Source organism: Cyprinus carpio, chromosome A12 (assembly GCF_018340385.1).
Source record: "Cyprinus carpio isolate SPL01 chromosome A12, ASM1834038v1, whole genome shotgun sequence".
Lineage (NCBI taxonomy): Eukaryota > Metazoa > Chordata > Actinopteri > Cypriniformes > Cyprinidae > Cyprinus > Cyprinus carpio.
The window spans coordinates 18422750-18562231 of NC_056583.1; the positions used below are offsets into that span (position 1 = coordinate 18422750).

Sequence of the window (139482 nt, forward strand, 5' to 3'; positions counted from 1 at the left end):
TCATTCTGACACTTTTACTGTCCACATGCACATGCCAAGGAGCTGTGCTGTGCCTGCGCATGTGTTACTGTGGGAAAAATTCCCAACACCATTGCTGACCCCCACGCAGTGATATGTAGATGTGTCTGAGGCCGTGTTCTGCTTATTTAACAAGAAATATCCATGAAACTATGAACACTGTTTTCAATCACCAGTTAATATTCTGTGTCATCTACCAAATGTTCTTCCTAAAGTAGGGCTGTAACCACCATATATACACTGGGAAGGACATGTTAATAATTACTATTAGTTCTTTAATGATAAATTCTTAAACTTTTACCCTCAATCTTGAATCTTTGGCATTTTTAAAAGAAATTATATATATATATATATATATACATTATATATATTCTGTGTTAGTGTTATGCAAATAAATAACCAGGGTTATGCAAAATTTAGAACTAAAGAATTGGTTCCCTATCTATCTATCTATCTATCTATCTATCTATCTATCTATCTATCTATCTATCTATCTATCTATCTATCTATCTATCTATCTATCTATCTATCTGTCTATCTGTCTGTCTATCTGTCTGTCTGTCTGTCTGTCTGTCTATCCATCCATCCATCCATCCATCCATCCATCCATCCATCTATCTATGCCTATAAGAAAATTCATTAAAAAAAATCATCTTAATTTAATTTTCAGGTGCACATAAAACTTGCATTTGCAGAACACAGTTCAAAGGTTTTTCTTCTTAACAGATCTATCTTTATCACTGAGCCTGTATTTAAAACACACCACCATGTATTTGAAATAGATCTGAAACTCGTGATCATCCACTAAGCAAATGATTTGATTTAGTAAATCACATTAAAACAGGCAACACTGGAATGAACAAACGGCAACAGGACTGTTTAGGATACTTAAGTAATCGATTAGCGACTGAGCGTTGACAGAATATTGGCACAGGATCATGTATTCATTTTTTTTATTGAATTCAGCCCTTATAGTTTCAACGAGGCTCCCATTATAAATAGGTCCGACCTTTGGATGAATGGTAGATTGAGGCATTGCACAAAAAAACATCTTTTGTTCCTTTAATTCACATTTATCAACATAATGGCCATTATCTGCAGCCTTTAGTGATGCTGATGGTTAATAGAGAGGGCTTTAATAGATTTTAGGAGGACAAAGGTAGGCAATGTTTAGCTGCACATGCAAGTCTTTTTGTGTGTAGGGAGAGTCTGCATTAAAAACCTCATTCACAAGGCTGGTTGATGTGTAATTAAATGTGATTACTGCTGCAGTCTGTGTGTGTCCTTTCTGAGGTCACTCGCACACACACAAGAGCTGCAGCTCTCCATCGCCAGGTTTCATCCCCCTTCCTTGGCTTCCTGAGGAGCCTGTGACTTTGGTGGCTGATGGGAAATTTTGTGCATGCCTGAGCTCACAAAGACTCTCTTTCAGCCGCATGCATGCTTGACCTCTCACAGTTCATCGCCCAGCTTTGTGCTCCCGTGACCTCGCGCTGACCAGGGGTTTCCCCTGGAGGTCAGCAGTTCAATCGGGTGCCTGTGTCTAATTTCTTCCTGGCTACAGAATCTCTCCCCCCACCACAAAATCTGCCCACTGTCTCCCCGTCTGCTGCTCGGGCCTAATTCCAATCTTCAGGGATTAGGTGTGGAGTGACAAGACCCTCTGGCCAATGGGCTGACTTGTCAGTTCGGTTCGAAGGCCAGTGGTACACAATAGCCAGACTTTTCCTGTCTCCTTCCTAAAACCAGCCCCCCTAAAACAACACACTAGAATCCCCTCCCAGGAGAGCGCATGCCTTATTGGGGCAACCTCTCTCCTCCAAACACACCAGAACAGAAGCCTCTGTTGCCCAGATTCCGTGGGTCTCCTGTTGCAGATCAACATCCCTTGTTCCTGTTTCCCTTTCCTGCTCAAATCTCTGTGAAACAACACCGTGTTTCGTCTGTGTAGGTGCTGTTGACAGACCGAGTCATTGATATGATCTCTGCATGCATAAATTCTACACCGTGTGTCAAAGTAAAGCATCCCGGGACTCAAAAGATATCACAGGTGTTAGTTACTTTGAAAACAAAACGAACAAACCGTCAACTTCCAATTTCAGCTATATTTGTCAAGCAAAAGTGAACTTGACTAGCCCCGACAGGCTGTAAGCAGCGTGTAATTCCACTCCTGGCCACTGGAGGCGGCAGGGCGCACTAGTGTCTTTGGTAACGCCACACTGGCAACGCTGCGCATACTTCCTGGTCACGGCTTGGGGAAACAAGGATATTTTTGCATATTTTCTCTCTAAATATTTGTTGAATTTCGTAGAACTTTAAACAGACGGTACAAATATAACAGTAAGTTTATTTATAATCGTTTTAAAACAGTCATGACCCGATGGTCACTTAGAAATGAATGACTGATGGGAAAAAGTGTGGACGTGGTACGTAAACAAACCTTTTTTCTAACCTCCTCAGTCTTGATACGGGAAATTTTATAAACGGACAGTACTTACTTATGAGAAATGATAATTGCTTTATTTAATAGCATGTTTAATTAGCAAATTTAAAAGCAGTATACAATATATGCTGTCACATGCACACTGGTATGACTCTGATAAATGAAATTGTTGTTTTCAACAGTGTTTCAAAAATAAAAGCAAACAGCATACTTTCTGTGTCTGCTACATGTTAACAATCAGCCGTTTCTGATTTTATTTTAAACTGAGGCCCTCAAAAAATCTTCCCACAAATGACCAATCAGTTTGTTCCATGAGTTGTGTAAAAGTACTCAGAAGTGCACCTGACATCACAACTGTTGCCATATGGCCTCACACATTTGACAGCTACACTGAATGTTTGTAATCAGTGCAGCATTTACAGATATGTTGCTTTTAAAGGGAATCAGGTTATTCAAACATATCTCTAGACCAAAAATAGATAAACGTGTTCAATTTGTTCCAGATGTCATTCTATAATGAGCTGCTTTGCTTTAACATGAAAGGAAATCTAGGATCTTTTATATATTGTATATACAGTTTGGTATAGAGTTTACTAGTATAACATTTTGTATTGATTATATAGATTTGTATATGCTTTGATTTTCATTGGTTACTGTTTTCAGAAGATGTTTGCATATATACTATTTTATCTTGTAGGCCATACAAAATGAATAAATAAGCTATTTAATTGTTTACTAGATTGAGTGTGATGCTGATGTTTTAGTTTTCTTCTGCGTCTCCACAGAGTGTCATAAAGACCAGTTGAAGGACAGCTGCATCAACCCACTTATCTCAATTAAACCTTAGCCCGGTGTGGAATCACCACACACACCCATCTGGATATTAGAGAGATCTCAGCTGTCAGAGAGCCAAAATGACTGTGTCAAACTGGGGTCTGATCATGAACGTTGTAAACAGCATTGTGGGTGTGAGTGTCTTGACGATGCCCTTCTGCTTCAAACAGGTAAACTCATGGTTAGAGCTTATGGGAATGTGTGCCGTGTTGTTTTTTATGCTTATAGGAGGATCCTATATGTTGAAATCTGCCATACGGACTTGGAGTTGTTTGCACATGACTTTTCTGGTTAATAATCTGTTAACTGAGTGAATGAAGTGACATTTTAGTTTGTGCACTCCGTTTTGTACAAGAATCAATAAAAGCATTTAACTTTTACTGGGGCTGGAATATAAACATATAGGACATCTGTATTTGTCTCTTAATTTTTAGAGCCATTTTAAGTTTCATTCTCTCTGCAGTGTGGAATTGTGTTGGGCACATTGCTGTTGTTCTTCTGTTCGTGGATGACCCACCAGTCCTGCATGTTTCTAGTCCACTCGGCTAGTAACACCAAACGCAGGACTTACGCTGGACTAGGTGAGAGTGACTGAAAGCAACAGACACACTAAGGTTTCATCAATTTCCATCATTATGATAACGTTTAAAGCATCCTCAGTGTGGATTACAGGGAAATATTTAATTATATTGTTAATTAAATTAGGTGACCAGATTGCAACATCTGTATTTTTCTCACAAAACAGAAAAGCCAAGAACCTACAGCACTCCGCTAATGTAGATTGAAAGAGCTCCTGCCACAGTAGTATTGTGATATTAGTGTTATATTAAAAAATTCTAATCAAGAGGAAAATTTACAACCCTTTTTGTGGAAGTGGTATAATAATAATAAAAAACCCTATAATTTTACAAAACGATTTTGCAAGAAGCCTTTTTCTTTCTCTCTCCCTTCCCAGCTTTTCATGCTTATGGAAAACCAGGCAAGGCACTTGTGGAATTAAGGTAAGATGACTTTGTGGAGATTCAACTTCAATAAAATAAGTAATGAGATAAGCTCTGAATGAAATAAGCTCTTATTGCTACTTATATCCTCTCTCTGTTTTCAGCATGATTGGCCTCATGTTGGGGACGTGTATTGCTTTCTATGTCGTCATCGCAGATCTGGGGTCTAACTTCTTTGCTCAGCTGCTTGGGCTGGAGGTAAAAAAATAAGCTTTTAGGTTTTCATGTGACTAAAATTATGTTAAATGCTTTTGTTACTCTAACCACTTCCAAATCAATTAATGATAAGCAGTTCCCAGAACTGATCATTGCCCTTGTTCACAAACCTTCTGAAATGATCAAATCAAAAGGGCATTATCTTTAATAAAAAAAAAAAATAAAAAAAAAAGTGCTGAGCTCTGTGTCATGTAACCGTAAAAAATGACTTCATACGCTTTTTATAACTTTAGTTTAGACGAGATCACAGTTTCTGTGTGAAAATGAACTTTTTGTCAGGTGAACTGAGAAATTTTACTGGTTATAAATATTTATTGCTGGCCAATTCTGAATTTTACATTTTTTTTTAAATAATTGACATAAAACAGGAATTATTTAGCTTTTTTTAATTTTTGGTTGTATAATTCTGTCAAACAATATAGCTCATTATGTCACTTGCAGCATCTAATGCAAGATGAGAGATCTTTTTGTTAAACGAGACTAATCTCAAAAACATGACTTGTCACAACAGGGATTTTGTTCTTGTATTATTGTTTTGGTTGCATAGTCGTTACTGAACATTCAACATATGTTCTCTGAAGAAAACAGAAAAACATTAGGCATCTTAGATAAAATGCTGATGGTAAAATAAATAAACATAAAGATACTGGCCATGTGATGAATAATTAAACAGTTTAATTCAATTCAATTTCTCCTTTACACTAAAATATGACTAATGTTTTCTCTGTTTCACTTTTTGCATAACTATGTGTGTATATATATATATATATATATATATATATATATATATATATATATATATTATATATATATATATATATATATATACACACAGACACACTCACACACACACACACACACACACACATATATATATACACATGTAGATAGATAGATATATTAGCCAACATCTGCTTTTTCTTTTGCTCCTTCAGGTGACGCGTAGCTTTCGTATCGTGCTACTGATTGCTGTGTCGCTGTTCATTGTGCTACCACTCAGCTTGCAAAGAAACATGATGTCATCAATCCAGTCATTTTCAGCCATGGCACTTATCTTCTACACACTCTTCATGTTCACGGTGAGTCGTTCCCCTTTCCTCAGCTCCAAACTCCAACTCCAGTTTTTTATATATACTCACTATACCATTATATATTCACTATACCATTGGTATGATGACGTAATTAGATTTTTTAGTATTTTGAGTATATTAAATGATATTAAAATGTTTTGTACAGTGTAAGAATGCACTTCAACATGAATTTCAAACACTTCAGATTACAGCTATTCATTATAGTTTGCTTTAAGGTCATGTTTTTCACTTCACTTCAAATCACTTCAGTGATGCAGTGTATTAAGTATGTGTGGAATTCATTCATAGCTTTTTTTATTTATGAAATTTGCCAATTTTTTGTTCCTTTTGAAGAGTGTAATGTGGTGATTGGCTGTTCTTTTTGTGAATACAATGTAAATATACATCACCATGACCGCAGATTTTCAATGTTTCTTGTTCTAAATCTGTAAAAGTGAAGTGCAAGTTCTTAAAGATTTTAAGAGAACCATTATTATACATTTCAAAACTTTATGCTGAGTTAGTGTTGAACGCAGAGCTTTTAAGTAAAATTCAGACTTAAATTCAAGTCTTAAAGGTGCTGTATGTAAGATTTTGACCCTACTAAAGCATAAAAATACCATAATATGTTTGCGGATATTTAAGAAACATGCTAAGTTAACATACTTGTTTATCTGAAAAACAATGATACAGTCAGTTATTCTCCTTTGAAAATGTGCGTTTTGGCCCAGAATATCAATGTTTGTTTTGGTTTGTGAAACCCGCCCACTGCCAGTTTACCCAATTGTATTTCAGCACCCTGGGTTGCCAGTTGGAGGAAAACACAGCGTATTTCATTTCGTTCATCGTCAAGTGCGCTCGTTCCTGTTTGTGTCTTCAATCTGGCAACCTACGTGTGCATCAAGTCTGAGAAGGAGGGGCCGGGTGAAAAAAACCCTCTCCAATATTTTGAATTTGGACTGCAATACCTAGTTCAACCACTCGGTGTCAATCCTACATACAGCACCTTTAAAAAAAATTGTTGTCCAGGTTATACACATTGGGCTCATATTGAATTTTTTTTTTTTAAAGTATTGAAGTATTTCTAGCTCACTTATTAAATTGTGAATTTATGATACTAATTATGTAAACTCCATACAGTCAAGTGTTCCATTGCAGCACAAGAATCTCTGGAACATTCTAAAATCTGGCGAACTCTGATTTTACACAAACTTGTGAAGTTTTCACTGAAACTATTATGCTGATAACACAATTTGTAATAAAATTGCAATCAATCAATAATACAATAGAAGAATTTCTACTAGTAGTCCAGATTTTGGGACTGAATATCTTATAATATTAAGACATTGACATTGAAGACTTTAATTTCATTTAAGTTTTTTAGTGCATTGCACTGAGTGTACAACATGAACAGTTTGTATATCTTTTATCCAGCTCAATGGGGTATTTTTTTTCCCAACCCATTTCTTAGTCTAGCATTTTACCATCTAATTATGTTTTCCCTCTGCCCCCATCTAAACCGCTGCCCCGCCCCCCTTCCTGATGCTGACTTCCGACCAACCATCTGATGCTCTGACTTGGCGGCCTATAGATAGTGTTGTCCTCTCTGCGTTATGGAATAATCAGTGGCTCCTGGGTGGAGCAAGTACATCTGTGGCGCTTCAAGGGTGTCATACAGTGTCTGCCAATTATCGCCACCACCTTCTGCTGCCACCCGTAAGTAATCCGCCCCAGAGAACGGACCATACCACTGCCATGGATTCAACTACATTACCCAAAATCCCCTTCCTCCTCTGTCCACCTTCATTCAATCCAAAGCTCTGTTTGTCGGTCCCATCCGGTTAAGGGTATTTTTGTGTGAGTGAGTGTGAGTGTGCAAGTTTGTGTCTTGGTGGCAGAATTTCTATATGTTGTGTGTCGTAAGCATTGTCTCGACTTTGGTAATACCCAGCGTCCTCTGCTATACTCCAGCTGGAATAAAACCCTACGAGTGGGTAAGCAGATCTGATAGGGTTGGGATTGGTGGTGATTTTGATGGTTACATGGTCTGGCGCTCTTGATTTTGAAGGGAAAGTGGCAAGGTGCCACAAATGTTTTCTGCAAACGTGTGCAGCAGTCAGATTTTACCCTTTAATATTTTTTCCCACATGCAGCTGAAATGTTTTGATGTCCTGTAGAGATGAACTGGCATTGAAAATTATGTGTGGAAGCTGATCAGTGTGATTTGTTTTTCCTCCTTTAGTTGACAAATGATTTTCTTTGTTTATCCCCTTGAAGGAGTAGTTCACCCAAAAATGAAAATAATTCACTATAAATATGGGTTCTTAACCCATAAGGTTTTCAAATTAGGCAGTTATTAACTCTCAGCATTTCTCAGTTATCATATATAGTACCAATCAAAAGTTTGGGGCCAGTTTTTTTTATTTTTTATAACTACTATTATTCAGCGAGCAAGCATTAAAGGGATCAAAAGTCATATTCATATATAAAACAGTTATTTTATTTCCCTAAAATATTTTTACTGTGTTTTTTATCAAATAAATGCAGCTTTGATGAGCATATGAGACAACTCCAAAATTTTGAATGATAGTGTAGTTTGAGAAGGTTTGGAAAATAATTATATGGATCGTTTTTAAGATACTTTGAAATCAGTCTTTTTTTTTTTTTGTCATTGTCCATAATGTTTAATTTTGTGTTCCATGCCAAAATAAAGACATACAGGTTTGGAACGACATGAAGGTGAGTAAAAGATGACAGAATTTTAATTTTAGGGTGAACTATCCCTTTAAAAAGATTACAGGTTCTCCATGTACTCTTCATTGTCAGTCTAAGGGTCTCATCACAGCATCATCACTTCCCTTCTCGTCGTCTTTTTTCTCCCTCTGCCCTGTCTTTATGGGATGATCTGTAATACTCCTGCTCTCCCCTCCACCACAGATGGTGCTCTCCTCCTTCAAACACGGCCTCCTCACTGGCCAGTGGCTGAACAAGGTCATTTACGTTCGGTGGGAGGGCGTCTTTCGCTGCATCCCTATCTGTGGCATGGCATTTGCCTGTCAGTCGTAAGTACTCCGCAATCTTTGCACCGCCTCCCTCCTCCTTTCTGACGCCTGAATAAGGCCAGTTAGGCTTAATGTAGGGCTCCATTTTCATGGTGCAAAATGACATCATGGCATTCCTTGAATTCAAGAGCCAATGCACCTAATACAAGTGTATTTGCCCTGAGAAAATGGACCCTTGTTGGTAGACTGATACATTCTGAAGGTGCTCAGCTTATGCCGTAGCTGTATTCTTTATCCAGTTGAGTGTGGCACTAACCTGCGTGGAATATCTAACTTTTTGTCTGCTGTGTGTTGTGCTTTTATCCTATTCTTAACACTAACTCTGTTCCTTAAAGGTGTAGTTGACCCAAAAGTAAAAAATCTGTGATCATTTAATCACAGTCATGTCATTCCAAACCTTTATGATATTCTTTCTTTTTATGAAGGTAAAGATCAACATTTAAGTTTTTATTCACTGTCTTACTTGTACATATTGAAAACTTGCCATGTTAAAGCATCTTGGAAGAAAGTCATACAGGTTTGGAATGACAATTGAGTGAATAATGACAAAGTTATTTATTTTATGAGTGAACTGTTCCGAACCATGAAAGGCGTCTTTGCCTTTTCAACGGGTTTGAATAGCTTGGGGTTTCTTAGCAATAATAGACTGACCCACGAGGGCGTCTTGATTTATTTCATCAGTTGGCAGCTTGTCAGATCTGTATACAGTTGAAATATTAGTGCATTCTGATACAAGCATTAATGATTCATAAACAAGGAATGATGAGTTTTTGCACCTTATTATAGTTCATCCATAAATAGCTCACCGTGACCGTCATCTTCCCCTGATGAATTCAACCACTGTGCACTGACATAGTCTTTAGTTTTTTTTTCGCTAGCTCAAATATACAAACCATTCAGGGAGATTGGTAATCGCAGTGTTTGCCTGGTTACATAATCTCAAGTTTGGCCAGGGAGAGTCATTGACTCGCTTCTTTCTGGTTCTTATCTTTCACAACATTAACACCATTTACCAATGTCCATTGATCTTCCACTCCCAGTTCCTTCAGTTCTTCTCTTCTATTTTTTAAGTTTAATTTCTTATTGTGCAAATCATTTCCACTGTAGTTTTACTATATCCACATCCTAATACATAAAATCTTTACAGTATGCATATGGTTATTGTAGTTTTACTTAGTTGACCTGTCTATTATTATCTGTCAAAAAGTTTTTTTGTTTTTTGTTTTTGGTAAAAAAAATTACAATCAGTGCATCCAGGTAAATTAAGTGTATTCATATAATCATATAAACATATTCACATATTCCTTCAAATAAATGTTTATACATAACCATATATGTAAATACACTAGCTTTCAAAATGTCGGGGTTGGTAATATTTTTACTTTTGACATAAGTCTTTATGTCAAAGCTACAATTATTTGATCAAAAATACAGTAAAAACAGTAACATAAAATCGAGAAAAAATTTTTTTCATTTTCGTTCACATTTTTATTTGTAATTTTTTTTTTTCCTGTGACAACAAAGCTATATTTTCAGCAGCCACGACTTCAATCTTCCAGTGTCCCTTGGTCCTTTAGCTATTTTAGTATGCTAATTTTATTAAGAAACATTTCTAATTTTTTTAAATGTTTGTAAAATATTCTTAGACGAAAACATCAATTTGTGACAAAAACAATAGCTTTTATCCACACAGTTCTCTGTTAAATATACATAGAAGGTTCCTTCTTTTATCTTTAACATGGTGTTTGTGTTTGTGTCTGTCTGGATATTAATGTTAATAGTGAATAGATTTATTAAATAGTGAATAGAATTGAGGTGTCTGAGTGTGCAGAAGCCAGCACAAATGTGTGTGTGTTGGAGAGTGAGGGTGTTGGGGTGGAGGAGGTGTCAGTGTTGGATTCTGGTGTGGATGAGGTAATGCAGCTCTTGAAGCTTACTGTGACTCCCCTTTACACACACACACACTCTTTCTCTGAAGGGTGATGAGTGATATTTGGCTGTGCCTTCTTGGCCGGCATTGACATACAATGCCACTTACATCCAATCATTAGAAGAGCGAGACGGCGCGACATGACCTCCGATCTGACCACAAACAGTTCCTGTCAGCGCCTACATTTACCCATCCATTTACATTTATTACTTTAGTACATTTAGTACAAGCTCTATCTGATGCCAAATTGAAGCTTTAGAGAGAAGTTGACCTTGTTGCTCTTTTAACTAAGAGAACAGATACTGTTCATTAAACAGCAGCATTCTGGGTCCACTGGCCCCCTTATATGGCTCCCGCGTAATGTGTAAATTCCACTGCAATGTGTAAACACCATAATGGTGTTATTCCTATCGTAAAATTGTCATGGCAGCTTACACAGCATCAAGTCACTGGTTCACAGCTTTAGGTGTTATGAAGGGATCATTTTAGCAGTATTACTAAATAATTATTGTGTCAACACTTGGTAGAGGTGTAGAGAAATTGCAGTGGGACTGTAGCATCCCTGATCTTCCCCCTCCACACACATTGTAATTTCATCAGGAATAGCTTTTTGGGGTCTTTTCCCTCCATTCGTCAGGAATGGCTTTTCTGGGGTCCTTTCTCGCCATCTTATGACACTGAATTCTATATATCTATTCTAGTTGTGATATATCAGAATTCTATTTTTCATCCATGTCATGGCTGACAACATATATTGTCAGAAAGCTTTTGGAAGGACTTGAAAGTCTAAAACTTAAACCGAAGGAAATTATTAAACAGATTTATAGTTTGTAAGGGAAATACCAGGGCTTTGGTTCTGGGTAAATGACGCCTCAACAATGACTTGTTTTCTGCTAGTTGTGTATGAGAATCAACAGTTGGGTGGCAAATGGTGTCAGCAAATAAGTGTTTCCTTGGAGAAACAAAATGAGCATTTTTTAATCGAATCCTGGAGACAATTGTAGAGATTTGTGCAATACAGTATACAAATAGGGCTGCACGATTATGACAAAAATCCTAATTGTCGTTTTTTTTCCCTTTAAATTGTAATTGTGATTATTAATTACAATTATCACAATTTACAATGAATGATGTTCATACCATTGTTTGATATAACTGCATGCTGTATTTTTATATGAAAATAAACATGCTGAAAACACTCTAACTAAAAAACTTTTAGTGCTTTTCAGAATCAGAATGAGCTTTATTGCCAGGTATGTTTACACATACGAGGAATTTGTTTTCGTGACAGAAATATATTTTCTATATATTAAGCCTCAAATGTCAACTATACATAAAAAGTAAAAATATGAATGGTATTATAATTGTTATACTAAAATTAAAATAAGGGGAGAAACCCTTAAGATAACATGTAGAAAGAAAAAAACGTATCTTAAGCACACAGAATAACATAAGTGGACTTTGAACGATTACGTAATTGTGGCATCCATAATTGTAATCGCGATTAGAAATTCGATTAATTGTGCAGCCCTAAAATAAATATTAGAATGCCAACTTCCATTACATTTTGAATGGCAAACATGTGTTAAGTTTGGCATCGGTAAGATTCTTTAAATGTTTTTGAATCAAAAATATTTGATCAAAATACTGTAAAAACATGAATATTGTAAAATATGATCATTTATAACTTAAAATAACTGTTTTCTAATTTAGTATATTTTAAGTGTAATTTATTATGGAAAGCCATTATTCCAGTCTTTGGTTTCACATGATCCTTCCGAAAAAAATTGGTGCTGATTTGGTGCTCAAGAAACATTTCTTATCAATATCAATGTTGAAAACAGTTGTACTGCTTGTACATGTTTTTTGTGGAAACCATTATACAGTTTTTATTCTCTGATGAATAGAAAATAAAAAATGGCATTTAAATGTTTTGTAACATTATAAATGTCTGTCACTTTTGATCAATTTAATGCATCCTTGCTGAATAAAAGTATTAATTTGTCTCTTAAAAAATTTACTGACCCCAAACTTTGTAATGGTAGTCATTGGGAGATTTTCAAACATCAAACTGAGTTTAAAAGGAAGATGAATGCTTCAGCAATATCAAAACTCCTGTGTTGCTGTGTTTTAATGAATAAGTGAAAAATGAAAAAATAAATACACATAAAATGTAGAAGTCTACATAGACGTATCTCTCTCTCTCTCGTTCCCACTGCTCTGGTTTTTATTGCGAGTGAGTTCCAGCTATGAGACAGACTGGCCTTTGGTCTGAGAGCAGGCGTTGGCTTAAAAAGCCCAGAACGTGGTACTGTATATCCTAATAAAAGCAGGAATGGGCTCCGACTGTGTCTACGAGAGCTGAGAGCAGGAGAGCCTGAACAAAAGCCTACACTGCCAGGAAATTTTATAACATGCTAAAGTCTGACTAGCACTTGTCGCTAATATATAGCCATTGTAAATTCCCCATTTAATGTTTTGCTGGCGTCTGGTTTTATTGGTTGTCCTGATGACAGACATCGATTTTTGTTTCCTGCTCTTTTTGTAGCTGTTTTTTGTTTCTCAGTGATACTGAACCCTTTATCAGTGCTCGTTTCATCCAGTTCGACTCTCCCTCCTTCCCACCCTCCCTCCATTTTGTCTTTTGTATGTCTGAAATGAGTGATGGCCTTTCTATATTAAATTCCTGCTTCTCTTGCTCTCTTGCATGTTTATGTCTCTAGAGCTCAAACGCACAGTTCAGTATGTTCTAATGCTAAATAATGATTATACTGTGACTGGTCAGTTTGAGTTAACCAATAAATAAGCATTTATGTGATTTCACATAATGTTATATTTTGCCATAACGTTACTATAAATCTGACATTGCACAAATTGTGCATCTGTTGTAAGTAATTATGAGTCATTTAGAATTGTGATACTTTGAAGGAATTCTTTGGGTTTAATGAAAGTCTGTAGACTTTATCTGTGACATGCTGTCGATTATAATACATTGTCTCTTAGTTTTTAAAAACATACAAAAATCAAGTTTACTTTAAACACATTGGATCAGTGCATTGTAAAAGGGGAGACCTGATATGCACAAGGACACAAGAAATTTACAAAATCAAATATTCACCCACAAGAATTACATCAGTTATGTACAACTAAATGAACCATTACCCCTCTGTTAATGAATGATTAAGACATCCTCACACTTCAAATAACATCATATCACTTTTTAAATAACTAATATAAAAGTTTTATCAAAAATATGAGCTTTTTAAAGCATTGTTTTCAGTTGTAGTAATCGACAGTATGTCATTATTTTAACTTTTATTTACCTACTTTAATGTATGCATCTTGAGCTTGATGTATATGAAAAGCTTTTTCTTCCACAGGCAAGTATTGCCCACTTACGACAGCCTGGACGAGCCCTCTGTAAAGAGAATGAGCACTATATTCACCTCCTCACTCAATGTGGTCACGACCTTCTACATCACAGTAAGTGTGTGAGACCGTTCATCAACTCCTAACTGATAATCAGCAGCTTGTTGAGGCTGCTACAATAACCATTCAGTTTATTTTTGTGTTTTAACTTTTTCAACTGGAGTGACTAGTTACATACTTGATTATTTAATCTAAAATCTTAAAATTTGGCCAATGCACTCTGACCAGCTCTTATTTGCTGCCTTTTAATTTGCTGACAAATGAGAAGTGCTCTTTCATATTTACTATTATCATATCTCATAGGCATTAATAAAAATATCTTACACATCGAAGAGTCGTGTCATATGACGTATGACATATGTCTCACATGTCTTATATATATATATATATATATATATATATATATATATATATATATATAGCCGGTAAAATGTTTGGGGTCAGTCCGACTTATTTATTTATTTTTTAAGTAATTAATGCTTTTATTCCAAAATGATGCATTAAATCGATTAACAGTGAAATTTATAACATTACAAGAGATTGCTATTTTAAACAAATGCTGCTCTATTGAACTTTTATCAAAGAATACTGCATTTTTTTTTAAAGATTTTAAAATTTCCACAAAAATATTAAGCTGTTTTAATCTTTTTTTTTTTTAAGCATTGATAACAATAAGAAATGCTTCTTGAGCACCAAATCACCATATTAGAATGATTTGTCTGAGGATCATGTGACACTGAAGACTGGTGCCATCATAGGAATAAATTACATTTTAAATGTATTAAAATTCAATTTATTTCAAATTGTAATAATACTTCACTAATACATTACTGGTTTACTGAACTTATGAATAAAATGCAGCCTTGGTGAGCATAAGAGATTTTAAAGAGACCGTAAATTTTTTTATCCATAGTATATATTTTTTTAAATGTATACACACTGTAGTGAGTATAAAAAATTACAACACTTGCAGCTGCTCTGTCCTTATTGGCTCCTGGGAGCATGTGCCTCATATACGTTAAAGAAATGAGGATTCAAGGATGATAGAGTTGTTGTCTGCTCACGTTCTTACTCTTAGATTCATATCGGGCCCCACAGGTGATTGCCCTTCCCCTGTTGTGGGTGGTGGGTGCACACTGATACCCCAATGTCCTCCCGGTTCTCTTTCGGAGCTCAGAGGAACAGAGAGAACTCAGACGATGGGGTCAGACTGAGGTGCACGTTCTTCTGTGACCCACGTGCACCGACACGCTCCATCAACATCAAATGCTGTTTCTCTTTTATTCCTTCATAAATATTTTCAGGGCCACTTTGTGTGGAATGTGATTTAAGACATCGTCAGAATGTTTCCGGTCCCCATTCTCTTCTCTTAAAGCTGGAGTATAAACGTTACCTTGAGAGATAATATTGCTCGTGATTTATTTATTTTTTTCTTCTTTTTGGAGTGTTCTTTGTATTCTACTTTAATATTTCATCATCTTTTTGCTTTTTTTCTCTTTGAACAAAAGCTGAATTGAATCAGGGGAGGATTTGTAGCATAGAATAGAGAGGGAATTTTGTTGCGGGCTCAAGGACTTTAGTCTGGTGTTGCTACTGAAGGGAACCTTTTCCTCTGTGGATAGATCAAGGCCAGCAAGGTCGGAGAGGGAAGGCACTGCTTTGTTGCTCTGTAAAGAGGGCCTTCAGGGGGCTGATAGGCTTTAAAGACCTTTGAAAAGCAGCTTGCTTTTTTTCATCATGTAAAAACAATATCATTGCAATCAGGAGTTGTTGAGAGGTCATCAAAGAGACAAGGAAAGAGACATGGATTTCTGTTGGGCTGCTTCTGTACGGTGCCATAAGTAGTATTAGTCCTTAGTCATTTCAAGCTGGATCAAGTGACCCAGTATTAAATTATTTGATTGCTCAGACGTACCACATACTGAAGTGGAAAGTCAATGTAGCAGATTGTTGTGATCCAACTTTTTGAATAAAAAACTGCAGTGAATATCTTTAAACAAAGACTGTGCTGAAATGCCCAAAAATGTTTTGATTATTTTTAATTTAACATAAAAATGTCTTTTTTTTTTTTTTTTTTAACATTTGTGCTCAGAAAATAAAAAAGCAGTACTATAGCATAACTTCATGATCCAATTAAATCCTGTTGGATTAAACCAAACCATGCCTTACATTATTTCTTATCTGATATTTAGGCTTTGATTGATAATAAATGGTGTTTGATTTGATCTAGAGTATTATGCAGAATCCTTCATAAGACTCAAACGCTTAACTATTTTGTACTGTATTCCTCCAGGTGGGGTTCTTTGGGTATGTGAGCTTCACAGATAACATTGCCGGGAACGTACTGATGAACTTTCCGTCAAACCTGGTAACGGAAATGATCCGTGTGGGCTTCATGATGTCTGTGGCTGTGGGCTTTCCCATGATGATCCTGCCCTGCAGACAGGCTATCAACACCATGCTCTTCGAGCAGCAGGTAACACCCTTCCTAATATATAGAGACAGCAATATATTGTCTTGTATAACAATCTGTTTATACTGTAATATATAATATTATAAATGTCAAATATTATATATTGTAACATTGTTATTATTACTTTATTTATATACATTTTTTACATTTTTCTACACCATTTTATTTTCACTAAACTGCATTTAATATTTACGTTTGAGATCCTGTACAGTGTGGAGTTGGATTGACCTGTTATGAAGTAAAATTGAGACAGGACTGTCAAAAGTCAGGTGATGTGTACTGTGTCTGGTTGGAACTGGTTGTACATATCAACAACAACATCCCAGTTTGTCCACCAATTTAACCACAAAATATTCCCGTTTTTTAAACATACCATAATTCTTGGCCCATGTTTAAAATCATTTACCATCACCATCTGGACATTGTTTGGAGAAACTCAGGTGTCTCCTTCTTCCTGATGCACATAAACTGCACCAGCTGCAGAAGTATTTTGCTAAATTTAATGGACTCAATAAAGACTTCATTGAGCCTAACATATTTACACAGGACTGATGTCAGACCCCAAGTCTGGTCTCAGTCAGCATGCATTTGCCTGCTCTGTCCCTCAGTATAGATCCCTTGAGTTCCAAAGTCTCTTTCCACCGCTCAGACACCCGTGATCCAGCCTCCTTGGACAGCAGACTGCTGGGGCACTGAGAGATTCAGGAGGAAATAAAAGGGCTGGATTGATGAGAAAAGGTCCAGATCTCCTCCATAAACCAGCCAAGACATTGGCTCGCTGTCTCACCACTGCTGCCACGCTGAATCAGCTCAAATCACAGCTAGATTCGCGGTCGGCCGAAGGGTTTTATGCTGTCGTTAAATCTGGCATTTTGACAACAGACCAGAGGGAGTTTTATGAAGCTTACATGCCAAACCCAATATCCTTACATGCATTTCACTTGTTCAGCCATAACAGAGGCTTGGAGAGCAACATGTGTGCCTGGAATCCAGTAACAGGTTTATGAAAGTGCTCTGTTTGTCTCTGTTTTTCAGCAAAAGGATGGCACCTTTGCTGCAGGTGGGTATATGCCACCCCTTCGCTTCAAGAGCATCACTCTTTGCATCGTTTTTGGCACCATGTTGGGCGGCATCCTCATTCCTAATGGTAAGTCTGTTTGTGTGCGCACATACTCTTTCTAATACCCCCATTAAGTCACACCCCACTTCATATCACCTTTTAAAATATCTCTACGACAGTCATTCCTTATCCTTCCTCTCTATATCGTCAATTCATTATCAGTGGAACAGGATGATAAAGGTGTGTTTTAGGCAATGGTGGGGTGGGCCATGTTTTATTCATTCTTCATGGAGATTGGCTGTCGCTGGCTAGGGCTCCATTTGGCTCAGCGGGCCCAATTAGACTAATAGAGAAGGGAAGGTGAGACTCGCAGAGACGATTGAATGGGGGAAAGGCGTAGCTCTGTCCTCCATGACGGCTCCGCTGGCCTGTGTCCTCACAGCCACAAATCCAACCATAGGGAAGCAGACGCTGCAGGGCATAAATTTGAGTAAAACAATATGGTTGCTCTCAGGATGAAAAACACCCCCTGGGCCCACTGCCCAGCCTTGCAACACAAGGGCAGCGTGGAGGAAGGATGGTAGGAGGTAGATAGAAGGATGAGGGGGGAGCATGTGATGGAGCGGTTTGGTGAGAAAGACTGATGGAGGATGGATGTGGTGATTCAGGAGATGATATGGTGTAGATTGCCTGTGCAATTGTTTCCAGTTTAAACTGCCTCCTCATGCTGGGTCTGAATATAGCGCAGGTTGGAATAGATTTATACACTTACTTGCTGTTTTATTTTGTTTTGTATATTAGAGCAAATAGCCACCTAAGGCTGCAGTGTCACAGTGATTTTTACAACTGTTGAAATGGTGTTATATGAATTACAGTGAGTGTCAAGGTAAGTTTAAATATAGGCCTAGTAAAAACAAATCAGATAATATTACCCGTTCATGTAGTTAAGGCTTGGGTTTAATAGGAAATGTTTCTTGAGCACCAAATCAGCATATCAGAATGATTTCTGAAGGATCATGTGACACTGAAGACTGGGTAAGGGCTTCTAGAAATTCAGCTTTGCCATGTAATTTATCAATAATAAATTACATTTTAAAAGAATTATGAGTATTATGACCAATGATTGCAAGTAGAAATTTGCTAGCATTAATTGGCAGTGAATGATTATAATTCTTAATTGCATAATTCTGACACCAGTCTATTCTTCCAAGTAATATAGTTCATTAGCCTTACCTTTGTTTTGGTTTTGTAACATAGCAAATAAATATGTTTGTGTGTGTGTGTGCCATAGTGGAGACCATCCTGGGTCTGACTGGAGCCACCATGGGCAGTCTGATCTGCTTCATCTGCCCAGCTCTCATCTACAATAAAAACATAAATAACTACTGTACTACACATATACATAAAAACTAAATATAAATATATTATTGTTTTATATATATATATATATATATATATATATATATATATATATATATATATATATATATATATATATATATATATATATATATATATATATAAAAAACTTATTTTAATAATATTATTGTAATAATATTTCACAATATTGTTTTTTTTTTTTTTTTTTTTTTTTTCTTCACTGTTTTTATAAATGCAGCCTTGGTGAGCATAAGAGACTTTGTCAGAAATAAATCTTACTGACCCCAAAGTTTTGAATGGAAGTATAGTTCTTTAAAGCAAAAAGGGCAAAGAATCCAAAGAGAGTGCATCATTTTTGTCTGTTTGATATCTGATGTGATCTGAAAGAAGAAGAATGCACTGGAATTGTGTGTCAGGGAGAAAAAGCAGCTGTCCCTCTCTCTTTGTAATGGAGTTTGTCATTAATTTTGATATCCTGCGAGTGCATTGACTTGCTGTGTGGAGTCATTCCCACAGTGTGTGTGCTGGCACTGTGCCTCGGGCTGTGCCCCCTCCGTCTCCTGCCCAAATTACAGATGCCTTTACTCTTTCACTACAGAGTGACAGCAACTGAGGTCTCATCTAAGATGATGTGTAACCACATGCTGATGTCATCCTCATCACTTTTATGTTGTGTGGTTTGTGAGCAGCCAACATACTGATGTTCATTGTTCTTTAGTGCCAACAATGCCACACTTCCATGCCTATGAGTCTCTGCCCACATGGGTTACTTCCCAAACTCTGGAGTCCACCCAAATGGGTGGCGTTCCTGATATTGGGGCAAGGACCATTCCAAAAGAGCTTCTTGTCATAATGAGCACAGCAGATGTTTGTGTTGGCATGAGCGGATGATGCCACTCTGCCTTGTCTCATGCCAAGCAGCCTGACATGTCCAGGTCCACCATTGCACAAAGAATAACCTCAGATCAGGGGCAGAGGAACTAGGAGGGGCCTGCTTTAATAGATTTCATCAGTGCTTGGGGCACCATTAATGTTACTGTAGGAGATTATTGTAGATTGGATGCCAGCAACACCCTTGCCAGCTTTGTATATTGAATGTTAAACCACTAAAATTAAATGTGCACTGATTCTATAGGAATTTAAATAGTTTTATGAGGGAATGGGGGGAAATTGATTCTATCGTTTACTATATATATATTTACTATCATTTTTATTACTTTAATTTCATATCATTTCATTTTATTTACAAGTTGAATCTTTTCTAAATTATTTATTTTAGCAGTAGGACAGAGTTTTTGTTGTTCTGAGTAGTTTGAAATTGGATTTAATATGGACAGTCCTGACCCCAAGAATTTAAAAGTGTGATTTCAAACAATTACCACCTCTAGTTTTAATGAACATCATAAAAACGTCAAATTATCTGTTTATACATGTAATATTTAACAGATATTTATATATTTAACTTGAAGACATTGTGATAATTTCCAGCTTTTTTCATATAGCAACATGTTCATGAGACGTTTGTTGTTCATTAAAATCTATGGATTTTTTTTTTTCTTTTTTTTTGTTAGAGGACCAAACAGTGGACACTAACTTTCTTTTTTTAACTTTCTTAATTTCTCCCTTCATTTCTTTTTTAAAGCTGGTTCTGTGGGTTGGTCTCGGCATCCTGCTCATCAGTACCTTCACCATGCTGTCCATTTCCTCCAACGAGCCACAGAAATTAAACCCCCCTCTGGATATCCCTGCAAAAACTGAGAACAAGCCTCCCATCCTAAATGCCCCTGAGTTGCCTGAAGTACAAGGTACATCTATGCTTTATGTTTATGAAGAGAAAGTTATCAGTTGACATGACACAAAATAGAAAAGTAAGTTCTGAAAGGGACAAGGTGAAATAGATGAGAAAAAGAGAAAGAACAGTGAAGGAGCCCAAATGATGAGCTCCAGTAGCAGGCCGCTCCGTGAATCAGTGACCTGAATGATGCCCTTCAAACCTGAGCACTCGCTGTCCCAGAGCAGCAGTGAAACGGCCGGTGGCATTTTCCCATTATGGCTCTGATAAGAGGAGGGGAGATCGAAGGGTGTTCAAATCTGGGAGAGGGCAGAAACGACAGTGTTCCCTCCAACACGGGCCGATACAGGACAGAGGCTCATAAAAATGCAGATAGCAGGAGCATCCCAACAACTTTATCCACCATTACCTCTCCTTTTCTGTTCTGCCACTCCTCCTTCCTCTCCCTCTCACTCCCTCCTGCTGACTGACACTGGCATTTATCATTGAGCGGACACCCACTTCCACACCTGTTTCCTGTTTACGGCGTGCTTTTGAGGGCAGCTGTGTTAAAACGTGGGGCTCTGTGAGCAAGTGAGTGGAACATGGGGCCCGCGGGCATGTAGAGGTGTGAGTTTGCAGCTGTATGAGTACACACATGCATGCTTTGCTTTTCAGGATTGTAGGGAAGTGCACCCAACCCCCTTTCTGTACATTCCTTCTTTCTTTTCAACCCCCTTTTTCTTTCATGCTCTCATAGATAATGTTTGCTATCCTCATTTGCAATGTGTAACTCCTTTCTGAGTATACATAAATGCTGTCATGCAGTAGATTATCTGTTATGGTAGTACACTACAGGCTCAGGTTAAAGGAAGGTGTGGACATTGTAAATATTCAAAGGCTGTTTTGCACAGGACAAGTAGCAAGGTTATATGGAAAGTACTGAGCATCCATCTCATACCCTTATTAGAAATCTCTTCTACGGTGCAACGGTATCCTATTGGTCTTTCATACTCTGCTGCCCTCTACTGGTGTTTCTGGGACACTCTCAATGGGATTTTTGGGACTGCTCTGCAGCAGAAAAGACATGCACACATGGCTTGGATAGAAAAAAGAGATGGACCATGTTTAAATTAAATGCATTTAAAATATGTATTTAATTACAATTTTTTGCTGGACAAAAAAATCTAATGCAATTTGTAATTAAATATTTTCAGAGACAGTATTTTTATTTTAAATACTTAAAATACTTAATCAAGTAGGTAATTTCATTCTCAGATAATTCTTTCTTCACATTAATAGTACTGCCAACTATAGTTAATATTTATATATAAAGCTATATATTTCTATATACTATAGCTAACTATTAAAATTGACAAGTTGGACTGTATAGCAACAATTTAAAAAGCAGCCAAGTGTCACACTTTCTATTATTCTAAAATCTTAAAAAAGCAGACTCTGAACTGGTTGTCTAGAGACACCACCCAACTAGCTGCGGTGATCCTTTCTGGTATGAAATGCTTACTTTTAACAGTCCAGACATTTTCTGATGGAAAAAAAAAATCAATTACTGCCTTCCATTTCTTTCTTGTCTCTCTCAAAAATATCAGATTATAAAACTAAAATAGCTTGTGTATGCTGTTTCATGTTGACTTTAAATTTTATCTTTACACTGCCATAATGAAGACCTGTGCAGTGTTGTTATCATAATTTTGCTTGATTCTGGTTTGTCTGTACGCAAAGTAGGGTCTTCTTCAAATTAACTTGAGTTACATTGCAAATTACATCTGACAAGCCTCAGGCAAAAAGTAGTTTAAAAAAAAGAACAGAAAATAAACTTTGAGATTGCCATTAAAGAGCCACATGAAGCCATGGGTTGAGAACCATAGGTGTGGGATAAATTTAACATTTTTTTTCACCCCGCACAAAAACTTGACATTATTATTATTATTTTATTTATTTTTTATATTGTGACTGACACGTCTAATCTTTGTGTTTCTAGTGCAAGAGAATAGACTAGAACCTGATCCAGGAAAGAAGCCAGATAGGCCACCAATTGAGGTTGAACAGCCAGTAGAGAAGGCAGCAGCAGAGCCCCCTCAAATTAAAGTACCTGTGGAAGGGGCTGAGCAAAACAATAAGGATGAAAAGGTTCAGCTGGACCGCCCTGAAGCAGGTAATGCATTAATTTAGCTGTGTATTTAAGATAGTTTTGTGACGTATGAGAGCATGTGAGCAGTTCTTGAGATCTGGCTTCTCTTCTACAGGTTTTGCGGTCCCAGAAGGGGAAGCCCATCGCCATGAGCCACCCAACCCTCATGACAGAGTTCAGGTAGATGAGATCAAAAACCAGGAGGAACTGGAGGACGAAAATAAACAACCTATAGTTGTGGAGGAAGAAAAGAAACTGCCTGCTGGCGAGGAGGAGGAGCTTCTTGCTGAGCAAGGGGCGGGGCAAGCACAAGAGGTGGAAGCTGTAAAAGAAGAGTCAAAAGAAAAAGATGCGGTGAAAAGGGCTGTCGATCAGGACCAACATGCAGTTAATGAAGTGTTGGACAAGGCAAAAAATCCAGAGGATGTGAAGAAGGTTGAGCCCTTGGTGGTCCATAAAGAACCAGAAGTGCCTGAAGTGAAGGAACAGCATGAAGAGAATGAAGCGCCCCGAGAGAAGAAGCCAGAGGAGATGGACAAAGCCCCTGAACCCCAGGGTGAGAAATGTGAGTGAACACATAAGCATCTGCTTAGCAACTCTCTGGCAACCACTCAGATCTTAAGAAAATGTAAACATCTAGTTTCTGTTTATCGTACATGACTGATAAACTCTAAGTAGCTTGTAAACATCGTCTTTGACCTTTTGTTTTTATTCATATTCTGTTGATATGACATGGCACATCATAAGGTGTATGCATATGACCTTTTCCACTCTGTAATGATTTGTTCATTAAATGACTGCTTCCTGCAGTGAAGGAGCACAAAGAACAGAAGGTTCCAGATGAAAAGGATGGAGGGGTGGACAAGGATGGAGATGGGGACAAGATGGAAGGTGAGTGCTTTATCCATCAGAACATTGACAGAACATTGTCCAGAATCTATAGGAAATGTGGTTTGAAATATAGACTGTATAAAGTTTGGTGTTTCAAAAAATAGCATTTTCAGTTCAGTCATTCAGTCAGATGTTTGAGCTCACTGGTGTGATCTTTGCTTCTCTTTGCCTAGTTCTGTTCTACCTCTTCACTCCTGGCTCGATGGTTTTGAACTGACTTTATTTTTATATTTTCAGTTTTCATTTCAATTTTAGTTTGTTAAACTTTTCTATTCAGCTTTATTTTTATTACAGTTTTAATTTATCTTAAACTTTAGTTAATTGCCAAGACAACATTCCTTAATGTAATATTAATATTTTATTTTATTTCAGCTTTATTTCAATAATAGTTTGTTAACCATAACAACACTTGTAATAGGTAATCAAGCAATGCAATTCAATACTTACACTAGACAACATAGTCACTGATATGTAAAACCTACATAGTACTAAGTTTATTAGTTGGCCTCTAGACAGTAGCTTTATGAACCAATGTGCTGTCATAACTTTTATTACGTTTATTATTTTTGCATAACTAGAACACAGTATTGACCAAGTAGCATCAAGGACAAATCTGTTTTGTTATGATAAAACATATCCTATACTTTTTAAAAACTTTTAGCACAAAGTTAAAAGTGTCTTTTGCACTGTACAACTTGCCTTTTCCCCCAAATGCTTGTTTTACTTTCTTTCAGCAAACTGGCCAACATCTGAAATGTCACATTGCAATGCTGCACTCAGATATACTGCAAAGATGCACCAAATCTTTAAATCTCTTTCTCTTTCACCTGGCTTGTTTTTTATTAAGGCATTTTGCTCTCTTTCTGCTGTCTTTTTCTCTTTTGTTTCTCGATTTCTTATCTTCCTCCGCCATTCTGTTGTGCCACGGACTCCTGCCTCCTACAGTGATTAAAAAGATTGTTGCAGGTACGAGATGATGTGTCTTATGTCTGCTGTTCTCACTCCACTCTGTCTTCTTTGCTGTTATTTTTAACAGTCATTCTCTCTCACGCCTCAACCCATATAGCTATTAATAACCAATAGTCTGTTACCTGTGTTGATACATTGACCATTATTCTAGTTTGTGTACTATTCAATAGCTCTGGAAACATAACTGAACAGCCATCTCTAGTCTTTCTCTTGTTTGATTATGAAAGTGATTTCTTTGGTAGAATTCCATATTGATGTTGTTAGGGTATCATATTGACTAGCAACCACATAGCAATTCCCTACTAACTGCATAGAAACACAGCCATCTAGCAACTTCTGAGCAATGCATTACAAATTACTCAAAACAACATAGCAATCTCCTAGTAAACACCTAGCGATGCCCTACTAACCGCATAGAAACATCCTAGAAACCACCTAAAATACTTACCAGTGTTAACTTGTGGAACTCAGAACAGGACTGAACATCGCTTAACAAATAGTGGGAAAGTTATCAGGCCAACTACAACATCATGGTTGTAGGTTTTTATGAACAGGCACCACTAACATTTTCTTCAGACTGACAAATATGTTTGACCACAGTTAATTACACTCTCATATGCATCCTACAGTATATTCATTGTAACTTCTCTTTTTCTTTTCTGCTTGGCTGATCCTCAGAGGGTCAGTTGGACCATGCTGTGCTGCTCCAGGTAATTAAGGAGCAGCAGCAACAGCAGAAGAGGCTTCTGGACCAACAAGAAAAACTCCTGGCTGTGATTGAGGAGCAACACAAGGAGATCCACCAAATTAAGGAGGGAGAAGAAGAACCAAAGGCAGCAGAACAGCAGAAAAGACATGTGGACCATGAGGAAAAACACTTAGATGTGAATGAGGAGGTCCATCAAGTAAAGGAAGGAGAAGCTGAGCCAAAGGTAGCAGCAGGTGAGTCAGCAAGCATAGACAAGTTGTCTAGACATAAAAGATTAAGGTTTTTCTGGTCAAGTGGTAAAAAAATATAAATTAACATTGTGTTACCAGTGTTGGTGCTTCCTGCTGAAGTGATCTTGCATGCAGTAATAAAATACATCATGTCTTTTTTAGGAGAGGGTGTAGGTGAGGTGGAGAACGTAGCTGCAGCTGACGCAGGGCCTGAAGACCCAGAAGCAAAAGAGGCTCATGTCGCAGTTGGTCTTCCCAACAATGCACTTGAATTGGTGCAAGATGCAGGTGTTAAAGTTCCCAAGGAGGAGGAGCTGGAGCTGAAAAACGAAGCAGGGCACGATGGAGCACCACCTCCAGAGGTCGGTGCCCGAGGTGTTCCTCTGCGTCCTCGAGAACCAGAACTGCCCAAAATCAATCCTGACTCTCTTGCAGAAGAGGAGGAAAGAGTAAGGCAGAAATTGGCCCAACTGGAGGCAGAGAAGGAGAGAATAGAGAAAGAAAAGTTGGAGAAGGAAAGGATTGAGAAGGAGGTGCAGGCCCGTGTCGAGAAGGAGCGGAAGGAACGAGAAAGACGAGAGGAACTGGAACGTGAGCAGGAGCTAGAACGTGTGCGGCAGCAAAAGGAACAGCTAGAGAAGGAAAGGCTTGAAGCAGAGAGATCGAAACTTGAAAGAGAGAAGATGGATAAAGAGATCATGGAGCGTGCCGAGAAGGAGAAAAGATTGTTGGAGCACAAGGAGCGGCTAGACCAGCTGCAGCAGGTCATCGATGCGCGACATGCGCAGCAGGGCAAGGGAAGTCTTGAGGATGAGAGTTTGAAACGGGAACGAGAGAAGACTGATAAAGAGATCATGGAGCGTGCAGAGAAAGAGAAAAGGATACTCAAGCAGAAAGAACAACTAGAAAAACTACAGCAGGTCATTGATGCAAAGGATGATAATGCACCCAAAGCAGAAGTCCTGCAAATGCCTAAGCAAAAAGGAGGCAGGGACTTGAAGGAGAATATAATTCCACCAGAAGAGGAGAAGAAAGAGGAAAAGAGGAGCCGAGAGGATGGAGGGCTGGACCTTAAGAGGAGACGCAGATCTGTGGACCCTGAGGGCGGAGAAGATGCTGACCTGGATCTTCTGCGGGACATAGGAGGTTTAGACTTACACACTGACCTAAAGGGGCAGCTCCTGGCGGGATCTCTGATTCACACACGCCAACTCAAACAGACGTTTCAGAGACAGGAGAATGAAGACTAGAGTAGGTTGTTCCAGAATTACCACCTCTGGAACCCAGTGAACCTCTCAGTGGACCTCTCAAGTACTTTTGTGATTTGGCAGTGAGAAGAATCTCTTTCCTCCTCATTTGAAAAGTTGATGCCTTTATCTAAGACATAACATTCCTTTTGGGTTCATGATGACAGTGGCACTTTGATTTGATCCTTTAGTTGTCCGCCGGGAACACTGACTCCATAGTCCCTTATGAGCTTCCATTATTGTTTTGTCTGAGATTTTGCTGAATCTGGTGCAATAAAAGTAATGTCTGGTGTAATAAACTGAGCAGGCATCACATTAAAAACGGACCTTGATGGGCACACAGGGCATTTCAGAATATTGTGTTTTGGACTGTGGCATAGGAAAACGGCACAAGTGTACCCCCTTGTGGCTGCTATGGTAAATTGTATGGCAAGTTCTAAAATGAAATGTCACTGTTGCATACGTCCTTACTGAAGTTTTATCTTCTGTAAATGAAACTAGAAGCCAAATTAATATTTTTAAAATATGCAAATTTTATTTTCTTCTAGGAGCTTTGTTTTCTTCTTTAGGAACTATGGACCATTTACTGTACAATAGTGTTTTCAGTCTGCTGTTCTGTATAATGAAAATGGAGTGTTAATGTTACCTTGGCCAACATGTTCAGTGGTCTGGTTGCTAGAATAGTTCTCATCTGAAACTATGGTCACTCTGTGTGTGTGTGTGTGTGTGTGTGTGTGTGTGTGTGTGTGTGTGTGTGTGTGTGTGTGTGTGTGTGTGTGTGTGTGTGTGTGTGTGTGTGTGTGTGTGTGTGTGTGTGTGTGTCTTCAGGATCAGATTTTCCTTCCATATAGTTAACTGTTAGAACTAGTCAGACCAGCTATAAGTGAATGAAATATTTGAATAATTTATGTTTTTATTTTTTTTCTTCTTTGGGTTGTTTCAGTGTGTTTAAAATGTCTGTGACTCTGTTTTATCACTTTGTGAAAGAATTCAACTCTCATCTTTTGAGGTTGATCTGAAATTGGAGCTTATACTCCAGATTTAATGTTGAACATAACATGATTGTTTCCCACAGTCAATTCCTTGTTTTCACTGTGCAGTGCTTTTCTTTTCAGGGTTGCATTGCTTTTCTCTTGAACATTCCATATTTTTGCCAATGAAGATATGATTCTGGTCAGTGCCTTATGGGGTTTCTGTTCTGCAGTGATGTGTATGTGAAGTCTGTTACACCCTCACTGTGTGTGGATTGAAACTTTTTGTCCCCCATCTGCATTTTCTATACCTTGTTGGTTAAACTTGCCAGTGACTATTCTCTTGATGAATTTCCTGATCTCGCTTTTGGGGATCTTTTTCTTATGTCAAAAGAACAAATATATAGAGATATGGTAATAAGAGTTTCATGGAATGCTGTCTGTCTTGTCAGTAACACTGCTCACTTATCCATATACAGGTGTTTAATTACCAGATGATGTGTAGATCTCTTAAAGAGTTACATGTTAGCAGATTTCAGAGGTTAATGACTATTTGACCCAAACCATTTTGTTCTTTAATTGGGATAAATTAATAAATTATGTAACAGCAGCTCTTTGTGAAATATTTGTTGTTTCTTGCATCATATTTCTCCTGTTCATCATTTAAAAGTTTTACAAATTGTATGTCCATTATCCTTTTTCTTCAAATTCAGGGTTTTAGGTTAAAAAGTTATAGTGATATATAAATGGTGAGCATTTTTCTCCTTTTTAAAAAACATTTCAAACTTTTTTTCTGTTCACTTAAATAATGCTGAACTAAGACTAATATTTGAAAGTACAAATATTCTATTTAGTCTCTCAAGTAATATTAAGTCATAAATACAACATGTAAGATAACTATCCAGGAAATAGAAATTTTTAAAACATTTAAAAATCACTGGTTGACATGCCATGTATTATATTGTTAAAATAAAGTATAATAATAAACTCTTTGTGCACAGAGCTGATCGTCTGCATAAACCCTTTAATGTCAAAACAAGTTCCCCCAAACCATTAGATTTTATAGCCAATTTGGACCAAACGCAACCGTTTCCACAAGACCATTCTTTTTCAATTAACACCTTGTAGTGCACTGAAAAAGTGTGAATGAAGCCCATATGAAGGAAGGCCACAAACAACGATTGTGACTAAGCTGAAGCATAACCTGTAGCATGTCTTTTCTTATAGAAATACAGGTTATTGCTTTGCTGGACATTTTTATACCGCTGTTCTTCGTTCCTCTAATTGGCTGGTTGAATTGTTTGTTGATCCCCACTCATTAGTGGCTGCCTTTATAGCCCTTCTATCAATTAACATGTGGCTAATGAGGGTGCAGGTTGTGCAGGAAGGGTGTATTTAACAGCGGCACGGCTTTACATTCCATACGAGATGACTAAGAGCCCATAATCTTTTGTGGTGCCAGTGACATACACCCCACGGATACACATTAATCAGCTGGCCTTTCATGTTTCAGCCCGCTTTTGTTTGATTGGAAACAAAACCCCTAAACCGCCATCCTAGATTTCAGGAGCGAGTCCAAATTTGGAGTCTTGACTTCAGCGCTGATCTGCAATCGCCATTCAAGGGCGTGATAATGACCACCCATCACGTAACACCTCATATCTCATTTCTCATTTTGCCACTCCCTCATCAATTACACACTCCAAACAACACAGAATGTCTGGTTATCATTAGTCTGTCTCTTTTATCCCAATTCTGATATACTGATATGTAGAAACAGCAAAGTAATGATGCAGATGGTGATATAATTCAGTCCAAACTCCCTCTATATATTATAATGTTATGGCTGAACAAAGGATAGAATTATGATTTCACTTGTGGTCACATTGTGGTTTTCTGCACAAAACAATTATCCATTTGAAACACATTATTGTATATTTATGTATATTTACAGAGAGAGAAAAATGGCAAAAGATACTATTAAAAAAAAAAAAAGACGATATTTATCCCCAGAAATGTTTCACTGGTTAATTATAATGATTTCCAACACTGTCAAGGTTAGCATGATATTTATTCCTTATGTTCTTCACTTTACTCCCTTTTTTGCCTGCAAATATAAAACAATTAGTTAAATACCTTTGCAAAATATATTTATAAACATTAATATTAAATGTGCAATTTATTAATAATTCAACTATACAATCATTTATATAGTAAATGAAAAAAAAAATTATTTGCCATGCCTCTAATGTTTGTGTAAATGGGATACTTCTTAAGAAATACTTAATAACATAATTGCAAAAAACACTCACAGCTGATAGAAAGCAGCTTTTCAGTACTTCAAATTCTTTGACACACATGTTTTTGGTCAGCTCCTGTTTGCCAGTGGTTGTGGAGGTGACACATTTTCCATGAGCAGCTGCCTAATAATATAATAATAGAAAAACAGACCCAACAACAAAAGGATAAATGCATAATATATAGGGTAAATACTGGTAAAGTGGGACACTTTCTGATAATTTATATTCTGCATACTTTTTTATTATGATCCAAATGTCTTAGCCACTCATATGATACTATTCTAAATAGCTTAGGAGCTCTACTATACTATAGACAATAAAAAAGAAAGAGAAACATTGAACACAGGATGGATGACTCTTCCTCAAACACACAATGACCCCAAACCACATTTTTCAAGGCGCTACTGTCAAACTGGGACACCCTTTATTGGAAAACTGGGACACTTAAAACACATTCAGTTGTTATTCAAGTGTAGGCCTTATAAATTAAATACACAATAACAATATAAACAAAAATATAAACAACAACAACAATAATATAAACATCACTTATTTTAAGAAGGGGTGCAGGTACAGCAAATTCAACCCAACTCCTCCCTCGCCTGCCCACAAAATTTTATATTGGGTTAAATTTATTTCATACAAATTAAAAAAAAAAAAATAATAATAATAACCTTCATTAACATCTCTTCTTGTAGGAATTAATTGATTGCACACAGGCCTTAATTTAATTTCTGTATGGTAGGTTAATCTACAATGGTATTTATTGTTTGAATTTCGTAATAAAAGTGACAGAATCTGAGAGCTGAGATTTTTTTTATATCATAAGTAACCCGCTCTGTCTAGTATGTCGGTCTCCGTGTCCTCTTTGCTTCGCGATTTTTCTGTGCGTGAGAAAATGGATGTGTGGCGTGAGAGCGGTGTGAAAAGTGTTAATTGCGTGTGTCTCACGGTGAATGCGTTAGAGCCGGCATAGTTTAAGTCAGTCTTTGTTGAAATATCTAGCTAACTAACTATGTATGAGGGACATATAAAAAGGTAACTTAATTCCTCCATTAGAATGACTTTAAAATCTGTCCCAGTTTGCCAGTAATACCCTGTCCCAATTTAACAATATGCTATTGGCAAACTGGGACAGTGTCAAAATCGCATAAAAATTGATTTTTAAAAATTCTGATTCACCATTACATCCTATAACAAAATATGCAACAATTACAAATGATCCATGAGTTGTTTTATTTTTATAACCTTAACATTATTTACCTCAGAATGCTATGTCATTTTACTTACCATCACAGTTAACTGCAAGGTTGTTAAATATGATGTGCCACACCCCGGAAGTGATGTCATAGCCACAGAATATTTTTATTTTTTTATCACATACTTGCTACTGATGAGCTCAGTGTTGATTTTTAGTAAAAAAAACATATCCATGTAAAGATATGAATAATTAAGCTTAACTGTCCCACTTTACCCATTGTCCCACTTTACCAGTATTCACCCTATATATATATATATATATATATATATGATGCATTATATTAAGGCAAAGCAATAAATCGTATTGTGATGAAAATGTGCAAAGATGTATGTTTCTTGAGTGCTAAATCGGCATATTAGAATGGTTTCTGAACGATCATGTGACAGCTTTGACATCGAAGGAATAAATTACATTTTAAAACAGAAGTCTTCAACCCTGCTCCTGGGGACCCACCGTCCTGCAAAGTTTATTTCCAACCTGCTTCTGGACACCTGGCCTGTGACTTTTCAAGTGATCCTGAAGACCTTGATTAACTGCTTCAGGTGTGTTTGATTAGGGTTGGAGCTAAACTCTGCAGGACAGTGGGTCCCCAGAAGCAGGGTTAAAGACCTATGTTTTAAAGCATATTAAAACAGAAAATAGTTATTTTAAATTATAATATTTCACAGCATTACCATTTTTTAACATTTTATTATCAAATGTTACCTTGGTAAGCATAACAGACTCCTTTAAACAACACAATAAAAACATGTCTTTCTTAGTGTACAGTGGCCCCCGGGACCCCATCCATGGAAATGTTCTCTTTCAGAAAGTCAGAAGCTCAGCTCAGGTAAAACTGTCTCTCTGTGCAGACAAATCAAGATCAAAATCCAGATTGTGGACTGTCTCCACACACAACAGTGGCACAGTCTGTGGGTGAATGAACCAGGATTGGTGTTTTTGAACGTCGATATTTAGTTTTTTAATATAAGTTAAAAGTGGTGTTAAAAGTGTTATAGTATGTGTATGATATATACCAAGATTTTTGATTGCAGGAATGGGCTCAGAGTCACTCAGGTCTGGCATGCAAGGGTTCGGAGACAGCGCAGGAAGGAAAGAGTCCAGTAAGACACAGACATTTATTATCATTCATCCTACTCCTGAGCTCAGCTAATATTTACAGCTGGAAGGCGTGCTTGTGTGTGTCCAGTCTTATTTCATGCAATGTTTGCCTCACTCGTTCAGGTGGAGGAGGGACTCCGGGGCGAGTCCGGAAAGAGGTGACCAGTTTGAGCGGTAAGGGACAGAACTGCTACAGGGCTTTTGTCCTTGATGGAGGTTAGCACACATTACTTTCTCAAGTGTTTGAGGTCATTAACGCCAGACCATTGCATAGCTTAGGGGAAATTTAAAGGTGACCTATTATGCAAAAATCACTTTTTTTCAAATTGAACTCAGTTGTGTGGCCACAGTATGTGAAAACAACCAGCCTATAATGATAAAAATCCACTAACTCATTTTTTTTATAATCCCAAAAAATCATAAACAGTCTCTCCAAACAATCAGTTCCAGATTTCTCCCTATAATGACGTCATAGTAGGGAAAGTCCCACCCATTTGTGATGATCTCTGCTCTATTAGCATAGACATCACCCTGAGTGAGAAGCAGCAGTCCGCCATTACTGTTTCGTGCTGTAGCTGCTGGAGATTGATTCATTTTCAAAGGAAATGTCCTGGAAAAAACAGAAAAGTCCTATATGTTTGTACTAACCATTTTACGCCGGACTGCCTCACAAACGAGGGTCAGTTCAGCGCTGGAGTTGTGCAAAGATTGCCAACGCTTCATGCGCGAACGTCAGCTCCATACAAAGTAGCCTAATTAGTGCGTCATATTTTGTTTTCCAAAAGATCTTCTTGGCACTCTGTAAGGCTAATGTTGCTTAAGCTACCATTATCTCTGCCTGTTTTCACTGATGCTGCCTTCACTTGCTACCAGAATGATCGTAATTAGGAATGTGGTAGTTAAAAATTTAATTTTAAAAAATTGAAATTAAATATTATTAGTATTATTATTTTTTATTTGATTCTTTTTAGGTTGAGTGAGATTCACATTGTTATTTTGTTATATTTGTGTTCATTTGAATCAGTGTGGAAGCCATTCAGTTGGGGGACTGTGGTCAGGAGACGGCACTTATAAACAGACTGACCAGCGGTTCCAGAGTCTTCCTGTCCAGAGAGGAGAGCCAGCACTTCATCAAAGAGCACATGATACATTATGAGACCTGTGCATGATTTTGGCATCATTGTAGCCAAATACTGATGTACAGTACACTCTTGTATTGTAATTTCAGTGCATGCAGTGTCTTAGCTAAAATTGTTTATGTCTTGATCCTCTATTTTCTTTCAGATGTTCCACCCTCAGCTGTGAGGTGGTCGTTGAACTTTTGTCTCGCGAACTCCAGGACCACAAACAAATCATCCAGATGGTAAAGTCTCGTATTCTGTTACCACTTAGACTCAGAAAATGATTTCAGCTAAACATATCCTTAATATGTCCATATCCTTTTTACTTAACTTGTATGAGCAATTTAGATTGATAACATATTTCCTTCCTCCAGAGGGCGTTGTGTGCTCTGGCCTGTCTGATTTCTTCAGATTTCCTGTCTCTAGGCCATATTTACAATATCTCTCATAAACACCTCAAACAACTTAGTGAAGAAACCGCAGGCCATGTTGCCAACAAGGCAACCTAGGTAAATATAGATTATTGGACTATGTTGTACAGGAAAATTCTATTTCAGCATTTCTTCTTTTAAATTTCACCTTTAAATCAATTTCATTGTGGGACTAATTGTGAAATTTATTAGCAATTTATTTTTTTTTTTTGCAAATACTGCTAGCAAAAACTGTTTCTACACCAGTTTTTGTTCAGTGTAGTGGTATCAACTTTGTTATGATGTTGGAATAACAGATTATTTTTGTTTAATTAGCTCTTAAGGCAGTTTGAGGCCGTGGTTTGTTGTGTCACAAATTCCAAATGTGACTGTTCCGGTTGTCCAACCTCTGCCAGCTCTCCGCTTTCAGATCAGCCCTCTGAATCTATAACCGTCCCCTTTGTTCCGGGACAGTTAGGAGACAATGCAACCTTTGTTATCCCATCAGAGGAGACCCTTTCTACACAACACCTACAGGGTAACAGCACTACACCTGGGTCTCATATGAAAAGAGAAAAAGAAAAGGGGAAGTACAGGAACACGGAAACCTCTAAGATCTCAGAACCACCCAGACTGTCACTCTTCAGTGGAATGGAGTTAGTCAACAGAAGCAAACCTGTATGTTTGGTTGAGCCTGTTCCTGTCGAGTCAGATGCCCAGATAAGTGTAGAAGCCACTACAGGCACAGACTGTGTAATTGAGAAAAGCTGTGAGAGAACTGCAGGCTCACACACATCTAGTGAGCAAGTGTCTGTATTCTCCTTCCTCAATCTCTGATGCCAACATTCATTTACGGTTATGTGCTGATTTGGGGGAAAATAACTTTTTTCTTCTAATAATGATATAATAATTGCTGCAACTGACCATGTTTACATGCACATGAAAATGTTAGTCTTCGGTAACCTGAATACCTGATTAAAGCGATATTCTGACTTATGCTTGCGTTAATCGTAATTTTGAGTCACGTAAACAACTTATTAGGAAGATCAACTGTTTGTTTATATCTGTGCATGTCTAGATGTGTGTAGTTATGAGTGAACAATGCTGGAGCAAATGGGAGCCTGTTTTTTTTTTAAATGTCGTGACCTGTCCTGCACTATGTTGAAAAGTTTGGAATAAGTGGGATTTTACTTTATTTATTTTTGCAAAAAAAAAAAAAAAAACATTTATTCAACAAGGATGCAATATATTAATCAAAAGTAACAGTAATGGCATTTCTATTTCAAATAAATGCAGTTCTTTTGAACATTTTCATCCAAGTATCTTGGAAAAAATGTATCACTACTATTCAAAATTACTAAAATCTCCAATACTACAGAATAGCAGGAAAAACATGCATGTCTTAGTTTATATGCTGACTACATGTATACAGGAATATTCCAGTTGCTGTAAAGGATTTTTGATAAGAATTATTTTTCATGTAAATGTGGTCACAGTATTTATGGAGACAACATCCACTTGCATTTGCAACTGCAACTTACTCTTTACTCGCTGTCTAAATGCTGCTAGAGGTTCACATTAAGAGTTCAGACTGCGAGTAAGTCAAGCCGTGATCATCAGTAACGGTGCATCTCTTCAGATCATTCTGAATTCATTGAGATACATTTGAGAAACAACTCAGGATGCTTTTCTGTTGTGGTGTTAAACACAAGTGTTACTGCAATGGTTGCTATTACTTGCACCACAATCTTTTCTTTTAAAACCTGTGTGTATTATAAAATAAGAACAAACATTAACACCCATATTGAGTTTAATCAGAATACATCCTGCCAAAACAATGTCTACCTTATGTGCAAATATATAAAGAACTGTCTCGTGTGAAAGTGTTGCAGGTTTGAATAAGAAAATGGCCTCATGTCCATTCAGAGCCTGAAACAAACAAAAAAATTACTACATATTTTTTTTTTTTAAAAAAGCATTATTTTTATTTACATAAGCAGAACATTTAATAAAATAACAATGATTTTAAAGATTGTATATATGCTAGCTATATATTATATACAGTCCTACATACAAAACAATGCTGACCGCAGGGACGATTTCCATCATCAAAAGCTAATGGTCTTTCACACAAAGCATAGTGCCTGGGATGTACAGTATTGTGCACTGAGTAGTTTAAAGTACATCAGTATCTTGTACACAATTAGATCACCTGCTTGAAATGATGTAACTGTCCTCATACAATCTGTTTGGACTAAGCTTCAAAATTTTGTTGAGGATGTATGTCTAAAATGGACTGAACTATACTAAATTTAGTAGCACTACATTCCTGTTTAGTTTACCATTGTGAAAAGAATCATATATATTGGTCAAACACAGGCATACATGGGTTGTATTGATATTTTTAATGGAAAATATTTAGTATCTTGTGGTGATGTGATACTGTAGAGTGCTAAGTTAGGTGCAAGCTAATTTTAGGTCATTCCTGGTCTGCCCACAGAAGACGAGTCCTCGTATTACAGGGAGCGCAGTGACTGATCTAAACTAGTTTATTTCCAGCTCTGATTTTTGCAAAATGAAACCAGGAAATTCTTGTGTGAATATCAGACATGGTTTTCAATTTGCAGTCGCTGGATTTGCACAATGATTCATTGGCTTACACCTTTAAATTCATAGACAAAGAGTGCTTCATTATGTACATTAACAGACCTGAGTCCAGCATGCATTTTCAGAATAGTCTCTCTACAGTGTGAAGTGCTAATATCTTTTTATTTCTTTTTATAAGGTAAAGCTAAAGAGAGACTATGTAATATAAAGATTCTAAGGATCTGGCACCAAGTTCCATAATAAAGTCTGAACCTTCATGGCACGCTGAGAGAAATCCTCTAGACCTGAGTTTTGGATATGTAAGCAATCATCAAGCCCCAAAAACTTCCTGAAAGAGTCTAAATCCCAGTCAGAACCAAACCAGAATCTTCTGTTAACATGTTAACAGCATTATCAATCATTCTGGAATGACTCCAAAGCAGGGCTTTATTATAATCACATGGTTTCTAGACTTCAGCTCTTAAATACAGGAAATCGTTTGATTTCTTTTCCTTTTCTAGACCGGAGTGTCAGAATTGGCCAAATGCATGTGTCTGAATAAGATGTAACCCAGAACTGCAGTAGCACCAGGTGTGACTGTCTAGTAAAGGGCAAAAGCTTACATAATCTTGCAAGAACTTGACAATTTTCAAGATATTTCTTTTATATAGCACCTATGTGAAGTTCATGGTCAACACATCAAGTAGAGCCCCACATAAACACTATGAACATGAAAAAGTGCTATAAGGAAGAAGACAAATGCATTTAGAGGGACTATGTTTGTGCTAGGCCTTTAAATGGCCCATAATGTCCCTCTAAAAGGTCCCCTGTATATTGTTCCTTAATGCCAGTGGGTGCTGGAAGAGTCACGTCTGCCCTTGTTGACCACGAGTTTGCAGGCTACTGAAGTGGGCTTCCTTTAAGATACGGTTGATGTGATCATATGAGACGCTGTGGCTCAAGGAGATGGCCGGCTCTTCTGCTGAGATGGTGGGGGCAATGGGGCTGCAGGGAGCCTGGGATACATGGAGTCCTCTTTGGTCAGTGTTCTGGATGTTGGAACTGGCTCCTGCCATCCGCTCCGGACTGCTGATCCCACTGCTGTCACTGCTGGAAGACTGTTGAGTGACAAGGAATTGAGAATTAGAATAAAGGGTGGCAGAGGTTTCTGTGCTTTACCACTTTTGATTAAAGTTTTCTTTGGGTTGACTAGTTAAGATACTTGCAACTGCAAATTTATATCTCAAAAATTGTGTTTTACATCTCATAATTCTGGCTTTTTTCTCTGAATTCTGAGTTTACAACAGGCTGCTGGAAATTCAGCTTTGCCATCACAGGAATAAATTACTTTTTAAAATATATTCAATTAAAAAAACAGTTATTTTAAACTGTAATAATATTTCACAGTATTACTGTTTTTACTGTATTTTTCATCAAATAAATGCAGCCTGGGTGAACATAAAAAAACTTCTAGTGTCCTACATACTAAATTTTGTGAAGTATAAACTGACTACAACAATTTTAAAATGTCTTACATTTTGGTAGTCATAACAAAAAAAATAGCATCTGAAATATCAGATCATTCATGGAAGATTTTAACTCTATACTTCAGCACTTTCTCTATTGTGTACCTTTATGAAATATATTCTAGAATGAACGCCAACAGTCTCAGTTGACCGTTCTTGAATGAAAGAAGGCTCCTGGCCAACTGTTGTGCCTTCTTACCTCAGAGTCCCAGACATCACGGCCGACCTCAGGCAGAAAGGAATAACCTCCAGACCTCTTTGCCAAGACCTGAAGCTCCTCAGCATCACAACTGCGTCTACGTTTTCTGTTGACAGAGATCATCACCTTTGACTACGCTGTTCAACATGCATGGAATAATTTGTGACAGTCTTATTATTATTATTATTAAAGAACCAGGTCTTTTTGAGCTGATTCAGAACATTCTAGACGCATATCTTTCTAAGTAGTAAGTATCACCATTCCTTAAGCAGTGGGGCAGTGCAGACTTGATTGCAACCGTTAGTCATCAATATGTCCACTGCAGGATTATGACTCAGATTTAAGAATAAAAATGTCATCGGCTCATGAGCTGTCAAAGCTTGATGCTGGATAACAGCACAGACTCATTTAACCGATTTAAGTTGCTAGTCTAGAGGATCAGCCTTCTAAAAGAACATCTAAAAATAACCAGCAGGCATGAAGTACTACACTAAATCTGCATACACTGTCAACAGCAGCAACATGGATGCCTGCAGGGCATGTGTGTTACATAAATGAAACATACATGAAACATGCATGCAAACACAATTAGAAGCAAATGATGTTACCTGCTTTCTGTCAACATGTCGTATCTGTGCATCTGGCAGTCAAAGAAGGGCACACACACCCTCTCAGTTTTAGAGACCACCGGCTTCCCTTTCAGCAAAATGAAGGGATCTGTCAAGATTCTCCCCTAATGATGAGCGAAATGACAAATGTAATTCACAGTGAGAAGCTGCAGACACGTTTACATTGCAGTGCAGGTGTGCAGAAAGCATATGAATAATATGTAATAATTCAGGCCTGCCAATATAAGCTTATATGATCAGCTTATATGCATTATGATCCATTCGTGAGATAAACTGAGCTATTATATTCATACTAGAAAATTATCAGCATAGGGTTGACAAAGAACGGAAGGGAAACACCTTATAATTTAAATATAAACGTCTGATGTTATTTAACATTATTGTCTGACATCAGTCAAAATGGCTCATTTACATAAGCCCATTGATGCAAATCGGTAATAACGTTACAAAAATAGTGCGTTCAGAATGTCACGCAGAGAGACAGATAGCACAATGCTATGTGTAGTTGACTTTACTTCCTCCTAGCGATGAACTGTTCCTACGACAGAACAAACGAAGGGATTTGAACGGAATAAATAGTTTGTGAAGAGACGAAAGGGATGTGATGTACTCTACCTCTGTCTGTTCACAGATGGATCTTGAGTTCTGTCATTTTCTGAAGTTACATTGTATCCATTTTGCCGGACCTCTCTCTCTCTCTCTCTCTCTCTCTCTCTCTCTCTCTCTCTCTCTCACTCTCGCACTCACTCAGTCTTCCATCTGTTGCTGTCATAATGACGTAACAAGCGTGCCTTTGAGTGAGGAGTGACGTACGATTCGTAACGTTTTATTTAGAATTGATTTATTATTTTGGGATTTTTCTACATTACATAAAACATCTACTGTGATCTGGATTTGGCAAATCATCTATTGGTTTAGAATTTCATCCCCTTCAATATTTTATTCAGCAATGACGTCAATTTGTAGTTCAACCCGCCATTGGGGAATTTGTCATCAAACCTTTGTATTATTCCGTGGTATTAGTATTAAATTTTGGAAATAAACCATTTCAATATTACGTTATTACTATTTTTCATTTTCAAGGAAGATTTAATATATAAGAATTCGTGTATGTATGTATGTATGTATGTATATGAATCCTTTAAAGAACTCTAAAAATTAATTTGACTGTAAGACTTCCATGGAATATTAATACATGTAATACCAATATTAAGTTATTATAATTCATTGTTGAATTTAATGTATTTTTACCCATATATATATTGTCTTTTGCTTGTAAATGTTTTTGCTTTGTCACGATAAATAAATAGCCTTTGGTTCCCTTGGAAATTTATTAGGGTTTTTTGACTAAGAAAATGTGAAAGTGTATTGTTAACCACAGACCTTATATTACTCATAAATCAAAAACTCAAATAAAAAAAATAAATAAAAAAAACCGTAAAAAAAAAAATAATAAAAATAATAATTATATTAATATCTTAATTGCCTAGGAAGATATGTAGAAACACTATCTGTGAACTATGCTTCAAAAGATGCTTCATTAAAAAATAAAATAAAATAAAATTTCGAAGTCGCTCCTGACGGAAAGAGATTGTGTAATTGCGTTTGCGGGAATGACGAGACCAATGGTGCATGCATGCAGTACTTACACACAGGCACTGATAAAGACGGCTAACGGGGTCTTTCCTAACTCAAAATAATCCAGCATGTACACTAGCGGTCCGTTAGTTACCGCAGAGTCCGTTATTTTACTTCATTGTCCGATGGTTATATCCGCAAGAGTAACATAAAAATGCCTCGGAGTTTTTTTTATTTTTTATAACTTGTTTATGTGTGGCTGTTTAGAAACGTTCCCAATTCAGAGTTTAATAATGTCTTTTAAAGACACAGAGGAGATCTTTACCTCTTTCGTAGGAAGATGGCAGTGAAATTATAAAATATGAGTGTAGGTAAGTATCAAATCTACGTATCTGATAGATGATTTTTCCATTTTAGTATCTCATGCCTTATTTGTTGTTTTTAAGATTTAAGGCCATCTAGTGTACTACTGAAAGTTGACAAAGTTAACTTCTAGCAGCTATACAGATATTTCAAAACTATAGCTATTTAACAGATAAAGGAATTACACCACAACACAGAAAACTGCTCATAAAGCAATTTCATCAGGTCTTTAAGTTGTTTCTTCTGTGAGATACGTGGGAAAATAATCAAGTGCTTACTTTCTCCAAGCAACCTTGATTTTAACCCTTTTGGTCCAGTCCTGTAATAAGCTATCTGACAATTGATTTTTTCCCCTATTTAGAAGAATGTCCATATTGTGGAAAGCCCTTCAAGAGGCTGAAAACCCACCTCCCTCACTGTAAAATGGCACCAGTTGTACAACCCAAGAAAAGCATTCAAGCACCCAAAGAATTGAGTGCAACCATTTCCAGACAGAAGATCTATAAAAAGACAGCAACAGCAGAAATTAATAATGTCATATTTGATGAGACACTAACCTCCAAAGGAAGAAGGAAAGATGATATTCACAAAGCAGACAGTCTTCACACAACTACTGAGGTCAAAGTCCCATCAGCTCAGACTCTGAACACGGAGAGACCTAAAAGTAAATGGCTTACTAAAAGACAGAAGGAACTTGAGAGATTGCATCTGTTAGTGCCAGTCTCAAAGAAGTCAAGCAACTCTAACTCATTATCCAGCAACGAAAGAGATAAAAGCTTTTGTGAGATCTCCAAAAGACCAAAACAGGGAACATCTCAAAGTAATGGAAAAAGTACTAAAGACAAAAAGATACTAAAGATGGCGCCATTATCAGAGCACTTGTCCATCGTCAAGAGTAAAATCAATACCCCTGGATTTGTTCCAGCAATTCTGAAAAACTCTAGCCTCCCGTCTGAGTGCAGTGTGCAACATGAAAAACCAAAACTCAAAGTTACCTTCTTGGAGGAGCTTGAAAGACTGAACAGTCAGAACAAGGATTGTGATCTAGTATTAAGTGCAAAAGAGCATAGAGCTCATGCTTTCTTTTTATCCAAGACTTCTGTGTGGGACCACATCAGTGACAGTTTGTATTACAAGAGGTCTTATATGTTTGTGCCTTATCCATCTAAATATCCTTCTTTGGAGACCAATGCGATTTCTACTGTGCAACAATCAAACAAACCAGAAACAGTTACCAAGGCTGCCATTCCACCCTCATCCACTTTAACTGAAACCTTCATTCATCAACCCACAGAAGACATCCTAAATCCAAGATCGCAAGGCATCAGAAGTCTATGGTGGAGTCCAGAGATAGTGACTTCTTGCAAAAGAACACAGTTCTCCACAGAACCTTTAGGCAGCTATGCTAATGAATGCATTTGGATTAAGGATCAATATGCTGGACAAGCTCCCCAAAGTGAAGGTAATGCATGATTTATGTAACTGTTTGGTGGTTATTTATGTAATGGTTTTTAAGCAAATATGCAATGCCTTTGAAAAACGAGTAAGCACTTTAATATTTGTATCTAGTTTTTTCAACTTTGACTTATGGGACTAATTAAAGCTTGAACTCCCCTAGAAAGAGTGAAAACAAAAGGTTGGCTATGTATTATTTTTGCATACCAAACTATATACCTAGGGGCTCTGATGATTTCTGTGATGGGGAATACAGTAAAAAAAAAATAGAATAGCATTGAATGTCACAGAATTTGGCCAAGTTTTAATGAACAAATCAAAAGTAGGGCTGTACATTTATTGAAGTCGCGATATGGGCTGGTGTCTGTGAATATTAACCACTAAAAGACTGCTATTGAAACATCAAATCTGTATGTTCTTTCATCTACTACACATACTCAAGCACATGAAGCCCCTGATGTTTTCAGCACATCACTACATGAGGACATGAACACATTAACTTTTTTCACCAGAGCTGCTCTGAGAGTTTACTTTTTGAGCATTTGAGCATTTCATTTAATAGTAAACGCTTTCAAACGTTTCATCATCACAATGTATAAAGCACAGCTCACACAAACTCATTTTCAAACCAAGCAGTTTTCTGTTGGTCAATGCACCGAATCCGCTTGAAACCACAATGAACATGTTGCAAAATCTGCATTGGGAAATCTTTCACCATCGTGCGAAATTCTCAGAAACGTTTATTCCCATTGAAATGACCATTTCACCTGCGAAAATTTGCAGAACAACATTAAATGGAAACACACCTTGAGTCAGAGTACTCTAAATACACTCTAAAAAAAAAAAGTTGAGTTTGGTAGCCATAGCAACAGTCTACTTCCAACAAGCATTTTCTGGTAAGATCAAATTGAACAGTATTACAAAACACAAGTACTGTCCTGCCTTTATTTGTCACTTTTGAACAAATCTTCCATTTCATTTAAGTTCCACATCCTCATTGTGCTTCCACACCAGTTTTCATGACATGTACAAGTTTCTCTTACCAATCCAAAACAAAAAGAGATTGTTTAAATGACAAAATATGCTTTTGTTCATGCAGTGCCTGTAGTGCAGCAGAAACTTGGAGATGTCAGATTGAATGAACTTAGTGTCTGGCTTGGCGCTCGAACTCCTGTGTCACCAAGAGAGATTGTGAACATGTTAAAGCAAGGTTTGTTCCTTAACGATCATAATACAACATAACATAGCATTTGGTCTATAGTTTTTGATTTTCTTGGTTGTATGTGATCAGGATGGCAGTGGTACTACAGGAAGTATATTGATGTTCGTAAAGGAGGAATCGGTGGGATATCCATGCTGTTGACTGGATACTGTGTCCTGTGTTACATATGGAACTACCCATATCTCAGTGAGTCTTAATTAATGTCATCAACACACATCCCATAATCATTGACACACATAAATCAAATGGCTTGTTTTGTCTGCTGTCTGTTTTATAGAGAAAGAACGCTGGAGAAAGTACCATTAAGGACGTTTGATGGTCTTCATAATTGTAGCACACTTTGGAGAAGCAGCAGCTTTGTGTTCATGGCCATGAGAGCACAATAAGATTAATAATTAATAGGACAATATTATAACACCAGCAACTAGTAGTTCACTGCAATATGAGGTTTGCTGTATTTTTGTTAGAATTATTATGAATTATCTGGGAGTTATTTATCATATTATATTTGAAATTTTCATTTACTGTATTTGCGAAGAAAAAAAAACTTATATTTGCAATTTTTGTGTACCCAAGTAGTGGACTAAGATCTAATAAATTACACAATATTGTTCAACACTGTTTTTCTTTGTAAGACTTGTCATATATTTCATTTATTTCTTTACATGATCATCCTTTAATTTGCTAACTTATATGAAAAATATAGAAATATCCATTATTCATTAAAAATAAAGACATTACAAAATATTAGCTGTATTCAAAATGAATTTAATATTTATCTTTGCTGTTGTAATGAACACTCACAAAAACAACAAATCATGAACTGACCACATACAGTATGACGTGAACACATACCCAACATAATAAAAATAACTTTTTGTTTTACATTCTTTTTCTTTACAAAAAGTATAAATATTTTGTGTTTCATGTTTTTTCTTTTTTGTAATACAAACATTACAAATCAAGTTTCGGGTGATGCAGAAAATAAAACGATAAAAGCAACTTTTACCATGGGGTATTACGATAACTGAAGGCCACACTCGCACAACAAAAAGCAGTAAAAACAAATGATAGATATGATATTAAACTTGTTTTCACTCGCTCTCTCCTAAGGCAACGAAGCCCTTCGAAGTGAAGGTCTTTCAGAACGCTCTCTAATACCGACCGCTAGAGCTCAGATCAGAGAGAAGAATGTTTCGCTTTTTTTTTTTTCTGTCTGTTTGTCATTTTTGGTTGAACTGCTGGGAAAGACAGTGGAGTTTAGTGTTAATGGTGCACAAACAATGGGATGACATGTATAGATGGAAATAAAGCAACCTTCCCTTCAGCTCTGGAATGGATGCTAATTGAAACACAGACTTGTGAAAATGTCCCCACAATGCAGTTTCTCTGCTCTGGTCAGTTTTTGACATTGTCTTGGTCTTATTCCCATCATTGAATCTCACAAGCCTTGTAATGGCACAGTTAATATATGTTCTATCCTACAAAATACAACTAAATGCTAACCGTCTCCTCTTCAGAAATTATTTCTCAAAACTGGATGCTGAAATGCGGGCCTGTCCTCCTTCAACCAAACTACATTATCTCAGTTAACAGCCATCTCCTAATGCAACTCATTAGGTACTCAATAGGGAATGCAAACCTGATATGCTGTGACGGCACTACTGCTGCTTTCACCACTTTATAACTCATATGAGAGAAGTGATCTGCAAAGGGGCTGTAAGAGCTGTGACCATGGCTATCTGTCAAGTACAAGGTCATGTCCACATGTGCAAATAATAGCTGCCACCAGAGGCAGAAACAGCAAACCGACCGCCAAGACTACAGCCTGACCAGCAGGGGAATGAACGCACAATGGAGAATGAATAGTTTCAGACAACATCTATGTGGGTGAATCTCACAGAAATCTCAAATCAAAGGAAAGATTTAAGAAATTATATTTGCTCAGCGAAATCAAGCCTATTGTGGACCATTGAGATTTTGTTGTATTATGACATTATTGCATGACTATTAAACACATTTACAACCAATTTTCATTAATGCAAGTAAATGTATTTTCATTACAATTAAAGTAGCAATGAATGATAATGTGAGAAAAAAACTAAGTATTGTTGCATTGACTTTAATTCACGCTTATTTAAATAAAACATATACCATACTTTATTAAAAAAAGAAAAAGATTTGAGTTTGTTTTTTTGTTTTTTCAAAATATGTAATATGAATTTGATGACAATAATAAAAATTCAAATGTAAATACAACAATAAAAATTAGAGGTAAAATGTGCTTAATTATCATGAAAAAAATATTATTTTTTCACAATGTAAAAAACAAACATATTACTGATCCTGAAAATGGTTTTAATTTATTTTTGCTAAATATTACTTATTTTTATTTTCTTTCATTTTGGGTCGAAATGTGACAGGTTTTTATGAGATTCACCCATTCAAGTTCTTTGAGACTCTAACTTAAGGTACAAAACATATTTTCTCCAGGCAGGGAGCAGCACAGATTTTACAAAAAAAAAAAAAAAAAATATTATGCATCATTTAAAAAAAATGATTTAAACAAAAAAAGATAAACATAATGTAACATTGTACCCTCAATCTGAGGACTTAACTTTCCCCTGCACAAAACCACACAAGTGAGTTTTGTCTCTGTGGAGAGGTCACATACCTGTAAGGTACAACAAAAAAGTAAACCAAAAAAAAGCACAACCAATGCTCAAAAACAATTAAACGCGCAGGTGTGTTCGTGTGCATCACTTGGTCAAAGTCTACTGCAATGATACAACATAAGTGTTGAGACAACCATACAACCTTAAGTTGCGGACAGACTATTAGACTAAAAGTGTCTGATATTGACCGATAAACTACAAATATCAATGTCTACTCATGACATTTCAAACATGACACTTACTTACTACTTGATTGTGTGTGTATGTGTGCATATATTGATGTGTGTGTGTGTGTGTGTGTGTGTGTGTGTGTGTGTGTGTGTGTGTGTGTGTGTGTGTGTGTGTGTGTGTGTGTGTGTGACTGCAAGTGTATCCTGTGAAGCATTGTCAAAAAGGCTTTCTTATGTAAACTTCTCTAGGACAACAGGCACAGTATTAGAGTATCACCATCACCAGATTCCCCTTCCTGTTCCTCGACATCATCAGAGCCGTTGTGTGCATTTTAACCCGCAATAATGCCAATGAACATCCGTTCACACGTGCCGTGGAGTTCAGCTTGCACACACATGGCATGAAATGAAATGAGATTAACATGGAACAACAAACAGACATAAATATGGCACTGTCTAACATTCTAAGATGCTATTCACGGCAGCCTCAAGCACAGAGTCAGTGTCAGCCAATGGGGCGTGACTATGATCTGAGGGATGTTGCTGTTCATGACCCTGCACCAGATTCGAAGGGTAGCCTTGGGCGGAGCTATGCTGTGATTGGGTGGGAGATGTAGGGTAGTGTGCATGTTGACTGTTGCTGCTGATTAGGTTGTTGCATTTCTTTTTTTTTAGATCCAGGATGCACTTGATGGGAGTTCTTCTGTGTTCCTCCATTCCTTGTTGTTGAGGTTCTGTCCTATAAGCAGGCTCTGTGTGGCTGTTCATACCCTGCTCATCTCTTCCGGTGTGACTTATGGAATGCATTGGGGATGTCTTCATTACGCTGGGATTGCCCTCATGGGCGGCTGGGGTCAAAACTTCAGGACTTTGGATCTTCAGTTTAGTGCCACAGCAGAAGTCTTCCAGGAAGCCATCTGAGAGAGCGATGTAACGAAACAATACAAACATACAGCCAATCAAGCGCAAAACATTTTAAAAACATTGCATTTTGGTTGCATTTATTAATATATGTGACCCTGGACCACAAAACCAGTCTTAGGTCACTGGGGTATATTTGTAGCAAACGCCAAAAATACATTCTATGGGTCAAAATTATAGATTTTTCTTTTATGCCAAAAATAATTAGGATATTAAGTAAAGATCACGTTCCATGAAGATATTTTGTAGATTTCTTACCGTAAATATATCAAAACTTAATTTTTCATTAGTAATATGCACTGCTAAGAACTTCATTTGGACAACTTTAAAGGCGATTTTCTCAATATTTTAATATTTTTTGCACCCTCAGATTCCAGATTTTCAAATAGTTTTCACATGCATCGATGGAAAGCTTATCTATACAGCTTTCAGATGATGTATAAATCTCAATTTAGAAAAAATTGACACTTAAGACTGGTTTTGTGCTCCAGGGTCACATATGCTCTCTAGGGCTTTGGCAATTGTGCGTGTGTTACTTTGCATAACAAAACTGATATGTACATATTAAAAAAAAAAGTAAAAAGTTGAATGAGTACCAAACTCCAAAAATACGTTTTATTTGCAAATGCTACTCAACTGTATTTAACCAAAATAAAACTAATTGGAAACATTGTGAATTTACTTTACGTCAACATGGTTTTAAACATAATATCTGAGAAATGTTTCAACTTAGGTTTTAATAGCAATGACAGACAGTGAAAATGGCTAAATACAACCAGGCTTCCATCTCTTACCTGGATCCACTAATATCATTCGTTTGTCTTGGGTCAAGTTGCCCCGTTCCTCTTGATTAAAAGTCCTGTCAATCATCACCATTTCTGATGAAGGGCTGGACCTCTGAAAGAGCAGTGATCAGTTTTGCATTAACTGGAATAATATTAGAGTAATTACCTACTAATAATACTAAGAAGTCTTTTGTACATTATTTAAAGTGCTGTGTTCTACACCTACCTCTGCCTCCACCATGAGTAAGCGCCTGTATTTGTTCACCATGGCCTGCGTTCTGCTTAACACTTGTACGGCAACTGCCTCAAACTCCTCTTCAACTGTAAATTTAAAAACGGCAATCAGAACTTAGGTCATATTTAGTCAACACTTATCTGTGGTTAAATATTAAATATGTTGAGGAAATGATGAAAATGCACCTTTGGTGAAATCTTCATCTCGTGGTGGTGAGCCTTGGAAAACATGATAGGGCAGTAATCTGTCAATGACATCATTATATGAAGTGAAGGGCGTCCGCTCTGAAGACATGACTCCACTGTGATCTCGTCTTAACTGCTGGAGAACCCTGTAAAATAAGAGCCAGTGTTACACTCATTATTTTTTACTTTTTGTTAACACCAGTGGTGCAGAAAACACCAACTGTAACAGGTGCAGAGTACAACTTTGGCACTCACATTTCTCCTCGAGTAAGTTGTTGAGTTGCAGGTCGCTTCGGTGTGAGAGGCAATTCCTGACTGATAGGAGTGAGTGTTTTCACAACTAAGATTTAATCAAATAAAGAAAAAAAAAACTTTACTGATGCAAGCGAGGACATTTTTTTCCCACAAAAATATTAAGTGGTACAACTGTTTTTAAAACTGATAATAATAAGAAATGTTTCCTGAGCATCAAATCAGCTTATTAGAATGATTTCTGAAGGATCATGTGACACACTGGAGTAATGGCTGGTTAAATTACATTTAAAATTGTATTAAAACAGAAAACAATTATTCTGAATTGTACTAGTATTTCACATTAGTAGTTTTTACTGTACTATTATATTTTTAATCAAATAAATGCAACCTTGGTGAGTATAAGAGATTCATGCTTCAAAAACATTACAAAAATGTACTGACGCCACGCTTTTGAACGGTAGGGTATATAGGTATGTAGGAATGAATAAATGAATGCATGATTAAATTAAAACTGGTCACTGACAGAAACACAAAAATATTTCAAAGGAGTCTTACCTTTGGTACCAAGGAGATTAACTAATTGTGTTTGCCCTCTTTGTGTTGCTGCTGTGGCGTCCTATGAAATTGAAGAAACATTCAAATGTGATGAAGCAATCACAATAAAAAACAAAGGCAAGCAAAGTCACAATTAAAAAATTATAGGTAGATCAGTTGATCCAAAAATGTTTCACCTGGTTTAAAGAGACTTGAAACTCCTGAACACCAGAAGTAGCTGGAACGTTCTGGGCCATGGGCATTAGGAGGTGCTGTCCTGGGGTCACAGATAACTGTTGACAAACCTGTGGGCCTTGGATGCCAGAACTGACCATGGTGAGGTGCCCTGAAGCCTGTGATGTCTGTACAGGGGTTGGGCTAGGTGACGCGCTGGCAGTCCAAACTTTGGCCGTTGCACCAGGCCTTTGAGACACCTGCACAACAGGCGTCGGTGAAACTTGATCTATTTGACCTCCAGCAACCAATCCTTGATTGACTATCAGCTGCCCTCCAGTTGAAAAGTTCTGCCCAGCGATAAGCTGTACTGTTGTGTTCTGATTGGTGAGGATGGAGTAGGTGGTAGTGCACATTGACGACGGGTCGCCCACTTGAGTGTTTGTTTGTAACACCTGCCCATTCACAGCCTGGAAGCTGTGAACAGTGGTACCAGGGGTGAGGGAAATAGAAGTGGGTAGCAAAAACTGCCCTTGAGGCAGATTGGATTGGGACTGTGGTTGAGCTTGTTGCCCCAGAGGTGAATGCATTAAAATGCTGCTGGCTGGATTGACCACTTTCACCTGTTGAGCAGACTGAGGAGAGCCGCTGGCTGTGTAGGGGCTACTGACAAAATTCGCAGTAGTGGTGGTGCTGGGTTGGAGCCCAATGTTGCTGATATTGTATAGAGTTTGTCCCCCTGTCTGTAAGGGTTTAGGCTGAATGGGTCTAACCAATGTCTGTTGCATAGGGCCTCTCTGGATGATAAAATTCTGAAGAGGTATCGTCCCTTTATTGAAGGACATTGACACCTGACCAGCTGCCGTAGGGGCGAACATGGTACCTTGCCCGCTGTTGTTGGTCACTACATTTCCGCTTGGCCTCAACAGGATCTGAGACTGTTCCAAACTGTTGATAGTCATCATGGAGGAGGCACTGCCATTGAAGGATCCCACTACCTGGATGTGTCCAGCAGGGCCATTTGGTATGGGTAGTTGGGGAACCTGCTGTATAAAAGCCTGAGGTTGTGCCAATGGTGCCACCACACCAGGACCTGCAACACCTCCAAACCCTCCAGAGACCAGCTGCTGAGGGAAGGCGGTAGCTGTGGGAATGAGAGATGGCTGGGAGTCCAAAAGGGCTTCTTGAGCCAGCGTCTGCTCTGTAATATCTGCTTCCAGCAATGACTTCTGAAGGATGTCAAAGGGTTGGTCCTCACCCCCAAGATCGACCCCATCTGCTGAGGTCTCACTGTCGAGGTCATCCTCGATGAAAGAAAGACTGCTTCCATCAGCCTCCCCAAACTCTCCCAAATGATTGTGGTCATCTTTGAGTCCTTCGCTGGAGCCACCCTGAGTAGAAAACCAGCTGTTGTTTAGATGTTCTTTCTAAATCCCATTCTAGATACGCCAGTTGCTTGCAAAACTATAAATATTTGAGCATAAAAAACAGCATCTACAGAGCAGTTCGTATCAGATTTTCGTTTAACATTTAATATATGTTATTCAAATGTGAGTTTTAAAAGAAGTTCCCACTCAAGTAGATAGGAGCTGGTCTTTATGCCCAAAATAGTTGCCCAGAGTCACTTCAAATAAGGCCACCATGTGAACTGACATTCCTTGATTTGGACTTTGACTATACTCACTGTGTCACTGGTGAAGAACGAACTGGCTGACCCAAACGCTGCATTAGTCACATCATCTTCTCCAATCTGTTTGAATGTCAAATTTGAAAGTTTTCAATAACGTTTCAATATAAAACACATATATCATGTATTCTAAGCATACTTACAGTTTTACTATTTGAACCATGAAGATACTCATTTAATGCTTGCACATCTCTGTTGAAATAAAACAGTTCATGAAAACACATATATTACATTTGATGGGTAAAAGCTGTGTTGGTAGCTCTTTAAACTATAATCATCAAATTATCAAAAGCTGCTTACCCTATAAAATCCAGAAGACGGCGGTCGTCTTCATCATCCATTACACCTGTAACACAGTAATTACAGATTTAGAGATTTTTCAATGACTGAACAAAGTACAGGTTTCTTACATTGCAACTCGCCCCTGACTTTGACTATGCTGAAATATAAATTGTTTACGAATTTGTTCCTGAAAAAAACTGAATGATACAATAAATGTAACAAAATCAAATCCCTGTAATTTGTCAGGGACCCCAGTTTGTCAATCAGCATTCTCAGGTATAGTCTGTAATTTCAAGCATTCAGGTACAATGATAAATTAGATATATTAACAGGCCAAACTATGGACAATAGCTGTTGAAATAACTCCATGTTAGCAATGTAAATACCCAAACGTGTGACAAACTCAATTTAATTAATAACTAAAAAAGTTGACCTAGTGTTTATGAAGTGGCACCCTCTGACAACATTCTATTTTCAGATTAAAATATATATAAAACTAAAAATAACATATATTGGTGTGTATTACACAGTAATAAACTGTTTGAAATTGCACCATACACATGAACAGTAATGTTTGAACTGTCTAATATACATTGCAGTTTTATTTAAACACGAATAATGATGTCTATGTTTGTAAAAATACACAAGACCACTGTGTGACAGACAGAAAGAATGGCTGTACCCTTTGCTGCAGCCAGACACATTAAAATGGCGGCTCGTGACTGAAACTGCGCCACTGCTCGCGCCACAGCCCACAGACAAAACACATTGTGACGCAGAGTACTTGTGCAGTGGTAAAACGGTACTCGACTGTAGTTTCAGATCTTATTTTTGTAAAGTAGCCATAGGAAAGTGACCAACTTGAAAATGCATGTGTGGAAATGTGACAAAGGAAGCGACGTGGGGGATGGGCGACACATGTTTGGGCCAGTCTGATTGTTCACTCACACTTAACAAGCTTCTGTTAATGTTTTATAACACATTTTATGGTCAAGGCTCGTGAGGGAATTAAATCCGTTGTGTGTTTTTCCCCATGTTTGAACAGCATTCGATGCACAAATTTTTTCGCTTTTGTTTCAAAACAACGACGCGTTGTTAAAAACAGTTTAATGAACTTGCAGAAGCCCACAATTGCGAATGTCGCGCTTTATTTCATAATTAAACAGCGCACGCATAAGAACAGAAAACGAAACTCGAGCATCGAACAGTCTCAAGGTTATAAATGAATTCGAGTGATTATACGATTAATAACTTCTCGATATTAAGATTATATGTATGCTATTTACATTCAAAACGTTTAACATTTTAGAAAAAGCAAGACTAAGCTCGCGTTATCCGTGTAGCGCGATCTGAATGAAGAAGAAAAAAAATGTATGACAGATTAATCCGGCCCTTTTGCATGTCCTGGATAAACAACTTCAAAATGTTTTTTTTTTTTTTAATTCGTGCATATGCATGCAATTACGGGTTTTATAAACCAAACGACTTGCTGAATATAAGAGGTATAGTTGTGCTCGTTAAGGCTGTAGTCAACTTAGCAAGCCAAATGAGGGAGGAGATGAATAATTTTTTTCTTCCTCTCTAACAGAAAAAAAAACCTATCTATCCTCTTTGCCTGTTAAGTCAAAGGGGCGGAAAACAGACACGTAGGAAACCAGCAACCCCTCAAAATACACAGTAAAACCCTGTTGAAGCAAAGCGACGCATTTACTGATTCACTTGTCAAACAAGGGCGGCAGGGAGGACTGAAAAGGCTCTCCATGGCGCAAGGGCAGGACGCACAAAACCCGCCTTAATCTCGCTGAAAAGTAACAGCTAGAACTACACAAGGACTTTGTCCTTAACTAGACCGAGGCTGGAGAGGCTAGTTCAGTCGCACGGCTCGAAAATGCTCTTCTAGAGGCGTGTTTGCGCGGATGTGACAGCCGGGGAGCGCGAGCGGGACGGGCGGCACGAAGAAACGCGTATTCGGCATCGCACGGCTCCTCTAACACTGGCACGGATGTCTGAGGTTTTGTGAAGGGGGTCAAAGCGGATCATCAGGCGAGTCCTAAGCATTCTTCGTGCTCCGAGTTGTTGATGGCCTTATTGACGATGTGGACGTCCCCCCCCCCCCCACCACCACCACCTATTAAGAAACGGCTGAATTCGTCGAGCAAAAACCGAGCGGAGAACAGATCGTTGGCGAAGCATAAATATTTATTTGAATTTGCATCACACAAAGACGACTCGAATAAGAGGCAAACCCTTACTCCTGTCTCACTCCTCTTGAAACCCAATATCTCCATTTGGCAACTTTTAATTTGCTCCCCCTCCTCCTCCTCCTCCTCCTTCTTCTTCTTTCTCCCTCTCCCACTCATATATATTTTCCCTCACTGTCCTTGCTGCTCAGTCTCAGATAGATTTTTCTCTCTCCACGCTTGCTCTTCCCTCCCCGAAGGAAGGGGAGGAAGTGTGTGTTTTTTCCTTGAAATTTTTATCACAAAATTATAATACACTCAAAGGGGAAACTCACCGTCATGAAAAAGCAGTGCCGTGTCCGCGGGGTTTCCTCGCCATCTCTGCACGGGCCGGTGGAGCAGTGCGGCTCCAGCAGAAGGCAGCATCACTACATAGTGCACTACACTCCATAGGGCTCGTTACTTGAAAGAAAGGGGGTTTTCTAAACTCGCTGTTTGCAATTGAAAACGTTTCTTCTGCAAAATATAAGTTAAAGCCTTTGTTTTGATTAATTACTTAAAATGTCTGACATGAATAAGTGAATAAAAATTGTTTGTAACACGCGACAGGGGGCGGAGAATCCTTAACGACCACACCTTTGTGTCCTGAGATCACACATCACCCACAAGTGTGAACCCGAGCTAAAATAATAAACAATACGTCATCCTTCTGAATATGATTGTGTCAAAGATAGGAGATTGTTGCCCCAGCGAGCCTTTCAATGTTATCAGTAACGAAAACTAAATAAAAATCGACTAAAATTTGTTGAAAAGCATTTTCATCACTTCAAAACGAATTAAAATTAAGATAAGTTATTTATTTATTTTTTAGTGACTGAATACTGATTTTAAGCACTAAAACTAACATGACTGACTAAACTAGAAAACACTGATAACATGTAAATAAATGTCAAAGTAAATTAAATAGAAATTCACAACTAATAATAACCATGCTGGTTTGATTTTTATTTACAGTGCACACATTGACCATGCACAAAATTCAAAAGCAAATCAATAAACTGCAAGGGATATACTAATATTATTAATAATAATAATACAGTTGGCAAATTGTACAAATAATAACAAATTGTAAAAACTAACAATTTTGGTTTCTCTACAGTAATGAGGTCGTGTTGCAATTCTAAAATAAATAAATCAACAGTTGTTGTTTTTTTAAACATGTTGTAAACACTGATTTATAACATAGAACATATAGATATATATATATAACATATAGATCAGTGGTTGTAAACAATAAATCTCACATCAATGAGAAATAATTTATTAATTAAATATAAATATGACAGAAGAAATTTTAGCATCAATGTCTGAACAAAGTCTAAACAATGTAATAAATAATTTTCCTCTATCTAAATTATGTATGGGAAACGGTCATCGGTTTATTATGAACGTGAACATTTAATGCTCCAATAGAACGCCGCGTTACTAACGGTGCTGATTCTTAGTCCAATCGTAGACAAGCACACTTAGACGTGTCGTCACATGATCAACGTGCGTTCACCGCTCCTGGTTTGAGAAGCAACATGGCGGCACTGGGAGTGGACGTTAATGTGGGGAATGATGACGGAGAATCAAATACAGCTATCAAAGTTCCTGAACGCGTATTACGAAGGGATCAAGCGAGGCTGGAGGAGGCAGAGCGCCGGAGGAACGTCAAGGAGAGTCAGACCGTAACGGAAGAAAAGAGCGATTTCTTCACGTCCACCTTTAATGATGAGAAGACAGCAGTCGAGGAGATGCTCTCCGCATGTGACCACAATGACCGCGACAAAGCCGCAAACACACTGGAAGAGATCACCTTGAAAATTCAACAGCTCCAGAAGTTCCTCAATGACAGCATGATGTTTCTAACGCAGTATGAAAAAAGACAGGCGCAAGCATCCCTGCAGAAGCTCCAGAGCGCTCTTGCTGAGAAAAGAGATGAGCTGTTGCCTAAAAAGAAATTCGCCTTTAGATCCAGGAACACCGGAGCAAGTAAGCAGCCTGCACCGGTTCAACAAACAACAGATAAGTCTGAATCGGATGCGGCTGGTACTGTAGTGGTGGATGCTGCTGTCTCTGTAAATCAGTGTGGATTCTCTCATGCTGACAGTCAAGTCTTAATCAAGCAAGCTGAGGAGATCCAGCAGCGAGATGTTCTGTTATCTCATCTGACAAACTGTAAAGTCAGGCTCTATGGGTGTCCGAGCACTGTGCACATCAAGAACGTCCGCGGCTGCGAGATCCTCTCCGGGCCAGTGTCCAGCTCTGTTTTTGTAGACCAGTGCACTGACAGCACTTTAGTATTCCCCTGTCAGCAGCTGCGCACCCATAACACCACTGCCACGCAGATATATCTGCATGTGACCAGCCGGGCAATTATAGAGGACTGTCATGGGGTCCGGTTTGCTCCATTCACGTGGACTTATCCAGGGATTGATGATCATTACAAAGTGGCTGGACTTGATCCAAACAGAAATAATTGGAGCGAAGTGGATGATTTTAATTGGCTTGCTGCTGGCACACCTTCACCCAACTGGACTGTCATCCCTGAGACGGAGAGGATATGTAGTTGGGATGATGTGGGACAGGCATCCTTATAATTCTGATCTGATAACATTATTGTGTGCTGAGTCACCATGACGCTAAAATTGAGATGCCGTAAACGTTAAATGTTCTAGAATTCCTCGCTTACAAATGAATTGATAGTTAATTAAATTAAAATTAACATAATGAATACAATTAATTGAATGCTGTATAAGAAAATAATAAAGTCTGATTTTATCACATTTGTGTTTGTTTTTGATTCACTTGCCAAGTCTATGCATTTAAGAACTATAATCAGAGTAAAATTATTTATAAAAGGATAGTTCCCCTAAAATAAAAAATACAGATTTAATCGTTTACTTACTTTCGTTTACTGCAGACTTTCTTCTGTGGAACATTAAAGAAGATATTTGTAGAATTGTCTCATTGTTTTTTATCCATGCAATGGAATTCAATATAATATAATCTATAAACTATTTGGTTACCAACATTTTTCAAAATATCTTTGTGTATATTTTGTGTTTTGAAGAAGAAAAAAATAATTCAGATTTGGAATGACATTGAGGGTAAAGTAAATGATAACAGAATTTTCTTTTTTGAGTAAAATATCCTTTTAATTATGTTACTATTGTTTAGACATTTATTCATATGTTAACCTGAAGAAATTTGTGAGTTGTTTTCTGTCTCAACACAAAGTCTTTGTGGAAAAATGCTATACAGATACACATCTTATTGCTGGTGCTTCTTTTTGTGTATTATGTGCAAAAGAATATACTGTACATGTACACAGAAATGGGGTTTTCATTTAATATTTTAAAATGATAACAGTTAATACTAATTGCAAGAAGTGGCCTGTTATATTCAGGTACATTATTATAGTGCATAATGCAACCTTTGTAGTCTTTGATACAAGTACAATCATTATCTGAATATGAAGTTCTGTAAGCTAGTAATTGTCTTGACTATTATTTTTTTTTTTTTTTTTGTGGGTAAAATTAAACAATAAGGTCTCATTTGACTAAATTAGTTAACATGCTTGCATTGCTAACAATACTTGTAGACTTCTTAGAATTTTTTAATCTTAGTTAATATTAATTGCAACCTCTAAAAAAGTTGTCAAAACAATTCAAGTCAAGTCAAATCTTTTAATGTTAGTTCTTGCACTTTGAACTAACATGAATAACTGTGTTTCATAACTTACATTAACAAAGATTAATAAACGTTGTTCAATTATATTCCCCATACTTAATTCATGTTAGCTAACGCATTATCTAATGGTAACAAATTGTAAAGTGTAAGGGTTCTTGACTATAATCAGTTCCACAAATATTTTTACTTTGTAACAAAATGTAGAGATCCTCTCAAACAGTGGTGTGTTTGTTACGAACTCAAAGACCCTGGAAGTGGAAGTGTACTGGTCTTATGTCTTTGCCTCCTGGTTTTTGGTGTCTCTGTTGTCATGCCAGTCATACCATGTGACTAATCAAGCCAATCACACGCCACGGCAGCAGCTTACAGATAGGCTCATCTAGTGGCCAAGGATTTCTGTAAATGGGATGAGGGTGATTAGCTGGGTTTAGGATGACGTACAGTAACTTTGTGTTTAATCATTTGGATCCTTGGCTTTTGTCCTCCCTTTACAGATAGAGGGACACCACTATTTGCGTCAGTACCTGAGGACACTGCTGTTTTAATTATTGAGATGAAAATCCATTTTTAGGATTGTGAAGATAATGTATTACATTGGCGTTTACCTTTAGAAGAACCTGAGTTGGACTATTATGGGTGCGAAGATCATCATGAAAGTAGCTAACAATTTTTCACTTTACTGGAATGGATTACACATTGTGCCTTGAATGCACTTTCAACATTCAACTTCTGTAAGCTACATTGCACAGCTCTCTTTGGAGATCACCAAACTCTGAAAATACTCTTTTATTTAGGACTTTAACTAGTTGTTCAACATGGCTCTTATGAAGGTAAAGTTTGACCTGAAGAAGCGGGTGAAGCTGGCCCAGATGCTATGGCTCATGTACTGGTTTTCCATTATGGCTGGCGTGCTGGTCTTCAGCATGGGCCTTTTCTTTAAAATTGAACTGCGCAAGAGAAGTGAACTTATGGACAACAATGAGAGTCATTTTGTACCCAACATTCTTATTGGTGTGGGTCTTTTGGCATGTTGTCTCAATGCCTGTGGGGGCAAAATCTGCTACGACTCGCTCGACTCCACCAAGTTTGTGAAATGGAAGTCCATTTTAAATCCCTTTCTCATTTGTTGTTTGTTCTTCAACTTCCTCCTCATTGTCACAGCGGTGATGTGTTTTGCCATGCGCATTCCTCTAGAGTTCACACTTGCTGAGGGCCTGAAAAATGGAATGAAGTACTACAAGGACACCGATACACCCGGACGCTGCTACATGAAGAGAACTTTGGATCTCATGCAGATGGAGTTCCGCTGCTGTGGCAACAACAACTATAAAGATTGGTTCGAGATCCAGTGGGTGAGCAACCGATACCTGGACTTCAGCTCCAAGGAAGTCAAAGAGTGAGTGTCTTTTTGTTTCTGAATGGTTGGATGATGTCACCCTTAAATATAAACATTGTTTCCTTTCAGTTCTTTTCAATTCATTTCGTTCAGATATAGTTGAGACATTTAGATAAAGAAGTCTAGCACTTTTAAAAGAAGTTTTTATAATTACTTTTTTTACGAAATCATTTAGCAAATTTAAAGTGAGGGTAGGCACTGGGTGATTTACAGGGGTCAGTTTGCAGTGTAAGTGGTATCAGGCATGTTAGCCAGTTTAAATTTTGTCGCTAATCTTCTTGGATCACATTTTCTTGCCCTCACAGCTTACTGTCCCTTTCAATCAGTTGAATACCTGGTAAATAGGCTTGGAATAGACATTGAAGTTACTAGCCGAACACTTGTGCATTAATATCAAAGAGGTTTTTAATGGCTTTTGATGTTTAACACCTAACCTGTAAAGTCAATTAAAAGTTTTCTAAAGTGACTTAAATGAGCTAAATTATTTTTTTAAATTAATTAATTTATATAAATTGTATTTACTTGGTAATAAATAACAATGAAATTATGGTGTATACATTTTTGAAAGTTGCTTATTTTTAGTGAGCATTCAGAGTTTTCAAACTAAAAAAAGAATGTTGCCAAAATTTTGACTGAGAAATGCACATATAATTAATTTTATTTTGAAATTATAATTGATGTCAAATGAAACATTCACAGTGCTTTTGATAATCTTGTAAATGTTGTTTTCAATTTATTGTACATTTGAGTGCTACTTCTGTCATATGCATTCTGAAATTTAACATGAGCAATACCGAAGTGATAAACTAAAGTATATTTGCAAAACTTTTTGTCTTTAGCCGAATCAGCAGCAATGTGGATGGAAAATACCTAATGGATGGAGTTCCCTTCAGCTGCTGCAACCCTAGCTCTCCACGGCCCTGCATCCAACAGCAAATAACCAACAACTCGGCTCACTACAGTTATGAGCACCACACCGAAGAGCTAAACATCTGGAAACGGGGCTGCCGAGATGCTCTAGTGTCCTACTATGGTGGAATGATGAACACTATTGGGATACTTGTGCTGATTGTCACCCTCTTGCAAGTAAGATGTTTAGCTTTGGAATATCTTAATGTGCTGATCCAGGATCAGACCTCAATCACTTACATTACGTTCCTCTAATCTTAATGGAATATAAAGGTCAAACTGATCTGTGATCAGTATTTAAGGTAAGTTTTGTTCAGTTCAGACACTTAATCTGATAAACTGCCATTACAAGGTGTTTTGTTGTCTGCCCCTAATAAGCTACACATCTGGCTATAGATTTGAGCGGTGATTTAAACCCTGTCCTTTTTATAAGACTATCCCAAAAGGGTGTAAAAGTGAAGGCTGGTTAGAGGTGTAATGGCTAACCTTTGTATGAGATTATACCATGACAGGACAGGAGCCTCGTCCCATCAAACAATCACCTAACATGGCATTATCATGGAAAACATCTAACTTGCTTGGTTATTATTAAATGTAATACACTGTTTGACTACTTTGTAGTAATACTGAAATATGGATTGACCTTCTGGGATAAATAAAACTAGATGACTCAGGAATCAGCAGATGTTAGTTTAAGGAACTTTTTTTTTAATTGATCTAACTTTTAAAAATATTGGTAAATAATACTTATATATTTTACTTAATATTTATATAAAAAATAATAAATAGAAAAAATAATTTAATTAAAATAGTTAATTTGGACGATGCATGAATTTTTGGTTAGCCGATAAAACATTTTGCAGTGTTTGCATATAAATTTCAGTATTGATGGAAATAATTTAAAACCATTGATTAGAACAAAAACTGCCAGGTTTATGACAAATGGTAGCAACAAGAAGACCTTGAACTAGGTGTGGTGGAGATTAGAAGAGTGTGTGGTGATACTGAAGATTCACAGGGATCAAAGGTTGTAATCTGTGTGGTGGAGCTAAATCTTGCTTTCTTAGAAAAGGTTATTTCTCATCACCAACTGGAGATTTATATATGTGTATAGTAGGGGGTACATCATTTATACATAATGATAATATTTATAATATAATATTAGAATTTAATTTATTGTGATTTAAAAAAAAACCCATTTCAATCAGTTTTTATTACTGTCATAAAATTCTATAATATATATAATAACTTTTTTGTACTGTCAGAGTAAAATTACAGTAATGAGAATCATGGGAGCTGATGTTAATAGAAATATCGTATATGATATTAAACCAACAAAACCCATTACAGGAATGAGAATGTGTCACAATGCAAACAAAAAAAAGAGAAAAAAGTTACTTATTTATCTACACCTCATATTTAGATACACCTTATAAGAAAATACTATCTAACTCATATCTTTCATGTTTTGCTTTAGATTGCTGTAATGATTGGACTTCAATATGTAAACACCTCTCTGTCCACGCTGGTCAACCCAGAAGACCCTGAGAGTGAGAGCGAGGGCTGGATCCTGGAGAAAACTGTCAAAGAGACCTTCACTGACATCATGGCTAAAATGAAGGCCATGGGCAAAGGCAATCAAGTGGACGAGGGGGCAAATGAAGAGGCTGTTGCCACTGTGAGCTGAGCGAACCTCACCCATCAAACTTTGCCACACCTATCTGAGGTAGAGAGCTGTGTGAGACAGCCTAAAACTGTAACTATATCACTCACACTGCACACAGTGTAGACAAAGCCAATTAATGAGGAACTGGTGAAAAAAAAGCAAACTTTTTCAGTCAGACACTTTTCTTTAATTAAAGTTGTATATTAGAAACCCATATTATGGTGAAATTACCAAAAAAAAAAAAAACATTAATATCCAAATGATTGACTTGTAAAGAGTGGCTTTAAATATAAATATAATGTAATTTTCCAGCTATGCTCTCCCCTCTGACTTTGTACTTTGCTACACAAACTCTTAACAATTTTATAGTCATATTTTGTTTGTTTTTTTCATATTTGAGTTGACATTCAACCATGACATTTAAAAATGGCTAGTCAGGGATTTGGAATAGTGTGAAAGATATAAATATGGAAACTAGCCTCAGTACAGTGAGTACTTCTATTTATTAGGATTAAACATCACTATTTGTCATGTGAGAGGTATGACAAATGAAAAGAAAACACTTTAAATCACCTTTCAAATTCTATGAGAAGCTAGACAGTTGTCTTGTGGACAAGTTAGATGTTTTGTTTTGTTTTATTTTAAAGTAATGCTTTATAAAAATAAAAGTTATATTTTTGAAGTACCGAGGTTGTGATTTGGGAAAGGGTATAAAAAATTTTTAATATATTTTTGTGACCCATCTGATGATGAGTATACTGCTGTGTTCAGCATCAGATAACACATGATTTCATGAGCTCTAAAAGAAGAGACTGATTTTGCAGGTTTAGGAGACTAGCAACAAATGAGGCCCCAATATGTGCTATGATACAGAGGGATAACCAGGTCCAGGGTGAGGGGATGCTCGAGAAAAGCCCCTGGAGTTGAGGAGACGGCTTAAGACTGGCAGCTAAACCCTGACCTGTGACTTCTGCATTCCCACTGCTGGGAGCTCCTGTGCTTTTACATCCGCACAATTGTTCCATGAAACGTTCCAGGCCAGAGATTGAAACTCTATGCTCAAACCTGTAATTTTTTGTAATTTGTTACAAAAAGAATTCTAATTATGTGTAAATAGTGTAGAATTATTAACAAAAATATAATTTTCTTTTTGTAAAATATAATTGAATTTCTTGTAAGGAAAGTTGACTTTATTCTAGGACCGTGTTTGGTGTGTAGAAATTGTTATTGTAAATAAAACTTGTTTAATTGTAAAAACATTTCTATTGCCCAGTCATTTGATTTCTATTGTCCAGTCATTTGCTGAGATCAAAGAGTAGGGCATTCTGGGAGCTCTGTGGGAGGTTTGCCTTATCCACTAAGATCAGCAGAGAATTATGTGATTATTGCATTCACATGGTGTTTGTCGTGCATGGCGCATGGCAGGGATCTGAATAGTAGGTCTGGTGAGTTTCACCATATGGACAATTTTTGGTTTGTATTTAAAAGTGATGTATATTAAATACCTCATAGTAATCATTAACATAATATCTTAAAAACAAGGATGTCTTTTCATAGATAAGCAACATAACTGCCTGGTTTTACTGATGAAAATTTAGAACCTATCCATACTAAACATCATAATGTTATGTTTTTAGGCATGAAACGCATATGGAAAATGGGAAGGCCGTAAAGAGGGCGACTTTCTTTGGGTATTTTGGTTTGCCGACAAGCACATAAACACAGATGATCTGATAAAGACAGTAAGCTGCTTTTGAGTGTGCTCAGCTTAACTTCTTGGCAGGTGACCTGGACTGCTGCTGCATATCCGGTGAAGAGTATCAAGCGGTGTAGAATACAGAATGTCCTTGAGCAGGTACAATATGTGTCAAACCAAACTGTGCACTTCTCTTTTCCCACATATTTTCCTTTTAGGTTACAGGATTTTTGGGAATGGAGAGAAGCCACGCAAGTGCTGATACACAATTAGCTTTATATATTAACAAAGAGAGTGATCTTATAACTGTAACATCAAACTTGACATCCGCATGTAGGAATATGACTAAGGTTTTGCTATTATTTTAAAACAATAATTTTCATGTGATGTGGAGCACTATTTTCAAAGTTTGTTTGAGAACTGAATCTAAGTTAAAATTTGTTCTGGTCACATTTGGATTCTGCTCAACATAGAAGGATCAGACCTCACAGATGAAGACTTAATTTACTGAACACATTATATTATACAGTATATTATTATACAGATTTCACATTATATTACATTATACAGTTACAGCAAATACAGTGGAGGAGACATATATACAATGCAGTGCAGACACAATACTGAAAAAAACTCTATATGTGGTTTAACAGGCAGAACAGTATGCAGTTTAAAAACTGAAGAAAAAGGAGGAGGAGGTGCATTTGTGCAAGTCTGTGCATGTCAGATGAATCTATATAATACATCTTCAGTACATAATTGGGATTTGACTTGCAGCTTTTAGATGAGTATAGGTGAAGCAATGTAAAATATATATAATTTTTTCCTTAGTTGATTATATTCAAATAATTATTATGTTAATTCTTATAATAATGTTGCTTTTTCAGATTTATAGAAACTGTAACTGGTTTGACTCATTTACTTTACTCATTTGGATTATTCTTAAAGTTGAAATGTGTAATTTTTGGATAAAAGATTTTCTCCTATCCCAGCTTAAATGTTAAAACTGCCAGATCATAAACATGTATTTATTTATCTGTACCACAATAATGACTCATTTGGCATTACTTTTTGCACTTTAATATAGTGTCACCACATAAGTCTCACACTTCACCTTTAAAGAGTATAAACTCAAAGGATTTGAACATTGACCCGGTTTTAAAATCCTCTTTCTTTGACTTGAACAGTAGGGGTCAGTGACAGAACTAGGCCAACCAGCACAAACACGTCATTAAACCTGAACTATCGATTTAAGTCTCAGATAAACACTGCCATCTGTTGGTGTGTTCTTTAATGTATTGAAGTGGTGTACAATAATCATTGTTATCAAGGTATTGACTAGGTCTCTATAAGATTCATTTGTTTCTCAGACGAAATTAAGTCTCTGCAAACACTACAGAACCTGTTTTAATGTGTTGAGATGAATTGTCTACTCTTTCTCCAGGGATTTGAGCTCCTCTCTCTGTTCCTCTCAACTGGAAAATTGCCTCATCTCTCGATCCATCTTTTACCAACATCTTCAGGCAAAGCTGAGCTCCTCCTAAATAGAATCATGCAGACACCCACACTCAGTGGCCATTATACCACCGATGTTCACCCATTTCAACTGCTTCAACTTCTCTGCATGGTTTGCATTATAATCTGCTTTATAGTAGGCCCAATAGTTTACTTAGAAACGAAAAATCTGTTATCAATACTCAATCACAAATAAGATTTTTGTTTTGCCATTAGTGGTCAGGAGTTTGAGTCATCCCAGTGACTTTTGAATCAGCTCACCAAAAAGATTTATTCAGTGACCATTTCTTCATATTACATATTTACCCCAGTAAGTGGCGACAAATGTAGCATATTTTATGCATTATGAATAAGGCATTGAATTGATTAGTTAAAAAAACAACAGTCTTTTTATATGAGTTTCATTAAAATTTTTCATATTTATAAGTCTACTAGGCGGCCATATTCTGAGTCTTCTAAAACCTTGCAAAATATTGTATAAGCATAGACTTTAGGTCCCATTTGTATCTTAACAGGCTCCATGAACTAAAAGAACTGCCTATACAAAAATGTCTATTTTTCTATTACATGGGGAAAATAACAGCATGTGCATTTGGAACAACATGACAGTGAGTAAATCATTTTTGGGCGAACTATTCTTTAAGACTACTTTCCTGGCTGTTATACTGTATCTTTCTACTCATGGCTCACTCTAACTGACAGTTAATAAGGCAAAGGACTTACATGGTGTCTTTAGCCTCATCAGTAACGTGTCTGACTTTGAGAGATGTCTGGTGGCTGAAGACAGCCCACACATTTAGCTAAATGAGATCATGATCTCTGTCTGTTTGAATGATGCAGAGATCCGTGTGAGTGAGTGTGGTGTGTGCCTGCACATCTACTGTATATCTTTTCAGAGTATTCTTTGTATGCACAGACTAATAATGACATGGACACAAAGCATTCTTCATTTTGATACAGAGCATCACAATAATGAAAACTTGAAGGTCAGTAAGTGAACACAGTTAAAATAACTGCCAACAGAACCGGCATTCCTTACTCCTTTTTTCGGGAATCACACTACTCTGGTCGCCCTGAAATTTTTTGATTCACTAAAAAGAATCAGCTCAAGAGATATCGTTCGTGAATCGACAGACCGCAAGAACAACATTGCCATTAAACATTTTTGAACAACAACTTACAACTCAGGTAAAATTTTAATTGATGTAAAAAGGAACTACTGATCCAAAATACATAATCTTTTTCACACTTGTCACCTGTAGAGGGCAGTGTTTTGTGTTTACCTGTCTTCACTTGCTCAAACAGAGTAAGCTAGCATTAAAGAGTGGACATTTCATGGTAAGTGTCACATAAGTGTCAAATCATGTAGCAGCTTTATTTTATATTCTGGTTTTAAGTAAAACACTGCACGTGTTCATGGTGGACTTGGCATTCATAAACAGGGGAGTTGGGGCTGGTTGACTCGGGTTGTAACGGGTAATGTTCAGTAATGTAAGGTTTTGAGACAGATGTCTAATTACCCAATTGGTGTGTCTCCTCTAGCATTGACTAGTACATTACTTAGTTCGAAGGTTTCTTACATTTCATTTTGTTCCAGTATCATCATATTTTTGCTTTATTGAGTAGCAAGTAAACATGATAACACTACACTAGGATACATTCAGGCAAAAAAAGGTTGAAGGCTGTCCTCAGGTGAGTAGTATTTCTCATTAATGTCAGGTTGAAGCAGGATGTCACAGTTGTTTTATATGTTGTAGTTATAAACATTAACAGATTAATTGCAATATGTTTTGGTCTTTTTAAAAGTTTGTGCTTATGCAAAAATTGGCTTTCAGAAACAAAGACCTATCCTGAGAAATATTCACCACACACACACACACACAGTCAATCACAATTTATTTGTTTCACAAGCGAAAGCATATAAACAAATATAAACAGGAATGTCACCAAGATAAAGCAAGTATTTGACTGGTCTCAAGATGTTTGCTCCAGTGAGTTGACTGGATTAATGTACAATAATTTAGTTTTTATTATGTTTTTATAAGACTAAAGTATTCATACAGTGTGAGTATACATGATTTTCAACATATTTTTACAAAGTACTTATTTGTATAACTTTTTTTAAAGCTGTACCTTATTAGAAAATAATGAAAAGAATATCTTATGAGAAATTTATGAGACATTAACATAATCTTCCTCATGGGGGCAGCAGTTACTGGTGTGACACATATTGACAGAGACTCTATTCTGTCAGAATACAGACAAGCAACACCCATGTCAACTTTGTATGCAACCCCAATAATTTCTCAACAAAAATATCTATCACATATAATCCGATTTTAACAGAATACCCATGGATAAAAAGCAGAATAATCTCATGATGATCAAATACTTACACAGTTGTGACCCCAGACGTATCTCTCACCCCTCTGTGCTCTGTGCTTGGCTTGAGGCCAGGGTTGCTCTCATTCTACGTGACCCAGAGATAAATGCCTGCAAAGAGACCGCAGATGACAAAAACACTCTGGGGACCGAAAAAGGGAACGATAGATGGACGCATTGAAGTGAAGAACGAGAGGCTCTTTGTAGGTGAAGTTTCATTGTTGCAGGGCAGGTTAAACTGTGTGGCTAGAGGAGAATGTTTTGTCTTTAATTATACTGCTGGCTGTTGCCCCTCTGAGATTAGGATTAAACAGCAAAGATGGTGAAAGTCTTTAGGGAAAGACTTCATTTTGTGATTTATAACGTGGCCGCCAGCTTAGATCTGATGAGTGGGGGTCTGTCAGGAGGTCATGGTAGCATATATCGTTTATACCACAGGCGATTCTAGACACTTTTTTTTTTTTTTTTTTTTTTTTTCTGGCAAGTTTTTTTTTTATTTTCAGTCTGACTGCCCTGCAGTGAAGGTGAAAGGCTCTTATGGGCTCGGGTTGTCTTTATTCAGCCTTGGAGCCATTATCGTGTCAAGTTATGCTGAAGTAAGGCTTCATTGTGAGTAGATGGTGGGTCTTTTTGTTCTCTGCACAGCTTTGCAGGGGCAGTTGGCAGCAGAGCGTAAAGGTATAATTAGGTTTTGATAGTGGTAATCTATATTCAAGGTAAGTAGACGGAGACTTTCACTTTTGCTTCCAAAAACCCATCTCATCACCTCTCTCCTGTTCTGATTCAAAGTTCTTCCTTAAAGGAATACTTAAGGTTCAAAGGAAGTTCAGCATCTATGACTAGACAGTCATTTTGAGTAATTTTCATTCATTCATTCATTCAGTTTTTACATTTAAAGTAAATCTTTATGATTTGTTTACTAAAACAACTATTGTTCAGTCTGCTATCAGTCTCTACATATACATATTTAAACTAATAAACATACTGTAAAGAAAATATAAAAAAAAATATTTCTGTGGCAATATGCCCCTAATGCTAAATTGTATTTAACCCAGAATTATCTATTTAACACTTTCATGCCAGTCTGTCTTTTTCACTAGGGCCTGGGAGAAAGAAGTGACACACAGAGAAAAACAAATACTGTTCAGTCTGTCATCAGTCTATCCAGATAGAGCAGAGAGAAAGAAAAATTAGAGGGTAATTTGCCTTCAACCTCAAATCCGATGTTAGTGCCAAAACCAAATTACCTGAATGAAAGCTAGACAAGACACTTATTCTTTTAGCATGCTTTTGGGATTTGTAAACTGTTTCTAGATGACAATAGAAAGTAATAGATAATTGATTTCACCTAAACCCTTAAACAAACATCAGCGTTTGACTCATTCTCATAGCACCATCAATCAATCATTCACAATGAAAAGCTATAAGTCTGACTCCTCCACACATATCACATATTATTTTGCCAAGGAAACTATTTCTATTCATGTACAATGTATTAAGGTGAGAAGGAGAAGTGTTAGACAAAGGGTAAAAGACAACAGCTTTCTCAGGGGAGACAAAATAGCATAGAAGGAAGACTATTTATATCAAAATGGTTTTATAATCCACAATGGCTGTTAAAAAGATTCTAGGGTCTGTATCAGCATTTTAGAGTATTAAGAATTACTAGATATTTTAGTAATTTATTTAGTTAGATGCAGGTCAAAGTTGCAGTGTGTTATTTGGTCACCCAACAATACATAGAAAATTGAATAAACAGTTTATTTCTGTCATGACAACTCTCTGAGAGTTTAGCATGGTAATATACATTTCAATGTTAATTTGTTTGGTCTTGGTGGAATAGATCCGCTACACTACTGCCGCTGTGGCAGAGCAAGTACCGAGACTTGTTAATGCCAATACACTACACACATGCTACTGTGAGCATGTAAGAAATACTGATGCTGCATATATAACATATATAAAATAACTCCCTTATATAACATACATGACATCACCCCATAGCAGATCTATATAAGTGGAGCTGGGGAAGGTGGAGGGTTTCTGAAGCGCACTGCAACTGCTACAGCAAGCACTAGCCATGTTTAAATGTTGAGCAGCAAACTTATTGTCTGCTGATGTGAAAAGAAAACAATCGGCTATGCCATGTGAATAATGATGTGATTATATCACAGAACCTGTTGGCCTGCACCATCTTGTATTTAATTTTATTTCATAATAAACATTAATTTGGGTTGTTAGTTAAAAGCTATTGATTATTTAACCGATCAGAGAGGTGGTACTGCCTTATGAATTCAAGCGATAGCCCTGTGGGTAAATTTACTGATGAATTAATAACTTATTTCTAGAGTTCCAATCCTCACATGGACAATTCTGAAATTTTCATCAAGTGGTAATTTAATGCATTCTACAGATGCTCAAAACATTTCACTAGATAAAAAATCACAGAACAAGCAAGGAGCAAAAAAGAAAAGAAACCTGGAAACTTTACAGCAAAGTACCACTGTTTTAAGGCAAATGTAACTGTCAATAAAAGGAGAATATTCTCCATTATTGTTAAATATCTCTTTGGTAAAGGCTGTTTTAGAAGTGAGTGTTTGTATATGTCTGTGTGTGCGTTACTGTAAAGAGCTCAATAACAGTCTCCATCACACTCATCTCTGAAGGACAATCTCAAGCAGTAACAACACAACATTATCTGAAAATCAATTTTCTCAAGTTTCCTTTTGATCATTTGAGAGTTTTGAAAGCTGATTTGGAAGGGCAATAAAAATGTGCTTATTCTGAAGACAATAAAAATAAAAAGCCTTGAGCTGGAGAGTATAGAGCATTAATAGAAAATATTGATCCAAAGTGGCCTGTTTAGTATGATGCACCTGTTGTCGAGGAAGGACTGTGACTGTATGTAATGCTTTATAAAATGTAATACTTTTAAAACACTTCCTGCATATTTCAAAACGGTAGGCCTATATGTTATATTCTACTCAAATTTCTTTTAATTTATGTCATAAACTCTACCATTCAAAAGTAGGTATGCTTTTTAAAAAATATTTTTGAAAGAAGTCTCTTATGCTCACCTAAGCTCATCCAAAAGACAAAAAAAAAAAAAAAAAAAAAACAGTAATACTGTAAAATATTATTACACTTTAAAATAACTGTTTTCTATATCAAAATGTTTTAAATGTCTTTGATGGCAAAGCCTCCACTCTTCAGTGTCACATGATCCTTCACAAATCATTCTAAAATGTTGATTTGTTGCTCAATAAACATGTCTTATTATCCATGTTGAAAAACTGTTAAAAAAATGTGGAAACTATACATTTATTCAGGATTCCTTAATGAATATCAAGTTCAAAAGAATAGCATTTATTTAAAATAGAAATCTTGTAACATTATAAATGTATTCACTTTTGATCAATTTAACCTTAAATACCTAAATATATAAATATTTAATGTTTATAATATTTATAATAGAAATATATAATTAGATACAATTAGATTAAAAAAATAACCAACATAAAATGATGACAGCAAACCGCATTGTAGTCAGTGCTCCTGTATCACATGCAGTTGGCCCCTCATTGCAACTGGGGTGGTGCGCTGTCCCTCAAAGACAGTGTGGCCCTCTGAAACATGCAATTGTTCTGGTGGTGCGAGAACAATAGGTCATCTTCGCCCTCACATGCCCATCATACCAGCTGGCGATGACAAACCATGTCACCACACACTAACCCTCCTTGTACGTCTAAACGCCTATCGAGTACATAAGACCACTGTTGTCCTTGGCTGGTCAATGGACACTTTATTGTTTGTGAACCAGTGCTATGTGCTGGGTCGCCTGGACTGGGGGTGGAGGGTGGCCTGGACGAGCATTCACGATGCTACATATTTGTCTTAGAGGCCACAATGGAAGTACACATTTGGACTCAATGAGACACATTGAGTTAAACTGGACAAAGGCAGGGCAGTGCATGCACACACTCATGTAAAAACATGGGCACATATATGTATCAAGCCCCATTTAACATTTTCATATATTTTTTTCAAGTTTTAGCACAGAGGTTGCTTACGAAATTGGGCATATTCCATCTGAACACAGTGTGCTTGAAAGGAATGCCTTTGAAAATGCTAAAAATCATGCAACAGTTGTTGGCACGTAACAGTTCGTTTTCAAGGCAGATCACAATTTGTGGTCAGAGTTTTACTATACATGGGAACTTCACAATGAGGAAGTCTGCTTGTGTGACTGTGTGAGGGTTCACAGTATCCAGTAACAAGCCCTGGAACGAGAGGTTCTCAGTATAACGGACTGACAGAACACTGTGTAGCATAAATGAGCCAAGTCTGAATTACAGTGGGCTGTGACATTTGCTCTTTGGAAGATTCTGAGTTCTATGACTCGTGTCTTTCTAAAGGTTGGGCATTTGAGTTGTTGACAACTAACCGCTCATGATGGAATGAAAATGCAATTCTTTGTTTGACCTTGTTGAGGGGTTTGGTTGTTTTTGAACACTTGAGATATTTTTATTTTATTTACCCCCAATGAAAGTTGTTATCTTCATCTGAGCTGTAAAAGAATTGGTTCCTTTTCATAACTTTTCATTCTTAATGGTGTTTTCAAAGAGTAATACCGATTGTGTCTCATTGATTGTGTCAGCCCAGCCATAATTCACTAAGAATAAACAGTTATCCAAGTATGTGGCATAACAGCAAAATTTTATTTGGATTAGATTTGGATTGGATTTGTCTGTTTGTTTGTTTTTTTCTAGCATTCTTTGATGTATAGCTAGTAAAAAAAAAACGGCATTGATTTGAAACAGAATATTTGTAACAATTTAATGCATTCTTGCTGAATAAAAGTTTTAATTTCTTTCTTTCAAAAATAAATAAATAAATAAATAAATCTTACTGATGCCAAACTTATGAATGTTAGTGTATAGAAACCAAAGGTTAAGAATAATGGTGCATCTGTCACAAAATCTCTTTTCTATTGTCTGTTTACTTGTTGCAGTTTCCGGATAAGGATCTGTGCACATCATGAACTCTCGACCCGGTCTTCAAAACAAATGCCAGCAACTCTGCAGATAATAATTCCTGAAAAAAACCCACTTAAGGCTTTTCAAGAACACTTTTAGTCACAGCGAATCAGACATTAATGACCTCTGGGATGCGTGTCACAGAGGCGAAGAGCGCTCTTAAATCTTTCAATAAAACTTGATCTCAGAAGTAAAGCAAATTCAGATGGACCATCAGTCTTTCAAATCCCATGAGTTCCATCATGTCTTATTCATTATCTACACACAGTTCCCAGTTCCTCCATTTCCTCCTACTTGTGTGAGCACTTCCTTCTTCAGTGTCTGGCCCAAATGTAATATCATTATATCAGATGTCTGCGCTTATATATCTTGAGACAGTATTTACGAGTCGCTGTTTATGTTCCGCTATTTACTACTATTTATGACTGATTTAATTACTAAACTTCTTTTTACTGTCTGTCTACTCTTGTTTCTCTTGATTTTGCAGTGATATAGTAGTGTAGTACATTATACCATCTGTTTTTCATTATAAAGTACAGTTGAAGCAATCGTAAACATACAGTACTTCCCCACCCAGCATTTTAGGATGTGGTGAAACTGATCATGTTATGCCTAGGGGCTGTGCTGTAATCGTCATACTCTGTTGTTTTGTATGCTGATATTACATGCAAACTGAGTGAGATCAGAGTGGAGAGAATCTGATTTCGGCAGATGGCAATGACGTAATAGAACCTAGAGATATTTCCTTCAACATGTGTGTGTAATGAGCAACACCCCATTCCTGAGAGAGAGAGAAAATAGCATTTGCCAAGAATGCATTGAGCTCATCCAGTTTCTTTTGTTCCTAAACTGGACAACTATGAAGACAATTCCATGTGTGTAAAGATAAACACAGCACTTTTCCTTCTATAGAGTGAAAGCAATGTGATCTTTATCCTATTAGATGACATTTAATTTTATTGGCTTCAGAGAATATACATTTTACCAAACACTATAATAATACCCACTTAGACAGTACAAGTTATTTGTTGTTTTTACATCATGATTTATGTTTTATGTAAACAATTTTATTTTTTTTTTTTTTTTTTTGTGAATGCCATTTTGAACTTACCGTGCAGGCCAACAGAGATGACAACTGTTTCAAATGAAGCTATAAAATGTGTTTTTTATTTTCTTTCTGTAGGTCGCTGGAGGAAACAGTCTGAACTGGATTCATTTCAAAGCCTCCAAGTCTGTTTTATAACTCTTGAGAGTCAGTTGCTTCACAGTGAGAAATTTCGCTTTAGTCGCTCAAAGTCTTTCTGAACAAATCTTCACAAAACCAAATAACATGTGCGCCTCTTTTAGCTCATGTGCTCTTACAGAACTAAACTTTTGACGCAATATTATCATTCTTTGTGTATAAAAATGTTTGCCTCACAGTTACAGTTGGTGAGGTTTTAGATTTATGCAAGCTTTTCTTTATCAACAGAGTTCCAGAGTAGAAGATTTAAATATATGAAGTGTACCATCATTAGTGGGATAGATACAGATTTGGAAAAACATGAGGATGAATACATGATTCATTTTTTGGTTTGTTTTTTCAAGCCTTTCAAAATATTTCATCAGAATTTTCTGATGCAGTCATATGATTTTCAGATGTTGTTCAGCTGGTACAGTGTGATGGATGATTTGAAGTGACAGATCAATCTGTAGGCAGCTGTGGCGATGTCATCACAGAGGCTGCTAGCTCAATTTATGAAGTCACTCCTCTGTTTAATTTCTAAAAGCAATGAACCACAGACTTTCTGTCCTTCAAACCCTTGCTGATTGGCATTGTGGAACTGAACCAAGCTCAGGAATAGATATGTGACCTAATCACATCCGTTGATCATGTATCTGTCATCAATGTGAAAGACAGAGATATTGCAAATGTACTCTCTGGACTTTCTCTGTCCAAAGAGAGACTATGGATGACTCTATCTCTCCCTGAATCTGTGTTATATCTGCTTGGATCAACCAGTGGAAAAACAAGCCATAGATTCCTGTAATCATGCCTGTCTCTGACACATATTTTGGTCGGCCATAGCTGTCACACCCTCCCAGCCCCCCATTAACAGCCATCTGTCTCTCATTTGGATTTGTGACAAGGGCACCAGGACCTTGGGGCATGTGCGACATGCAGCGGAGGTAAGGTGGTGATGTGAAGGGCTTTACAAAGACCTATCTATAGCACTCAACCGCCCCCTAGGCCCGATGCCCAAGGTGTCAACTAGAACATATTGATCTCCCTCTGTTACCCATAAATCAACCGTAATTGTTATGATGCTGGCAACACTTTAGTCGATGTCCTCTCTTGTAAAGTTCATGTAAATGAATCACTGCAGTCAACATCATATGAGTCATTGAGGTTTCAGTTGCCTAAAAGCATCCGATGTCCCGTTTAAGGGTTTATAAGTTATCTTTAAAAATTCCCTGTGGAGAAAATGAATGGAATTTTTATTTCTGGAACCCGACTGTTGCACTTCTGACCACTGAATGCCGTGATTGACCAGCCAGAATTGAGTTTTTCAGAGAACCTGTAATATGAGTTAATATAAATAAAAGAGCATCCTGTTTGAGGCATTTAAATCCATGTGTAGCTGGGGTTGTGCCTTTTCTCATCCATGATGAGACTATATTTATATTATGCTTTTATTATTGTAGTATTATGTGCTGCTTAATTATATTTAACTGAGCTGTATATGCTTTTTATCTCAATTGAATTTTTTCTGCCAAATAACATCAAAGGGACTGCCAAGATGAAAGTTAGTTATTTGACTAACCCATATATTTGAATGCTGATTAATGTACATTGTCTCTTTTAAATAAATTTTCAAAAAAGGAAAGACACATAAATGTGAAACAATGTATTTTTAAAAAACTGAATTGCATCATCCCTGCACAGCCTCAAACCAGTACGTCCATTTCCATAGTGTCTGGCATCATTCCTTGCCTATTAGCATTTAGTGGCTGCATGTGGTTTCAAGAGTCACCTCAGGGCATCTCTTTGCTTTGAGCGAACTTTCCATTTCATTGAGAGGAAAAGAAGATATGAAGTGGCAGCAATGGAAGTGTGGTTGGAGGCCAAGACTACCCATCTTCTTGCAGGGTGGCATGTTGTGATGCCTGTGGCTTCCTCTGCTCTCCAGTTTTCCAACCTAATGTTCGATGCACTTAAACCCTCTTTCTTCTCCCGCTGTGAGCCAGCGCATCAGATATGTTACATTACCCACTGTGCATAATGGATTAGCAATAAATCTATTTCTGTAACGGGGCTATGTCTTCTGCATTATGTCTCTGAGGTCTTTATTAGTGAATACCAATGATTTTGTGCAGAAAGAACACAACCAGAGAGAGAATGAAAAGGGGCGATGAGGGGGAGGAATGAGCTAAAATAGCAGTGGTGGAGGGTGCTATATAACCCAGGGAGAGAAAAGAGTTTGGTGGCACTGTATTATTCAGCGTTGTTAAAACACTGATGCATTCCCGGCACCAGATGATAATAGTTTCGTAATTCTTGCATCAAGAAAAATAAATATTAATGGGTTACGTGATGTATCAGAAAATGACATGTAATTTGTGATGCAATTCTTTCAGCCAATGAGCATGATTAGGCACATATGGAATATGTGCCACATTTAACATTTAAGAATAACACAAAACAGAAAACATTTATCATCTTATCAACATGACAAAAAAACTTAAAAAATTCAAAAACATAAAGAAAGAAAAAACTGTCTGTGATTTCATTCAGTTCCATTAATAAAGTGTTTTGGATTGTTTTGGAAACCTTACCGGTTTGTCCAGTGTGTTTTCTTGACACACACACACAGACACACTCACACACACAAATATATATATATATATATATATATATATAGAGAGAGAGAGAGAGAGAGAGAGAGAGAGAGAGAGAGAAAGAGTATAGAATTATTTATAGCTATTTATAGCCGAGAAATGTCTGTTTAACACATTTTATTATGTTTAATTTGATGTCACATTATTCTGCATATTTTCCTTTAAAATGAGCACAGAGCAAACTAAATTTCCTTTGGTGTTGCTCAAATACATAATGTTCCAGTAGACATGGTTGAGGAAAGAATTCATCCTCTCAATTTAAGGGAGCCACAGTTGTGAACCCCAGTCTAGATGCCACTGTCATCATTTTTTGAAGGTCTTTTTTCCCTTTTCAATAAAGTTTTGTCTCAAGCTGACTAAAAGTCAAAATTATTCTTCAAATCGCGCAAAAAAATTGGCACACCATGGTCTCCTAATAGTTAGAGCTGCCAGGGTGTTTTTTTTTTTTTTTTTTTTTTTTTTTTTTTTTTTTGAGTGACAGGTGATGGGAAGCTGAATTTACAGCTAAGGTGGGTTGCCTCACTGGAGGTGGTCTTAAGAGTATCTGCTGAAACGCCTGGCCACATATGAACTGCAGTGATGCAGAAATGATTTTGATGATATTGAATGTCTTTTAGAGAACACATGAAACATTTGACTCAAATACACATTTAAGAGACTGTATGTGCTTGACACAGTTTGGTCCTTCTGAAATGAGACGCGTGGTCTAAATAAGGATAAAGATATAAAAATTCAGTGTTATTTATGTGGGCAGCAGCTCACAGAATTCTTGTCACATACTGTGTAAATTTACACATTAATTTTTGTCAATCACTTTCGTGCCAATGTGACTTAATCACAATTACCTTAGGAATTTTTTTTAATGCACATTTTTAAATAGTTACATAAACAATTTATATTAATACACTGCCATTCAAAAATTATATATCAGTAAGTTTTATTAATTTATTTATTAATACATTTATTCAGTTTGCAGATAAAATAAAATACCACTGGTTGAGCCATGTGTCTGTGTATCATATTCTTTTGTTTTACGTGGACACTTGTGTCAATAGTCTATAATGGAATGTTATAATGCCTAAGCCTAAGCATGAACTGAACTCTGACCTTTTAACTGACCTAAGCCTCATGCTGAATGTAAAGATTGTTTGGCTTGTTGACAGAACTGCATGCATGCACAAGGCAAAAGTATATACAGTTGCCTGTTTAACTCTTTCTTGACTTTGGTATGTATGCCATGACGTGGGAGAGACATGTAGTAGTCTCCAGACACTCATCATAACAAATATCATAAACAAAGCATGTTCATTCTGATATATACACTCAGTGGATTGCAGATTATTCACAGACTACAAATCAACCTTTGTTACTTACTACACAAAGACACAGTGACAAAACGTGCATCATTCACCATGGCATACACAATGTACATTCCCAGATATACAGCGTTCTTAAAGAGGGTACACACACTGGATGTTTATGTACAATTACATAATTGTTAGATGAGCATACATTCCTCCCAGCATGCAAACATGCAAATATATACAGTTCTTCACAAACAAACGGTAAACACACATTGTTTACCATAATCACATAACTGGAGGCAAGGAGCTGCCAGCCTGTCTAAACATGAAAGCAAAACAGGTGCAAAGGATCCCTGTGTCTGACAACAATGCCATTTGTCTTATGACTAAAATAAAGTTTTCAGATGGTTTTCTTGTCAGCTTATAGTGCTCTTAAAGGAATAGTTCACCCAAAAATACAAATTTGTTGAAAAGTTACTTAGGCCATCTAAGATATATATATGAGTCTGTTTCTTCATTAGAACAGATTTTGAGAAATTTAGCATTACAGCACTTGCTCACCAATGGATCTTCTGCAGTGAATGGGTGCCATCAGAGTCCAAACTGCTAATTAAAATATCACAATAATCCACAAGTAATCCACATGACTTCAATTCATCAGTTAATGTCTTGTAATGTGAAAAGCTGCAACAACAAAAAAAAATTCATCATAAAACATTTTTAGCTAAAATACACATCCTTTATCCATAATATTGTTTTCTCTAATGAAAAAGCCATCTCATCTGAATCAGGAGATAAATATGCACAGATCAAGCACCATTTGACCAGAAGTGATATATTAAAGTTAAAACACCTCAACGATGGATACCTTTATTACATGCACATCGTTTTCTGAAAAGACGTTAATTGATGGACTGGAGTTGAGTTGTGTAATATTGTGATTTTTTTATCAGTTGTTTTGACTCTAGTTGTGACGCCATCCATTCAGAGATGAAATTGCACATTTCAGTTGTATTTAGTGATTACAGCCATCAGTAAATTATTGCTTAGGGGAAATTAGGCTCTCTGTTAAAAAAAAAAGAAAAAACAAAAAAACCTTAAATTTCAACATCAGCATAACCAACCTTTTAATTAATTCAACTTTCCACAAAAAAAGGGGGGGGGGGGTTAATTTTCTTTGTTTTGCTCCAAGCCTATAGTAATCCATCTTAATGAGATGTCAATCAAATGACTATTGTGTGTTTTTCCTCTGAGATTTTTTTACATATTGTTTTGTCAATTACATTTCAATTTTTTTGTCTAGTGAACTGTTTTCTCTCTTGCTGTCAGAAGAAGGTGCAGTAATGAAATGGTCTGTTCTCTCACTAGTCTGTTAATTACTTCTCTATTTATTTAGCGGTTGTGCTGTGGTGATGGGAGGCCCTGGGGGTTGTCTGACTCCCATGCTAAATAGCCTGCATTCCAATCCCTTGATGCCCAGGCTAATACCATCATCACTTTCATCTCCACAGCCTGAAAAATTAGCACCCATCTGATTCCCCATAGTGAAAAATAAGGGGAGAAAGGGCCGCACAGCATCCTGGAGGAATATTCTGACCCCTTAAATATCAGTTATAGCCTATATAAATATCTCTGTCAGGAAGTACTTGTTCTTTGAGTTTTGTAAATATGTAAATAAATGTTTTAGCCCCAACCCATGTCATATATAAAACATCTTGTCCATTAATAAAAATTTTTTAACATGAAGCAACATCCTCTCTGTGCAAAAAGAAGAAGAAGAAGAAGAAAAAAAACACTTTATACAATGCCATTTTCCTGTCTTGTTTCAAAATAATCTTAATTATTATTATTATAAATAACAATTATATATATTCCCATTTTAAGCATAATCACTAAATTGTGTTAGATGTATGCTTAAAATGTGACAGAAAATACTGTTATATAATTGTATTCTTAGCTTGATGCTTAAAACAAGAAAACAATGATTACAAATATTTTTATAATATATAAAATTATATAATATATTCTAATAGATGAAATATTATATATAATATTTATTATATATTCGATGTATATTTTGTCTCAAATAAATTAATCTTTACTGAATGGTTTTGGATATTTTTAAGGTTTTTTTTTTTTTTTTTTTTTTTTTTTACTGCTGATTAAGAAAATATGTTTTGCTGTGTGTGCAAATTTTAGCATGCTAACCCATGCTGTCCCTCATGCTCACTCAGAGTACAATTACAAAGGCAGTAGGAGCACTAAGGTAAGGAGGCAGAACACAATATGAATGCAGACATCTTTTTTTTCTGCTGCTGTTTTTGGATCTGTTTTCTCTTTGCACATATCATAGTTGCTTAAATCGTTACATGGCACAAATTTGATCCTATAGGTCAGCATTTCATCATCAAACTGCTCCTTGCAGGAGGGCCTCTCACTCTGCCGTTTAACTGTTGTGAGAGCAATAGCTAGAGTCTGTGTCTATCTGCATAAGAATGCTGCCCACTTCATAGAGGAAGGAGGAGGGCTGCAAGAATTGATGAAAACTTTTCCTGTTCCCCCAAGCCCTTTCATTCCCCTCTCTCTTCTTTCTCAAGACTTGGCTGAGATGTTTCACACATTCTTGCCTGTGCATTTGTGCCACTTTCAGAAATAAAACTTGCTCAGAAGTTGGGTTTGAACATGTAACAATGCTTATGAAACAAAGCAAACTTGATCATAAGACCAAGATGCTTCTTATCTGTGAGACAGTCCATGTTTAAATATTTACTAACGCATAGGAATGCAGAAAAATACCCACTTTATTTTTTCCCTCATATCATTGCTTCAGGGTTATTGAATGTGTATATTTGTTTTACAATATCTGAAAGTCTGAAAATGTAAATACAGTAAGGTTTAAGTTTATAAAGTGGCTAGTTGCCACACAAGTCGGCTGTATTTCAATAACTATAAAGATTTGAATAAAATATTTGCATATTTTCATTTATTTAGAGTCTGTACAAATAATATCGACTTTAATACAAGAACAACTACGTCAATGGGAGCTCCTCCTCACAAGTATATGTGCACAAGTTTGTGTGAGAGAGGGAGAAAAGCAAAATGTGCAGGTTCCTCCTCCTTTTGGCGACCTCGCACGATGGCAATGTTGAGCAGTGTAGGGTTGATCATGATCATGTGACAGACAGCTTTGGGAGAGAACAGCTCTGGACGCAGAAACATCAGGCGCAACTAAAGGAGTTTCCACACCGCGAGAGCCTACAAGTGAACATCGCCCCGTTTTAAAACCGTTATTCAAGTGCTCTGAACGACATCGACGGTCTGTGGAAAGTTCTGGGGAAGAAGCTGTTTTTTTTTACAGCCTGGATAAAGAAAGGTTTGGTGGCGATAAAACCATTCTCTGTAGAAGAGGAGAGACGCACAAATCTCAGCGGGCATGCGGGAGTTTTTGGAGTTATTTGACTGCAAACACTCTACAAACAAATAAGAACTCTCGCGCAGATTCGGTGCTTTAATTGCGTCATCATTTGTCTTTTTTAAGGGTGATACAAAGTTTCAACATTGTGTTTGAAAAGTAGCGACATCGGGGCAGTAATTTGGAATAAATCAGGGAAAACATTTTAAACCCCTCCGTTTGCTTTTTTTTTTTTTTTTTTTTTGTAGAGGGCTGTCGTGTTTTCCCCAAGTTTTACACATTTTTGATTTTTCTGGGGTAATATTTTAAACATGGTTGGAGAAATGGAAACGAAGGAGAAGCCTAAGCCGACTCCTGATTATCTGATGCAGCTCATGAACGACAAGAAACTGATGAGCAGCCTGCCAAACTTCTGTGGTATTTTCAACCATCTCGAGCGATTGTTAGATGAAGGTGAGAGTTTATATATATATATATATATATATATATATAGTTGTAAATAATATCTTTTTATTTTTTTTCCAACCTTTTAAACAAAGAATTAGTTTTATGTCTGTGTTGTTATTTTTCTGTTTCCTGGTTGTTGTAAAGAAGCTCTGAAGTCTGTTGTAAATAATATCTTTTTATTTTTTTTCCAACCTAGTGACTCTCTCTTTTTTTCAAGAATAACTTTTCTTGCATGCTACATTGTTACGCCAGTTGGTGGCGACAAGTGGGAGCCGGTTAGTGAGTATGAGTGAGTCTAGGGCTGCACGATTAATCTTGTCAGTAAAGCCGGTTCTGTAATCAGTAGTAAATCTCCAGCAAGTGTTTTCAGATGGAGCAGCATTTACTACACAGAGCTGTAGTTCACTGACAATCTACACAAAATCGTGTTCATAATGCAGATAATTTAATCACGTGATAATGAAATAGAAGAAATCAGTTTCCGATTATGAAGGCTGTATGCGTAATTTCTCAGTTAACTATGGCTTTGTGTAGTAAATGCTGCTCCATCTGAAAGCACACGAAAATACCACATCATGTAACATCAGTCGAGTGTTTGAAATAAATCCTTCTGTGAGATGATGTGGTTTCCAGAATAAGGCACACAACATATTTCATAGCCTTTATCACTGCTTAAAATACTGTCACTTAGCACTGCATTATTATATACTTTATTATAATAAAAATTGTAATAAGACGAACTCAGATAAACCATATATTGTAGTCTTGTGTTTATTAGTCAAGTTGAATCAATGAAAGCAGTTAAATCTTCTGTTTAATCCCTATCCGCTATAGGGATTTCTTGAGTTTTTCTGCAGGGCATATTTGGAGTTTCCGCGCGAGAGCGCCCTCTGACCTTCGGAAGGAGATTTACTACTGATCACAGAACTGTGCTTCACTGAAAGATATACATGAAAATCGCATCTTCTGCGCAATCACGGTTTATCGCCTTTGTGATTTAATTTTGATTAATCGTGCAGCCCTAAGTGAGTCTTTGAATCATTCAATCACTAATTCGTGTAAACATTGAGTCTTTTAGGACTGTAACAAGGCTTATGATCCTTTATTAAAATGTGTGTGCTTACTAATCTAGACTACAGACTTGAGTGTTTAAGCATCATACACGTTTTACTATAGAAGACAAAAGAAGAGATTAACTCACTCCTTCAGTGAAGCGGGTGTGTTCTTTCAGTTAGTCCCACTAATGAAATGCTTCTTCACAGATGTACTCAAATTCTGTTGGCTCATGGATTATTTTATAAATACGAAGCCAGGAAAGCAGTCAAAAGGAATGAAAGATATGAGTCAGTATATGGAAGTAAATTAGAACGATATGTTTTTTGGAGTATATTTGATCAAGTTTGTTCCGGGTGTGTGTTTACTACTTACTGCTGTGTGTGTGCGCGTGCTTGGATGGGTTAAATGCAGAGCACAAATTCTCTTCACGTCACTTTCACTTTCAAGTTTTGATTTTTAACAGGCATAATAAAGATTTTACATGGTAAAGATTTTAATGACGACAGTAGCTGAAAACGTTTTTAGTTTGCGCAAATGAATCAATTACGTGATCTAGAAACATTTTTTATTTTCAAGCAAACTTATTAAATCTGCACGGATGCATCCAATTACAAAACATCAAGGGCCATGGTGCGTTTGGATGATACTCAGATTTGGGGAACTACTTGCTGTAATCGAGACTATACTACTTGTTGATTTTGTGAATTTAGTGGTAGGGCCATTTTTAACATATACTACAGTGGCAAGTCGTCTGTCTAGGCTCTCCAGACCTGATTGGTATTTTAAAGCAAGTTTGCTCAGGGTCGATGCACTTTTAACTTATTTGAATGCTGCAGAATGCATGTAACCAGCAGCTTTCCTCTGAGAATGCAGGGGAAGCTGAGGACCTGATAACAGAATCACTTCTCACTTTCTCCCTCTCTAATAATACAGCCCATGGCCCTTGCTTATTTCATTCTCAGTTTATTGCTGATAATCCAGTGTAATAATATAAAGGTTATCACTGCAATACATTTATGGAGAGAAGGGTGTTCTGTTAGATTTATATCCACAGTATTTTGCAATCCATATTCGAGTAAATTCAGTCTGTCTGGTTCTTTGGTACACTGAATCTTTCTAGTTTCTTGATAACTCACCAATAGCGTGTGGCGTATTGAAGTATGTGTCATAAATAACCTCACTAAGCTTGGGTTTTTCAGTTCCTCTGTTCAGAGTTAATTTAGTCTTGCTTGTTCTCTTTATTCAAGCATATTTGAGTGAGTTCTCTTTATTGGAGCTCTTAAAATGTTGACTGGCTGAAAAATAGGTAGAATTTTTTTTTTATCTTGATTTCCCCTCACTATCACAGAGGGGTTCCGAATCACCCACTGCCTTTTGCATAGCTTTATTATCTCATATATTTTCCTTGTATGAGGATCCCAGTTCTGTCAGGTTATTGTAAAGAGGTTACTATATAATAAGCTTGGTATTTTGCTTGAGCACTTGTAGGCTACTTTTTTCACACACCCGATGCCAGAGAACTCGTTGTTTGTGTCAGCAGTTTCAAATGTGTTCATTTGGATTTTTTTCTTTTACCTACAAGCCAATGTTACAGTTCCTAGTATATTTGCATTTTTTAAATTTACTATTTATAGCACTTGCTCTTAGTGTGTATTGTATTTGTAGTGTTCTAAAATAATCCAATCTATTACACATATTTAATAACTCATATTTGATATTCTGCATTGTGGTGTGCTATTGGTTCTGGTTTTGTAAACCTCCAGCATTTGTTTTCAGTGCTGCTCTTTTTCTTCACGCTTCTTTTGTGTTCCCTCTGAGGAACATATATTCTGCTGGTATACTGCTTATTGAATTATTTGAGTAATTAAGCCATTGTGGAAGAAAAATATCTGGGAGAGGATCCAGAAGCATTGTTGAACCTCTCTTTGAAAACACTGGCTTTTCCTTATCTGATTTAGATATAAAACGTGACTACAGAACCCCAGGGGGACCTACTAGTGAAATTGTTGCAAAATGTGCTTTTTTTTTGTTCTTTTTACTAAAACTGTTCTGTTGCCTTATATTATTGCATAGGATAAATAATATTGGGCTTGTGTTAACAACATTGCACAAATGTTATTGTTGGAGCCACTTTCAATAAATATGGTACAAAGTTTTCCAGTTTTTCAATAAATGGTCTGCAGAGGAAGGTGCTTAACCTTCAGAAAATCATCAAAATCATCAACCTTAGAAGGTCAAATACTATGTTTGTCCCCCCTATTAATTTCATAAGCGGTCTGTTCTTTCTTTTTTCACCAATTTCTCTAAATGCGGTTTATTACCCATGATTGAAATTAAATGGGCAAAATTTATAAAATAAACTAGAGGGTTCCCATAAATTAAAGGAAAATATTTGTTAGGTTGTATTTCCTATCAATACACGTTAAATAATCATTACATACTGTATAATATAACTATAGGGTTCCCATAAATTAAACAACAAAATTTGTTTGATTGTATTTTTGCATGACACTTGGGTTAAAGTTTGCATATTATTTATGGAAAGTGCCTTAAACGTTGGGATTTTTTTATTTTTTTTTTAATTGTATTTAAGTCTGCCAAGTCTTTAATCAGTAATTTGGTAGATTTCAAAATGTCCCCATAGCATCATGTATTTCCTAAAGGGGTGAAATTGCTCCAGACAAGTGTGTTAGGAAAGTTTGAATTCTCACTGGTGTCTTGACCTCTGATTGTCTTCACATTATGGTCTTCTTGGTTAAAGTGTAAAGCATGGTCCTCTGGTCACCCCTTCCAAAGATAGACTGGCACATGAGCAATGAAGTGATACCACTCTGACCTATATGCATCATATGACCGTGACAAGGGCACACACACAGTGGACTGGAGCAAGGATCACATGATTCTTCATGAATCTGTCACCACTTCATGACTGTTAGAGCTGCTGAATGTTCCACAGATGGAGATCAAGTGTGTGTGTGAGAGTATCAGGTATGAATGTGTTTTCCAGGAAACATAGTCACTTTACACGTATAATTGTGTCCATGTATCTATTATTTAACATAATTGTTCATATACATGCTGTCCTGAAATGTCTTTCAGTATAAGTTAGTCTGAGTGAGTGTAATTAAATGACCTTTTCATCTCATGTGACATCAGTGGTCTTTGACTTTGACTGCATTAAGCTATTACCTCCTTAGCCAGATCCCGTGTCACAGACAGAGCAAGATGCAGAAAGGCCCAGGGGATCAGGGTATGGGTTGAGGGCACACCAACTAGACAGCTTCCCTCCAATTCCTGCAAAGTGCAGTCAGGACAAATGTCGCAAAATTAATAAAACAGGTGAATGAAACAGGCTGTGAACCCTATGAAAAGCTCCATTGGGGAGTCATACTCCATCAGGGGGCTGCTCATTTGGCATTTTTATTTATCAAATCCTGAATTCTGAAAAAATGCATCATGGTTTTCACAGAAATATTAAGCAATGTTTTCACAGTAGTAAGAAATGTTTTTTGCAAAATCAGCATATTAGAATGATTTCTGAAGGATCATGTGACACTGAAAACTGGAGTAATGGCGGCTGAAAATTCACTTAGACATTGTGGGAATACTTTTTTTTTTCATATCTTAAAGCACTTATTAAGCTGCTAAATTGTAATATTTTACTGTTTTTACTTAATATATGATTAATTGAATGCAACCTTAGTGAGCATAAGCAATTTTAAAAATGTTACGGACCTCAAACTATTTTATTATATTTAGATTCTCAGATTAAATTTTGTCATTACAAAATGAACACATTTAAATCTGTTCTATGACATGATAAATATACATATATATAAAAAGTGAAACATGATATTTAGTTACATATAATGCAGGACAGGACATGATTTTCATCCTTCAGAAATTTATTGAATCCTGAAAAGTGGTCTCTCAGACAGTTGGTTTAAAATGGGGATTGCATAGTGAAAAGGGAAGTCATTTTAGAGGTCAGCACAAGTTTTTACATTGTGGATTAAAGATTGAAAAAGCAAATGTTTTCTATGGAGTAACATTCATAATTGTCCTCAACTGATTCTGTTTCCTGCAGGGATTCAACACGTCTGGCTTTCAATCTCAAACAATAAAAGATTGTTTTGATCAGTTTAGAACTCAGTTTTTCGCAGTGGCCTTTCTGAATGAAACTGATTTGTTTGGCAGTGGCAGACAGATGTGCCTGGAGCTATGAAGTGACAGTGTCTTGTGTGTTTGTGGAGGTGCTTTTTGGTTGTCTCTGTGTCTGTTTTTCTTTGTCCCCCTTTGGCCATTTTCTTTGATAAGATAAATGTTGATTATTGAGCGTGTCGGTGATCTCATCAGTCTCCTGCTCTTCCCAGACTGCTTTGCTTGCATCTGTAAATACTCAATACTTATCTCACCCTTAACTGCCAGTTTGCCTGCTGTAGTCTTCTTGCCACCAACAGACAATCTCTCTCAGCCTAAACGCAATCAGTGATCATCCAATCACAACAGCACGTTAGTGCTGACCATCACAATCACATGATGAAGATGTAGAGTTCACAATCAGAGTGATAAGCACAAGCTGCACATTCTAATTTTCTGATTGCCAGGAGAATCAGGATGACCTTAAAGGGTAGTTCATCCAAAAATGGAAAATCTGTCATTCACTTACCCTCAAGTTGTTCCTGCCCTCCGCTGTTGCTTATAAGTGAAATATGATACCTTTTAGGGCATCTTGTCAGGTTGGATGCCATTATCAAACATATTGGTTCTTGCGCCACATCACATGACCAAACATCATTGACATCGAAGTTGCCATTCTGTTTATTTTAAGAATTATGGTAGAAGGCATGATTTTCAGTGAAAAATTACTTAAATTTGAATCTGTTCATCATAGCTATTGGATGGCTTCAGTATAATTGGAATATAGCTCATGAATCATGTAGACTAATTTTATACTGTACGTTTATGATGTTTTTAAGATGTATAAACTACAGTTCAAACATTTTGGGTCGGTAATGAATATTTTTACTCATCAAGGATGCATTAAATTGATCAAAAGTGACAGTAAAGATGTATTGTTTATTATATTTTTGTTTGGAATAAATGCAGTTTAAAAAAAAAATAACATTTTAAAAACTTACTGACCCCAAGTTTTTGTTTTGTTTGTTTTTTTGAAGTACTGTATATGGGAAGAACTGCGAAATGATTAAAAAGGAAGAGATATCATAAGTCATTATTGGTTAAAATGACTGTAGTCACATTTAAATCTGTTCTATGACATGATAAATATACATATATATAAAAAGTGAAACATGATATTTAGTTATATATAATGCAGGACAGGACATGATTTTCATCCTTCAGAAATTTATTGAATCCTGAAAAGTGGTCTCTCAGACAGTTGGTTTAAAATTGGGATTGCATAGTGAAAAGGGAAGTCATTTTAGAGGTCAGCACAAGTTTTTACATTGTGGATTAAAGATTGAAAAAGCAAATGTTTTCTATGGAGTAACATTCATAATTGGCCTCAACTGATTCTGTTCCCTGCAGGGATTCAACACGTCTGGCTTTCAATCTCAAACAATAAAAGATTGTTTTGATCAGTTTAGAACTCAGTTTTTAGCAGTGGCCTTTCTGAATGAAACTGATTTGTTTGGCAGTGGCAGACAGATGTGCCTGGAGCTATGAAGTGACAGTGTCTTGTGTGTTTGTGGAGGTGCTTTTTGGTTGTCTCTGTGTCTGTTTTTCTTTGTCCCCCTTTGGCCATTTTCTTTGATAAGATAAATGTTGATTATTGAGCGTGTCGGTGATCTCATCAGTCTCCTGCTCTTCCCAGACTGCTTTGCTTGCATCTGTAAATACTCAATACTTATCTCACCCTTAACTGCCAGTTTGTCTGCTGTAGTCTTCTTGCCACCAACAGACAATCTCTCTCAGCCTAAACGCAATCAGTGATCATCCAATCACAACAGCACGTTAGTGCTGACCATCACAATCACATGATGAAGATGTAGAGTTCACAATCAGAGTGATAAGCACAAGCTGCACATTCTAATTTATCTGATTCCCAGGAGAATCAGGATGACCTTAAAGGGTAGTTCATCCAAAAATGGAAAATCTGTCATTCACTTACCCTCAAGTTGTTCCTGCCCTCCGCTGTTGCTTATAAGTGAAATATGATACCTTTTAGGGCATCTTGTCAGGTTGGATGCCATTATCAAACATATTGGTTCTTGCGCCACATCACATGACCAAACATCATTGACATCGAAGTTGCCATTCTGTTTATTTTAAGAATTATGGTAGAAGGCATGATTTTCAGTGAAAAATTACTTAAATTTGAATCTGTTCATCATAGCTATTGGATGGCTTCAGTATAATTGGAATATAGCTCATGAATCATGTAGACTAATTTTATACTGTACGTTTATGATGTTTTTAAGATGTATAAACTACAGTTCAAACATTTTGGGTCGGTAATGAATATTTTTTACTCATCAAGGATGCATTAAGTTGATCAAAAGTGACAGTAAAGATGTATTGTTTATTATATTTTGTTTGGAATAAATGTGCAGTTTAAAAAAAAAAATAACATTTTAAAAACTTACTGACCCCAAGTTTTTGTTTTGTTTGTTTTTTTGAAGTACTGTATATGGGAAGAACTGCGAAATGATTAAAAAGGAAGAGATATCATAAGTCATTATTGGTTAAAATGACTGTAGTTGCAGTTGAAATAGAACTGCTTTCACCACAAGTATTTGGTCTGCAGCTGAAAACAACATTCAGTTTGAAGATATATTGTCAGAGCGAAGGGAAATATTGTTCTTGCATGTACACATTTGTTTTTACACTGTCACTAACAGCCTGACAATTGCAGTAACTGTGGTGTCTGCTCTGTTTGAAAACGGAGGAGGAGTCGGACAGTTTCCTGGCAGTCGACGAGTATCCAGATGGTTTCACTGTATGCGGTCTACTCTTTCATCCCTCTTGCAACCTTTTCTATCTTTTATTTGTTTTTTTACCTTTCTTTATCGCATTTCCTCTGTTTATCTCAGCGTCTCTCATCTCTCCCACACTGCCACAGATGGTCGACTTCACTGTCTCTGTATGAGAGACTGAAATAATCTGTTTCTATTCCAAAGTCTTAAAACTCTCTGGTGCATGACGTACACTTTACTATGGAGTGGTACATAAAATATTAATAAAATGGTTTTATTTAAGTCTTATCAGTGGCAACTTATAAATAATCTCTCTCTCTCTCTCTTTCTCTCTCTCTCTCTCTCTCTCTCTATATATATATATATATAATATGGACACAAGTTTTTATATGTATATGCATAGTTTTATGTATAGTCTCCACTTGTGTCATTTATATGAATTTGTGTGTGTATGTGCACCAATCTTTTTGAGCTTTATGTAGTGATGCTGCTTTGTCTTTATCCAGTGTCCAGCATGGTCTGGAGACCGCCAGCTCTCGCAGGCAACAACACTTTTGTTCACTAAACGACCAAGGAATGTGTCTGACCTCTCACACTAAATCACACTTGTTTTTCTGCCAGCACATATCTCTGATTTCCAGTTCTTTCTTTTAAACCATTTTAAGTTTCAAAAAGTCTGAAAACTCCATTCAGATTTGCCTGTTTGAAATTATTATATAGGCACAAACTACCCATGGCTGATGCTAAAAGTGTGAAAAATACTAGGTGTCAGAAGAAGTAATTTAAGCCAGACGCATGACAGTGTGTCATTAGTAAATAACAGCAACTGAATCGGTGATCTGTAGCGTTGTGTGTTTAAAGTGCAGGAGTGCAGCTGGCATTACGGAGGTGATATTTATGTCTCAGTGATGTAGCCGTTGCTCACCTGCTGCCATACCAGACCAACTGTATCATACTGTAGTATTGGACAGCTAGACTCAGATGACAGTAAACAAACACAAACTGTAATCAGAGTCATCTTGTGCTTTCTCTCTCTGTCTCTCTCTCACACACACACACATGTGTAAATGACGGTCTACAGCAGCAGTAGGAAGGATAATGTCACTGTCTGTGTATGTAGTGGTTTTGCAGTGTTGACCAGTCGCCTGTAATGTTTGTTTTTAGTGCACTTGAAGATTGTGCTAATAACAGCTAAACTGGGGGTGGAAAATTATGGCTTATGTCACCTCAGCTGTTCTTCAGGGAAAATATATATGGTTAAAACAGACAGTAGTATTTATTTTACAGTTCATTTTTCAATTTTCCATCTATTTATGTATTTGTTCTGTATTTGTTCTTTTTCACTGAGGAATCACCATTTCAACCAAATTTTCATTGTTTCCAAGCAGTTCCAAATTTGTTGTTTGAAGTGTTTTTAAATTGATTTTTACTAAACGAACGCAAGGAAGATTGACTTAATATCAGTATTATTCGTTTTCATTTGCACCAAATTAAAAAATTAATTTGCTCCTAATTAAAAAAATCATGTAATGACACTGTCTTAAAGAAATGATTCGCATAAAAATAAAAATTCTGTCATGATTTATTCACCCCCATTAACTCTTGTATTATTCCAACTCAGTTTTTGTCATGAAGATAGGCTTAGATGCTGACATGGCAATAAAAATAATTAACTACTGCTACTATACACCCTCATGAGAACCAGTGAGGTTTGTTCTTGTTCATCAAACAGGCGTTGTGTTTACCATATTTGGTAAGATATTTAAAAAAATGTTCCAAAGATGAATGGAAGGGTAAGTACATGTTGGCAGAATTTATATTTTTGGGTGAACTATCCTTTTTTAACTTAACGGAAGAATAAAAACCATGAAACTCGTGATATTCACAGTTTTGCTTGTTTTAATATTGCCAGCAGAATCATTGTGAACATTGTATATTTCGCCCTGCCCTTGTGACTCATGGGATAAGTCATGCTTAGTCTAAAGTTTTGAGACTGTTGGAATGTTAAGCCATAGAGTCACACAAAACCCAGTATAAACTTCTGAGTGACTGTTTAATCCCCTTTCAGCACTCAATGTAAAGTGACCAATTATACTAATTTCATGTGTAAGTGCCAGAATGTGTAAATTAATCAGCTCGGATGTTTGGATTTGTACTTTATTTTGGGACCTCACATGGCTGATTTATATGATCAACTTTATTCAGAATGATTGCATATGGGCAGATAAAACCAGTCCTAATGTAACCAGTTGGGATTAATTTAAAACATTGCAAATCAGAAAACAATGTTTTAGGAATTGGACACATGGTTAGATGGACTCGTGCCAAGAGCGTGTGTTGCATGTAATTGAGTGTAAATGCACTTACATGCTTGTGTTCACTAATTTAAGGCATATGAGAGACTATGAAAACAATCATGTTTGTTCTTCGGGACTGAGTGGTGTTATCGGTGGAGTTCAGAGGACACAGCCTGCTGAGTACTGTTGAGTCATTGCTTATGAGATCTTGTTGAGGTTCTCTGCTTTACTCTGGGAGGATCCTAAGGGAGCCCTGCAGGCTATGGCTAGCTCAGCACAGGGTTATATTTAGGTAATTTTATTCTGCAAGCCTGGGCCATGCTTTGATGTTGTCATTTTGAACCATATTGTACATCAGTGTAAATCCATGCTAATATACTGCTGCTTCTTCCCAATATCCTCTAAAGAGCTAATAATAATTAAATAATTAAATAATAATTATTGCTTCAGTCTTTTAAGCTGGTCTCTTTGGAATTCTTCGGTTTGGACCGGCGAGCATTCAAAAGGCTGGTGTCTGATTCACTCTTTGTGAATGCACATCATGGTGCGCTAGTTCCTCCATGGCTGGCTGGGCTTTCATGGCCTTAAGGAGTTGTTTTTGAATTAAATAGCTGCATGAACTCATCAAGACTTTAGCAAGCCATTTAACAGAAAGTAGTACTTCTCTTTGTTTTTAAAGATAAATGAAGAAACTTTTATTTAAAAAAAAATCTGTGGAGAATTACATTTTTTTTTTTTTTTAAGAGTTTCTGAAAAGTGAAAAATTTGACTTGATCTTTGTGGAAGTTTTCCACTATCAGATGTTAAACCCAATAGTTCACCCAAACATAAAAATTCTGTCATCATTTACTCACCCCCGTGCCATTTCAAACCTGCAAGCATATTTTGAAGGATGTTTGCAACCGAACAGTTTTGGTACCCATTAACTTCCACAGAGATATTTTTTTAAATATCTTCTTTTGTGATCCACAAATGAAAGTCATACAGGTTTGGAATGACAAGAGGGTGAGTAAATGGTGGCAAAATGTTCATTTTTAGGTAAACTATCACTTTAAGCCTGTTTGGCTTATAACCTCTATCCTAGTCTTAATTCAGAGTGGCTTAATATAATTGAGTTCTTAATGTGTCTGTCTGACAGAAATTGGACGGGTACGGAAGGACATGTACAATGACACTCTGAACGGCAGCACAGATAAAAGGACTTCCGAGCTCCCAGATGCTGTGGGCCCCATTGCACAACTCCAAGAGAAACTCTATGTGCCTGTCAAAGAATACCCAGATGTAAGTATTGCTTCAACGCTTTTTAAAATAGAAATTTCACATGAGTTTAGTCCTTTGTTGGTCAGTTACTAAGGTTATTTTGTAGACTTAAATCAAGTGTTCTAAAATGTTTTCAGATGTATTTATGAGGTAGTAGCTAGCTGCACAGTCATAAAAAGTGCCAAAATTAGCTTGTTCCTGAGACTGTTCCTCAAAAAGTACACCTTTTTTATGACAGGTTACTAGTATCTTAAGATAGGTACCCTAAGGTACCCTTAAGGTACTAACATGCACCCTTTAGGGGTAGGTTAAGCATTATATGCAACACCCTTAAGATATCCCCTTATGTAAGGGGATATCACCCCTTAGGTGTCAGACTTAAGGGAGAAACTTAAGGTGCTTTATGCAAACGGGCCCAGATCTGTTACTGCACCATTTATCCATTAAAAGAATGATTTTACACTTTTTTTGACAGTATATGTTTTCTACAGTATCAACATGTGCATGCCAATAATCTGTATTAAATGCATTAAAGTAAAATGTAGAAAAGTCATTTGTGTAACACCAGTGGCTCTCGGAATAGCAAAAATAATGTTTGACTCTGTCCCAAATGCATCCCAGAACTCTTACTGTCTTTTTTTAACTCATGGACTGTTGGGTAGTAGTTTTTTGTTGAATATCCATCAGTGCAGGCATGTTTCTGTGGGTAAAGTAGATGAGTTATTGATAAGAACAAGTTCAGTCATGTATGCACACAACATCAAGGTCAATAAAGCTGCTTTAGAGCAGATTAGTATCTTAAAATAAAATCATCACCACATTCATGGTATTACTGGAAAAGTAATGTACTGAAACTGCCATTTATCACCTAAATGTGTCAATGAGGGCTTACAATGCACCTTGACTAGTGCATGTAAATAGAGAGAGACATGCTTTAGTCTTAACACGTTTTTGTAGATTACTTAAATGACAGAGAATTGGAAATTTGTCCATGAAAATGCATTTATATCAAGCATATTATCACATGTGGATCCTCTGGGACAAATATTTAGTTTTTTTTTTTTCACTTTGATTGTCTTACCTTAGCCGTTGACTCAGGGGAGCATGAGAAGCTTGCAGCAGACTTATCCAATTAACTCATCTCTGTCTTGACACCAATAATCAAAAGACAATAATTAGTATGGTAAATATTGCTTAATACCATAAGTCTAGGCATTGTTTGACTCTCAGCCTGTGCTTCTTATTTGAATGCATTGTGACTGTCGAATTCTTTATGCATGGACAGCTTTCACACTCTTCTCGGAAAACATAATTTATGCTGAAACAGGCCTGAGAGTGGATTACGTGCGGAGCCCAGTCTGAAATATTTGTATGTGAACTGTGCTAAGTGTTGGGATGTACGTTTTCAGTAGGCGATTATCTGGTCTGTTTGATCTTGACCGGATTTAGGGTTGAGGCTGAGTTTAAGGAGACGGTAAGAAGATGGAGTAGTGTTTCTGGCCGACAACTCTCACATTTCTCCTGTCTTAAAGAGTGATAGTAGGTCAGGGTTAATATCCCAACCACTGACAGCACTCATGCAAACACAAAAAATAATATCAGGATGAATCCCAACCACTGACAGCACTCGTGCAAATGTGCAAAATTAACTTGTTTGACAAGTATTAAAAGAAATCGCAAGTTCTAAAATGCAATACATCTCATTCTGATTCTGCTCTTGCATCAAGTAAACACATTTTGTATAGAAAGCTTTTGAATAGATTAGCCTGATGGATGACAACACACAGGAACTTCTGATCTGGTATCTGCTGTCTAGTGTATTAAAATGTGATACATTTTGACAACCGTTCAGAATTTCCGATTGTTGAGTGACTCATTGAGGTCACAAACTTCATAAAGCAACAAAGTCATTTGGAACAGCACACTGCCAACACCAGAAGCTCTTGTTCATGTGCAATATTGCTCAATTATTTAGGTTATTCAGTCTCAACAATAAGGATTTTTCTGGACTATTCAGATCTTAATTGCCCCGCCAACATTTTCACTGGCCACACTTAAAAAAAATGGAAGATTTAATTCACTGGTGACATGTTTTTAAATAAATTAACAGAAAAATGTTGTTACATGTTTTCCAGCTTGTTTATCCTAGTTACACTTTGTGATGGTCGTTTTGATAGATCATTCGGGGCCACAACAAATCCTTATCTTATTTGCAGCCATGAATCATCAGGCTTGTTTTGAGAGTGACTTTGCTTCCCTGTAATAGAAGCAGAATTCTGATAATCCAGCAGGAAGCTGTCAGGGATACCACCATCCCACCGTGAGTGCCAAGTGTGGCTGAGAGACATACAGATCACTGGCCTTTCTCTCCTCTGTCGCCTTTTGGAGAGAACGATCTAGAGCATTATCCCTTCTTTCATAGTCTATGTGAAAACAAATGATGATTAGTTTTCCATTCTTCATGCTCTCACCGTCTCTATGTAAAGACCGTTCAGAGTGATTTGGAGTCTGCCGCCTCAGTCTGTCATCCTCTTCCCACTCTTTTCACTCAGCTGTCGACTTGTAATGAGGTTTTTCCAGTGCTTCATTGTTCATTGAGAGCCACACACTTTAGATGCAGTTCTTGAACTTGTTAAAAAGCACAGAGAGAAAAGACATTGTGTTTACTTCATTTTGTTAGCATTCTGTGACTTTCTTTGTTTTTTAAAGGAAAAAAAGTCTCTCATTTTCTCACCGTCATGTTGACTCAGATATATATGAATCTTCTAAAAAATATTCATTGTTCTATTGAAAAACCAAAGTCATATACTTCTCTGATGGCTTGAGGGTGAACTATCCCTTTAAAGTGTCATATACACTAACATTCATGGGTTTGCATGGATGCATTAAAGAGTTTTTACTAAAGATTTCTATTTCAAATAAATTAATGAAAGAATCCTGAAAAAAAATTATCATGGTTTTCACAAAAATATTAAGCAGCAAAACTGTTATCAAGATTGAAAATAATAAGAAATGTTTTTTGAGCTCCAAATCAGCATATTAGAATGATTTCTGAATAATCATGTGACTCATGTGATTGAAAATTCAGCTTTGCCATCTCAGATATCAATATCTTTTAAAATATATAAAAATGGAAAATAGTTCATTTAAATTTTAATATATTACCATTTTTATTACCAATTTGTGTTTGATTTAACACTTTATTTGTATTCAGTTTTTCCCCCCTAAGGTCCACTTATAATCTTAGTAAAGTGTATTTTTGTGCTAAAAACATCCGCCCTCTTTTTGGCCCTTAATTAAATTGTCTATTTTTCTGTTCTCCCTTTAAGAAACATCCCATTCTTTTTCTTTTGAAATGTCTGCTTGCAGACAAGCTTCTGATCAGATCAGATTTTTGTGATTCTGTTTGTGATTCACAGAAAATTACAGACTTTGCAGCTTTAATCAACATCACCTGGTAATCAGTGGGAATTTGGTTTGGAAATGATATACTATCAGTCACTTCAGTTGTCTTTGCAGTTACATAGACCAGCAGTGATCTCAATGTTACACAGCTTACCAATAAGAATAACAGGAAAGTAGCTAGAAACATCTAGACTGACAAAAACAAAGTTCACTAAGTCAACAGTTGCACAAACATTGCCTACAAACACTAAACTACAATAACACAAGGACACAGACTGACATACGGACAGTGCCATCCACAGTACACAGCAGTCTGATGAGCTCATCTCTAAATATACAGCACAGAGGGTCAACGACCCCCAGCAGCTGTGAATGGCCTGAGAAGACATGAGCTTTAAAAGGAATAGAATGCATTGTGACCCTGAGAGAGATTCAGCTGCCTGGCTTATCACTCAACCCTTGTGACAGATAAGGTTGAATGCTGAAAGAGTAGCGCAGCCACTGGCCCACAAACGCCAAAAAGCACAATGTCTCTGCCTTTTAAAGGGGCAACGCAATAAATCACATCATGGGTCGAGTCACAGCTTAACCGATCATTCAGTTTGCTTGACTGCTGGTTTCCATATTTAGATGTCACAAAACATCATTTGTAATGTCTAAAGTGTTTGACTGAGAGTAGAAACTGGCGGAAATGGATGGTAAAGTAAACAAATTAACCATTCATACATCTCCGCTTTTGGTCACATCTGAATTGTAAGGAGTTTAAAATGAACTTGGTTTTGGAAAATAGTATCCAGTAAATGGTTGTTTTGTATGACTTTTAATGCTGAAATCATGTAAACTGGAGCAAGGATTTGCAATGGACTAAAAGCAGTCAAGCACTGTACCATTGGCTGTTAAATATGGTAGGTATTTGTGTTGTTGTATGACTCTTTGACCCCTTTGTTAGGTTAAATTTGTTCCATGTGACTTGTGTCAGGACAGGAACAGGGTGGAGTACAGTTAAGGCTTCCCCGTGGCAAATGGTACATTCCAAAATCACATTTGGTCTCTAGATGTTCCCCTTTCAATAAAAGGGGATTAGACATTCCAAACATTCTGCCAGGGTTTTTAGAGTCCCTTTGATTGAATTATACAATTAAGTTACCATGCTGCAGTTAACATCATGCTCTGCCAAAGCTTCCATATGGGAGAACCATTAGCTGAGGGGATGATGGTCTGTGCTTTTAACCTTGAGGATGTGATTGTGGCTGCCTCTACCTCTCTATGCTGGTCTTTTTCAACTTAGTTGAACAGTGGTTACAAATATCAGAACTATACACATATAAAATGAATGTGTGCGCACAGTGATAGAAACACAACTTTTTGTCACATTGAGAGTGCAACCGAAATTATTTCAGATGCATATTAGATTTTCAACAGTGGGATGCTCATACCAGATGTGTGAAATGCAGATGTTCTCCACTGAAAGAACTTCTTTGTTTTCTCTACCTTTTGATGTTTCTTCACAGTTCAATTTTGTGGGAAGAATCCTGGGGCCCCGGGGCCTGACAGCCAAGCAACTGGAGGCAGAGACAGGCTGCAAGATCATGGTGCGAGGCAAAGGCTCCATGAGAGACAAGAAGAAGGTAAGACACTTTTTTTCTTTTTTTTTTTTTTTAACTTTAATTTTTTTCTTTCTTTTTTTTTTACTTTGTATTTTCCTTTTATTTCCTTCCTTTATTATTTAAATTTCTACTTTTTTGTTTACTTTACTTTTCAGTATTTCTTGTCTTTTCCTTTCCTTTTTTATTTCTCTTTTCCTTTCACTTTCTTCTTTCTTTTCTTTTACTCTTTCATTCTTTTACTTTTGTTTCCTTTGCTTTTTAAAATGTATTTTCTCCTTGCCTTTTCTTTCTTTCTTTCTCCCTTTCTCCCTCAGATTGAAGGGCTTGTGGATGCGTTTTTACTGCATGTTTTTTTTTTTAGCGAGGGAGACCATATACTACCTTTGCACCAAAACATAACTTATAGATGTCAAATGGAAAGAGACAAAATCCAGGCGATTCCATTTTAATGGAATTCCTGACGGAGTCTGCGTTCCCGACTGTAGAACTGAGGCAGATGATTTTGCTGCCTGACACAAAGGAAAAATTACTCGCATTAAAATGAAAATGGGTGCTATTAAAGAAAGGAGAATGCTCTGTTTCTCAAGCTGAAAGAATACGGTTTCAGTTCCTTGTCTCATTCTACACCATTTAGTCCAAGTTTTCAGATTAGAGTACAATTTGGGCTTGTTGCAAATATCCAGTACTTTAAACCGACAAAAACAGAACAAATAATGCTACTGAAGACTGTTATGCTTTAATGGCATCTATGTCTTGTAAAGATATTTGATGGCAGACTATTTGCTTTTAACTTGGTATATAGACATTAGCAACTATAAACTACTGTCTTGAGTTCAGGCCTGTTTCCACAGACACATCAGGACTGTCTTGCATAATAGAAATCACTCAAAAATCAATTGTTTTATCAGTTTAAGACTTTCGATGATACACCATCTGTGTTTATTCCTCACTGCACAACCTCCAATTTCTACACAAGTATGCAAATGAAACATTAAGTGCATACACGGTAAAATATTGGGTTAGAGGCTTTGATGAGATTCAGATTGATGGGAATTAATGGAACACATTGAACTGAGATGCCTCAAGCAAAGTGCCGTTCTCTCACTTATTGCACAACCTATGTCTATCACACCCGAGATGCTTATAAAGGCTGTTTCGTTGGTCAAGACAGAAAAACAGACTGGTGGCTCAGCGTTTTTAGCTAGACGAGGTGTTGCACATCTAGGAAGCACAGAATAGACAATTGAAATCGAAAGTTTAAACCTCAGCTGTTTCCTCAAGTTCGGCATTATTGTTTTCTGACAGCAGTGTGGTTTTTTTGTACAATGCTTGGTCCCCATCCACTTTCAATGTCAGGCTCCAAAACAAGCAAAAAAGCAACAAAAGTAATTTAAGTAGTGTAGATGACTTGTATACTTTGTTTCAAGCCATTTGATAACTTTATGTGAGAAACATACTGACATTTAAGTTCACTGAAAATATCATGGTCATCATTCCCTTTCATTGTATGAGCAATTGTAAGAGCAACTTAGATGTTCTCCTATTAATAGCTCCTTTTGTATTCCACAGAAGGAAGAGAGTCATACTGATATCGAAACCCATGATGTTAAGTAAATGATGACATTTCTTTTTTGTGTCAATTATTCCTATAGCAACTGCTATGTTTGTAATATCACATGATGAAATAGTCTGCTTATGCTGTAATTCAGATAATGCGAAAGGTTCATGCATTTGTTGGTTGGGAGTGAAGATTCTATGTTTGGAGGAAGTGTGTGTTCAGATGGAACTAAAAAAATAGACCAAAATACACCATTAGGTGCACAAATCCTGAGAAAGCTTGCTAAAATCATGCAGGTGATGTGAACTTTATGTAATTTATAGCTTGTGTTGGATTGGCCTTTTACATTCACTGTTGATCTATAGCTGTTATAGTTAAGTACGTCATGCAAGCAATTTTTTCACACTTTGCTGTGTTGTGCTCAAACTTGCCTACCCACATAAAAAGTAGGCCAGAAGAAGACCTCTATGCATTGTGCTGCTGCTTAAACTGTTTCAGAGTCAAAATCATAGTTATTATTATCACATAACCAACTGTGCGCAAGACTGCAACCTTATCGGATGCACATATTTGATCATATAATTACTCTATTCTAAGGAGGTGGCAACCACTTATTAGCAGATACAACGCCACCAACTGTGATCTGAGACTGGCGTCCCCGGTCAAGGATGTGGCTGGGATGTCTATGTCTTTGTTTTTCTCATTCAAACTTTACCCTTGAGGCCAAGGCGATGTGTGTGATTGCTTGAAGCGGGAACCGAAGGCGGCGAGCGAGTTCACAGTAATCGATTGTTCTGTAGGTCTGAGCTCTGCGCCATAAACATAAGCCCTGCTGTGATGAAAAACCCAGCTGGAGACAATGCATCAAGGCTCAATGCTTGGGCCCAAATGCTCCATTTCTATGGCAACCGGTTTGTCACTGCTGTTGGCGGTCTGAACCCTGAGATAAACTGACAGTCACTTGTCTGCAAGCTAACTGACGCTACGTGTTTGTTGGTGTTTGGTGTCCATGTGTAGCTGCACAGCTGCAAATAAGAATCTAGAAAGGATTCCATGGAAACTAGGGTGCCATGTAGTCACGGAAAGTGGTTTGTATGCTCATAGGCAATCAATCCAAAGTCTTAAAAATGTCCCTGGAAAATATTTTTGAGAAACACTTTGCTGGAAATGTGGCCTGGTGGGTTGTGCACATACTTTCACATGTCTTCCAGTGGCGCTTATGCGGGCGACTCAAGTTAGAGTAATTTAACCCTCTCTTACTGTCATTTCCTGTCTCCTCTCTGACTGTCGGTCTCTTTATTTTTAGCCTTTTTGTCATTTTAAAATCCTGTATAGACTCAAAAACACCTCTGGGTTTTTATTTATAGTACAGTAGGGGTTGCACTAACTAGTTGACAGCTTAACTGTAACGGCCAAATATACCCAAAATTAGTTTCTGCTAAATTCAGAATTAAAGAATTGCCTCTCTAGCAGTTCATTAGTTTGAAACAAAAATGTCTGAATTGCAATTGTTAAACTTCGATTGTAAACAATCTATCTATCTATCTATCTATCTATCTATCTATCTATCTATCTATCTATCTATCTATCTATCTATCTATCTATCTATCTATCTCTACAGTTGATTTTCTACTTTAAAAAAGGTTTTACCTAAAAAATTATGAATTACACTTAATTTACACTTAAATTTGAATTGCAATTTTGTAATTTGTTTGACGCCTCACTTCAAATTCAGGAATTGAGTTGGTGCAGAGCCCTGGTTCTCAAATAGGTATTATGTTTTCTGTGAACAGGAAGAGCAAAACAGAGGAAAGCCCAACTGGGAACACCTGAACGAAGACCTGCATGTCCTCATCACTGTGGAAGACTCTCAGAACCGTGCTGAGATCAAACTCAAGAGAGCCGCCGAGGAGGTCAAGAAACTCCTAATCCCTGCGGTGAGTGATTTGTTTCTCTGTTCTCCTGACCTCATATATATTTATTAAGACGAGGTTCTAAAAAAAATGTGTTGAGTGGCAAAATCACATTGATTCACCTCAACAAACAAGACTCATGGAAATGCTGCTTAGGCACTGATAAATGTATTTACTCTAAGGGGAACATGCTTAATTAAAAGAGCTGGGCTCACCAGGTCTTCTGTTTCCCTGCTAGTCACTCTGCATCCACAGACAGGTAGATATGAGCAGGAAGCAGAAAACAGAGTTGTTTGCCTCCATGAGAATAAGTTTGAAGCCACCGAGCACACATGATTCCAAATGTGCAAAGGTGAGCACTGTGGGCAGTTTTTAATAGGCTTAATTACCTTATAAAATAATTAGGAGCACAGGACTAAAGGGTCAAGACTCAAAAAAACCCCACATGGAACAAACGGAAGTCTCAGCATTGCTCTGAGACACAGAGCTGAATGACAATTAACCTTTGGGTCTAAAGGAAGTGACAGCAGGTTAGAAGGAAGTGCCATTAGAAGCCTAGTGAGATTTGAGAGAAGTGTTCTTTTTCTCTAGTGTTTTCTACAATGTTTTTTTTTTCTTTTTTCATTATAATACACCTATGAAGGCAGACATAGAAATTTAGCAATATTCTTGTGTCAGAGTTATCTAATTTAGTCAGAATACTGTAAAATGTCAAGAAGAACAATTCACTTTTTTAGGGTTTTTAGGATTTTATACTAAAATGTATTTACTAAAAGTTAAAAAAGGATTGAATTCAAAATTGGACCTATTTGTTAATATGGTCCTGATTTTGCTTTTTCGCATGACATCACCAAGCCTTCTTATCTTTTGTTATTTAATTTTTTTTATTTTTAATCCATCAGAAAAGACATAATTCAGTCAATTACTGTTGGATAAAATATAGTCCATCCCTACATTTTTTTATTCTTGTTGAATACCAGTAAAATGGGTTGCATACTACTTTTTCTTATTTATTCATCCATTTTGCATTTTGCTAATATGGGACATTACAGATATAAATTAGGTTGTGAATCAGTGTTGTTATTGTTAACTAAAGCTAAAACTGCTACTAAAACAGTAATTAAAGATGAAACAAAATATAAACATTGGTGGGAAATACTAAAATTTAAAAATGTTGCCTGGGCAGTAAATAGGTTGAAGTTGAAGTGCTAAAATTAAAAGAAAATATAGAAATATATATTTAAAAAAAATTATAAAAACATATAAAGTTACTTAAATGTAAATTAAAATAAAAATTGAAAATAAAAAATGCTATTCATGAATGCTGTAATAGTATATAAATATATACTAAAATAACACTGTTGCGAAAGCCATTTTGTGCTTTGTGTGCAATGAAGAAAAAACTTTCTTGATTCTGTGGTATTTCTAACATAGAAAGCAGAATATAATTAGTAGCGAATGGAATTCGGGAAATTTGTGTAATTGTGTATTGTAATCCCTTCTCCTCTGTCAAAGAGAGAGGGCTTCTGGACTCCCTGCGAGGCTACCATGGTAACCCTCTTGGGGATGTATTGATCCTTGATTGACAGTTGTGCCCTTTCTCTGCAATGGAATCCTGAATGGGGAATAAGCTCTTTAAAAGTTTAGCGCTGTTTACTCCAGAAAGCTTCCGTCTTGAAGGTAAACCCACAGCGACTGTGTTTGTCTTCATCAAACCATCCAGGGGAAGAGTATTCAGCTTTTTTTCTTTGTCATTGCATACTTGTTTAAAGGTCTAAGAAATAACTTTTTGTAATAGAATGTTGTCTGAAGAAAATGTTTTGACATTTATTTTTAATTCAGATCTGTTCTAGTCAATGTCATGCACTGTGATGCCACTGAAGACTCTTTCTTCTTGATTGTCATTTTAAAAAAACATTGAACATTTCACCGCCAGTGTAGAAAAACATTCTTGTAGTGTTTCCGAACTCAATGCCCTAAATTGTCGGAAGACAATTCTTCCCCTCAGAGACTAGAATCTGTAGTATTTCTTTCCTTTCCTTAAATGAATGGTGACTAAAGTAAATCATCTAGCATATATATTTTTTTCAATTGACTTTTCTTTTCTTTTTTTTTTTAATCCATTCATCTTGTTTTGCCAGTTTATGAAAAGATCATTTATAGTACATAGTTTTAAACAGGTTTGGGTAAGATTTTTACAGTTTTCCAGGTCTAGAAATCATGCTTTTTTTAAAAAAAATTAGGCTTCCTCATAGGTATATCCCGGTTTTTCAAGACTTGGGGAATCCTGGATCTTTGGGAATAAAAGAAAAAACAAAACAGATCAAACACAAGGGGTGTTGAGGGGGTGAAAATAACAGATATTGATTGTTAGTAGTTCTGGGATATTTAAATTCTCGCCTTGCTTGTCATTAAATCATTTTAAGTCAACGTGGGGCCCCTTGGAAGTTTGCTGAGGCCCTCTTGTGGGTCTCGGCCCCTTAGTTAAGAGCCACCAGTTTATATGAACCACTTCATCACAAACTGACAAAACTATGTCCACTTCAGGGGAAGTGAACTGTATAAGGGGGAAACAGCTTGTTACAATGAGCCGTTGCAAAACGGAGAATGCTGCAAAGCGTTGATCTCAGCACACGCTGTTGAGTAATGCAATCTGTTTCTTTAACCTCCTGCTCTGTGGGCCTGGCTTGTTTTAACAGTGGCAGAGTGAATCATCTGCTAGCTGTTAGCAAGTGTGAAACATTAGCTTCCCCGCACCACTGCACTGCCTCCTTTTCAAACATTTTAGCAGAAAATGTCAAGTTGAGCTTTTTAAGTAAGCTAATTAGAGTTAAATTATTCCTAACATCTTTTTTTCCTGTGTGTGTACAGGCCGAAGGTGAAGACAGCTTGAAAAAGATGCAGCTGATGGAGCTGGCCATTCTCAACGGCACTTACAGAGACGCCAATGTCAAGTCACGTAAGAATGACATCATCAAACATCAACCCGTGTTTATCTGTGCATTTTCTCTCTTTCCCCTTAAATATCCATCTCTTTACATAAAACTCATTTCTTTTCAAAGGTTTATTTGGCTTTTAAACACAACTCACCTCTTTTGAGATTTTTAGCTTTGTTTATAGTGCTTGGAAAAAACATTGTGGTTAGAGATTTGTTAAAAACCAGGCTTGTTAAACCTGATTAGTTATAAACCAGTTTTCTTCAGTTAATTCGACCCAAGCAATTTAACATACACACAACACACAATCATAAAATATACCATTTCCTCAATAAATATATTTTTTTTTTTTTTTGTGAGCTTTATTAAAAGAATGTTTGAATATTGATTATAATAGATTATAATAGAAACTTAAATATTTCTTTTGTGGCCATGCAAGCACTATCCATGTACACAGTGCACACTTCTTGTTTATTTTTGTGTGAAAATATTTGCATAGACTGCTAGTTTACTTTTTGAAATGTAGGTAGATTGATTAGCCCCTCAGTTTCTCTTCCCCTTACATCTTTGTGTATTTGCTCTTGTGCATCTTGTTCTTTTTAGCAGCCTTAGCCTTCTCCCTGGCCGCCACAGCACAAGCTCCCCGCATGATCACCGGCCACTCCCAAGTGATGCCTCCTACGGCACTGCGTACCCCTGCATCCGGCGCACCCACCCTCATGCCCCTCATCCGGCAGATCCAGACCTCTGCCATCATGCCCACAGGCTCACCCCACCACGCCGCGACCCTCTTTCCCCAGACCCCCGAGTCAGGCATCATCTATGCACCCTACGATTACCCCTACACCCTCGCCCCAACCTCCATTCTTGAATATCCTATTGACTCAAGTGGTGTTTTAGGTAAGAGTCTTAATGATTTGGTTTTCTTTAATGGTGTTTTGTACAGATTATGCATTTAACATGATTTGGAGTTAGGGATGGGCAGTATGATATTTTTTATTTAAATTATTATTATTTTATAGAATAATAAATTATTGTTATTTCTTTTTAATTAATGTTAATATATTCCTTTCTTATATATTTTATATTATACAAAAATATAATATTAAAATTAATGTATGTGTATGTTCTATTTTTAATATTATATTTATTATAATTTTAGATATAAATTTTTTTAATAAAATATATATATATATATATATATATATATATATATATATATATATATATAGTCAAATATATTAGTTTTTATTATTATTTAAATGTATTATATTGTAAAAAATTGATATTTTATTTGTTATAATATTACATATTTTATTTTATGTTTTTCTTTATGTATATATACCGCTCATATACCGCTCTTTTGCTCAGAGATCCAGTAGACTAACTCCAGCATTCTGTCTTGTCCTTGTAGGTATGGCTTTCCCGACAAAAGGCTAGTAATGCTCAGGGGTTTAACACAGTCTTCAGCCCATACGAGTGTTAAAAATGCTTTGCTTTACAGCTGCCTTGGAACAAAAAAAAAAAAAAGACAAAAGAGCAAACGAAGAAACTGATTTTTATAAGAAACAAAAGACTAAAGATCATTACTACTCATGTTTACACTGGTCTTAACTGTTTTGTTGACTTATTCATAGATTAAAAATTGATATTTTCAGATAAATACTGATAATTAAGCCTTATTACATTCCTCTGTTTAAAAAAAGTAATCTATATTTGTTTAGCTTGTAATATTTGTATTACTTATTTTCCTGCAACTGGATCTTAGATATTTAGAGAGTGATCAGTATTATTGCTTATATAACATGCTTGTGAAAATCTTTCTCCATGAATTAGCCTGTAGTGAATTCATATTATCTGAAGCATCTGATGTGTTGAGCGGAATACAGGGAATCTATAGTCATTGTAATTTAGTCAGTGAAAGTTTTATAGAAATGCGGAAATTGAGAAATGGCACCAGCATGTGATGTGATTTCATATTAATGGGCCCTGGAGAAAAGGTCACTTGTGCCTTGTAATTTGGTCTTACAAGGCTTGTTTGTGAAACAATGTTGTGTGAAATGTAGTTTTAATGTAATTTGATGAATAATCTGTTAATTCTTGTTTTATTGGCAATGTTGCGCTCTGAGCAGGTGCAGTGACTACTAAAGTACGAAGGCAGGATATGCGCGTCCATCCTTACCAAAGGGTAGTGACCGCAGAACGAGGTTAGTTTAGCTCCAGTGTTCAAACTTTGCTCTGTGTGTGTGTGTGTGTGTGTGTGTACTTCTTCAGAATGCTGATTACACTGTCTTTTCATTGCATCTCACTCAGTATAAAGAGAGGAAATGTTTTAGTCACTTCTAACCTGCCAAACAAAAAGCATCATTTGAGATTTCAGTGTTGCTGTTATCAGGTATAGTACGTGCCAGTCATACTGTGCAGGGTTGGTTTACTCACTAAACCTGCCAACCTAGAAATGCATTGAAACTGTAGGTGTTATCAGCTTACTTGTATTATATTTTGAGAACGTTCTTGGGGTCACTGAAGCAAAGGTTAAAAAATAGAATACTGTTAAAAAAAGGAGGTTACAGTAGGTTAAAACATCCTGTGATGACAACATTCCAAACTCTGAGATTTAAGGGTTGTTCATCTAGTGAGTTGCCAAGACAGTATCCTAACTGCCATGGAACCTTATTAATGTACACTCTACATAACCAACAGAACGTAAATGGCGCTCTGAGGGAGGGAACAAGAGACTAAACTTAATTTCCAGTTTGAGGTTAGCATGTTGCTAAACTAATCAGCATGAAGATTCATCGAACACACAAATACTGGATAAAGTGTACTTTTTAAACATGCCTCTATAGGCAGCTCAACAGGTTTTGGAACAGACTATTAGTATGATCTGATAACTTTAGCACTTACAGGTGTTGTATATTGAGACAAACATGACCTGAAGCTTAGTGGATGTACGTAGATGAAAAACATCTAGTGTGATAGTGTTAGAACCACTTTGGAGAACCTTTATGGAGCAAAATTGACTGTCCACTGTGCTCCATTACACTGATGACGTAATGATGGCCTTCAGGCTCATAGTCAATGAAGGGTAATGGAGCTCACCTGTCTGTTTGCTTCTGTTTATTCCTTCATTCGTCATTCCTTTGATATCCTTTCTCAGTTTTAGAGTGTTTTCAGATAGTTTTATGTTGCTTAAGTACATTAGTATAATCTACTTTCCCATTCTGATCCACTGAAACATTGTTTCGGCAGCTTTCAAAGAAACAGTTTTGAGTTTTTACTTTCTGAGTAATGGAACAACCTACAAGATTTAGGGTTTAGGGTTTTTTAAAAGTCTCATCTGATATAATAAAACAAACTTATTTATGGTTCAACCTGTCCAGACCAGCATAAATAAAGTTTAGAAGATGGGTGCAATGCTGGTTTTCCCCAATTTATGATACAGATGTGTACTTAATCATATTGAGAAAATGCAATACTGTATATTATTTCAGGCCTGGTATAAGCTGTTTCTAATTACAGAAGAACTTCTGCAAATTCAGATTTTTCTTTCATAATTCATTCTTGAGTGCTTGTACTGTTTGCAATCTTTTCTCATGTTACATATTTTATTTATACCTTTTTACTGCAGTTTTTATCTATAGATCAGTTAATAGTTGTCGTTTAGGTTAAAAGTATTGATTTGGCAAGGATCATTGAGCATATTCATGACAAAATCTTTCAAATGCCTTAACTGGAAATAAACTGGATCTAAGGGAATTACAGCACCAGCTTCTAAAGTCTGCTGTAATGAAGCTGATTTAAACTCATATTACAAATACATGGATGTGCCAAAACTGTACATATTTAATAACTATGACTCCTGAAAAAACTGAAAACGTGAGAATCTACTGATCAATATAAGTTAATTTCACACCCATAAGACTTTAACATAATTATCATAATTTAATAGACCAATACAACTGACCAGTTTAATGCATAACAATTGTGAAATTGCACAAAAAGTCGAATCTATCTTGTCTGGCTTACTGACCACAGCCACAGAAAGAGTTCTGAGAGTTTGTAAAAGATTCCTGAGCAAGGGAAATTCCCTTGAATGAAAGGCATTGAATGAAATATTCCAAGCACCCGGCTTGGACAGTGTCACATTAGATAGACTAGACGGTTATGAAGGTTAGGACTTGTTTGAGAGTGTAAGTCATCATATACACTGCCCATTAAAAAATAGTTACTTCTGCTCGGTTCATAATCAGAGCATTATAAAGAGGTTTCATAGTGCTTATGATCACTTAAACTCCCCATTCAAGAAATTCCTCATCATAAAAATATGGCACAAGTATTTTGCACTGAAGATTTTAAATCACCAGCTCCTAGTCTGCGTTACTCAGACAGAGCAAAGTGAAACAAGAAAAAAACGAAACGGCAAAACCTCATGAGATGTTAGTATGTTTATCAAAGCAGGACGGTCACACACTGGCCACCTGTTAGCACAAGAACAACAGATGAACTGAAGAAATATTCCATTTTTGGTTTGTTGTTTCTTGTTTGTTGTTTTTGCAGTAAGCTTCTTTTTTTCTCTCTCTCTCTCTCTCTCAAATGTATGGAAAAGAACATAGTTATTGTGTGTGATCTTTTTAAGATGAGTTTATGAAAGCAATATGTTTAACTATAAAGCAAGAACATTTATGAAATTCTATTGTATTTGTAAATGAATAGGGAATTTATACTAGTAAACATGTAAGAGAACAATATCATTGTTATTTTTCCAGAAGGGGTACACTTTGTTTTTAGGATGTCGTACCTGATACAGTGTCTTATAAGTAATAGTCTTGAGAAACAAGTAGATTTGTCTTTCTAATTGTTTTCTTGTGTTTCTAGTGTTATTTTAGCCCTACATTTCAGCCAATATGCTTTAGTATCATTCTGTTGGATTAGCATTCTGTATTTTTTGTAAATAGTCCAATTCTAAAGGCAATAAAATTTGAGTTAAAAAAAACACCAAACGTTTTTTACTGTCTAGAAATCTTTTGATTTAGCCTGTCATTCTTTGGTTTTACTTCTCTCGTCACATCTCTGTAACTACTCATGAATCCATATCATTATCACTAGCAGCTTTGTGGCTTGGTATTGAAGCAGCACTTGAATGCTTAATAGCAGTCAGAGGATCGTTCCTCAAAATATTTGCATCTTTTAATCCAGGCTACATCTTGCTGTCAGTTTTTCCAAATACCCAAACTCTATTGACTGCTACTAACTATTAAGTGCTGTTATTTTAATTCATAATGACTCTATAATTGATTTGCCTCTTTGCTTCTTTAACCATTTTCACCTGGGAGATGGGTTCTGGAGTGAAATCATGATGCTTCATGATTTTGCTGTGATAACGTAGACGTGGGGGCGGGGGGGGGGTGAGCAGTTTTCTCTTACAGTAGCTGTAATTAGTAATGTCATATTGTCATCCAACCGTCACTAGCTGAAACTAATCTCCTTCTCTATCTTTTTTTCTTTTGTGTCCTCTTTATGTCTTTTTTTTTTTCGTTTTCCCTCTGTCTGTCCATTTTTTTTTTCTCTAACAACCCAGCCGCCACTGGCAACTAACCAATGACCCTCTGAACTCTTCACCCAATGATGACCTGACCATTGCCTGCCTGCTGACCAGTTCTCTGGCTCTCGTCCTTCGCTTCTATGTTTTGGCGGCCTGCTGGTGAGCCCAGAAGCAGCTTTAATTCGCTTAACACAGCCAAGAAGCCGTGATGGCCCCACGCCACCACCTGCAGAACAGAATCGCTCCCCTTCTCAAACTGAGGACCTCCTTGGTCAGGTGACCTGGGCTTCCCAGCATGCACTGAAGTGTCATAAAGCAATAATGCTAAAATCCTACTTTTAGCCTTTTACATGCACACACTAAATAAACACAATTCTTTATGGTTTCTAAAAATTAAGCATAATGTTCTATATAACTCTCCAAGTTTGTGCACTGCAGTTCTCGTACCATCCTGAAGAGTAAAAAAAAAAAAAATCAGCAGTTTATTTTAAAACATATATATATCCAAAAATCCACAAAAGATATAAAAAACACACTCTCCCACAACAACATTCTCCACAGAGATCTTTAAAAACATCCGGACACATGAGCAAGTGTACAAACAAACACTGATCGTCAGTTAATACCTTTTTGATACGAGGGTGCTGCACAGGAAATGAATATATATATATATATATTTTTAGGTGATCCTTTTTGTATTAAAAAACAAAGCAGTATTGTCAAAATGTGATGAACAAACAATGTTTATTTCCTTACGACAAATTTTAGAGACCAAAATGGTGTCTTTTTTTTTTTTTTAATAAAAAAACCAAGTGCCTTATTTTACACACTTTCATTAATTATGAACAAGTATGAATGTGTTATATGCCAACATATCAGCTATTTCTGTTAAATTCCTCTCTATTCATGAAAACAAGAGGTGCACAGAACAAAGTTGCGGGCGTTACACTCAAAAACTAAATTTTTTAAATGTGCATTTTATAATTTTTCTTTACAAATAATGATTTTTACCCTGTCACACTACATTAGTTAATGTCTTGAGCCATTTATGCTCACAGTCCATTTGTATTTGATAATGTACAGTATGTGTACGAGCTCCCTAATATGTTTATAGATCCATCACTACATCTGTTACACAGCAATAAAGCCCCATCCATATAAAACTTACTTGTCACTATTCCCATATTTTTCACTCTGCTTATATCTCAAAGAGCATTTATTCAGTTCGTCAGGATGAATATTATAAAGGTTTGGGGTTAATTAGTACAGAACTCATTTTATTCCTTTTGAGGAACTGAAGTGTGCTAGAGGAGCATGTTTGTAGGAGACATATCACATTTATCCATACCTCGCTATGCAAATGATTTTCAGTTTTATTAAAATGACTGAATAAATTTCCTTCAGTTGGTCTTCCAGTTAAAATGGCAGACCATTTCAGTGCTGAAGAACAACAAAACTAAAAGCATATTAACAAATTATAAGTACATTTTATTATTTGGTTACCATAACTGGATGTTGAGAAGATACATCTCCTTTTCTAATAACATTGGTTGTATTCATGCAGAGCAAATGCAATACTTTTTAGACGTTTGAGGTTGTCATGCAGTTGCATGTAATTTTATGTTTTATTATTAACCTGGAAATTGCTAAAGGAAAAATCCTGCAAACACATTTAATGAATAGAAAATGTTTTTACAAGGATCTCTCACCCTGTCAGATCTAGGAACTGGAGTTGTTTGTTAATGTGTGTTTGGTTTTTTTTGGTTTAGTGTTTGCTTTCCATGCAGTATTACTATAGACTGTGTCAATATGTGTGTGAGCGTGTGTTTTATGGGTGATTGTGTGAGTGAGTGTTTATGTATTGTATATGCCAATGAACTGCAACTCTCCATTTAAGCTTATTTTTGTTGTCAGTTTGTTTTTCGTTTTTTTGCAAACCCAAGCAGCTCCCTGCATTGGAAAATATACAGTCCTATTTATAACCATTGTAACATTTTATAATGTATTTTTCTGTCATATTTTGTATGTGGGAAATAACATTAAATCACATTTCCATATATGCACAGTATGCCTTATTACAAAAAAAGTAATTATGAGAGAGCCATATTTTTTCCAGATGATATAATTCCATAGGTGATGGAAAATGAAAAACTTATTCAATTAACAATATTGTTATTAACAATTTGGTTCTGGACTCACTCTGAGCAAGTTTTACTACTTGCTGGGGTGTTTGGTTTGTCATTGTTGCTTTGCCTCTGTGCCTTCTTATGTAAATTGTAAGCTATTAACCATTTCTAGTTACATAATTTGATTAATCATTTCTTGCCGATTGTACTAACATTTGATGATTTCTATTCATTAAACCCCGTCAATAATTTTTTTGTCTGCTTTGAATCTATAGAACAGGATTTGTGTGAAATTAAGCAAAAGAGTGTTTTTTACTGACTGAAATATGCTGGACTAAACTCTGTACTGAGAAGCAATAGCAAAATATTAAAATCATAGTTTAAAAAAAAGAAACTAACTTGGTCGCTCTTTCTGTTGTGCTTTTTTACATGTGCCAGAACACTCTGCCTTACTAATCTGATTCAGGTCTGCTGTTGATAAGTGAGAAGATCTGGGTCCAAACTTTTCCGTACTGTTTAATTGATCGTACTCAACAAAAGCTGCATTTAACACAAAAGCAACAAGATGATAATGGGGTGGAAAAAAAAGCTGAAGGAGAAGTAAACTCTATATAAATGGTACGGTTGTTCGAGTTGGACGAACACCCACCTCTATTTCACACAGTCTTATTATTCTTTCTCAACTTCTCTGTGTGCTTGTTTTTTTTGTATCGTAAGCCATCTGTTGAGCTGTTTTGGAAAGTTCTGTGAGGTCAACAAGAAAAGAGTAACCACACATTACACACCCGGTAATTGTCTTTCAAAGGAGTCCATTGAAACCCAATGCAAGTGAAACTTTCTAGATTCTCTGATATGTGTAAGAAAACAAAAGAAGCAAACATTGTCTTTTGTAAAATAACTGAAGGTCAGTCCAATGATGCCCACAACTGGAATATGTTTCAGCTATGCACATCAGCACTGCCTAACTAGTAGTGAACATCAGGCTTATAAAATGTAAGGTTCAAATATAACTTCCTCCTCTTGAGCATGAATATCCTCAGAGAAATCAAGATAGCAATTCTGTTTGTCAGTGGTGCAGCGTTGAGAGGAACTGGAGTCGTGAAGGAAACCGATAACTGAATAAACCTTCTGAAAACGGTTTTCCAGTTTTCGAAATGTTCACCACATTGTTTTAATGATGTTGCTGTTGTGTGTAATGGTCTGTGTTTAGCTGATAAAGCTAATCAGGCTCTTTAGTTCCCATAAGACCCTCATCACTGCACCCAAGAGCCCTAGTTACTTTTGTGTTTCTTTTTCAGTTTATAGCAAAGTCGCCAACCATAGCCTGCATTTAAACAAATCTGGTCATATCCAAAAGAACAGCAACAGAACTGAATCTGTGACCGTCACAGTCTGTGACAACAAAGATTGTGTTTTTTAAAGGAATAGTTCATGCAATATGAATATAATATTATGGATTCACACCCCCCCCCCCCCCCATTTTACTACTTCACTACTAGTTAATTTTACACTTAACTACCGTGGCTCCAGCCGTTAAACACCAAAAAACCAAAAATCAAACACTCATAAAAAATGGTTCGTATAACTACAGCACCATATTCTATAGCTTTTGTGTGAGGAACTGACCAAAATTCATTAACTTTTAAGTGAGTGAATGAATCAGTAAACAAATCGCTCGGTCTGATTTCGTACTTCATACATCACTACACTGTTGACCAAATTAAGACAATGGTCAGTTTTTTGTACATGAAATTTTCACTAATATGACTACACCTTAAGAAACCCCTGGAAAAAAAAAGGCTAGCATGTTAGTCTGTTCATCAAACAAAGCGATATATAGACTTAATATAAAGCATGAGTCATATAACCTACTTTTAATAGTGTTTTTGTATTTTTTTGGGAGCTTAAAAATGTGGTCACTTTGAGATGTAAACCAGAAATAAGTTTGGGACAACATTAAGGTGAGTAAATAGCCCTAATGACTAAAAATGACTAAATTTATTCAATACAGTTCATACTATATCACATCACACAAAAAACAAAAAAAACTAAAAAACTGACAGACACTCAGAGGGAGAAAGTGAAATGGATGGAAAAGGAGAGGAGTGATTAATTCGCTCCCCACTAAAAGCAAACTTGTTCATTAAACACCACGCGTTTTTGTGTGTTAAATGGTTTCCTGCCGGTCCCAAATTACTAGGCTGCGATGTTAAGTAATAAAAAAAAATCATTCTTTCCTTACCCCCCCCTCCCCCCATCCGTTCACTATCTCTAACCTGCAATTAAAACCTCATTTCCTGTCTTGTGTCAATTTCTGATGCCCCGCCTCCCTAACCTCTTTAACTCTACTAGTATTGCGTACCTTCTCCCCAAAAACACATGCACCATGCAGGGACTATTCCAAAGTAATGGAGTAGTAATGCAGCAGCCAAGTAATGCGTGGAATGGATAGCAGTTTAGCTGAGTGCCCAAGAGGAAAGAGGAAAGCTGGGTTAGTCCCTGTAAGGGAGAGAGAGACACCAGTATCTCTGGGTGGACGGTGCACTCTTGACTTCACCCACAGGAGGGCTGCAATGCCCTTTACAACCTTTATGATGCCCACAAACAAACTCAGAACCCTCTGTCCCAACTTACCAGATGCAATAGAACACCTTTTGCTCCTCCTTTCCTTCCTTTCCTTCCTGCTTGTCAATCTACTGATCTTACTGGATTGCTGATGGCAAGCTAAGCAAGAAGACAGGGTTCAGGAAGAGGCGACAGGACCCCCCTTGTTGAAAAAATGAGTCGAGGGAAAAAAAATCACCCAATGCTACGCAATATGGGCGCTGCAGGAAAAAAACAGTAAGGATTTTCAGTTAAGGGAGAAAGGGTGGTGTGATAGTAGCCCATATTTGCTAGCTTCAACCACACAGAGCCCCTCTAAAACACGCCACACTCCTTTCCCATGAACACTATATAAGTTAGGTAATCTGCAGACACTGATAATGGTTACATTAAATATATACTCAGGGTGTTTTCAGATTGCAAGATACAGGTCCTCGTTGCGGCTGAACTAGAATTCTCGAATGCCATCATCTATAACATCGATTCTAGACCGCTGAGATTCATACTAAAGTTAGCTAGGGTTTTAAGGTTTTGTCAGTTTGAAACAAAGTAGTGTGTCGTGTGAAAATGAAATTAATAATTGAAAGTAAATCATTCATGTTGTTGAAACAAAATGAGCTCGCAGGGGTCGTTGATCAAGATTGACGACATTCGTTACAAAATCCCAGGAAGTCAATAAAATTATTTAAAAATGCTGTTTGGCAAAATACATCCTCTGACTGCAATAAAGAATGAATGTTTGTCTCCATTTTTTTTATTATATTATTTCTTTAATTTAATTGTTTAATATCACACCCGCTTTTCAAACATGTAGATATTAGTTCTAACCAGTGACGGGGGCCGAAACTAGGGGCCTCTCTATACTTGCAAGGTGGCTGCAGTTACGTAATTATTAAACTTAATTCATTATTATTATAATAAAAAATTAAGTATATATTTTTTAAATAATTACAATCCAGATTTAAAATGAAAATGAATATACAATAAATATGCAATCATTTATACCCTCAATACCTATTGTTTTTTAACAGAAGAACTGGAATCACAAAATTGTCTTTGTGGTTAATTAATCTCATATATTCTAATCCACACAGCGTCTTCTGTTTAATAAAAATAATAATTTTTATATTTTTAATACATAAAATCTGTTTATATTAATATATATAAATTAATATATACAAATCTTTGTGGCATAAATATTCTTTGTTTTTATCATTAACTTTGTTAATGACTATTAACATTAGACTCACACGCATCCCATTTAGCTTTTGCATGATTTGTGTTTGCACATTTGAAATCCCCTGGTATGCATCATCAAAGACAAGCTCAAACCCTCCGTTCTGTTGAAGCAAGAGGAAGTGTTACCACAAGTTTCTGGTCTTCGTAGGAAATGAACCACACTTGATCTTAAACAATGACCACAAAGATAGTTGTCACAAGTCAACATGAATATGGATACGGGTGGGGGAATGTCCTCCCAATAAGGGCTTGGACACGAACAAATCTCAAGGAACACTTCCTTCTGCTCTGTTAAAGAACCGTTTCCCAACAACAGACCACATTCATCAATGTTAATGTAAGAGAGGAAGTCATCAGCTGTTTACCTGCTACTTGTGTAATTGTTTCTAGTTCAGTGGAGCTAGAAGATCTTTAGAAATATCAGATGTGGTGATGGTGGGGTTGCATATCAAAGGACACAGCAAATTAAACGAGGTGACACAACAGATGTTACGCCAGAGCGGAGTCGCACAGTAGGGTGCTGCTTCGTTTCGGTTGCAATCCAACAGGTTTTCCATGTGAAGATGTACAGGAACCGAGTTTACCTTCAGAGACTCACATGGTGTAGGATGAGTTCTCTTGTGCTTCTGTTGGTGTCCCCATTCCTCTTTCATCTCATTCTGTATGGGGTCCCCCCCCGCCCACACACACACACACACACACACACTCACAATCAAGGCCTGGAAACGCTGGCCCAACTGCTGGGAGAGGACAGCAGAGCTTGGTAGAGGCCACAAGTGGAGAACATTCACAGCCAAGCCAAATCGTCCTAAAGCACTGCCAGAGAATAACGGGGAGCTTGAAATGACAAGAAGCTAAGCCAAGCAGGGCACACTATGGCTCTTGGAATTTTACTTTGTATCTGGGATATTATAAGTCTTACGTAAAAAAAAAAAAAAAATCTGTTGCGAGTGTCAGTGCTGGGCTTTAAACGAACCAATTCCACATTAAGGGGGAGCCGTTGAGTTTGGGTGGGAAACACCAAGTTTCCAGAGACTATTAAAAAACAGGTGATTCTGTTTAACTCTTTGTTTTTGTATGAAGAAGCTAGCACCATGAATCTTCCAGTGTTTTTCCAGGAGCCTGTCAGTTACATTTCACCGTAACATGAAAGCATAACAAAGTAGAACACTGTTTTACTCTTTGTGCCTTAAATAAATTTAGGATTAAGTTCAGAGAACTTTCACTTCAAAAGCGCCACTAGGTCACAAGCCCAGTGGGATCCAGCCAATAATAGGTGACTTATATTTTTACATCTGCTTGTATGAATCTCAAACAGCCAAATATTTTTTGGTCCTTGCTGAATACAATTTCCTCACTAATTTATGACGAGTACACACACACACACACACACATCACATATGGATGATTTGTAATCAATTTCGAACAGCAATGCAACATGAGACCATGGCTTGCTGGCTTTACTCTTTCATGGAGAAAAAAAAAGCATGATTGCTTTAAAGTCTTCATCTTAAATGTTTCAGAGGACCCTTTTGAAACCCTCACCCCCCTTGTCCCCCTATCCTCTCATCCCTCCTCAAAAAACTAGTTTGAAGGAACAGAGGCTCTGTGCAGCTTTCATATTCTCTCCATGGTAAACACGAGCCCCCTTTGGGGAGGGGAGTCCTGAGGAGGTTTGGAGTTTAATGGTGTGTGTGCGGTCAACGTTGTTGTGTTTGAGTTTGGCACAAAACTCTCAATAGATAAGGCTGACAACAATTGCGTGGATGAGATAACATTAAGCATGATTAAAAGAGATATCTGTGATGATGAATCCATTAGGACATCACTGTCATTTCCCAGCGTTCTCTGCGGGTGCCTGTCTCTAACTCTATGCGGACTAGCCTCTGGTTCTCTTCAGCACTGTGGGCTGTCTATAGGAGGCCTTCCACTGACTGTGTGACTGGTCTTTTTGGTGGGGAACAGCTGAGGCCTATTTCTATCTGCTCCCACAAAAGCCCTGGGTAATTTAGTGTGGATTGCCAGAAGTCTGAGCTCACAGAAGTGACAACCTACTGGCAAACGTTATTTCTCCACCTTCAAGGGGTACAATAGAAAAGAGACAGAAAAAAAATTAGCTATGGTGATAGAATCTGCTTCAGCAATCCTCCCCATGGCGAATTCCTCTAAAATCCTCCCGTGAGCCAGAGGAGGATCAGAACACAACCTTATGGTGCTAAACAAAAAACATTTGTGCGTTCAACGAATGCATCACGGGACAAATGGCTTTATTTGTGGCACACGATTCGGTGTGAGAGTAATAATCTTTTCCCCCACCCAAACACTAACAAATCAGTTAAAAAGAAGAAGAAAAACCCTAACCAACTGTTTAAAAAAAAAATGTCAAAATAGTCCACCACAGACCTTAGGAAACTTGTCCTCGTCTGCCATCTAAGTGGGAAAGCGTCATCACTGGTGTCAGAGATTCAGGGAAATTTTTTGTAACTTTATGTGAGCGTTTCCTTCTCCAAATCATATCCAACATACAGTATAAATAATTCAAACTGAATCTTTTAATGGCAACAATAAATGGTCCCTTTTTATACAATTATGGCTGTTAAACCCAAAACCTTAATCATCAAGCATTACCACAAGTAGACTGTATAAAATACTAACAGGATCTCATAAAACCAGAATATAGATATTGAATTCTAGTGTGTGTATAATACTTAATTAATTACTCTGTCACATATATACAATATACAAAATTATGCTATATATAGTATAATATATATAATATATATATATATATATATATCATATATATTTGTGTGTGTGGTGTGTGTGGTGAAAAATAGTAGAAGCGAGAGGAGAGCGAGAGCGAGCAGATTTTACGGGCATGTGTTTACGTGTCAGCGGCGATCATGTGTCACACTTACGGCAAGAAAGCGATCCATGTGGAGGTCGATATACGGAATCGCTCGGTCATGAGAACTGAAAACTGTCTAATTATCAAACATCAAACACTTGACAACTCAGCGCAGTGAGCAGTCTGGTGGTAAGAGTTATTAACAGACTGTATACAACGGGCGTACATGGACGTGTCGATACAAAAGCGAATCGGGGTTTAATTGGTGGGGTCGGGTTCAAGGCCGCCATCATTTTGACGCAGGGCCGCGAGTAGGGTAAAGGTGTCTGGTCCATCGAAGAGCGGTTTGTCTCTGTATTCATCTCTGAAGACACTGAGAATCCCAATAGACCAGAAACACGCAAGCGCAGAGTTGCCAGGCTACAGTAGTAGTTCAAAGGTGATGCGACAGTAGGGGGGGCGAGTAACGGGAGACCTATGTTCGGTGGATGAACCCCTGATTTGCTAGGAAAGTGAGAACTTGGATGGGACCCAGTGATTACCATGTAATGCAAGACAAGCAGTGAAGAAGAGAGGGAGACTCAATTAGGGAGGTAGGATCCAAGAAAGGGAGGTGAACAGGTGCAGTGAAGACCGAAGGACAATCAAAATAGATGATAAAAAAGGGCTTATATCATGAGCTTAGTTAATGACGCGGTGGAGCGTCCTCATTTTATGATAACGATATAAGAACAAGCGTTATCGTCTCTATTTAGAACTCCATTTTCAGTGACTGGTATGAGCCCTCTCGTCACGACCTTAAAACATGAAACCCCTCAATGTTGAACCCTCGTTGTACCTTGTACAGGTGAGTTTCTGTAAGTCCTCTAGTTTAATTTCAGACCTATTTACAAATCGGTTTGCCGTGTCAAGCGAATGATCCAGAACAAATTTAGCGAGGCCTAATGGACTGACATAAGGGGTAAATCTGTCCACAATGAGAACTTGCTCATATAAGCTAAATTAATGGCAAAAAAAAATAAATAAATGGTAAACTTAATTATGAAACCCCCAACAATTAATTAAACAGAAAAGGGGGCAATTGTAACACAACACACCACAACAGCAAAATCAGAACATTGTTTTGGCCCACCAAACTGTAATAAGATCACTTGCAATAATTTTTATAATAACTGACCTTTTTTTTTTTTGTAAAAGCTCATTTTCCTGAGAATATAATTGTAACTTTTTATAAAATCTGCCTTTATTAGTGTCCGTCCATGCCCTAATATATGATGCTACGTGATTTATATTGTTGTTGTTAACAAAAATATAGATAATACTATTTTTTATGATATTGAGATAAAATAAACTACATCACAAAAACCCTTGTAGCAACCCTTTACATTTTAATAATTAGGACACAGATGAGTTTTATCTTGCCACCCGGGGCAAATAAAAAAACCGTGGTCGCTTTGAGCTGGCCTTCTTGTCACCATCGGAGGGATGTCTGTATAAACATGGTGGCATGTGGTCTCTTGCAGTCTTTTTGATCAGTCCCTTTTCTTTAATTCATCAACGCCGTTTTTAACGTTGTTTTTTTGTTTTTAAAAGGCACTGCTTTTGGTACACGTAATGGGTCTCCGTAATGGGCCTGGACAGAACCTAATAGGCATGCCGATGGTCAAAACCCCAGAACGTACAGGACTTGTCTGCTCCTTTGTAAGAACTTTGATTAGCAAATGATTTAAGTTTACACCCGAATCGAAAATTCAGTTAGGACTTTTCTAATATCAGTTTCACTGGTATAGATGTTGATGTGGTGTGATCAGCTTATGTTCTGAACAAGATTTGACAACAAATCCCCATAATTTGCAGCACCTAAAAATATTCATCTGAAATCACTTGACTGTTGCACTAGTGTGGTTGTTATGTTAGTGGTCACATTTTAGTGTTTCCATAAAAAAAAAAAAAAATTGGTGCATCAATATGGTATTTTTAAGTTTAAATTGGACTAACAACTGTGTTTATCAATCAAATTCTTTATACATATACCCATCAATCTCTATGTAATATACTACCTTTGTTTATGTTCTGTCAGAATACTTTGAACATGGTCACAAAGACATGGTGCACTCATGGGCGAACATACACTAGGATCTGTGGGTAGAAACAGCATTGAATTCAAAACAGCTTGTGTAAACGATCAATATCACCATCTCTCTGTGTAAGTTACGCTTGAAGAGACTCGTGCAGAACATAAAACTGTTGGATAACTCTGTACTGCTTTCGCAACAGCCTCGTTTTGTATAGTGATGTTTGGGTGTGGCCTTCTAGAAGGCCATTGGCCGCGAGAGATGATCTCATAACAACAGTAAGCAGCAGGAACGTTTAACAGGGCTAGCTTTATTTTAAATCCACCACAGTGAGGAAAGTGACATTGGACTTAAGGTCTTAACAAGTATCAGTTGCTATCTACTGTTATTTAATCTAATCAGATTGTAGCTATTACTTATTGAATTTATTTTATATGAATATCATATTATTTTGTTTCAGCTTCGACTCAAAGTGAGCTGCGCAGACGGACGTCCTCATTGTTTAGTGTAGCACATGTCAGGGCTGTTATTCTCTTTACAACAACTGGGAATCACCTGAAGGGACATCTCTGCCATTCACATTACTGAGGATGACTGACGAGCGCAAAAAACCATGGACTATATTTATGACCTCTGATCCATGTTTCTTTTTATGACCGCCATTTATGGAAAGTGCATCATCATTTCTTTTCTTTATAAACACCACAATGGACCAATCACAAACAACGTAGCACAGACCTTCTTCAGAGTTCACATTAAATTTATATTTAAATGGACAGAGCCAGAACTGCCTCCCGGTGTGTTGGACTGGTAACATCTCAGTCCTTTCCTGTACAAATGTCTTATGTGTTGTGTGTATAGTTACAGGAACGACCTTTATCCTTTAAATCATGAGGTTATTGATATCAGTTCCTCGTTTTGGAATTGAATGAATTTATGTCACTGCTGACTAACTAACCAAAAACCATCCATAATAAAAGTACAAGTTATCCGACTGTTTGTCTACGTACCTCTCATTCATGTGGCTTTTTTGTGTAGGGATTTAAAAATAACGAGCGTTGTGTAAATACAACAATTTGTGTTTTGCCGGAGCATGAATGGTACAGTCTTTCGTACTGGGACAGTCTCGATGATTAAGCACTCCAACATCCGTGCATTCACAGTAGTCTCTGAATAAAATGTATAAACAACTTTAAAACTAGAAGTAATAAATTAACCATGTTCAGATTTCCAAGACATTTAAAAAAGTTTGCAAAGTAAAGTTTTTTATGCATATTTATTATTGTAACAATCAACCTTGATATATTCAACAGTCAATGAGTACAGATAAACATGATAATTATAAATATTCCAGAAAGAATGTCCATGGCCAACATGTTATGATAATGATAATTCCTTAGAGTCGGCTAAAAGAACTGTAAAAGATAAAAGATAAATGTTCCATCCTGGTGTTGAAATTACCCTGCACTGTTCGAGATGAAAACGGACTGGCACAGTTAGACTGTTATCTTAATGGAGAAAGGTTTGACTAGGTGACCAATTTCCTATCATGAACTTGACCGACTTAGCCATTAAAGCACTACCCTAACATGGTAGCTGGTCTTTGTTTGAAAGTGAAGTGATGGGGCTGTACAGCCTACAGCTCCCAGACACCACAAGACCACAAATGGAGTGCGTATTGTTTCAGGTGCCCAGACTCAGAACTTGGACTTGGCCACTATAATATGTTGCTGTGGATGCTATCTTCCTTTGCCTACAAATGTGTGCAAAGAATCGTTTGCGGTGTGAAAATGATTTGCAAGAAGAAGTCCCTGATGGCGTGTGGCCTCTATCTATGGGATGTAGGCTGTAGTCGTGGTGTGATTGAAGACAACAATGGAGCTTGTTCTCCTACTGTGTCGGATCCGATAGGACCAAAGCTCACAATGGCCGTAGACCTCCCAGCGGTCACGTCCCACCTGGCACAGCAGAGGGACCACCAGAGTCACCCTATAGGAAGAAAAAGAGCTAAAGACATGGGGGCACTTTGATGAAGTTTTGCCTGAAAACTGTTTTCCCCCTCACCTGCACATGCGGCTGGGGTCCCCTCTGTATCTCAGTAACCCGGCTGCACAAATCATGGAGTCGGCTCCATGGTCAGAGGCCCCAGAACTTCTTCTGTCGACAGAGTCTTATAGTTCAATGATTGGGAGCTGAGCTTGGTTCAGCGAGCCTCAGCAAGTGACACACATTTTCTTTCCCACCTCAACGATTTACAGAGGTGAAGAAGAGATGTAAAAGTCCATATTCGGGATAAGTGGATCCCCTAATCCCGTTGGGGTGTAAATTCAATGAAATCACAAAATGTTTAACTACTATTTGCGTTTTTCGCCTCAGCGGGACGTAAAATCTAGGTTCCATTGTAAAAAAACTAAAACAGTGGGGTACCCGAACAGGGGGTACGAGTTACTATTATGCTCTTGTACAGAATTTTATCTATAAGCTGATTTCATAAATAATCCAGCCATCATATTTCAAGATCCAACTCTTTCACAAAAGGTTCTAATTTTAAAACATGAAGGTCAAAGGCGTATATGCAGTCAGAAGTTTTTACCTCTTGTGTCTCCCCAGCAGACACACCCAACAGTAGTGCCCTGGTTTTAAGGTTGATCACTGCTTGCGCGGCAGGCAGGCATAGTGGATGAAGTTACTGGACTGAATGTGTTGTGGCAGCTTTAACCAAAATGCAAACTATGTCCATAGTCCAGCTCACTGTGGGCTGGCTAACGGAAGTGTGCTCATGCCTCTAGATCCTCCTTCACTAGGAAATACGCTCAGCGGACTCTGCTCTTTTCAGTTGATGCTTTACCCAAAAAACAATACGCCAGCGATTAGCATCCTCTGCTTTTCCCCGGGCAGTGAAGGAGGCACAAAAATAGGAACCTTAACATACATTGTGATCAGGATCTGATTAGGACCTACGGCACAGCCGTCGTCAGGAGGAACAACCAGGAACGTTGTCCTGCATAAATTCAGAGCAAGTTCTGCCTCTACTGCACTGAGAAATGGAATGATTTGCCTTACTATATGAGCAGGCAGTAAGAACCACAGTTCTTATGGATCAGAAGCTCCTCCACACACATGAAACATATATTTACTGCCTCTAGGCCGAACCTATGACTAAAAATAGATACAGGCTTAAGTGACTTCTTCTTTGTTAGTACCTGAGTAATTGCTGTGTCATTTCAAGTGGAATTTACCTGCAGTGAGGACCTGCCACCGGCCAGGAGGGGGGGTCTTGCATCATGGCCTGACACGATACGCTCCACAGTGTTCGGTTATGAAATGAGCCCACAGTCCTTTGCGACTACCAGTTCTAAGGACAGAACAACACTTACGTCAATGTCAGTTAAAAAAAAATCCCATGAAGACAAGCAAACAACCCACAGGGTTTGGTGTGAGGAAGCCAAAATGAAAGGTGTTGTACCAGAGGAGGAAAGAAGGAAAGGAAATCCATATTTGGATCTTTGAGAAGGACATAGAAATAAGTGTAAATTCAGTTTTTTTCAACACGTATGTAATGCACTTGGCAAAGATGGTCAATGGTCAGCTTTCATTTAGTTTTCTCAACGGAGGTGGAGGACTTTGTGCTGTTGAAGGCAACTAGGGTTGACCTGCATGAGAGGAGGTGAGAGGCTCTGTCTCAACGCCAGAAACATAGCAGCATTAAACAGCACGACAAAACCTAGGCCTTCTTACTGCCATGATCTACAATATAAAATGTGTTGTGCATGGGAGAATACCCATTATGAATATATCATGCTGAAAAGGAGCAAAAAAATAACCCATCCCATTTGTTAGCACTCCACACCCCTGTCCATTGTGAAAGACAAAAATTAAGCACTTTGACAATAACCCTACCAGATCCTGGAGTGTTCTGGTAGGTTTATGCGTAGAGGGCAAGGGTTTTCGGAACAAGCGGCCCCATGGGATCCTGGAGAGTCCCATCAGCCTTTCAGCTACAGCCCCGTCCCTACCACTGTGCAAAACAGTGCCCAGAATAGATTGCCAATAACCTCCTTATAGTCACGCCATGCTAATAGCTGTTTGGACGAGGAGAGGTGCTGACCTTCACGTGACCTTCTGTTGCTTTCCAAAACCTTGCAGAACACAAGTTATCCCTTGGAAAACCCTGATAAATAATTAACAGGATCATGACTGATCTGTGTCGTTTGTATATTCATTTCATTAAAGATTAGCCGAACCTGTTTTTTAGTAAGCACTCATTAAGCGGACCTTCACAGTCCCACTCTCATTACAGCAGCACATCCCCTTGGAGCAAAAACGTGACGTAGATAAGACCAAGCCTGATACAAGGTTCAGACAATGGTGATTGAATGAATCATAAAGAATCTTGATACCTTGACAGTTGATACGGCGAAGTGTAAATTGTTATTGACTACTAGCAACATATAAAGCACACCACTACACACCAAACAATTCATTTTGCATAACAGGTAGGTTTTACAGTTAAACGGTGGCTTACTCAGAGGCTTTAGCGGTAAACTTCTTGAGTACGCAGAGTAGGAAAGGTTTTGTAATTTATAGTTTGTGGTGTATTGATAGTAGTGTGAATGTGTTTCTCATGTTACCAGCAGAGGCACTAAGAAACAGAATACTAAGAATGCGACCGTGTGAAACCTACTAAAGTTTTTTCGTTCTGGTGGAGCAGATTTTAAGAGAGGAAGATGCTGAGTCGGGTGATTGTCGTTAATTTATTATAGGCATTATCGACTATATTCGTTAGACCTGAAGACATGAATGGAGTTTTTTATTAATGTTAGTTTATGATGTGGTCCATGCTCACCAATCTGAGTGCTGCTGTATGTATACTCCAAACTGAAATTCGTTACAGCAAGGAAAACAACCAACGGAAGGGAGGCACCTGCTCAGGGTAAGTCAATACCAGGGTATGTGCCTGCTCAATCCAAATTGGTCAAAATTACATTGAAAGTAGCCATGAAAATCTTCCAGGGCAATCTACTGGAACACAGTTCACCAAGCTCGGATTATAGCAGGAATTTTCGTGACATGTTCTTCCTGTCCCTTCGACTCAACCTGCCAAGTGAGCCATTGAGAAATCCCCTTGTCCTTAGGGCAAATTATTACGTAACATAAACAACACTTACTGTACTGTTTTGTAAAATAACAGTTAGCGAACATGTTTACCACGTTGCTTTATTTATGCTACATACATTTCAAGACATTCGTATTCTCAATATTATTTGAGACAGCATAAGTGTAGTTTTTTTTTCTGTAGAAAGCCTACATAAAGCTTGTTTTATCATCGATAACGGTAAGGTGTTGATCCAGTAATATCTATATTATTTTAAAATCACATGCTGCTGTGGTCCAAAAAAGATGTTCAGATAGCTTTGGCAATAGAACAACAAAAGCAGTTTGCGCAGTGCACGGTATACTGTGTGATGTCCCGTTGGTCAGATTGATTCTGTAGCTATTACAACCTTTTCTATTATCCTACAATAATGTGTCACTGCTATTTTTAAACTGAATTGGGGATAATCTAAACATTCATTGACCCGAGATTGCTTGCTAAATACAAATCCCTACACTTCCCTAACAAAAACCATGACTGATTCTGTATAAAATCTAGTCATGATATAGCACATGTGATCATGATATACATAAAAAAAACTCTACACTGGAATTGTCATATGAACCATTTTAACTTTAATATTTTCAACATTTATAATGAACAAAACTATAAGCATTAATTAAATTATATAACAAAAACAGATTTATGAATATGTAACATGTCGATGGCTGAAAAGGGCCTATAGTTTATCTTTGTCCTCACTCTGTTTCTGAACAGAATGCAACCACAAAATATTCTTCATTATTAACATTGTGGGTGCAGTGTAAATAGTGGAGAGATTTTTTAAGGTCAGATTTTTGGCACCAGAATCAAACGCAGTGTACATGTTTTACTTTTTGAATTGATTGAGATTGTCCCTTAGCACAGAAACCAGGCACTGGGGCTCTTAGTTTTAGCTCAAGATCAGTACTATATAAGTGGCAGGAAACATTGACCTTGAGTCTATATTTTTTGCTAATCATCAGTAGGTCTGATAAAGAACCGAGCTTACACACCCACAGACCTCATGAGCATTCATATTTTTAGCTCTGTGGGTTGATTTTGTGCCTTGAGCCCACTCTAATCGGGCCACCAGGCAAAACCAGCACTGGACCAATCACCATTTGCATCAAGATCAGTGAATTCCAGTAACAACATACAGTAGATGGTTGTAAGTTGACAGTTGTTTGTAAATTATGTTTCTATAGCCATAGAATCTGGCAAGAAATAACTGACAAAAAATAAAAAAAATAAGATGAATTATACTGCCATGTAGTGCTGACTACAAAGTTTTTAACACCATGAATTTGTGAGAACAGAAAACAAAGAAATCTAAATCCACCATGATTTGAGGGCTATCACATAGACTGACCAGAACTAGACTTAAGATTGCTCCAGGGAGCCCTCAGGGTTTCCAAGAGTTCCAATAATTTTAATGTATCCCTAGCTAATGTTCAGTAATCTGTTGTTTGCTTGACAAAATCCAACTAGTACAACCAGACATTTTTAGCCTATAATTAGCAAAAAGATACTCAGGGGTTACCAAAATCATCATTTTGGTATTTCGAGCCAAAAGGGGCATCTAAAAGATAAATTGGAGGTCAAGACAGGGACAAGGCCATGTGTGATAGTAGGTATATAAACACACCATTAGAAGTAAACTTTGAATGGCAGCTCTATGCAACGCTAGCTAGCAATGTAACTCTAAACATCACTGGTCTACTAATCCAATAGTGGAGCTTTAATAGCCTCAACTAAACAGACAAGGCTTTGGAATATTTGAGAGATATTATTAAAGGACCATTGCTTTAGCGAAACTAAGCATATATGCCATGGGCTATTTTCAAGCCATTTACACCTTCCAGCAAAACCTCGATACCTTTCTGTTTTACCTTTTCTAGGCATCCACATACTGAAAAGACAAGCTCCGCCCCTTTACTGATCACTTCAGTCTCCCACATTACTGGCATTAGAGCAACACGCTGAACTGCGCGCAGTGTTCTTATAATGCCTTCGCTCTTCTTCCGTTGCCTGGGCTGCAGTGCCAGGCTGCATGACATTGTCCGTGGAGTCTTCCTTTTGAGCAGTCACAGCTGCAGCTGCAGCAGCTGCAGTCTCTTTGATCTGAAGTTCCAGGTGCTTTTGGATTGCTAGGCCAAGCTCTTCAGGGTCCACAGCTGCACCATACACCTCCAAGGTCATACACTCAGCATCCCCCCATTCCACCTCCTTCACAGGGGTCTTATGACACATGCGTTCTTCGATTAAAGGTGTGTCCAAGGTAGGATCCACTCTCAAACTAATTTCAGGTAATAAGTGAGAAAAGAGGGGAAAAGTGGGGAAGGGGAATCAGGACGCAGTCGGTACACCAACATCTCTGAGCTCATGGTCAGATGTCATAGTAGTGCATCTTTGACTGTCCTGTTAAAGCCAGTCCCTGGACTGTTCTGTCTAGTCTAAGGCAGGAAGAGTTCTGCCCTCTTAACTCGGATCCACAGCAAGGCCTGTACTCCGGCTGTCAAGTCTGGTCTCACTGATTGAGGACACACAAGTGGTGGAAAAAACCAAGCAAGCCTGAATGGAGCAGTGATCTTTGGGGGGTCCACTGCACCCCAAGGCTTCCTGCACAAGGTGGCCGTGATATCAAATGTCCAGGGATGGAAAAACACTGCAAGTATTCCTCAAACAGGCAGGTGCTTATCATGTGTCCCAGAAAAGGTATGGCAATGCAGTTAAATGATGGCTTTTTGGCTGCAGTGCTCTGAGCATGGTCTTCTGTACACTCTCTCCCTGTGGTTAAGTGAAGTTGTTGCTAAGACACGAAGAGAACTCATTCTACAAGGGCATTCTGCAACAGCTGCATCCTGGTCAGGTTCTCTGCAGGGTCCGCAAACATCGACAACATCCCTCTCTGCACACCAGACCCTTCATCCTTAAAATCCCTATTTGTGGATGGTGAGTGTGGACCACTATGGACCTGATTTTGCCCCAGGAGTGGATCTTGCACTGGAGTCCTTCTGGGTGAGTCCTCCATGAAGCTCCAGGATCTTGCAGTTCCTCCGTGCCAGATTACAGGTCTCAGGTGTACTGTTGCCAACTGCACATGCTCCCCTGTTCATGGTCACAGCCGTTCACAGGGACTCCGTCGATGGTCCACCCAGACGATAGGCCTTTGAGTACATGCTGCACTGCTTACGCTCTTACGCCAGTTCTGACGTACCATGCCAGCTCCGTTCGTTGAGGAGGGTCCACACTCACCCATTTCTGTTGAGCTTTGGATAAAGAAAATTAATTGGCAGCTCATGGTCCTCCACTGGTTTCAGTGGTCCACAGATCCAAGACTGATGCTTGGCAGGTAGATCTCAGAGTAGGTCGTTGTCCTTCCTCCATATTGAAATATCTACTGGTAAAAGAAGGGACATACACTTATAAACTTATTATAATAGTATTTAATTCATATTTAAAACTTAATTATTCACACAATATATTTTAAACAATTATGAGTTTCTTAAGATAAAAAGGCACACCAATTCTTAGTTGTCTACTATGCAATCCATTAAAATTGATGAATCTAAAGACCCTTAAATCTTTACTTTTTACAATAGATAAAGCTGAGATTTCTATTGTCCTTATTGCACCCTAGATTAAAGTGAATAGGACAGGGAGATCCCCCCTAGATATCTCTCCCTTGACTGATTGACCAGATTACAGACGGATAAGCCCAACTTCAGTCTTAAGATCATTAGCTACAACATGGGTATGCCAGCTCCTCTCAGAAGGACATTAATCCACATGGTGCTCCAGCACAGGTGGCTGATTCCACTCCACATGGTCCCACAAGGACTGTAGGTTTAAATTTACGAATTGTGTCATACTTTAAGGTGACAATCATGACTGTAAGAGTGTTTTTCTCATTTTTAGGAACTCTCGAGAGCAATGAGTAAATGTGTGTCAGGCCTGTTCATGTTTACATCACACTTCAGCCACTCCAGCAGATTTTTTTGGGAGACACTTTTGGGTCTGTCACTCCCTACTGTCAACACACACATACTACTGACTCCAAACTACAGCACACTCACACTCTGATCTGTACAGTTATTCAAGGTACACTTCAAGTAGTAGATACTTGCCATCAATGTGCCTTTTTAATGTAAATTTCAGTGGACTAAGTGAAGCAATATTACCTGTGAAGCAACCAGAGGTTAAGTGCCTCAAAGACACTGGCATTTCAGAACTGACAGGAGTAAACCTTACAACCTTGCAAACTTTGTGTTATCTTCTTGAATTCTTAATCATTAGGCCATCACCAACTTGTTTATGTCCCTGTGACTACTTGCTGAATCATACCTTATAAATAATATAAACTTCCAAGGCTGCCTACACAGAATCTGCATATGCAGAACTCTGAAGAAATCAAAGCAGATTTCTGCAGAATTGGAACACGCAACATTCACAAAGTTCTACAAATCTCTGATCCCTTGTGTGTTTGTTGTAGTGTTGTAGTGAATTTGACTATGATTTCATCTACCTAAGTGTATAATAGACTTTTGCACTGTCTATAATTGTTATAATGTTCTCAAGAAAAGGTGTTTGGTTCCATGGGAATAGCAAATCGAAATCCCATGGGTGTCAAAGCCAGTGTTCACCATCCATCACATAGACTGCAAAAAAATCTGCAAAGAATATATTATCATAAAATTATAAAACATTTATAATAGGCCTGCATAAGCACTTTTTTGAAGTTTTACAGTTATTACAGTTACAGTTATGTTACAGTTACAACTGTTTTACAGTTATTTAACAGTATTTAATACTGAGAAGCACATCATTTTGTGAGTGTTTCAAAATAATAATAATATAAAAGCAGACCAAATCTCGAAAATAACCCGTACAAATGACTGAAACTCTAGCAGAATGGGAGATGTTATCTCTCCACAGGTATCATGGGAAAACATGATACTTATCTTCCAATTGCATCTAAAAATAACAGATAATGTGTTCACTGTAGACCTCCTCTTCCACCTCAACCAATAGTCTCACTACATTATTGTAGACAACCATACACCTGTACTACCGCCAGACTGTGACTCACACACACACACACACACACACACACACACACACACGTAAATATAAACACTCCAGTGAAACTCTTATCCCCTACAAGAAAATCAAACAAGAAAAATCTTACCTTTTGGTTTTACTAGCAAACATACATGGTACTGTAAAGGCCTTGTGTCACCCTTTGTCTTTCCTTCCTTGTCATCTTCACTTCTGTTTTTTTTTTAAAGCCTCATTTGACCATTTCCTTTCACACTGAGCAGCACTTGCTTTATGAAGACACAGCTGTGGTTTCCCTCATGGCCACAGGTAAGTCAACAACCTCCCTCCCTCCACGCACACACATGCACACATACATACCTCCCACTTCCGTCTCTCGTCTCCTTCCCCTCTGCCCAGACGGCTCCCGCCTCCTTCACTTCTCTCCTCTCCTCCACTCTTGCTCTCTCGCTCAGCTCTAAGTGAACACAGGACAGACAGAGTAGGTGTATTGCCGGATTATCAGTCGTTGTCATCTGATTACACACCACACGCTCCCTCTCTGAGAGGAAATCCACTGTGGAGTGGGGAGGAGGTGCAAAGACACACAGACAGAAATGGTGGGAAGGCAAGGAGTGCTATATGCGCAATGGAGGGAGCACCATTGTGTGAAAGTGTGTGTATGGGGTGAAGGTAGAGGAAGTAGGGAAGAACAGGTAGATAATATTGATATGTCACAAAAAGAAATCGGATAATCATCCAAATCAATACAATAAATACTCTGTTTATATTTCTTACACACACATGTTAATTCTCACACACTCGTAGCTACTGCCGCTTACTCATCCATTCTCTCTCTTCCTGTTGCTATAGAAACAGCCATGCTCAATGGTACCCAATGCATTTTCATCATGTATTTTTTTAAGTTGTCATGGGAACAATGAAAACAGTCTCTTTGAAAGAAGGGCTTGTTGTGCCGGGAAACCACTATGATATATGTCTGTGACTCATTTTTCTGATTCACCTGTCCATATGGCATTGTAAACTCACAGGTTCCATAATAATTCAGGTTCAGAGGTTAAGCAAAGGCAAAATCCTGATATGCTGTTTTGTGCCTAAACATGCTACATTGTTAACATTTTTAATTGACCTTGAACAAACCTGATTTTTTTCCCCCGTGTACGCACACATTTAGAACCTGATGCTGTAAACAACATTTTGTTGGCATAATACCAAAACCTGTATGACTCTCTCGCAAAATATGAACATTCTTCATTGCATGGTTTGTTTGCAAAATGCAGTTTACTAATTCCATTTTATAACTACATACTGAATCCATTTTATAAATAAATACATTAATATTTTAGTTGACAAAATCTTAAACTGGACAGGGTTCCCAGCGTGCATTGCATTAAGGTGCTAACATGCACTGTTGCTAGCTAGCTCTTGTCAGACAAGAGCCAACATTAGTTACTTTGACACATCAAATTTTATTGAACTTTACTCAGTTTACTTAGGTATCTGCTACAGTATCTGAGGATGAGTTTACAGTAAGTAACCAGTGTTCTTATTGCAATCAAATGTCTAGAAAAACTTAATGCAAGTTAAGCACATTTAGAGGTATTGTGGGAACAGCAGACGTGTTGCCTGATTACAGCCTTGATAAACTTCCCCTGTTCTCAAAGAGTTATTCATTAACGCTTAGTTAATGCAAACTAGGCTACTGCGGACAACATAACATTCAAGTTATTAAACCACAGTCTATGAGCCCTGTGGTGGCTGATTCACTGAGATCAAATCATATTACAGAGGTAACATCCATTGTTAAATTAAACATTTCAGATTAGCTTTCAGCAATTACCACTTTTATTTAGAAGTCCTTTTAGCTTGCTAATTACCTGTTAATAGTAACAGTTTGCTCACTGGACTGAATAAAGGTTTTGTGCTTGTTTGGAAATAAATACTGCAACTGGCAGAGCTCATATCGCTCACTTGCTTGAGCCAGTTTACGGTGTTGATTAACTAACCTGGGAAGCCTCAGGGGGTCTGTAGTACCCCACTGTAGGGTGACTGGGTTGTCAGAAGACACTGCTTACTCCCAATGAGACATCAGGAAGAGCGCCCATGAGACAGCCTCTGGGCAAAATGAGAAACTGGTGATTTGTGATTCACACTGACTCTACTGGAGAGAAAGAGAGACTTTATTCAGTTAGGAGTTAGGCTGTGGCCATCCATGGCTGGTGAGTAGAGGATTATCAGAAGCTGTTGTACAAACTATACTTGAGAACTGTTTTACATATTATTATGTGATAGTGGATCTTTAAGACAAACAGACGACATTGTTTGTTTTACCATGCTGCAAATATTTGATCATCTAATGCTATTTAAAATAAGTTGTGCCAGACACATTATTATGTTCTATGTGTGTTAGTTGCACCAAAGCTTTCTTTATCAGACATGAGGGTCCAGTGCTGTCATAGCGACATGTATTTCTGTGCGTGCTAATGTGGTATGCTATTAGACTGCTGAGCAGTTGGGTGACCCCTGTACACTAATAATCTTCATGTGCAATTGAACAATTATTGACCAGTGAGGCAAAGTGCCCTTAGAATGCACAATTATGAGAGAATGCTAATAAAGACGCTTAAATGCATACACGTTTTCCCTTTAGCTTACAGTTACCATCTGAGAAACATTGTGCATGTCAAAAGCTTATTTAAAAGGACAGTTCACCCAAAAAATACGATTCTGTCATCATTTGAGCACAAACTAATTTAAATATATTTTAAATAGATATTTGAAGGAATGGATCTGTCCTATGATGAAAGTCAGTGGGGTCCAAAACAACATCAGAGTCCACTGACCACTGTATGGACAAAACATTTTAAAGACATGTCAAAATATCATCTGTTATGTTTCACAGAAGAAGGAAATTCATACCGATTTGGAATGACATGGGCGTGAGTATCTCATATTAAAACATGGATCTGTATATTAATTAAATGTAAAAGCAAACAAGCTTAACATTACAGAATTATTTTCAATGTTTTTTTTTTTTCAGATGTGTTATAGTGTGTGTGTGTGTATAGTATGTTAAAATTACATTTTTTTTTTCATAAAATCAGAAAAACTGCACACACATATATGTGCTGTATATGTGAGGGTGTAGCTTTTCTGATACACACATGCACATTATTTTCATAAAATAATACGATAATGTTAAGCTTGTTTGCATTCATTTAATAAGTGTACAAATCCTTGTTTAAATTGCCTAAGCACAGCAAGTCTTAAAGAATATTATTATATAATATTTAGTATATTATTATATAATATATAATTTTGAAGAGTTTATGTAAGTTTCACTTTTAATTTCTGAACTATGAGCTGTATTAAATTAACTACAATACCTGATAAAAATCTCTTTCACACTCACACTATACCCCCACATGGCTGCAGTAAATCACCCAAAAAAATAAGTAAAGGAGAAAACAGGTTGTTGCTCTAGAAATGTTGTGTTTCTTGAGCAGCAAAAACACAATGCGCTCCACCTCTTACATGCAGGTCTCCACTAAAGTCTGTTGACACAAGACACTTGACACATCTATTTAAAAGGCATGAGAGAAAGAGACTGTCCAATGGTGTCACACAGCAGGTTTAGTTAATGCAAAGCCATGTTCTCTGTTGTATGATACACTGAGAGAGGGGAGGGTGACTGGCTGCTGAGTTTGATTTGTGCCTGTGCCATTAGATCCACTTGTAGCGCTGGCTTGTGGACTGTCTGCAGCATTTCTGTTCCTGCTGCTGTTTGGCCTATCAGTGTATCTACTGTGGAGGAAGAGACGAACTCAAGCGCTCTACAGGGGACTGATACCTGCCACCCCCACAATCCCACGATGCACCACTCCAGTGCTTCAGACATCACAGAGCAGCAGCTATGGGTAAAAATAACAGTTGTTGCTTGTCTAGAAATGGCAAATAATACAAGATGTATACAGTATCACTGCAATGTAAGGTGAACCAATTAAATAAATACATTCCATCCAAGCTCTTGGGATTTTTTTTTTAATTTTTGCAGTAATGTAAGGGAGACTGTTACTAGATGTCACAGGGATTATAATAACTTTTTGTGAGCATGAATACATTTTCTCTTGCAGTACAGGTTTTTGTAGCCGATCCTTCATCATCTTCATTTCAACAAACCCCAAAAATCATAAGAGAGATTGGTGCTAGATGTCACTAGCACCAATTTTGGTGCTAGATGTCAATTTTTATATCTATTTATTATATTTATTTATATAATTGTTTATTCATTGATCATATTTATTTGTACATCCCAAGTAAATTTCTATTACTAATTATTATTATTAATTTATATTACTATCTTAAATATTATTATTCTAGCATTATTTATTTATTCATTTATTTATTCTAATACATATATACATTATATGCCGATATAAAAGTTTAATTAAGAAACTAAAAATATACAAACAACAAACAAACAATAAGTAAATATATAGACATAAGTGAATAAATAATACAATGAAAAAGTTATTTATTATAGGCTTATTATAGACTTATTTACTTATTGTGTTTATCTTATCTGCATTAAATGCAGATATAATCATTTATTTGTAAGAAAATGTGAATAAACATAAGTAAATAAATAAAATAAAATCTAACTAAATAAATATAGTAAATAATTAACAATGTGAAATTTGTGACATCTGTAAATAAGCATAATAAGTAAATAAATTATATAAAAAATATATAAAATAAATATAATAAATAAATATTTTTAAATATCACATTTTCTTTATCTGGCATGTCTCTTATGACATTTCCATTGGAATGTGGAATGAAGTGCATCTGCATATTTTTATCTTTGAATTTTCACAGCTCAGGTGATGTTCCATTCTTTGTGCCTCCTCGATTCAAGAGAGCACCCCAACCAAACGAGGAGAAAGAGGAAAGAGAGTATGCTGAGGAATGGGATCTCCATCCGGATCTAAACACCCAGCGAGGCTCTGTAACATTAGGGAGTATGTCAGGAGGACTGGAAGGCATTAGACATTAGAAATGATGATACAAAGAAAGTATAAAGAGAACGTTTTGACTGTTTGGTTCTCATTCTGCTCAATGTGGTTCTCTAGGTTGGTTCCCCCTTGGCAGCATAAGACCAGACTTGTACCAGCTCCCAGAGGAACCCAGTGAATGGGCCCTTCCCGATGGCTCAGCTGTTCGTCTGTGGTTCGCTCTGCGGTACCAGCAGGAGAGAGAGCAGCTGGTGGTGTCTCTGCTGCGTGCCGCTAACCTGCCTGTTCAGTGCCAGGGTAATGGCACACTGGTAAAATTGCAGCTGTTGCCATCCGATGATCGACGACAGCGTCAAGCCAAAGCACGGCGGAAAGGTTGTCATCCACAGTTCAATGACACCTTTGTGTTTCAGGTAGAGAGTCTCTCCTGATAAACATTGGCATTCTAAGTCACTGTATGTGGGTACATTATCAGTCTTCCTCATTATGTGGAAATTCAAGTGCTCTGAACTAATGCTTCATGGCTTGTTTGTGAATTAATATTCAAAAACATTTTATTCGAATTAATGGAGAATCTTCTTGAAATTAGAGAAGACATTAGTTGATGTCTCCATCTACTGGCCATTGGTAGCAGGTTTTCTGTTTCATTCCTCTAAGCACTTAGAGAAATGTTCTGGGTTCAGAACAAGTTTGTGACGAACTGTTTTTTTTTTTAATATATTTTGAAACATGAAATGTTTTTTAATTTCTCTTATTCTCAGGGAGGATGCATTTATCTGTCCAGATACAGTAAAACAGTAATACTGTGAAATATTATTACAATTTAAAATTCATGTTTTCTATTTGAATATATTTTAAAATGTAATTTATTCCTGTGATGGCAAAGCTGAAATTTCAGTAGACATTACTCCAGGGTTCAGTGTCACACGATTCTTCAGAAATCATTCTGATATGCTGATTTGGTGCTCAACAAGGTTATTATAGCTAACTAGAAACTAAAACCAGATATTTTTCATTTATTTTAACTTATAAACTTACATAACCTTACATAATATAATATAATATAATATAATATAATATAATAAATATAATATAATATAATATTATATTATATTATATTATATTATAGTCTATAATATATAATATAATATAATATAATATAATATAATATATAATATAATATAATATAATATAATATAATGTGATATAATATAATGTGATATAATATAATGTGATATAATATAATATAATATAATATAATATAAAAACTAATTTAAACTAATAATAAAAAAACTAATTAAATCTAAGTCAATACTTTCAATACTTCATCAATCAATACTTAATCTTAATATTTTTTTGGGAAACTGATACATTTATTTCAGGATCATTTGATGAAAAGCAAGTTCAAAAGAACAGAATTTGTTTGAAATAGAATTACTTTGACATTATAAATGTCTTTACTGTCAGCTGATCACTTTAATGCATCCTTGCTGAAGTATTAATTTCTTTCCAAAAAAATAAATAAATGACCCCAAACATTTAAATGGTACAGTCAGAATAAGGTCTGTTACCTGATTCCTCTGCCTTCTAACAGGTATCTAATGGTTGCATTGACCAGTGCTCTCTGAAAATGAGCATGTACACTGTGGACCATCAGAAGAAGCACCATCTTGTAGGGCAGGTCATGATCCTCAGACATTCCGAACTAAAGGAGACAGCAGGAAAAGTGCAATGGAGGGATCTGGACAATGAAAGTGATCAAGTATGACACTTTAATATTAAAGGAATAGTTTACTCAGACATGAAAATTAGATCATCATTTACTCACTTTCATGTCTTTCCAACCTGCATGAATTTCTTCTCTGGAACACAAAATAAGAATTTCCACAAAGGAAAGAAAACCATTCAGGTTTGTCATTGAGGGTGAAAATCAATTTTCATTTTAGGGTGAACTATCCCTGTAATCAGATTTTGAGGGAAAGAATGCTGTACTAATTTGTGCTTTTTACTGCTGTTGTAGCCCCTTTCAAAAAATGGTGACATCCAGGTGTCTTTGAACTACAATCAGTCCCTACACCGCCTCACTGTGGTTGTTCTACGAGCGCGAGGGTTGCAGTGTTGCAGTGATTCAGGTGAGAAGCAGTGTACTAAAAAATACTATACAGTGACAAGATGTCCTTGTGCATCTTTAACTTACATGTAAAATGATGGTACAGGTGTGTGCGCCCAGGTCTCTCTGAAGATACATACTCAGGTTGTGAGGAACAAGTGGACCACTGTGGTGAAAGGAAATAATCCATCCTTTAATGAGAGGCTTACCTTCAGACTCCTCCCCATGCAGCTGGACGCAGCCTGTCTGACCCTACAGCTCCAGCAGCCCAGCACAGAGGAACCTGGTAACTGTCAGTCAATCATTTCCAAGGCGACAGGGCACCACTAAAAACATGTATTATTATTAACTAAAACTAAAGCTAATAAGAACTAAAACTGAAATAAAATAAACCTAAATAGTAATATTTAAAAAAAAAAATGCATTCAACAAAATTACTAAAAATTAAAAGTAAAAGTTAATTAAAAATGCTAAAAACACTAATATATTTATAAATAATACTAAACCCTATTATTAGTAATAATAATAATACCATACCCCATATTGATTAATCACAACTGGTTGACTGGCTACAACAAAGAAAAATGTACAACATTTAAGAAATATTTAAAAACAAACAAAGGTTGATGTAAAACGAATAACACATATTTAAGATTATGCACTATTTCAAGGTCACTAATTAAATTGTTACACTGATCATGGTAATTAAACTCACTCAAACTGTTAGACTGATAATATAATATGTAATTAGAAATTCTTTAAACATTCACTAGTGGTCTCAGATATTACAGTTATTTTAAACGCACCATTAAAAAATTTGTTACCTCTGTATCTGTACTCAGTCACTATATTTTGTCTGTACTGGCAGTGTTGTTGGGCATTGTGGTCATTGGGCCGTTCATGTATGCGAGGGGCAGAGAGCTGGAACACTGGAACGACATGGTCAGCAAACCACAGGAGCTGGTCAGGCAGTGGCACCCGCTGGGATCCGCTGACACAGTACAGGAACTTCAGTGAACAACATGCAACAAACTCAATGCCACTTCCCTCCTCTCTTTGAAAACAACGATAGCCTTTTTTCTTGCCTTTAGGGTGTAAGTGTTTCCCTTTCAAGGGAACTTCGAACTGCGTCCTCTAGGGGTCGCTATGGGGAACACCTCGTCGTGACCCGTGTCTGAAAGCATACAAATGAAAAAACACCAACGAGTTGGCCGGCGACAGCCTCTGACGTCACTACCGGGTGCGACTATAAAACAGGCATCGGGAAAAACACGTCATTCTCTTCTTCGTCTTTCATTGACTGTTTTGTTTGAAGCGTGCATCTGAAAGAACCGGTAAGAGCGCTCTTTCTCTGTCTATCATGGCGACTACTAGCAAGCGTTTAGACAATGTATGCATCCGTGTCGGCGTTATTTGACACCTGATGACACACACGATCTTTACGTGATTGTTTGGGTAAAGAGCACGCACGCGATGTCTTTGAGGAGGCAATCTGCGTGCATTGCGAGCATTTTTTCAAGAAAAAAGCTCCGCTCTCGTTCGTCTCTCTTTCCGAAAAAAAGAGAAAAAAAAGGCAGCCATCTGCTTCCCGCGTTTCAGGACCCGCCGTTGCTGAGGCACGGAGGAGAATGAGCTCGTGAGAATTTCAGGTGGATCTGTCTGAATGGTTTAAAGAGGGATTTTCTCTA

At 37.1% G+C, this 139482-nt stretch overlaps 8 protein-coding genes, 1 long non-coding RNA gene and 2 pseudogenes across 16 annotated transcripts; 7 read left to right on the top strand and 4 right to left on the bottom strand.

Annotated features, from left to right (window-relative positions):
- The first annotated feature begins 2207 nt into the window (after positions 1-2207).
- Positions 2208-28466, top strand: LOC109064315 (putative sodium-coupled neutral amino acid transporter 10). The gene is given in 17 exon segments (XM_042767954.1): positions 2208-2444; positions 3247-3465; positions 3759-3876; positions 4251-4296; positions 4401-4494; positions 5448-5591; positions 8520-8644; positions 13955-14057; positions 16297-16479; positions 17512-17623; positions 18828-18932; positions 20557-20721; positions 22690-22863; positions 22955-23404; positions 23650-23730; positions 24676-24696; positions 25378-28466. Coding segments are annotated over 16 exon segments (3522 nt in total). The 5' UTR covers positions 2208-2444; positions 3247-3375; the 3' UTR covers positions 26889-28466.
- Positions 28467-29686: 1220 nt separating this feature from the next.
- LOC122147039 lies at positions 29687-31875 on the bottom strand. Its single transcript, XR_006161387.1, has 3 exons — positions 31829-31875; positions 30169-30279; positions 29687-29963 (listed from the first exon to the last, which is right to left on the bottom strand). It is a non-coding gene; the product is annotated as an uncharacterized LOC122147039 (long non-coding RNA).
- Positions 31876-32453: 578 nt separating this feature from the next.
- Positions 32454-35228, top strand: LOC109099850 (annotated as a pseudogene).
- Positions 35229-37281: 2053 nt separating this feature from the next.
- On the bottom strand, positions 37282-39760 carry LOC109100014 (protein FAM104A-like). Its single transcript, XM_019113511.2, has 4 exons — positions 39605-39760; positions 38969-39093; positions 38361-38466; positions 37282-37753 (listed from the first exon to the last, which is right to left on the bottom strand). Exons 2-4 carry the CDS (start codon positions 38998-39000, stop codon positions 37502-37504), a joined length of 390 nt encoding a protein of 129 aa, XP_018969056.1. The 5' UTR covers positions 39001-39093; positions 39605-39760; the 3' UTR covers positions 37282-37501.
- An 869-nt stretch (positions 39761-40629) lies between these two features.
- On the top strand, positions 40630-44901 carry si:dkey-21c1.4. 2 transcript variants are annotated; one of them, XM_019113513.2, is made up of 5 exons: positions 40630-40934; positions 41292-42392; positions 43485-43595; positions 43677-43793; positions 43885-44901. In XM_019113513.2, the coding sequence occupies exons 2-5, from the start codon at positions 41354-41356 to the stop codon at positions 43911-43913; spliced, it is 1296 nt and encodes a 431-aa protein (XP_018969058.2). In that variant the 5' UTR covers positions 40630-40934; positions 41292-41353; the 3' UTR covers positions 43914-44901. The 2 variants fall into 2 exon arrangements, with proteins under 2 accessions (XP_018969058.2, XP_018969057.2); XM_019113512.2 differs by having other exon boundaries at positions 40633-40938.
- A 1661-nt stretch (positions 44902-46562) lies between these two features.
- Positions 46563-54330, bottom strand: bicral (BICRA like chromatin remodeling complex associated protein). Of its 3 annotated transcripts, none has more exons than XM_042767955.1 (11): positions 54026-54330; positions 51529-51574; positions 51372-51420; positions 51226-51291; positions 49565-50932; positions 49389-49449; positions 48834-48918; positions 48579-48724; positions 48385-48479; positions 48168-48270; positions 46563-47369 (listed from the first exon to the last, which is right to left on the bottom strand). In XM_042767955.1, exons 1-11 carry the CDS (start codon positions 54114-54116, stop codon positions 46909-46911), a joined length of 2571 nt encoding a protein of 856 aa, XP_042623889.1. In that variant the 5' UTR covers positions 54117-54330; the 3' UTR covers positions 46563-46908. The 3 variants fall into 3 exon arrangements, with proteins under 3 accessions (XP_042623889.1, XP_042623891.1, XP_042623890.1); XM_042767957.1 differs by having other exon boundaries at positions 53763-54330; XM_042767956.1 differs by having other exon boundaries at positions 52193-54330.
- A 767-nt stretch (positions 54331-55097) lies between these two features.
- LOC122147040 (tubulin-specific chaperone C-like) lies at positions 55098-56516 on the top strand. The gene has a single exon (XM_042767958.1). The coding sequence runs from the start codon at positions 55274-55276 to the stop codon at positions 56330-56332; it is 1059 nt and encodes a 352-aa protein (XP_042623892.1). The 5' UTR covers positions 55098-55273; the 3' UTR covers positions 56333-56516.
- A 1067-nt stretch (positions 56517-57583) lies between these two features.
- prph2a (peripherin 2a (retinal degeneration, slow)) lies at positions 57584-62649 on the top strand. 2 transcript variants are annotated; one of them, XM_042767959.1, is made up of 4 exons: positions 57584-58821; positions 59661-59907; positions 61208-61456; positions 62270-62642. In XM_042767959.1, the coding sequence occupies exons 1-3, from the start codon at positions 58241-58243 to the stop codon at positions 61415-61417; spliced, it is 1038 nt and encodes a 345-aa protein (XP_042623893.1). In that variant the 5' UTR covers positions 57584-58240; the 3' UTR covers positions 61418-61456; positions 62270-62642. The 2 variants fall into 2 exon arrangements, with proteins under 2 accessions (XP_042623893.1, XP_018969355.1); XM_019113810.2 differs by having other exon boundaries at positions 57585-58821; positions 61208-62649.
- Positions 62650-80304: 17655 nt separating this feature from the next.
- On the top strand, positions 80305-110085 carry qki2 (QKI, KH domain containing, RNA binding 2). Of its 4 annotated transcripts, none has more exons than XM_019113735.2 (8): positions 80305-81073; positions 92497-92639; positions 97535-97651; positions 100982-101125; positions 103973-104060; positions 104644-104937; positions 106170-106244; positions 109619-110085. In XM_019113735.2, exons 1-8 carry the CDS (start codon positions 80932-80934, stop codon positions 109633-109635), a joined length of 1020 nt encoding a protein of 339 aa, XP_018969280.1. In that variant the 5' UTR covers positions 80305-80931; the 3' UTR covers positions 109636-110085. The 4 variants fall into 4 exon arrangements, with proteins under 4 accessions (XP_018969280.1, XP_018969282.1, XP_018969279.1 ...); XM_019113734.2 differs by having other exon boundaries at positions 80310-81073; positions 104641-104937; XM_019113737.2 differs by lacking the exon at positions 109619-110085 and having other exon boundaries at positions 80309-81073; positions 105452-109035.
- Positions 110086-122302: 12217 nt separating this feature from the next.
- LOC109099854 lies at positions 122303-124172 on the bottom strand (annotated as a pseudogene).
- Positions 124173-132751: 8579 nt separating this feature from the next.
- syt15 (synaptotagmin XV) lies at positions 132752-138900 on the top strand. The gene is made up of 8 exons (XM_042767961.1): positions 132752-132888; positions 134397-134586; positions 135548-135690; positions 135802-136097; positions 137279-137446; positions 137705-137816; positions 137901-138080; positions 138663-138900. Exons 1-8 carry the CDS (start codon positions 132882-132884, stop codon positions 138809-138811), a joined length of 1245 nt encoding a protein of 414 aa, XP_042623895.1. The 5' UTR covers positions 132752-132881; the 3' UTR covers positions 138812-138900.
- Positions 138901-139482: the final 582 nt, after the last annotated feature.

What these genes read in the sequence shown, in the direction of transcription:
- bicral (XM_042767955.1), bottom strand. Translation starts at nt 54,116, where the DNA reads ATGCTGCCTTCTGCTGGAGCCGCACTGCTCCACCGGCCCGTGCAGAGA. An exon ending in CGTCTTCTGGATTTTATAGG is followed by an intron (nt 51,421 to 51,528) that starts GTAAGCAGCTTT and finishes TTATTTCAACAG; the next exon opens with AGATGTGCAAGCATTAAATG. An exon ending in AGATGAAGATTTCACCAAAG is followed by an intron (nt 48,480 to 48,578) that starts GTGCATTTTCAT and finishes TTAAATTTACAG; the next exon opens with TTGAAGAGGAGTTTGAGGCA.
- LOC109100014 (XM_019113511.2), bottom strand. Translation starts at nt 39,000, where the DNA reads ATGCACAGATACGACATGTTGACAGAAAGCAG. An exon ending in GACATGTTGACAGAAAGCAG is followed by an intron (nt 38,467 to 38,968) that starts GTAACATCATTT and finishes CTCTGTCAACAG; the next exon opens with AAAACGTAGACGCAGTTGTG. An exon ending in GTGATGTCTGGGACTCTGAG is followed by an intron (nt 37,754 to 38,360) that starts GTAAGAAGGCAC and finishes GTCACTCAACAG; the next exon opens with TCTTCCAGCAGTGACAGCAG.
- syt15 (XM_042767961.1), top strand. An exon ending in ATGACACCTTTGTGTTTCAG is followed by an intron (nt 136,098 to 137,278) that starts GTAGAGAGTCTC and finishes GCCTTCTAACAG; the next exon opens with GTATCTAATGGTTGCATTGA. An exon ending in TGGACAATGAAAGTGATCAA is followed by an intron (nt 137,447 to 137,704) that starts GTATGACACTTT and finishes CTGCTGTTGTAG; the next exon opens with CCCCTTTCAAAAAATGGTGA.
- si:dkey-21c1.4 (XM_019113512.2), top strand. An exon ending in ACAAGCTCCCCAAAGTGAAG is followed by an intron (nt 42,393 to 43,484) that starts GTAATGCATGAT and finishes TTGTTCATGCAG; the next exon opens with TGCCTGTAGTGCAGCAGAAA. An exon ending in ATGGAACTACCCATATCTCA is followed by an intron (nt 43,794 to 43,884) that starts GTGAGTCTTAAT and finishes TCTGTTTTATAG; the next exon opens with AGAAAGAACGCTGGAGAAAG.
- LOC122147040 (XM_042767958.1), top strand. Translation starts at nt 55,274, where the DNA reads ATGGCGGCACTGGGAGTGGACGTTAATGTGGGGAATGATGACGGAGAA.
- qki2 (XM_019113734.2), top strand. Translation starts at nt 80,932, where the DNA reads ATGGTTGGAGAAATGGAAACGAAGGAGAAGCCTAAGCCGACTCCTGAT. An exon ending in CGAGCGATTGTTAGATGAAG is followed by an intron (nt 81,074 to 92,496) that starts GTGAGAGTTTAT and finishes TCTGTCTGACAG; the next exon opens with AAATTGGACGGGTACGGAAG. An exon ending in AGACGCCAATGTCAAGTCAC is followed by an intron (nt 104,061 to 104,640) that starts GTAAGAATGACA and finishes TGTTCTTTTTAG; the next exon opens with CAGCCTTAGCCTTCTCCCTG.
- prph2a (XM_042767959.1), top strand. Translation starts at nt 58,241, where the DNA reads ATGGCTCTTATGAAGGTAAAGTTTGACCTGAAGAAGCGGGTGAAGCTG. An exon ending in AGCTCCAAGGAAGTCAAAGA is followed by an intron (nt 58,822 to 59,660) that starts GTGAGTGTCTTT and finishes TTTTGTCTTTAG; the next exon opens with CCGAATCAGCAGCAATGTGG. An exon ending in TGATTGTCACCCTCTTGCAA is followed by an intron (nt 59,908 to 61,207) that starts GTAAGATGTTTA and finishes GTTTTGCTTTAG; the next exon opens with ATTGCTGTAATGATTGGACT.